At 31.0% G+C, this 142608-nt stretch overlaps 1 protein-coding gene across 2 annotated transcripts; it reads right to left on the minus strand.

Moving 5' to 3' along the window:
* Positions 1–21635: 21635 nt before the first annotated feature.
* On the minus strand, positions 21636–109827 carry LOC124534713 (lachesin-like). 2 transcript variants are annotated; one of them, XM_047110699.1, is made up of 12 exons: positions 109637–109827; positions 83163–83198; positions 82718–82885; positions 50916–51088; positions 41238–41445; positions 33204–33374; positions 31941–32069; positions 27802–27940; positions 24923–25074; positions 24559–24666; positions 23614–23676; positions 21636–23489 (listed from the first exon to the last, which is right to left on the minus strand). In XM_047110699.1, exons 3-12 carry the CDS (start codon positions 82824–82826, stop codon positions 23269–23271), a joined length of 1473 nt encoding a protein of 490 aa, XP_046966655.1. In that variant the 5' UTR covers positions 82827–82885; positions 83163–83198; positions 109637–109827; the 3' UTR covers positions 21636–23268. The 2 variants fall into 2 exon arrangements, with proteins under 2 accessions (XP_046966655.1, XP_046966654.1); XM_047110698.1 differs by having other exon boundaries at positions 82718–83198; positions 109637–109818.
* Positions 109828–142608: the final 32781 nt, after the last annotated feature.

Here is a 142608-nt window from a genome sequence, read left to right on the forward strand (position 1 = left end):
ATCAAGTATTCTTTTTTTCAATGAACCTACTAAAATGAAAAAGATGAACAAAGTATATCTGGTGATTGAAAATATATTATTGTCAAATGTATTTATTAATTAAAGTTGTGATGGCCCAGTGGTTAGAACGCGTGCATCTTAACCGATGATTGCGGGTTCAAACCAGGCAAGCTCGTGCTCAGCGGTGTAGAAAAACATCGTGAAGAAACCTGCATGTGTCGGATTTCATAGACATTCTGCCACATGTGTATTCCACCAACCCTTATTGGAACAGCGTCGTGGAGTATGTTCCAAACCTTCTTCTCAAAGGGAGATGAGGTCTTTAGCCCAGCAGTGGGAATTTACAGGTTGCTGTTGTATTTATAATTCCGTATGACTATAATTAATAGTAGAGAATATGTTCTGCAAGTTACTTTATTTTATTAATTTTATATAAACTAATATCATTTTTTCTGTAATTAATCAATAATAAAGTTAAAATACTCCTTTTTTAAATATTTTTTCAAGCATGAATACATTAAAATTTAATGTTTTTAAAACACCTCATCCACAATAGCCATCTTTAATTTGACAATGTCATCAATATCATAAGTAATTAGAAATAGTTATACATCAGTATCGTCCCACCTACGTGTTCACCTGCTCGTTCCTTGGTAATAGACTATAGGAAATCCAATTTTAAGTTACCGTTATTGTAGGACGAGGAAAGTCCTTAACTCTTACGTCATCAAGTACCACCAGTACAGTTACACGAAGCGATTTGATTCCTCGTATCACTCGGGATACGAGGAATTGTGAAATTTCAATTGATGGTTCGGTGCAAGCTCGTTTGGGTAGGTACTATCCACTCATAATACATAGTAATACTTAGTAAAATTTTATTCCAGTTTGAAGGGTGTTTGAGCCAGTGCAATAACACGTACGAGGGACACATAGGGAAAAAAATCTTAAACTTGAAAAACGTTAATACCTATTTCAAATTTCAATTCCAAACTAACGGTGTTGTGTTAGCACTAATTTTAAGCACAATTTAATGAACGTATACAAAACATACCTTAAGATTTTGAATTATAAAAATCTCGTGAATTGACAATATTTTCAAAATTACAGATTAACAGACAAAAAAACATATGAGTTCTTTGATTAGTGTCACGCGTATCATTCCAATCAATTTAAAATATATTTTCATGATAGATTTTATTGATATTTCTAGGATAAATAGGAACAATCAAACGCACAATATTATAAACATTTTATCCCAAATATTGTGTGGGATACAAGACCTGTCAAGCTGTAAATAGAATAAGTGAAGTTTGAATCTGTAACCTGAGTTTGAGCCTGTTGTTTATCGTATTTTAAATCGTGATTATAATTGATCATTTACTTGGCCATAAATGAAAACGATGTGAAGAAAGCAGTATATGTCTGATACAATGTATATGTGTAATCCAATAGCAATGTATTGGAGCAGTCTTGTGAAATTGGTTCTAAAATCTCGCCTCATAAAATAGCCTTAGCGTCAAAGTAATACATAAATTACAAATTTTTAAATTGTTATATTTTAAAATTCGATACTTTGTGTTATAAAAATCAAAACTTACACCAACCTTAATAAAACGAAAGACAATCAAAGCGCTATTTATCACGCGCAGTCGTTTATCAAGTGCATCTGTGCCGCGGGAAAAACTCACACAGTCTTTGACTATATGATTTAGCAATATTTCTTCATGCGATATTTTGCATTTAGGGATAACATTTAAGTGCTAATAACAGGATTATATAATCTTTAAATAGTATAAAACAAAGTCGCTTTTTCTGTCCCTATATCCCTTTGTACACTTAAATCTTTAAAACTACGCAACGGAATTTGATGCTGTTTTTTTAGCAGATAGAGTGATTCGAGAGGTTTTTATATATGACGACCTCCATGGTCGAGTGGTGTGTACACCGGTTTTCATGGGTACGCCACTCTGAGGTCCCGGGTTCGATTCCCGGCCGGGTCGATGTAGATTACCATTAGTTTTCTTGGGTCTGGGTGTTTGTGGTACCGTCGTTACTTCTGATTTCCATAACACAAGTGCTTCAGCTACTTACATTGGGATCAGAGTAATGTATGTGATGTTGTCTCAAAAAAAACAAAAAAAAAAAAAAAAAAAAAAAAAAAAAAAAAAAAAATATATATAATACATAGATAATATAGTTAAGTAACACGGATAATTTTTAAAGTTTCTAATGTGATGTCGTAATTTTTTTGCGCTTACATTCTAAACACTAGCCGAATCCTACTAAATAGATCAAAATAATGTACTACAGAATTGTACACCACATAAATGGCTACAAAAAAGACGCGATGGTATATGACACATCTTGTTATTTATTTAAAGTCAATAAATATACAAACATGTTACACTATAAAAAACAAAAACACGTTCAAGTCACGTATTTAAATACGCATAAGTACAATATCTACCTCCTTTCATTCCAATTATCTATTGTAGAACAAGAAGACAAAGAAATTAATTGTTTTTTTATTGTAACATTGGATTTTATTAATGGTATTGTAAGTTGGATTTTATTAATACCTCGCAGATCTCAAAGATCAATTGTTAAAAAATTTTTTTAGATAACAAAATGTATCCTTGAAATTCGTATCATCGAGATATATCGATATTAAATCAAGACATGACAGTTCAACAGGCGGCCATGTTTGAGGTTTATGGGTGCGTTCAGAAATTGTGTTCTAAATAATTTTCTAAATTAAAAATTGAATACAGGATATGGTAGACTTCATATAAAATTTCCAAAAAAATATCGATCGATATAAAGTAATAATTCCTAGTATATAATTTACAACAAAATTTGAAAAAAACATTTTGAACAAAATTCGGATTGTTTGATATTTCGTGAAATAAAATCTCGTTATGAAATATCACCTGGCAACCATTTTAAATTTATTGTTTACGCTACGTTAAGAACCTGAAAAACAACGCATAAGAGCTGGTTGCTATTTTACTATAAATTTGTTTAATAGGAACATTTTAGTTTTTTTTAATTGTATAATTTAGTTAATTAACTATTGTTATTAGTTCCTAATTGAACATACCTAATCTGTCTGAATAAATTAGTTCAATTATATACTAAATTATTCAAAATGTTGGTTTAATCATGAGCTTGTAACTATCATTCGAGTTTTGAAAAATAGTGTATGAAGATGATTTCTTATTGCTTTGTCTATGTTTTATAAAAGTAATCGTTAAACCGCGATAATGGTTTAGTTTAATTAATTTTACCTTAATGCTAAACTAGTATTAAAATAATTAAATCATTGCAATTAAATTACTCATTAAGAACAATCGTTACTTAATAAAAGTAGTATTAATTTGTCATATTATTTAACAAGATATGGATGTTGCTGCGGAGGTTGACTATAAAACCGGACACCGGCTCCAAATATAACAATAACTATAACTACATTATATAATCGTAAATCGACTATTAAGTAGTCTAAAAAGTAAGTAAGCTGTTAGCCTGTAAATTTCCCACTGCTGAGATAAGGCCTCCTCTTCCATCAAGGAGAGGGTTTGGAACGTATTCCACCACGCTGTTCCAATGCGGGTTGGTGGAATGCACATGTGGCAGAATTTCGATGAAATTAGACACATGCAGGTTTCCTCACGATGTTTTCCTTCACCGCCGAGCATGAGATGAATTATAAACACAATTAAGCACATATATATATAGTGGTGCTTGCCTGGGTTTGAACTCGAAATCATCGGTTAAGATGCACGCGTTCTAACCACTGGGCCATCTCAGCTTAAGTAGTCTAATATTTTTCATTTCATTTTACTTAGGAGGACTCTAAAAAATATGTTAAATATGCAATTATTTTTATTACTTTTTAGTGTATTTTTATTTGTTTTAAATTGTGTTTTGTTTGAAGTCGGTTTTTCTTTTTGTTAAAATTTTATTTATTCGTCATTACTAGCATGACTATATTTTACATTACAATTATATATGTATGTAATTACAAGTGTAGTAGGAAAACTTGTTCATTTTAAACTAATACGCAGTAACTGTATTTTAAGCATACTTCTTAGTTGTAATGAGAGAATAAAATAATAACCTCGTTAAATATGTTAAACCCAGCGTTTAAATGTTAATGCCTTTGAAAACAGTAGTCTTTTATCGTAGTTTATCGCTTTCAAATTATATAATTATTGTATGTAAACTTATATTGTTGTACCTTTTGTTATTAATATTCTGAATCAGTTATTGAAGTTACTTCAGCGTTAATTGGTAAATACACTTTCTCTCATTACAATATGAAGTTTTCTTTATATTAATTTTAATAAAGTAATTAATAATACAATTGTATCGTCACTGAGGATATGATATGATGAGTGATTATCATAACAGTTAGCATATCTCTGCTGATAATTTAAAGTTCAGAAATTGTTTGTTTTATTAAACTTTCTAATTTCAGGAACATTTGCTTGTTGAGACTACAGGCTTTAAATTATTACAATACAACAAATAAGACGAAAGTATTGATGAAAAATGGTTTCAAAACGAGAGATGTATTCTACGTAAACGATTAAAGTTTCATATATAGTGAAATCGTGGCGAGCAGTAAGTATGAATATATACCCATGAAGGCGTGTTCTTCCATGTAAAACAATTTTATAACAATATCAACTTAGCAAAAATAAAATTAGTACTCATGGACATTGAGACATCTAGTCACTCACACACATTAATGCAGTTCGATAGTATTTTTTCGTGAGTAAATAGATCTATAAGAGTACAGCAATATTCTTTCAAGGAGAAATCTTTTATACAGTCTACTTTGTTGTAACTAGCCACTAGATAGTTGTTGCTAGTAAAACGTAAAACTCGCATAATATAACTTTTGGCATTTGGCCACGACATAATACATCGGCGCCTAGATTATAGGTTTTAGAAACATAAAAGTTAAGACTTTTATGTTAGAAACAAAAATCGTCGTTTAAAATATTTATAATTTTTATCTATACTTAAAATAAAAATATCTTTTTGTAATATTAAAACAACATTTCTTACAATTTTGGTCTGTCTGTTTGTTTTTTCCGGCTAATCTTTAGAAGGGCTGGACCTATTTTGACGGGATTTTCCCTGGTAGATAACTAAGAGTCACTTAGGCTAGAACAATAACTTTTTTGTTGAATTCAAACACGCACGAAGTTGCGGACACAGCTAGTTGGTATGTAAAAAATATTTCTTGCAATGATTGACGTTATAATTAATTCAATTTCAACACAACAGGTTATCTAGATTATATAATGCGGTGTGCTATTGCTATTATATTATGTATACGTATGGTTAAATTTGAAACAGATTGGTTTCATTGTCGTCTGCATAATGACCCTCATTACTGAGTCCAGCAATTAGCATTATCTCATTAAGCGGTAATCGTAATGTCACGCTGTTTACCATTGTATCGATACGTAGGTAACACTTTTTTTTGTATTCCAATTGAAGGTGCGATGCTTATTTAACTTTCTGTGTATATTTAATGGAATACGAAATTGAATTTATTTTATTTGATAATACGTTGCATTGTCTTGAAAAATTGTTAAGATATAAAACAATGCGACTTATTTGCATCCATTTCCATGAACTTATATATTTTTATGAGTACAATGTTGATTGGAATCCGTAAATAAGTTGAAAAAATAAGACATGAAAATATCCCCACGATGTTTTCCTGCAGTACGTAACGCGATATAAATTATTATAAACAAAAATAAAGCATATGAGGATAGATTTTGGGTTATCTCGGCTAAAATACTTGCTTAACTAACATTTATGAAATATTTTAGTAACTAATGGAAGAAGATATTAATATAATTAATTTATTGTTAACACATTAAACCTATCAATATTGTTGTTTTGATTATCATAGGTATTCCAAAACCAATCTAATAGAAAACGAGACTCTTAATAAAATAAATAAAAACAAAAAGCAGACTTCTTTAGCAAAATCTTTTTGCATTTAAGAAAAACTTAACCAGAAATTTACTATACTTAGGTGAACTGTAGGTTACTTAACCATACTTAGGTGAAACACAGATAGTATATTACCTTATATTCTATGACCTATCGTACACCGTTGGTTACATGGAAGAGATCTCTATACAGCGATAAGGTCGCCAAAATTGTACGCCTGTTCTATCAAGGCCAAATCTATGTTATATTTATTTTTACTTCTCAGTGTGGTGTACAATAAAAAAATAAATAAAAGAATAAATAAAAATATACTTATTTGATTTGTTTAACTAAATAAATTTTTAATCAAAATAATTTTTTTTTTTTTATTCGGTTGATTAATTTTGTCAAAGCATGTGTAATTAGATACACCCGGATTCCTTTTAACCGCCAATCAAATCGTTCGGATACGATAAATGAAAAGATTCGGCGATATCACAGACTCACAAACCTCAGTCAAACCTTTGCTCGTTAGACAAAGTGTCGCTCCATTTCACACAATTGGTTTGGTATTCGTACTTATCAAACCTTTCATCTTATAATTAATTTGTGAATCAGATAACTTCTCTAAAGCAAAATTGAATAAATATTTATTTATAGACATAATAATAAAGTCTTCATTATCAATTGTTATTTTGGTATTCAGGATTCAACTTAATTTGACATTAGATAAATACAAAAATTAAAAAAAATAACATATTAATTAATAAAGTGTTATCTACTTACTCTCAGTTACTTACAACAAACTAACACTGGATTATGTGTATACCATACAAAAACCGATTTAAATATCTCTTGTGCAAAGCCGTTTCATTATATAACATATACAAAGTTTTCAATAAAGTATACCTTGATTTTGTTTTTAATTAAGAGATAAATTAAACTCAACAGATATAATTATAAGTAATAGAAAGATTACTTTTTAACCGAACCGATCAATTTCCATCGTGTCTTCTCCATCGCACTTGACATTGGCGAAATATCTGTGCCTCTTTGGCACAAATAAAAGCCACAAAAAAAGATTACTTTTTATATGTTTTAGAACTTTAAATTGTAATGTATTATATAATTGAAACGTACCTTTTATAAATACTATAATGACACTCAGCAAAAATTGTATAATGTTCTAAATTGTTTTCATCCAATCACGGCAACTGGAATGGGCATTTGATTTCCTAATCATACAATGTAATTATGCGTGTTCTTGTAGTTATAATTGATATAGAATAATCGTGGAATAAACGTTTTCATTAATGATCGGCCATAAAATTTCAAATATCAGGAATAATAATGCGCAAATGTTCAACAGCTGCTGTAAGCTCTGCATTAGGAAAAGGAATGCCTTTTATAATAAAGGTTAAATCTCTAGAAGCTGTGAATAGCGAATGGGTTCGCTAATGCACTGTAAATGCAGAGTTCACTAAACATCTTGAAAGTTCTGAAGCAACTTCCAATTGATTATTTGTATTTATTTTAAAAATCCTTTGTTTCTGGAGATTATTGCTTTAATAGACTGTTTTTATTCGTTTTTATTGACTGTTCGATAAAATGAAACCTTTCAAGTGGTTAGTTGGAAATTAAATGAACTGTATTTATGTAGATCGACGCTTTCTACTAAGATCTTTTTTATCATTTAGCTAAATTTTATTCTTATATAAAAGTGAAAAAATGTATGTACCTTACGAAAAATATTAATATCACTAACCTCGACATTTTGAAAGTGAAAAGATTTCTTTTATTACAAATCTACATTGCTAAATTGGGCTCTCAGAAGAAAAATACGTCATTTTTCATATCTCTCTATCCTAAGAACTGAGAGAGAACTTGAAATGGCACCGTAGACGAACATGTGCAAACAAGATAAACAAGATAATTTCGCAAAATGTCTTAAATATCATTATGATAATGATTAAGTGTATGAAAAATAATATCATTATTTTTTTGTTTTAAATGTATATAAAATGGCTTCTACGTTTTTTTTTTTATATTTAAGGCCTAAAGGTCGTCCCTTGTTCCGTGCATTCTTTTAACGTCTAAAGTTTGAGAAGCTTCGGGAAGAGGTCAGAGCTATACACTATTGTAAGTTAATACAAATCCATCGAATTACAGCATACAGGTAATTTGTCATATTTTAAAAGAAAAGTTTAATACAAGCTATAGAAATACTTGAAAGTCCTTCAGTTCAGGCTGTATTTCTCATAAGAATATTATAATATATTTATAGACTAAAATTTGGTTTTATTCAAATCGAATCAATTTTATCCGAGTAAACTTCGCAATGAAGCGTTTTTGAAGCGTCGATAATTGATTTAATACTATCATTTTATGTTGCCCTCGCAATAATTAGTGTTAAACCCTACTTTATTAAGACATGGAAGTAGAACTGAGGCATGAGTATGCCATGTCTATTGTAATTCCTGTTCTGTAACATTCGTTACCCTCATTACCGTGTTTCATTTCACGTCTTTCATAGTCCCGCTACTTTTTCATCTTATTAAAATACTTGAATGTAGCGAATGTGATATGAATTATATATAGTGAGTTATAATATATAATTTATAAAGGCATTCGAGCAACTCTTCGCTATCTTACCTGATCATATCTGACTTGTATGTGTGTGTAATTTTAAACTGACTCAAGTGTTTTGATTGCTGTATGCTTAATTAAGAGCCACTGAGTTTCAATGCGATTTTCATCTTCAACTCGACGGAAAATTCGTGTGAAACAACACGTAGAGCCTGTAAATTCCTCAATCTTGGGCTCTTGGTTAATACTGATTGTGCTGGTAATGGTTTTTTGTTTTACATATGGCAGAATTCCTCAGAAATTGGACACATGCAGGTTTCCTCACAAAATTTGCCTTTACCGCCGAGCAGGAGATTAATTATAAATACAAATGCAACACGTGAAATTTAAGTGGTGCTTACCTGAGTTTGATCCTGGAGTCGTCGGTTAAGATGTGCTTGTGTGAACCACTGGGCTACCTCGGCTCTTCTCATGAAGAAACCTGCATCTAATGTTAAGTGATGTCATATGTATATAAAACCCTTCGCATTAACAAAAGTGGAGGCCTTTGTCCAGCTGTGGGGTATTCACGGGCCTTGAAAATTCCATTACCAAATTTTCCCTTGTTTGTTTGGGCGTATCATTACCAATTCGAGGGTCAACGCCTGTAACACTGATACGACGAAGTAAATAAATTACGATTCTCCCAACCCTCTTCAGCCGCCCCGACAAGTAGAACAATTATGCAACCCTTTGTGGTGGACACGTATTTATTATTGAAGTAAAAAGGTTAGGTTATAGAACAGTGAAATATAGAAGAGAATATCCAAGCGTATCAAAAACATATCTCGGCTAATAGATCGGTGGCACCAAGATAATATTATCTTTAACGTAGTAATATAAATTATGTCTTATGTTATATATAATTTCAAATAGAAGATGTGTTTCTTGTTTTTTAAATTTGAATTGCGAATGCTTAAAAAATGACATCTTGATAGCATTTCTGAAATTATTTTCAATCTAGGGATGGAGGTCACAATTAACAGCGATATATTTTAAACCTAACTGTCAGTCAAGTTCGTAATTTCATTCCGCATTCCGGTCAATCGCAGATACCCCAATGAATACTTTATAAACTCTTTCTGAGAGCTAAATTTAAAATGGACTCGTGTTGCTGTATTTATTCAGAGTAATATCACGCTGTGAATATTTTCAACTGGTCGTTTCAGTTCATTTTACTTTATAATTTAAATTTATACATTCAAGAGTCTTAAATAACATTGATTTTTAGTCAAAGCACTCACAGCTATTTTTATATAATTATTTTCTGTAAATATGCGTAATTGTAGGAAGATGGTAATTTGTTAAGCGAAAATATAATTCGTTTCTATTATATATTTTATCAAATGAAAGATCTGTTATATAGTATAATATTAAAATTTTTGAAGCAGGTTATTTTTTGTCCGTATTTCATTTTGAATTTCGAACGTCATTAAAAAGCGAAAATATCTTCAAAACATTATTTGAAATGGAGATCCTTTGATCTTTCTGCTGAGGAGAAAATCAAACGGAAACAAGTAGGTGTGTAAAATAACTGTGTAATTTATTATTAAATAAGTTGTATATTAAAAATATATCCAGGCTTATTATTAAATTTGACATTAAATTCTTGCAAATTCTACGGTGGCTTGAAATGTTATGTAATATGCTAGCAATACGATTTTTAGTGAAAACATTTAAGATCTATAAACTATAATTTCTGAAAATAAGCTGAACCCATGATATTCCCTCAAAGCCGCTTTATTATAAAAACTGCTTTCATAATTTTAAAATAAAAAATAAATCGGTTTGGTTCTTGTCGGCTTTAAGTATTTCACCGTAAATTCGAATTGATGATATTAAAATTATTTACATCTTCTTTTATATGTCCTGTATAACTTGTTATGACGAAATATTAACCAGTGCATTTATTTCATTATATACAATGGAGCAGCATGTTCGAGTCCGTTTTTAAAAAACATGACGTCTGCCTAGCTGACGTCACGAGTGTCAGGGTTTTGATCTTTAACCATTCTCGGTGGTATGAAATTAAACTCAGGAAATAATCTTCTCTGATTTATTCCAATACGAGGCGGTCCGATCGCTCCGACGGCTCGACCAAGCCTCCCGATATCGGCGGGCGCTTGATCTTTTATAACAAAAATAGGCGGGTAGACTTATTCACTCAACATAACAGCTGTTTACCAACACTAGAATATTTCAGACTAATTTAACATTTCAAAATTCGCTAAAAATTATTAATTAAACAATCAAACAGTTTTAAATTATTAAAATAATCATTTCTGGACACGGTGTTTTTCTTAAATTCGTGGTTTCGCGCCGACATATGTATATATTAAGAATTATTTCGCTTTTGGTTCTTGGATGTTGATTCCAAAAAGACTTATATTTAGCTAGTACTAAATGAAAACCTTTATATTTTTTATAATGTAAAATACTAATTCAAACGACGACGAGAGTTTTTTTTTATATTTTCGGGATCGTATTTTATATACGTACATATAAGATTTAGATAAAATCACATATTTGTTCATGTCTTAAATTATATTTCTTATTCGGAGTGTAGATAAATTTGCTCAAGACGTGATTTGAATAATCATACAATATATGTATCATTTACTTGTAATATTTAAGTTGAATCGTGACAAACTTTGAGAAAAGCAAATATAATTATGTGGAAATATTACATTGAAGCGCTACATTGTCTAAATATTGACTAAGCAGAATTATGAAATTAAAAATTAGTATGACATACACCGAGAGAGAGCCGAGATGGCCCAGTGGTTAGAACACGTGCATCTTAACCGATGATTTCGGGTTCAAACCTAGGCAAGCATCACTATATATATGTGCTTAATTTGCATTAATAATTCATCTCGTGCTCGGCGGTGAAGGAAAACATCGTGAGGAAACCTGCATGTGTCTAATATCATTGAAATTCTGCCACATGTGCATTCCACCAACCTGCATTTGAACAGCGTGGTGGAATATGTTCCAAGCCCTCTCCATAATGGGAGAGGAGACCATTAGCCCAGCAGTGGGAAATTTACAGGTTGTACTTTACTATGACATACACGTTAGAATATTTAAATCTTAACAGAAAATTCCGGATTCAAATCAGGGGTAGCACTATGACTTTTTATGTGATTAATATGTTCTAATAATTAAATTTGTCTCTCCTTCAATGGTGAAGAAGCCCATCAATGAATACTAATAAGTCGCAGGTAGCTTGGTGAAATGTAATGAAACAGAGGTTATTGTGTAGAGCGTTCGGATCTTTACAGCTACTGCAGTAGTCCGACATTTGCAGGTGCAGCCTTCAGCGAGCTGAAATTTGATTTCAGCGATTTGTTGCTGGCAACTTCCGGTTAATAGCAAAATCGAGACAATCTAATTTTTTCATAAGTCCACATTTTCGATTTCTATAAAAAAAAAACGTATACCTAACATTTAAAAAATATATAAATGTATGACATGCATATGATAGAAATACGCTTCTGGGTAGGTATAGGTTATAGTCTTAAATTATTATTCAGCAATACTTCGCTTGCTGTTTTGGTATACAAAAACGCAGGAGACGATTAGACGAACTAATTCCGCATCTCCTAAATGTATTTAAAACATTACATTATTTATCCATACGAATATTAATCATCTAAATTCTTAACGGATGATTGCGGTTTCAAATCCGGGACAATAGTGAATTTTCATATGCATAATATAAAATGATTTGTATTTTTAACTCATACCATGTTCAGGGGAATGAAAACTTCGTGAGAAAACTGGCGCGATGATAACCTTCCCAAAGTGAGTAGCAGTGAGAAATTGACAGCTCAATTTTTATAGATTACTATTTTCGAATTAATAGGATGATGAATCGATAGTTATAATTTTTCGCATTGTTATATTATGTCATAAAATGCATGCATGCACAATTATTTATAGCGACTAATCTGATAGTTCAAAAAATGGAAATGCTTTGTGCAAGCCCGTCTGGGAAGGTACCACCAACTCATCAGTTATCCTACCACCAAATAACAGTACTCAGTATTGTTGTGTACCGGTTTGAAGGGTGAATGAGACAGTGTAACTACAGGCACAAGGGACATAATATCTTAGTTCCCAAAATTAGTGGCGCATTGACGATTTAAGGAATACAAATCTCATAGAAATTCTGCCACATGTGTATTCCACCAACCCGCATTGGAACAGCGTGGTGGAATTTGTTCCAAACCTTCTCCTCAAAAGGGAGAGGAGGCCTTTAGCCCAACAGTGGGAATTTACAGGCTGTTGTTGTTGTTGTTATATATAAATATATATTATATTTAGACTGATCTATCCGTGACTGACTGGTCTATCCGTGACCACGAACGCTGTAAAGTGCTCGAAACGTCGGGATGATAAAAATACTTAATATACGCGATTTAAATCCACTAAAACTAGTTTTAGGGGAAGGTTGCTATGATTGGACCACTTAACTTTATGACATCATATCTCATGAAATATCATCGACAAACGGAATCCAAATGTTGTAATATTATGCTATTTATGTTAATTAATCATACATAAATTATTGGCAATGTAAGTTGCAAGATTTTAAAAATATACTAAAATAACTTTTCAATAAGGAGTTGCTTTCTTTGGACCACCGTCACCTTGAATGGACCACTAAGTTGCCATCATTGGACTTAGAAACATTTGTATTATCGGTCCAATGAATGTGACTCAAATGAAACACACAATAAGATTTACTTTTATATTCATAAGTTTTTATATTAGTATTATTTTTTTTTTCTTGTAAACTAATATTATAACTAATTGTTTAGGAACTTTTCACGAGATCAACAATCAATTACAATAATTTCGAGTTGGGACTTTCTTAGAGAAAAAAATAATCATATTTATTTAATTACACACAAATTTTCATACGGAAAATTTACACGGACAAAAACATTTCTTAGAATTCTACTAAGTGAAAATAATTAATTCGCTAAGTTTCTTTGATTGGACCGGTCCAATAATGGCATCACCATAGTGGTCCATTGATGGCAACTAGGTATATCAACTGAACGAAAGCGTATATTTAAAAAATTGTTAAATAAGGTAAAAAACTTCATCATCTCTGTAAAAGCAGATAAATTTGCTATCCTGATTGTATTACAATCATCAAACATTAATAAATACAGTGCTATTTACATCAGTTTGTTGATGGCTCGGTTTTTATATCACGGTCGCCACTGACATGGGTGTTCGCATTACTACGTGCCACGCGTCTCAAGCGCACTGAGGTTTGGCGGGTGGGCAACGGGTGCGGTACTGATGCCTAGCATCCTATTGAACTGGTCATAACACGCATAGTTTTTGAAAGAATTAGGTGGTCCAATGAAAGAACCGGTCCAATGATCGCAACCTTCCCCTATTTCAATGTGTAATAATCGCGAAAATCTAAGACAACATTAAGTTTAATTTCAATGGACAACTATAAACAAAATTGGATGTAAGTAGTGAATCTCGAGATAAAAACATTCAAGTCGTTTTGGTCCAGCCGTTAGTATACAAATGTGTAAGATATGTTATTCTCGCATGTATATTTTATACATTTTAACTTACTGTTTTTTATAAAGTTCAGATTGATTTGTTTGCTGTTGTACGTTAATAAAAAAAACATTAATTAAGTCATCGGCTTTAAAATTAACTTTAATATCGTTGAAAGGCTCGGTAATATTTATAGCTTGTGGTCGCGAGTAAATTAGCTTAGCCGTACTAAGCTATTTGTAAACAGGGTCGGTGCTTAAAACATAATTACGCGAGTCTGCATTTACTGAGCGTCGCTCTTCCCTTGTTTTATTTTAATTGCATTCTACGTAGTGTTTACCATTTTATTAACCCCTGACGCAAAAGGGGTGTGGTGGGTTTGACACAAATGTGCAAATTTTGTACCAGATTGTCTCGTTTTGTTGCAATTTTATTTGACGGTATAATTCAGTAGTCCGGCTCAACCTTGCAACAATACGAGTTAAATTAAGTCAAACATATTTTATTATGAATTATGCATGTGATTGATGATTACTAGGTTTTATTATAACAAGGTGACTTTGAATTATTTTTTAGTAAAAATCGCTGAGAAAAGGGTAATTTTGTGATTTTTTCTTTAAAGATTACTAGAAATGCCCCAAAGTTATTAATATACCTATTTACTATTTTTAAGTTTATCACATGTGCCAGGAGTCAAGAAGTCAGGTTCGATCCTACGAGTTTTACATCGCTAGGTGACTCGTAACCCATTGCGCCATTTACTCTTTCTTGCTTTTCTCGGCCAGAGGCTGCCCTCCGAAACCGTGGCAGATTGTAAATATTAGCGTTTAAAAAAGGCTTTATTGCAAAATTTACTTTAGTGAAATATATTTGATCTGATTTCATTAAACTGACGTATGGTCCCTTTGTGATAAAAAGGTTTAAATCTACATTTCTTAAAAGGTCAATTAAAAATAAAAATACAACAATCCACCGGCCTCAATAGAATAAAGTTTTAATAATCAAATTTATATGGTGGTCTATGGTAAATAATTTTAAGAAAATGAATAACTATAATCTTCTCCTATTGTTGAGTTATTTCATTAAAAAAATTGATACAATTTTCACAATTACATATTACATATATAAAATTATTACAGATACAATTAGTAGGTGGAGAATTTTAAATTTATTGCATTATATTAATGAAACCGAATGCACAACAATGAATATAAGATTTTTGTATGATGATATTTTGATTAAATATCAATGTCAATAAAGTTCAAACTTATGTCAACAATAATGGAGGATGGGGACGAAAGAAGAAAGTCAATAAAACAATAAATATTTATTTGAATATAATAAAATCCCTATAATAGCACATACCTCATTCAAATATCTTTCTGCGACCGTAGTTTGTTAAGCTTATGATGAAATACGATAATATATTTTAAAATCTTTAATTCAGTAATTTATCTGTAATTTATACGGCTCTGAACAATTAGTTTAACTGAGCCCTAATTAAGCATTATACATTGTAACGCCACTAAAACTTTTGGTATCTATTAAAAGTTTTAAGTGCCATAATTTTAGATAAGAGATTCGTAATACATAAAAAGTGTCATTATCGTTTAATTTTATAATTCTCATACCCAGTGCTCGGCGTAAATAATTGTTTTGTAAATAAAATATGATAGAAAAGTATGAACGTATAAAAGCATCATTTTAACACAATTGGATATTGTAAATAGGTCTTAATTTTTTTCTTTCTATATTGTACAGAATTTAACATTTCTTAATAAATATTTCATTATTATATTCCTCAGTATTATGGATAATTTCTTAGTTAATTATCGTAGTGTATCAACAACGGTCTGTAAATTTCCCACTGCTGGGCTAAAGCCTCATCTTTTTTTCAGAAATTGAAATTGAAAGAAATTGAAATTCTTCAGCGTTAGATAGTCTGCTAAGCAATAAACATTTATAGACTACCTACATTAGAACTGAATGACTGCAATATAAACTAGTGAGCAAAGATGGTTTGGCATATCCTAATTTGATTTGATTTTCTATCTCTTGTTTATGAGATAAGTTTAAGAATTTGATAGATTGACTTTCATCAACAAAGTATAAAGCTTGCCCACGACCTTTTGATGCTATATCTTACCTTTCTAGATACGTAACAGAAAACCCTACTTTTTGATATTTTCAAAATAGATACCTAGAATTAAACTCACGTCTTATCGACACTTTAGTTTCTTCGATGACCTCTGGAAGGTCTACGAAAGAATTATATTGCTTATGTCAACGATTCTCGTTCCAGAGTAACACGGCTTCAGATCACAACTTTTATGTTCGACATGTTTGTGCATCGCGTTCACGGAACACGTACTTAAGAGCTCTTTTCATAAACGAACACGAAAGATCAAGAGGTCGATTCATTATTTAACTATAATTGGTTCATTCCATAAGAACTCTCCTATGTCTGACCCTATTCCGACAAAGGGTCAGACAGCATCCGACATTTTATTTATAAGCTATTCGCCTTGCTCATCATGGGTAAAATACATAACCTTTTTTTTAATAATGATACATAATATAGTATACAATATATATAAATGCGTTCAAACCCAGGCATGCACCACCGAATTTCTATGTTGTTATAATATTCGTCTCGGGCTCGTCGGTAAAGGAAAACATCGTGAGGAAACTTGTATGTGTATAATGAAATGTTGCCACATGTGTATACACTAAGCCGTGGTGGAATTAGTTTCAAATCTTCTACTCAAAGGGGTGTAGTCTTCGTCCAGCATCTGGATATAGGCTTTTTCTTTAATTTACATAATATATATAAACATTGTTATACGATCAATATTGTAAATTGTCTATTCAATTATAAATCTTATTCTTTATTCGAAAAAGTTCTTATTAAAAAAACCTTTAATTTTATTTAAAAGCGTGTTAATAAATAACTATGTCATTTACTTTAGTGAGGATTAGTACTGAGTGACCAATTTGTTTTGATGTCTGGAAATGTTGCTTTAATGTTAAATGGTTTGAATTATATATTAAAAATCAATATAGAGCCTTTAAGATGATAATTGTAGGACATACTTGGCTCGTTTTATAATATGTTTCTCAATATATACTTACTTAGAGTAGAGTAGACAAACAACATACAAGTTTTTGGTTACTTGCGGCCGAGATACGAGAAAATATATATGTATTATGAATAAATTTTTTCCTTGACGATCAATTATAATAATCATAATAAATGTTTTTTTCATCAATAACCAAGACAGTATAATAACATCTCAAAGGTTGACTTCTTCTTTTGAGTGCCATGAGCTCCCGTGCCAAAAGAAGTCGCTCTTCCTTAACAAACTCATACTTTAATTCAAAGTTATAAGATGAAACAAGCAAGCTAAGAATTACAAAAATATATATAATACTTAATGATAGAACGCGCGCGTGTCTCTCTCTCTCTCTGTGTGTGTGTGTGTGTGTGTGTGTGTACGTATGTAAATTACGAGTGAAATTTTCATGTGTAAATGGCTAACTGTATATCCATTCCAATCTACAAAACATTATAAAGTAATAATTCAGTATCATCATAATTCAAACTTTTAAGCCACGCAGTTATTTTTGGTTTACATTCATGCAGATTATTATTAGTATGCGTTAAAAATGTAACCCTATTTGTATTTTTCAAATGAATAATATTGAAATGCCAATTAATCATCATGTAAGGTAAAAACGTTGGAAAAGCAACGTTTCCCTCTCTTTTTCTGTCTCTTTTTATTTTTTTCGTTTTTATTTCAAACAAATGATTTTAGTTTACTAAGTATTTTATCGCAATATTATTTGATTGTATCTATGATTTAATACTTATAGTGAAAGAAACTGCGTTCGAACTCCAAATCTCACTTTTTTGCTGTCTTTATTTCTTCATTAGTCATCTCACGCACCCTAAGACATATTGTACGTACAAGCGTCACTCATGCTAATGTATATATGTCGATCATTTAGTGTAATGGGGCACGCTTTCGTAAGTGAATAGATCTTTAGATAACAACAAGAACTTCGAAAAATAATAAAAACACAATAAGATAAAAAATAAGATTGTATTTATCACGAAGTCTTGCTCACTTTGTAGGGTTTGATTTTATCAGTGGTTAGTCATAAAAAGTAGGCTATGTCTTACAGTTCAAGCTTGTTTCATTAAACAAAAAAAACATTAAATTCGGTTTAGTAATTCGACTGTGAAATAGCAACCGACACTGTTACTTTCTCATTTATAATATTAGTTCAGATTATTTTAACTACAAATATAGCCGTTTCCGCCGAATATACATATGACAAGGTAGTGGCGGCGTAAGGCGTGGGCGGTGTTTGCGGCCTCGCGGTGCAAAGGGCCTCGCGCCCGAAATTTGAAAAACTACAACAGAACATTGGGGTCAGAGTACTGTAAAAAAAACAAGGGCCTCGCAAACTGTATCTTGCGCATATTAAGATTCGATCTTGTGAACAAATCTGTAATAATACAAATATTCAATAAGGTCGTGCCTAATTAGGCCATACACTTTTCCGTTATTACTATATTTAATTATTTAAATTAAGTATTACATAAGGTACTAGTATACTACCTGATGTTCGATAAGTCGCTTGCGAGAAAGTCGTTTCCCAAATCACCATGAAATATTCAGTCAGTTTTCTTTGTTACAGTCCGCGTTTCATTACAGAGGAACACAGACCGTTTAATTAAGAATAACCTCATGCAATACATAAATTCGATACTATTTTTTATAAAAGACACTAACGATTGATTCTGTTGCAGCTAATGTTCATTTCAAAAACTTTTATTACATATGTATCTATATTTATGACGACTAATGATAGTATTTTTTTAAGCGTCATGCGATTTCAATTAAACAGCAGAAACGTTGTTCCAGTCTGACTTTTATTTGTAGTAAAGTAAAAAGTAAAATTTCGTCACGGTAGCATGCGTAAGCGATCCCGTGGCGCCCGCCGAAAGACGTAGAGGGTACCGCTGGTTTTTTAGTGGGTAAACCCGGTGGACCTGGGCGCACTCGGCGTCTCGGAAACAGGGGAGTCCCAAACACTTTCCGTCACGTGGGGGAAGCGCGTAACGCGCTTTTCCAACGAGAAAAACAAAAATGGCAGACAAAATCTTAAAAAACCACACTTTTTGCAAAATATGAATTTAGCTACTATTTATTTGTTACACATATACATACAATAAATAATACTTAAACAAAACTAGTGAGTAGGTGCTAAATGCACTTTTTACAGTAATTCTGATGCACACTCGCAGTACATTGAATTTACATTTTTGAATTTGTAGTCGTTTTGTGTTGCTACACTATACCTAATGGTTTGTGCGCTACATCAAGTTTTAATAATATGACTAAAGCGACAAAGAATCGAAGTAATTTGAAATCAACTATTGTCTATTCCTAACCCCAATTGTTACATAATATTACGGAAACGCCATATTTTAGCGGAACGACACTCTCGCATCTGGCACTTCACGTAAATGATGTTAAGTTTGACAAGTTCACGTTGGCACCGAGTGGTGAACTTTTAAAACAAACTGCAGCACGTTTATATGTCCGCATGTCGACTCAACACTAGTAATTCACTAAAAACATCAAACAATGCAAGTCTCACCACGAAGTCTTTTCGCCGAAAAATATTGTGAGATATCTTGAAAATACGTCAGTTATTTTATTTAATAGTTTTAGAAGCTTTGACCGGAGATGCCCCAGTGGTGAGCCGAGATGACCCAGTGCTTAAAAAGCATGCATCTTAACCGATGAGTGCGGGTTCAAACCCAGGCAAGCACCATTAAATATTCATGTGCTTAATGTGTGTTTATAAATTCATCTCGTGCTCAGCGGTGAAGGAAAACATCGTGAGGAAATTTGCATGTGTTTTATTTCATAGAAATTCTTCCATATATGTATTCCACCAACCTGTATTGGAACAGCGTGGTGGAATATGTTCCAAACCTTCTCCTCGAAGGGAGAGGAGGCCTTAACGCAGCAGTGGGAAATTTAAAGACTGTTGTTATTGTTGTTGTATAGTAGCTATTTCAAAAATTTGCTATAAATAGTTTTCTGATTAGTAAACTAATAATATTTACATTGACCGTTCCGATATTAGACATATTTATTTCTTATAATAATATATGGCTTCGAGAAAAGGATGTTTACGGCTGTGCGAGACTTGTCGGGGGAACTGACATGCCCCAGATAATATCGCTGGAATATATTAGTCCCATCATAAACCACAACTTTTTGTAATTTGTGTTTTGTATGTAAATGTATAAATGTTTTTTTATCGGCTATCCTTCGCCTCGTTTTTTTTTCCTTTATTTCAGCAACGATGTAAAGATTTAAAAATATAAGGCAACTCAATTCGAAGATGATAATTTTGTCTTACAAGTGTTTTTGTGTGCACTCCGTATTCTCAAATAATAAAAATCAATATTGGACTAAATTACATACGTTAATCTGATCCCAATGTAAGTAGCTAAAGCACTTGTGTTATGGAAAATCCAAAGTAACCACCATACCACAAACACCCAGGCCCAAGACAACATGGAAAACTAATTTCTACATCGACTCGAACGGGAATCGAGCCCGGGACCTCAGAGTAGCGTACCCATGGAAACCGCTGTACACACTAATAGACCATGGAGGTCGTCAATAATATAAAATTTTAGCATTCGAACCTGATATCAAGATGTGCGATCTTACAATCTAGCTATCATACTACGATGCGTTGATTTTCATTTTATACATAGCGATCTCCGAAATAAATTATCATTTAAATCGTTTTCGTCCGCAAATTTACATAACAAAGTGTGGGTGCTACGAATCGAATAAACAATAATTAAGGAAGCGAAAGTCTGTCTTTTATTATTTGATGATTGTAGGCTTATCGTAAAGCGTTGAAGAGTATACCTATATCAATTAAATTGGAATGTTTGGATATATACACATACTTAAAGGCTAATGCTATGATTTCTGGAAACACAATAACATTACATTAATTAAACTAATTGTGAAACATATTAATTAATTTATTTTTATTATATTTAAAGTAAGAATTCTTACATCAAATGAAGTTGTAGATGTTTCATATTATTTGTTTTTTAAAAATTAAATTAATTACGTCCTACCTTGTTCAGGTGACAACTTGAGTCTGACGAAAACATTAAATAAATAAGTAATAAATAACTGAATCTATTGCCATGTAAGTTGCTAGTCCTTTCCAATTATGCTTTATATCTTAGAATAAAACATATAAATTCAAGCAAAAATAAGTAAGGCTATAAAAGTTTCCCTCCACCTCAGACCTCAGACCTAAAAATATTTTAAAAAATTAAATTGAAATGTGATTGTTTTCATTTATAAACAAAATTTAACGCAACGTTAGCATTTCTGTTCAAAGTTAAATTTAAATAGACAAATTTATTAAGGTCGAATGGAAATAATAAACATTGAATTAATAAACAATTTTAATGTTATATTTACATTACATTTCTATAGGCAGGTAACTTATTATAAAGTCTACATAGAACAGAGTATCATTGCTTATTCATAGATTTCTAATATTTACATAACATTCCCTAAAACTAAATAACGCTTACAATAAATAAACGCGACGAGTAACCGTTTAGTACCAAGCCGGTAAATCTAAACAAAATGATCGTTTTTTGCATTTATATTTATTATTTTATTTATTGATTGGAATAATAAATTAGAATGTTTGGCTGTTCACGGTGGCGCAAAAGAAATCGATGTCCCGTCGAATCTCTTATAATAAACACGCTTTCAAACATGAAACCAATTCGTCCGGAGTGAGCGTTGCTGATGTTCATACAAAAAAATCAGTTTCTTATGTGGATGGATGTTGAAACATAGTTCTTTTGCAGCACCGTTTAAAAAGCCTATTGGGTAATCTTATCTTATAATAATCGTTAATTTATTTAGAATATCTATATTTACATACAATAATTTACAATTTATTGATATGCTTTTTAAGATTAAATATTTGTACACATTTTGTTTTAAAACGTCACAAATATTACTTGTATTTACATAACGTATAGCTTTTGTATTCGAGATCATCTGCGTTAGTAAAAAAAAACAATAATTAAACATGAATCTTAGATGAATATTATTAAGCTTAACATCCTCGAGTGTTTTTAAAAATACTCAAGATCCGTTTTTATTGAGATATTTGTAAATAACGATAACTATGAACGGGTGTTTATAGTTTCGTAGATGTAATCAACCAGGATTTGAAACCGTGGGCTGGCAATTCTCTCAAATTTAAATTTTTAGAATTTTAATAAATTGGAGTGACAAAATAATCTGTTAACTAGCATTTTTTAAAGAAAGTTTTAATTAAATGACACTTTTGCTGTAGTTTTTATTTAGTAAAGCAAGATTCGTTATGAATAAAATTGTTAAAAATCTTGATGCAAAACACTGCAAAAGAAAATATGTAGTAATTATTATTTAAGTTATAAATTATAAATTATAAATAAATTTCATTGCATTTATTAAAAAAAAAATAATCTTAAAACTCATTTTGTATTGAAAAATATTTGTTTTTATTTACTGATACACTTACGTAGACGTAGGTTTGTATTTTTATTATTTGCTGGGTTTTCTATATATATCATAAACGCCAATTAAACAGATGCATTACCAAGATTATAACAGTGTCTCGCATATAGATTTGCATTACATTGTCAACATGCTGTTCACAGTTAGATATACAATGTTGTGTTTGATGATCTCGGAGTGATATTTAAATTAGTCAAAGAATAATAATGATTTTATATGCTTTTAGCAGTTATAACGTTGATGATACGTTACTCGATATCTACTTCAGTTTATCCTGGATGTGTAGACACTCATTGTATCATGTTGATTATTGGATTTAATAAATAACTAATAAATTCAACGCACTTATGAAAAAGGTTGACTAGCAGTAACTAATCACAATTTTCACCATCAACATCCGCATATCATTATGAGCAATTTATATTAGATATCAATAATTTACAAAATAACATTACATTTGTATAACATTAAATTGACACATATGGCTTAATCACTAAACTTATCATCTTGCACCGCGTATTATTTGTTGATATCTAAGTTTAGTTGCGATTGTAAAATTTATTTTTAAATTAAATATAATATAAAACAGGAGCTGTGGCAGCCCTGAGATCGCAGCGAGAGCGTGGAGCGGCAAAGCTTGATGGGAACTGAACGCTGTTGATTCCGCAGTCGGTTGCCAGTTATTGTCGAGGACGGACTGCTCAATCACGTTCTGCATTGTATCTAATAAGTAAATTAATTGGTCAATACACCACAGCAGTCTTATTAGAAATAGGGCTGCTAATTCAAAAAATAATTAATTATTTTTTTTATTTGACTAATATTGAAAAATAAATTTAATTTTTACCGTATGTCGTAACATCTGGCGTATAAAATTTCTGCTCAGCCGGTTGTAACGCCACCACGAAATCTGTTTGAAATAAAGGATTATTATTCAGACTAAGATAACTTAGCCTATACACAAATATAATGCATAGTTTATTCCAATCGAAAAAATATATAATAAGACAAACCATTCGTGATAAATATATCTTAATTAATAAGAATATACTATTTCACTTGACTACTTATATTCCAAGTCTTGATATAGCTTCGCTGAGATTCCAGATGTATTTTTCTCGTAAATCAACAATGACTGTCATAGATATTACCCATTATGCTATATAATGGGTAATATCTATAATAGTAATATCTATCTATTAATCTATCTCGACTTTTTTACTCCTATTGTGTTTGTAATAAGTAGGTTTAATATTATAAGTACTATACGTATACATAACAACTAAAGTGAGAAGATAATCCAGCTTTATCTCAAAAAAATATGCAATAACTTAAATTATTTTAAAGCCGCTGCAATGTGTTTGCACATAAATATTCCTTGTTAAGTTAAACGAGACAAGTGTTTACACACGTGAAGAAATACAATACAGTCATAAATCGTAAGCAGCTGAACAAATAAGTATTAATATTAGCAACGCCCTGGGCGATACGATGAAGTCTGCTATATCAAAAAGTACTAATTTGCATATTTGCTTAATAAAATTATAAGGGGTGAATATAGATTATTTCATTTGTTTGATTCTTGCTTCTATATAAATGTCTAGGGTTGTTAAAGGAGGTAATACTAAGCTATTTACTTAATCAGTCGTAAGCACACTTTTCAAAAGAGCTCAGTTGTTTCTCAAGGTTGTTTATTATTAGACATTACAGTAATAGTTTAGGCTAATTACTTTTATAGGTCGAAAAGATGTATATTTTTTTTAGAAATTGCATATTTTTCTATATAACTTACGAGGCGGTGTCGTCATCTCGGTCGTTGTTGGTGCCGGCGTGGTTGTTGTTGTGGTTGTCGTTGTCGACGTTGTGGTTGTTGTAGTTGTTGTTGTTGTTATCTTAATTTCTGTGATTATTTTTAAATTGTAAATTTTCATATTTTTGTTTACTATATAATTTTCTTTCATGACGTTTGTGGTCGACTAATAATTTCATTGCAGTTTTTGGAAGCATTTACTAGTATTATCTATATTATCAATTATTCAACAGCAGAACTGTAATAATATATAGCGCTGTATTCCTGTTTGAAGGATTTACAAGATTATCTAGTCTCTTTACTTAAATAGTAATAATAGACATTTAACGGTACAACTGTCTCTTACCATATAATCTTAATGTTCCTTCAGCTTTTCCTATAGTGTTTGTTGAAACACAGGTGTACGTTCCTGTGTCTTCAGTTCTAAACTCTGCGATGGTTAAGATCGTCCTCGTCTGATACGAGGAGACGCGAATTTCGTTAATTTCATGCTTACCCCTGAAACAATTGATTTGTAATAAAATGCAATTAGTAACACAATTGTCTCTCACATATTTAAAACATCGAAACTTTGTATTAACATTTTAAATTTTTTTAACAAATATAGTCATCTAGAACATATCCAACATACCATTAGCCCAGTCATATTAGGGGTTTCAGCTCGGAATGAAAGATAATAAGCTATAAATTGGTATGAACCTTTGTTTTTAAATCATATCAATTTACAGTTTATTATCTTTCATTCCGAGGTTGACCGCTTTTTCAACCGACTTCCAAAAGGAGGAGGTTATCAATTCGTCTGTATTTTTTTTTTTTTTTTTTTTTTTTTTTTTTTATGTTTGTTACCTCATAACTTTTCACTGGGTAGCCCGATTTTGATAATTTTTTTTTGTTTGAAAGGTAGTGCTTCCCGTGGGGTCCCATTTTTTTTATTTTTTTTTCCGATGATGGTATCCATGTGAAAACGACATAAGTATTAAATTTGCATTATGTATATGCGCGACAAATAGGTGAATAACTGAAAATCACGTTAACCAATTTTGATAAGTCTTTTTTTATTATAAAATATATACTTCAAGGGTAATTTGGTGAAAGTTTGGTAAGGTTCTGAGCACAGGATCCATGACAAAGTAACGGAACGGAAGGGAATGGAACAATTCTGAGGAGCACGTTAGCGATACTCGGTCGAATCTTTTATTTATAGGTTATTTGGATATTTGAGTCACCTTCCGTAATGTGGTTATGTTTATGTAAATATCATAGTCGAATATTATAATCAACTAGCCACACGAAACTGCACGAAAAAGTAATAAAAATAATTGCGTATTCAACATATTTTTTAGAGTCTTCCTAAGTTAAATGAAATGAAAAATATTAGACTACTTAAAAGTCGATTAACGATTATATCATGTAGTTATAATTATTGTTATATTTGGAGTCGGTGTCAGCCAATAAAACCCTACAGTATATCTATCAAAAAACAAGTTTCCTTTGAAATTGTCCTCGAAGTAGTTTCTGACTCATATAAACGAAACGTTTAATCTATCCATATTAAAAAAAAATAGTTAGACAACATCAGTTTCACTTAAAATCAAAAAATAAATAAAATTTTAACAAAAAGAAAAACCGACTTCAAACAAAACACTATTTTAAAATAAATAAAAATGCACTAAAAATAATATAAATAATTGCATATTTTACATATTTTTTAGAGTCCTCCTAGGTAAAATGAAATGAAAAATATTAGACTACTTAAAAGTCGATTTACGATTATATAATGTAGTTATAATTATTGTTATATTTGGAGTCGGTGTCAGCCAATAAAACCCTACAGTATATCTATCAAAAACAATACGAGAATACTTTAACAAATTTGTTTTTAACAACCTTTTACACAATAATATCATATATAATCAAGGGGCTCGTATCGCTTCTTTCTTTTGATTGTTGGGGCAAGGGCACCGTGGCTGACACCGGCTCCAAATATACCAATAACTATAACTACATGATATAATCGTTAATCGACTTTTAAGTAGTCTAATATTTTTCATTTCATTTAACTTAGGAAGACTCTAAAAAATATGTTGAATACGCAATTATTTTTATTACTTTTTCGTGCATATTCATTTGTTTTAATATAGTGTTTTGTTTGAAGTCGGTTTTTCTTTTTGTTAAAATTTTATTTATTTACCTAATATGACTGGGCTATATGTATTGGTTATACATATTGTATGGTTTTCATATAAAATGTTGTTTAGCTTTTATTAACATTTGACTAATTATATTATTGGTAGGTGCTATATGACGTGTACATTTTGAGGTTGGATAATAAAAAATGTAGTAGCGTTTCGAACTGTTGGCCAAATTTAAATAAATAAGATTACTTTTATAATCATCATCGTTTTAATTGTTACGTACAAAAATACGATATCAAAATCCAAAACTTTTGGAAACCAACTGGACCATAAAGATCGAAGCGCTTTGTTTTATATTGTATGTAATGATTAAAAAAAAAACTTCAAACAAGGTAGCTTTGTCAGTTTTTAATAAAAGCGCAGCAGATGAACAGCGTGTGCCATTTTTCACCGTCGTTTCGTATTTGGGATATTTCTCATGCCGTGTCAATATATCTCTATATTTTATTTCACGTGGATGTTGCTTAATTTAAAATGTACTAAAAACATGTTAATGACTTTCATGAAATATAATACACGAAATTATTTTTGAACTATATTCTTAACTAAGAAATAAACTATTAACGCATGTAATCATTGAATCCCTTACGTAATTTTTAAAGGAAAACGTGTCTATATTTGTTAGATTAATAATATTATTTTATAATACGATATTATACGATCAATTTTCTAGGTGACACAAATACACATATGTAATGTGTATTTGTGTAACCTAGAAAATCAAGTAACCTAATCAAGGCTATTTATCAAAATATTTTTTCGAACAAAATTATATGTGCACATATTTTTTATATATTGATAGAGTTCTTAATACACAATAAATATATAGAAAAGTTGCTATTTATTACGACAATTTTATTATCTGTCATGCTTTAGAATGATTCATTTTTTTCGGATATGAAAGCGTGATCAATTTATTTATTTTAATTATATTTCTTTATCTCGATATTGCGAATTATACAAACATTTAATTAAATATTGTATTTTTTTGTAATTATTTTGAAAGAGGACCTTTATTCCACTTACATACCCAGAGAGTATCATTTCTTCTCCACTTTTTAACCAATAGTTGATAGCCGGGGGGTAAGCTTCCACAAGACACTGGAGCTCGGCTTGCGAACCCGTCGGAACTCCTATCATTTTTGAAGATATCATTATAGAAGGTCCAACTGAAACAAAATATTCAATTAACAACCAATATTATTATTGTATTGTATTACCCTTTAAATATATTGGAAGATCAAATTTCAGTTTAATTTGGGATAACGTTTTGATTACAAGTCAAAAGTCAAACTGAAAAGTTTTTATTAATTAGTTTTTGAAAACAATATTAGTTTCTGATGATGAAATTGGATACAACCGATATTTTATTAAAATACACAGAATGTTTGTTAGTTTAGATTGATGTAATACATTAAAAATCGAGAGAGTGTATACCTATATTGGTTTTATTTTTCACTGGGTTGCTTCGTGGAAATAATACAACGCAGTAAAATAAAAAATTGCCTATTCCATAACAATAGAACACCAAAGACATGGAGAACACGTCTGCAGAGATTGAATTTCATTATTTAAGAAAAAAAAAAGGTTTTTGTTAGTATTCGAAATCTAAATTGTGAATTCTGCTGCAAAGTAAAAGTCACGAGCTTTTATTTTAAAATATCAAAGCTCTGTGACAAAAAATACAGTTTTATTGAGTCGCATCAATCCAGTTTATCCAAAAGGAATAAGTTTGAAATACTTTTATTGCGTTTTTGATACGATCCAGACATATAAAATTCTCATATTGGAATGAGATTTCCTTCGCTAACTTAGAAACTTATTTAAGAATATATTTTTGAGTGTAACTTGAATTAGTTGGGTTCGATTTTATTTTATGCTACGTGATATTAAGTTATTTTAAATTGAACATTATCGTTCTTAAAAAGAAATGTATCTATACTTATAATAAATCTGTAGGGAAGTCAATTCTGTAAAAATGGCAAAAATGCAATCAGTAAAATTTTTGTCTGTCTGTCTGTCTGTCCATATAACCGTTATAGAAACAAAAACTACTCGACAGATTTTAACGAAACTTGGTACAATTATTTTTCATACTCCTGAGCTGGTTATAGTATACTTTTCATCACGCTAAAGTCCATAGGAGCAGAGCACTGAAGGGAAATGTCTGAAAAACGGGAAAGTTACCCCATATTTTGAGCTTCCGTCGCGTGTTTAGCCTTAATGGTTAAAGCTACACAGAAATCATGTATTAACGAAATGTTCTCCTTAAAATTATTCAAAAAATATCCCATGACAGCCTATTTCTATCTTTTATGGTCGAGTCACAATAACACGTATAACTCCCAATAGCTTAGTAGTTCGAAGCTTTCTGATTATATTTGTCTATTTCTACGTTTATAACACTCTCAATCATCCCAAATTACAAAAGTTAACAGTATTAACTATTCCATAAAAAAATCATAGAAATCGGTATAGAAACACCAAAGTTATACATAAAATACGCTAATAATAAAGCTATCCCACGCGAGTACTAAATCTATGCTATTAAATAAATCTCTAGAGTCTGTCTGTACACTTATTTTTGTTGTAATTCGTCATGTGTTCTTAGACTGACTTAATTTTTACCATTTTTGAAAATTTTGTGTGTCTGTATCATTATAAAAATTGGCATACAGGAAAAACATGTATTTGCGCAAATCATAGACTATTTATACATACAAAAGTGTATATAGATAGCCAAAAGAATGTGTTTGTATGTGTGTCATCGATAAACTCAGAAACTATTAATTATGAAAATTGGTATGTTTATCTATTGTTTTATGGAGAAAGTAATTATTTCATCAGTATCATTTAAAATAACCAACAGATGGCCCTTACGTTTATCACGATACACTTATATTCCGATCAACCGATAATTATAAAATATGAAATAATAACCTATTCAAAAAGCATAACAACTAACTTTATTTCCGTCATATGCCAATAAACATAAAATAATCACAACAATAATAAGTGTCATTTTAAAATGAGATAATTATTATAAATTACATATATGGGAAGAAGTGATTAGCTGTTTTGATTATAAGAAAGAAAACAATAATCATAATTGGTAAGTATACTCATAACTCCAATGACAATGAATCTTTAGTATAAAATGTTTAGTATAAAATGACACATAACCAAAAAAAAACAACAAATATAAATAGAAACCACCATGCCATCGAAGAAACAAAAGATCGGAATATCAACAATATATGCGAAACAACACACCAACAAAAAATACGTTTAGAAACAAATAGAATCCGAATTTCTACTTTAAGAGCTGCCAAAGCAGTTAGTCAACGAAATGATCAAGTTCCAGATCTAAGAACAAGCATCTTTATCAAGAGATACTGATAAACCTGACAAGCCCAATTACTGGATGATGAATGATTAAAAAAGACTAAGTCAAGAACTAGAACCAATCTCAATAAATCAGCCTTCAGTTACTATATAGGTTATGATAACAAGATGAATCCCGATGTGATCATTGGTTCAATGAATATAGTATGCCCATATTGTCACACTAAATAAACCGCTGGTATATGCTACTCCACTGGTAAAATGTATTTACCACAACTGGTTGAACCACCAGAACCTCTTCTTACCTACGTTTCGGGAACTATTAAGGATCTAAATATATCCTTCAGTATATTAGAAATTACAATTCATGCTTTTAAATGACATCTTTTGGAGTAAGAAATATCTACGTCTACGTTTAATGTGTATCATGTGATTGGTTCACTTCTTCCAGTATCTAAATAAAATCCCCAATTTCTGGACATTTATTTCACGGACAACGTAGAAAAAGATTGATCTTCGATGCATGTTCAGTACCACAACTAATCGAGAAATCATCGCTAAATTTAGGATTATGCCTAAAATTGCTGTAGATAGTGAAACAACAAATGATTCAAAATAATTATCAATGCAGATAGAACGCAGAGCATAAAAGGCGTATTGAAGCTTTCATAGCTCCTGAAGTCACAGCTGTAATTGTCGGTACAGAAATTACAAAACGAGGTATTGTTATCACTAAGCGACACAAAAACAATCAAGGTATCGCTGAAAAATATCAATCGTATGACAATTATTACGATTATCCAATTATGATTATGCGAGCAGAAGACGGATATCATCTCGGACTGTATCAAAATAATCTCACGACTGGCTCTGTGACATCGAAGAGTTTGATTTTTATGCGTATCGTATAATTAGAGATAATCAATCTAACTATATTCTGAAGTATCGTCAACTGTTTTAACATTTCATTGTTGACATGTACGCTATGGTCGAGAACGTAGGATTAAACTACATTCGATGCAACCGATCAAAACTTCGAGCCAAAGGGTACATTTATTTACGAGATACTTACAGATGACAAGGTTGTAAATGTTATAACATCGATATTTGATAGAACCGGATAATAGAGGACGTTTTTGGTGTGATACAATCTTTTTCTGTTTCCGGATTCAAAAAGGAAGATATGATCTTGATAAATAAGTTTATGGGTGTTATGGCCAATCTGCAGCCTATCGAGAACATCATTGACGAATATTAAATGAAATAATTTTAAGTATTTGATTAGATCTCGCATATTTCTTGATTATTTGTACATTGTATCAGTAATTAATTACAAAATGAAAAATTTTAAAAAGATTTTTCTACGACTAATGCCCAGCGAAGCGGGCGGGTATAGCTAGTTTTAAATATATGTGAAAAATAAAATAACATTTAAACTAAAAACTATTCTCTGACAGACAGGCTGTCTATCCTTCTGTCACTGCCTATTTTTTGTAACGGTGTTAGACGAAAAAAGTTTAAGTTGTGTTGCTGAAAAAACTAAATGAAAATCTAGGGTCTATATTTCCACAAAAAACTACATAGTACCTAATTTTCAAACAAGCTCTTTACTTTATTGTTTATTTTAGGTACAATAATATAGAATTTCAAGAGATGTAGTATATATTTTACAAATAAAAATCAATAATTGAGATTACATATTCCATCCAGCCCTTTCTACCCTTACCAGTAAGGCAGTCGTATTATTGTAGACTCATCCATTCTACGTATTCGCACGTGGAAAATATTTTCAAAAATATAAAGCTGTGTCGCAAAAGTACTCACAGTTTACACTCAGCATTATCCGCTTGCTGACGGACGGTGGCACATCATTGGAAGCTATACACAGGTAAGCACCCATTTGTCGTCGCTCCACCTTCGTGAGATTTAGTGAAGACCCCGTGTATATATCCACTGCATAAAGAAGGTATTATGTTAATTTCTAAGCGCATTAAAACCTTGGTAGTAACTGATGCATATTCTAATGAACATAATTAATTTTACAATTTTAGTCAACCCTAATGACTAAAAATGAAAATTGACTTATATTAAATTTATATGTATATTTACTGAAACAGGTATTATGTGATGTACAATGAGTATAGTTTACAAGTTAAATGTGTAAAAAAAAACACAAAGGAAAATTCTTAACCTGAGCTAATAATAAATAATAAACGATTAATTGCTTTTGTTTAATCTTCCAGGGATAAATAAGCGAAAACAGGGAATCATTTTCTCTTAACAATAGACGATACTTGGAAAAGAGGAAATAAAAGGCGCGCTTGACAGAGAAATTAAAGTATAAAACGTTTTTACAAAGGAAAATTTTATATGAAACTTATCCGTGAAACGGACCTGTCACAGTCATTTATAAAAATCTCCCCTAAATTTATTTCTCCGTATGCTGTATAGAAAGAATCGTATCTCATATCGAATTTTATTTCCTCAAAATGTAGGCGTTGTTTTTTGCAGTATTTTTAGCATTCTATGTAAACTTTTATGAATCATAATTTAAGAAAGTGAAATAAACCTTAAATAAAATAGTAATGTGTAGTATGTGAAGCTGGTCTAAAGCCTCTTCCTTAGGCGAAGACTTGCAACTCATCACGTTGCTCGAACGCAGTTTGTTAGACATATATGTGAATATTATCATACGCATAAAAGCTAGTAAAAGTTGTTGGGATTTGAACCCATCATCATAGGTGTGTTATATCCGCTGCGCCATCTTGAAACATAAATATCATTCTAAAACCAAATAGTCTATCTTTATTTATGTTGGTTGGAATGTTGTCAATGCTAAAAATAGTAAGGCTTTATTTATCGGTTCAGATTAATTGCATATATATTATGTAGTATCGGTATGTTTTTTAATAATATAAAAGGCAATGCCGACAGCTGACGGTAATGGGACCTAATAAGGTAGACCCGTAATAAATTATCTGGTTTGTATAGTATATATTATGTAGAACGTAATTATCTGGTAGAAATTTATAGTATCACCGAGTACTAAGTGACAAGGATAAAATAATGAACGTAAATTTAGGATACCTTTATAAAGCTCTCCCGCTTTATTCCTCAGCTGAATGTTAGCGCCGTCTTCTCGTCTCCACAGTATTCGTGGTAAGGGCCTCCCGGCTGCTTTACACGAGATACTGACATCTGTGCCCTCTCGACCAACTACATCCCCGCTGGTACCTTCATCTACTATGTTTGGCGGAACTATGTGACAAAATGAAATACGTAAGAATATTACTCAATTCGAAAGTATCTATTAATATTATATTTTTACAAAAATATTCACTTGTTCTGAATACAGAATGAAAATACACTTTTAATATTTTGTCGTAAAGCTTTTAAAAAGGGAATTGCTTGCCACTTGATATAAATTATAACCTTAATTGAATTAAATAAAATTAAATATTTTGTAATAATAGAGTCACACTGATGAGCCGAGATGGCCCAGTGGTTAGAATGCGTGCATCTTAACCTATGATTGCGTTTTCAAACCCAGGCCAGCATTGAATATTGTCCTTAAATTGTGTTTTTAATTCATCTCGTGCTCGGCGATGAAGGAAACCATCGTAAGGAAACCTGCATGTATCTAATTTCATAGAAATTCTGCCACATGGTTATTCGACCAACCCGCATTTAAAAGCGTGTTGGAATATGATCCAAACCTTTTCCTCAAAGGGAAAGGAGGAGCAGGGGAAATTTAGAGGCTGTTGTTGGTATTGGCAATAAAAGTTACACTATTACGAAAGCAAAACTTATTCTTATCGATCTGTGCTCAATACTTAATAAAATAAATAATACATTTTTAAAATACACTCATAAATATTATTGCTTACTCTGTACATATATAATTTACGTGATTTATGAGCAAAGGTTACAAAATTATACATTTTAAAACCTGCCTTGTTAAAAGCCATCCTCAATTAAAAGACCCCAACAAATTCATCTTAAAATCGGTATTCATATTTTAATAGATAATATCCTCGTGTTTGCTTGATGTAAATTGTAACTTAGTAATAAAAGTGTCGGGTACGGTTCACTCGAATTAAATCCTAAAACGGAGAATAAGATAAACCTATTCTCTTTTTAATCTAATTCCAACTCACGGGAAGTTGAAAGGAGTTTGTATAGACGATAATAGTGGAGGTGTTTATAATAGATAAACAAATCAAGTTGTTTATTTTTTTATATATTTTTTTTCATGTTCGGTATTCGAAATTTAATTTTTTTTTTCTTTATTTCAGATAGCTACAAATACCTAAAGAACTTAAGTTAAATTAACACATGTTTACATTTATTGGAAAAACACATAAATCTGATGATCATATTTAAAATTATAGTATTTAGGTTCCTCACTCATGTTTATAAGTATAATATTTTTAGAATTTGTAAGTTCAAAGCTTTGCAAATTTCAAGCTGGCAGAACTTAAATGCTTTGATCATTGGTACATTAATTAAGCTTTCAATTTATGACATGTTTTAAGTAAACATCTTGATAACATAATATATATCCATACAGAGCTTAAGCTTTTTAGGATGATTATGTAACAAATGGTTGACTTTGAAATAAAATATTTGTGAGGTATATTTCCCGTATAAAACTACTTGATAATATGTTTGATAAATGCTAGTTTCTTGTACATGAGTACTTAGAGATTGTACAAGTTACTGAGGATTATTAATATCGTAATATAGCAATTAAAATAATTCACATATTTAATACTGCCTTTAGTTACTTTTTATGTAAAATTAAAGTGAATATATCTTGCATTAATTTGGAGAAAAGATGAAGTTAAATGTAATTTAACTTATTTGATTATTTTACAACGAACACACTGATTACAATTAATCACAACGAAAACATATATAATATTATAAAGAAATTATATCTTAATAGTAGATGTTTTTAGAATATCGATATTTTTAAATTTCTAATAAATAAGTCTCTACTAAATGTTATAAATATAATATTTTTTTAGGGAAACTTGTAGAAAAAAAGATGTAGGTATAATATGTGTGTACAAAAAAGTGTGATTTACATATTTTTTAATTTTATGTTTAAATTATACACTACTGTGTATCATTTACAATTACAATAAGTGAAATCTTTGAACTAGGCTGTACCTACCGACGAAGTCATCACTTTCTTACATATAAGGATATTTTAAGATATTTCTTAGATGTTAAGCAGTCAATAGATGATTTACTTTCATATTCCAAAATAAAATAACAAAAACATATTCACAGTTACACATATACATGTATATATAGAGCGTACATATCAAAACCATCAACGGATTTTAATAAAAGTTGGTTGCTTTTAGTTTATATTCCGCATCTAAGGACAGTCGGGGTCATTTTTCAAACCATCCTCATATCAAACTTTTATATGAGCTCTGTAACAATTTATATAAAACATATTTAGCATGGTTCGTCATTAATTTATATTAATAATAATTTTACTGAAAATTATATTAGAAGTTTTAACATACTGTTTATTTTAAATACAATTATGTAATTTTACTTAAATTACATATAAAATTGTTATGACGAGGTCATGTAATAAACATGGATTTATTTATCATAAACTTCAAATAAAAAACTCGAACAATATTTTTGATATAAAATATTATACCGAGCGACGTCAAATAAAAAGTAAAATCGTGACGAAAACGGCCTTTTCATTTCCACTGTCATTATTTAATTTTAAGAAGAACATAAATATTTATACAGAGATCCTTATCCTTAGATTTATGCGTTCATTTCGGTCCAAAAAAGGGAATAAAAAGTAAATTATCCGGCCAGAATTTATTTCCGTTGGCGAGAAAAACGATTCTATGACGGCTGAATTACCGTTTACCGTTCAATGGCTATTGTTTTTAACTTCAATGCAATAAACAAACGAATACCACAAATTGTCCTTACATATGTTTACAAAGGTATACTTATATAATATTAGTGACGTTATTAGCGATATATATGTATCTGTAGGATTTCATTTTTTCTATTTCAGTCTGTTTATATAATACAATCGGCTATTTTATTAATAATAATATTAATAAATTATTGTTTGCACAAAAAAACGAACAGTTTAAAGCATAGTATTAAAACTTAAATCAAAGTTAAAAATGTGAAAAATATCGTTACTCTGTAATTATATACGTATCGTTATTAAGATCTAAAGATAATATAATTTCATATCTATTTTTACGACGTAATTTAATACAAATATATTCTTACAAGAACTAATGTGATGCTTATGAGTTTATTCATTGTAAAATAATTACAAAATTATTAATCACTTTTTGACAATCACAATGTTTACTTCAAATGAAGCTACACCTCAGCCCTTGCTCAATTTCAGATTCCAAACAATATCCAATAATTTATTATAAATTGAAATCAGTTCACTTAAGCTCTTAAAGAAATTTATTTTTAAAAATCAAGGAAAAAATTTATATTTAACTATTGTAAAAGACTTCCAACGATAAGCAACAATTCTTAATTACTATACTTCGCTACGCTATTCTTTGAAATAGATTTCTCCAATTCATGTGCCTTCAGACATATTTTCCAAATCATTTTAAATAAATTGTAATTTGTACCCATTGAGGTTGACAGCTGGGAAAAGAAGGTCCATCATAAAATTGTTTAGAAAAAACTTCCATACAATAATAATGACTTATGTTTATTAAACCAACCTTACATGAAATACACTTAAAAACTAATTATAAGATTGTGATAGTACTACAATATATTCTCAGGAACAAACGAATGCTATTTAAGTGGAACCCTCGTTTTCAGCATCGCGCTACTGCCTGATTAATAATTGCTTAATTGAATTTAAACAAAAAGTGATCAGTTTTTAATTAGTGCAATCGCGTCGCGTAGTATTTCAATTAAGATTATTCCTAAGATTTAAAGAATTTTTTAAACAATTCTAATATGGATAATTCCGAAACAAGTAAATCATAGTTATTATATAAAATTACAAATGTGACAGTAACTCTGATTGTTTGTCTCTCGCTCTTTCACGACCGAATTTGATAAAATTTGGTATGAAGTAAATTTGAACTCCAAGAAAGGACTTAGGCTACTTTTTTGCCTGACACTTGACAACCAACACCCTAAAACGCGTACGAAGTCGCGGGAGACTACTAGTAGTTTTTATAAACTACAATCAAATTTGATGTTAATTGACTGAAAATTGTGTGATTTCATTATTAATAAATATGAATATATTATAAAATTATAGGAAATGAAAGAAACGTTAACCAAACTATCTGCGGTCTTGCAGTTTATTTTACAACTCTCGGTTTCGGATGGGAGCGCGAACAACCGCATTTACAGTCGGAAACATACTTTATTTTAAATAAAAGTATTACATTCAATGTCAGTGTAGAGACAACTGATATTTTCAATAGGTGTACTTTTTAAAAATAGAATAATTATAGAAATCAGATTTGAGATACAAAAATGATTAACAAAAACTAACAGTTACATAAGCCAATCCAAACATAAGCTCACAATTAGTTCAGTCAATGAGGTGCCTTGTACTGTGTTTGCTCGTTTGACATTAATTTTCATATTTCACATCGATAACGTATTTAACAAAGCATGTTTTAAAAAATTCAAAAGAAAAACCTTTTTTTGTAGTTTACAAATTGACAATATATGCTAGACAATGTGATCTAGAGCTTTACATAATAAAGCAAAATAAATCTTAATTGTATGTGAAATGGAATAACATATCGATATACATGCAACATCAAAAATACTCGGAGTACCCCACTATGCAATTCCACTCAGTAAACTGCACAGCACTTTATCGTTTTAATCAAAACGGCAAATTCTACGTGAAAACAGACACTATTCCTATTTATCAACGATAAAGCAAGTCCATCGATACACTATTGTACGATTTTGTGATTTAATCATTGCATAGTGACAAGCTCCTCTACGACGATTAATGGATACATTTCATTGTTCATCAGTACAATGAATAATATTCAATGGAATATTCGATTCCGGTATTGTACTTAATATTGAACAATATCGAGTTAATTATGGATACGCCATTACAGAATCAAGTATCTTGTTTCGTGAATTTGGATAACATGGTAACAATGTATGAGTAAATAATATTTTCACTTCATCGGAGAATTGAAAACTGCACAAGAAACCTCTTCAGGATCAATATATTTTTTTTCATTTTTAAAATTTAAAATTAGAAGAGACTGTAGTCTATGGTGAGTGATCATAGTTCAATAACATTGGGTTAGTACGAAACATTAGCACAAATTCTAAACTATACTTTATTTAAGTATACTCATATAAGCACCATAGAATCGTTGTTATACAGGATATCGAACCTAAAACCTGTTCCGGTCCGAAAAGTTCTAGCGAGAACAAACAAAAAATCCGTAGTTACTTTTTTATGACATGTAAAAAAATATTGAAGATATACCTACTCACTTATCTGAGTATATAATTTGGTATATTGTAATAAGTTTTTATTTATTACTTCATTTCTATAAGATTAAAATTTATTAAAAAGCCAAAATTAAAATATATATGAATGTGCAACAAGCCTTATTGTTCCTGTTATATCCCTCGTGCCTGTAATTACACATGCAAACCAACCTTCAAATCGGATTACAAAATATCTTGTATTATACAAGGTATTTTGTATATATTAGTTTCATGGTAGAACTCACTATTATAAGTTTTACACAACTCTACGTAGGAAATGAAATGAATGCAGTTGAAGTCTCTTTTTTAATTGCAATTTTGTCTCAAGTTGAGATTTGGCTTGAAATCTTATCAGAGATTCAAATTTGGAATCCTCCTTTTAAGCTTTAAATATGTATATAGCATACAATAACTGAGGATTTGTGTCAGTTTCGTGTGAATGATATGCACAATATCTGGCTCTGAAATTGTCGAAAACATGGAAAACGAGCTAGAAGACTCGTGACTGGAAATATTTAGGGATATTTGAAATTATATCGTGCGTGTTGTAAGAGCTGCAGTGCTACTCTTGTATACGACCTACGATGAGAATAGCGTATGATAGTGATACAAAACAACCTGTAAATTTCCCACTGCTGGGCTGTGGCCTCCTCTCCCTTTTGAGGCGAAGGATTGGAACATGTTTATCCACGGTGTTATACACATGCAGATTTTCATACGATGTTTTCCTTCGCCGCCGAGCACGAGATGAATTATAAACACAAATTAAGCACACGAATATTCAGTACTACTTGCTTGGGTTTGAACACGCAATCATCGGTTAAGATGCGCGCCATCTCGGCTCGTCTTAGATACACCATATTGATTTTTTATTTAATTTAGAATAGATAGATAGATTAACATGTGGTTTATCTGGTGGCAAATGGTCTTTAGCACTGTATTTAATATCAACCATCTCTAACAGTCATTGTGCTATCGATGTAGGAACTTACCCTTCACATGTGAATACAACAATACAAAACAGAATGCATGTATCCTTTACAAAGATACAATTCAACACACTGAGGTAAGTGTCAAGTTTGTGTTAGTTAATCGTCCTATTGTTTTAGTTACTATATATACACATATATATTCATGGACGTAGATTTCAAGGACCTGGTTGAAGTAATTGTGTTTTTCTATAGATTAATTTTCAAAAATAATGTTTCTTTCACTTTTTTCTTCTTGTTTTTGGATTAGACAATAAATCTAAAGTGGTAATTCCAACTACAGATACAACTATATATAATATAATGTACTGTGTAGTTGGTTAGTCTCCCATGAGATTCGCTGTCGCTAAGACGACATCATCAGCCATTTTGGTAATAATATAATATATAAACACGTAGTTATCAGGTAATCAATAACTTTCAAAAGCGCTTTATTTTGTTGCTTCTACAAAATTCTACATTTGACGGATTTTCGAATACATAGATAAACAAGAATGATTACACCAATATTTAATCTTTAATGAGGTTCAATTTTAAATTTATCAATTCAGTTTTTAATTTTTGTTCTATCATCGTTCGGAAACTATGATATGAGCAGATCAACCGTCAACTGAGTGTATTCCAATAATACTGGCAATCAATGCGATGACACTTGCCTTTTATGAGGCTATTGTGCCAATGACTACGATTAGAGTGGCAGCTCTATGCCAGATAAGTGCTTGGAAAGCGTATACGAGCTGTTGTATGAAGGACTTTATTTATGGCTTTGGGCATGACAATACAGTTATTTCTACTTATTAAGCTATTACCTATTTATAGCTGTTTTAAGGACTGTTTCACAAAATTGTTTTATTTCAAGTTATAATGATGGATCTCTATAGTCTCTTGAGTGGAATATTGAGATTATATATTTTTGAATTCAATTGCATAATTTGCTCTATGTGCCTGAACACAACACTATACCAAAGCACAATTAGATGATAACTGAAGCATGAGATAACTGATTGTTAGTTACATAACACTATTGAATAGCGCAGTACCATCGCTGTGTGTACTGCTAAAGTAATTGTAGCCTGGTCTGCTTGCTTAATAATTGCTAATTACAGTAGTAACATTATATACTAGTCTATCTATCCTCTTCTCGTGAAGTTTAGAACTCATTGCATCAATGTGTGTGTTGTTGGTGGTAGATTTTCATTTTACACATGTAATTTTATATACTTTTTTTTTCATCGCTGAGCATAAGGTAAGGTATGTTTTAACACATAAAAACTCATATATGAAATTAGTTTAAGTCCGAAATGTTTTGTTAATATTGACGTTCTTTAATCACTAAGCTGGGATTGCTTAGTTGCTAGAACATGCAAATCCGGACACATTCAAGTTTACCAGCACTGATCACGTTTAATATTGAGTTCAAATAAATATAAAAAAAATTGTCGAATCATTTTTAATTATAAAAAAAATTTAACGATTCCAGAGCAATCGAATTGAACCTTCTTTTTGAAGCTCGCTTACTAAAACTTTAAGTATAAACAATTATGTACGTGGCTGTTTATATTCTAGTATTAGTAGGATCAATTAGTGAGACTTAAAAAAAACATCTTACCTAGAACATCAACACATCCTATCTGCTTCTTCATGGTGCTTGTGTTGATCTGGCACATGTAACAACCTCGATCTTCAACCTTCAGTGGTCGGATGTGCAGTTGCCAGGAGTCTGGGGAATCATTGGTGACAGCGTAGCGAGAACTGTGCGTCACCAGCCGCGTATGTAACGTTAGTATTGTCTGGTCGTCAGCTCTTATCCAAGCCACCTAAAATACATTATAATTTTAGTCACATATTTACTACATATCTTTCCTGAAAAACATTGAATAGCCTAAAATGAGGATCAACTAGGTAAATACAATATTAAAATTTAACTCATTTAAAATGACAAATATAGTATGAACATCAACGTACTGCACTCGATGAGTTCATAGTGCAATTTAACATCCGGATATCTTGGTGGTAGGGCTTTGTGTGAGCCCGTATAGATAGATACCACCCATTCATCAGATATTCTACCAAAAAACAATAGTACTCAGTATTGTTGTGTTCCGGTTTGAAGGGTGAGTGAGCCAGTGTAACTACAGGCGCAAGATACATTACATCTTAGTTCCCAAGATTGGTAGCGGATTGGTGATGTAAGGAATGGTTAATATTTCTAACAGCGCCATTGACTATGAGCGGTGGTCAACACTTAACATCAGGTAGCCTATATGCCAAAAAGGATACATAACGTCATTTCCAAAATGTTTATATTCCATGATACTATTATATATTACAAATGATTGCGCTTCATTAACTAACAGAAGCGATAAACAAACTCGTATATCATGTTTGTGCCAGGAGAACCGATACTAATTCCACACATGCAGCGTAAACCCTCCGTTTATGCATTTCCGTTTAGAAGAATGTAATTACTCGCTCATCGTCTGTTTTGCCATAGAGTATAAATAGATTGCAAGAATATTTTTTTAGCATAGCAACAATTAAGTTACTATGACAAGATTGTTTCTCGAACTATTTAATATTAATTTTTAGTCGTTCTAGTTCCTTATCTAAGGAATTTCAGTAAAATAAATTTCACCATTTCACGTCCGGCTGAAAGATAAGTACTACAAGATTCTCTTCGATTCATCTCTGTATAATCAATATTACAAATCATGATACTATAAATAAAATATATTTGTAAGTAAGCTTTTTCAATAAGCTACTTCCGTTCATATTTTAACTTATATATAAATACTCCCGAGAAAATAAATCGTTTATAATGAAGTCGTACTTATGTAAATTGTAATAAAGTTCGTACTCGTTTACAAGAAAGATTACAAACAATCTTTTGGAATGACGGTCAAAAATTTACAAGATGTAATATCATGATTACAAGATCTAAACTTGCAAAAATTCGAATATAAACCGATTGCTATTACGCCCGGGGTCAGAAATCAAGTGAAATCGCGTTACTATAATGATGAAAAGGAATCCCTTGTAAAGGAAAATTACTTATTCTATCACGGCCCCTTTGTATTTCTTCAAATTCAATTCGATGTTATATTATTTAAGCTGAATGTATTCGAGGTTGACGAAATATGTAAATTTCATAAGATTTTATCAATTGTATAACATTTTATTCGACGATTCGTAAATTTTTTTACCTTACATCAAAAAGAGGAGGTTCGTTGTAATTTTATTTTTGTTCGGTATTTTTTTTTGTTTATCGATTGTGATGAATCTTATTGTTTTGGGCTTGAAATAGCTTTAATGTTAAGTATATTGTTTCGTTTTGCATTAGTAAGATATTCTTTCTCAATATTTTTTATCACATTTTAAAACTATTTTATTCGGTTTTAGCATATCTTTTTAATTAAGGCTGTAATATTATAATAGATATTACTGCAATTAGGTTTTTTAAGCATTTTAAGATATTTGCTTGAAACATTACTGCATCCGAACAAATATTACTGATCTGCTTTTCGGGTTAGGCTAAAGTTCATATAAAAATAGCGTGAAATTAATACTCAAAAAATAAACATGACTACAAAATATTGTAGCTTTTTGCAATGAGATAATTATAACGAAATGACACCATAGCTTATAGGTAACGACGACTCATTTAAGCCAAACGCCACGTGCGTTGGACACATTGAGCCGATTCATGACAGGAAAACGGCGATAAAAGTGGAAGCAACGACGAAATTTTTCAAAACGATCTGACGCGAATTATTACGTCATTGATTTCAAATAATATCTTTGTGTTCAAAAAAATATCAATCGTTTCAATTTATCGTTATCAATTCGTTTAAATAAGCGTTATCTTCGCTAGTTATGGTTTTAGCAAAGTCTTGTTCCATTAATTCAATCTTGCATCAGTCGAATAAAATTTTAACAAAAACTTTATTATGACATAAAAAGAATATGAAACTAGATTTAAATTGTCGCTATCCTATAGCACTTTGCATAATGGTCCCTTTTAATATGCAACGGTAAAACCATGTCAAGTGCGCTGACAGCATACAAGAAGAAAATTGCATTGCAAGGAGCTTTAGAAATAAAACCACAAAACGAAGTGAGTGCATGATCCAACTAGCTTTATGAATTGTATTAACTGAAACCGTATATTCCAATCTTCGAAATGATATTTGTAATCTCTTTTTAACATTGAAATGTAAGATTTAATATACAAAATGGCTTTTCCATTGAATAATTCCGTTCTGATTTCATGCTCGAATTTGACGTTGTATTTCACTTTAGTTATTCAAGGTTGATATATTTATATACTTTATTTTGTTTACTTCAATGAATTATTACGTCCGTGTAATTATTAAAGTATATTATACGCTAAGGTTGAAGAGTTATATAAAGTTTCGTGGTGACAATTGATCTTATAACAATAGGATGTTTATAAATTGTGATACCGCTTTGTTCTATGCCAGATATTCTATCGCTATCAGAATACTTAATATTGTTATATTTTGATTTTAGGGGTGACTTAGCCGCTGTAACGGGCACAAGGGACATAACAAATGAGATTCCAATGGCGCATTGGCGAGAAAGGAATGGCTAGAATTGTCTATTGGTTTCAATGTCATATGAACTCCAATGTTAGTGTTGACCATTTGTGTTGACTGTTTAAAAAATATATCGTATATATGGTAATATTGTACATAAAGTTACATTGTGTGTTACATAGAAGTAAATATACATTCACTCTAATTATGTAATATATAGAAATTAAAATCCAACATCTTACTTTTACATTGCTTGGTGGATCCAATATACGTTTGTGCAATTGAAAAATGATATAATGATAAGGTAACTGGATTTATTAATATTCGGGCCCACGTTTAGTTGGTTCGTATCCAAAAATATTCACAAGATTTTATTCAAGTAGGCATTCTGTAATAAACTTTTTCAATACTATTTACTATATTCATGACAATATATATAAATACCTTAAAATATGCAGTAAATGAATATATAATTATGTGACTCGATTTATGTGGACTTAGATATAAAGATAGACCACGTAAAACAGCAGTTATGTGATCTTCCTTAAATTGTTCAATTTGATGCCCAAATATTGTTAGCTGAATCTAACAATGACCCGGACTTTCCTGAGCACAGACAACGTCTATTGTGATTGGAATTTAATTGAACATTAGATAGAGTTATCGGACTATACGTCAGTGTTAAATTTGAGAGGACTAGCAAGCTCATCTTGTCGTCTTTTCACACATGAATACGTCGTATACCAGTATACCCACTCAAGCCTTTCTCATTGAGAGTCGCATACTTTGACAAAGCTATTTGCAATTTGAATTCATCATTTTCAATCTCTGAGGAACTCTGTAAGCTGTATATTTTTGTTATAAGAAAATGCCTTATTTTGTTCATCATTATTATATTATAAAGCAATAAATAAAAAATGGGTAGCTATTTCGGGTGGATACTCTTAAATTTTACCATCTTGAACTTTTTTTAGATAATAATCTATTCTTCTCGGAATGATACACTAATTAGTAATGGCAGCAATATAAACGTACGTATTATGGTTGGCGTACCTTATTATATGTTTAGGGGTACAATATAGACTTTACCTTTTAAAGAAGCTGTGTTGCCCTGTTCAAATAAATTTAAATTTTATAGGTGTTGTAAGTTTGTAACTGAATCAATCTATTTTTTATGGCAAGATCAAACTATATTTTAAACGCTCGTATTTTTTTTTCAAGTGTATATAATAAAATTCCAATACTCTTTATTCTGGTACATAATATTAATTTGACTTGTTTTTTCAATTACTAATTTTATTTTTGTGGCTCAATTTTTACCTATCTTAAATGCGACTCAAAACATTTTACGTACTATACGCGTTGAATGAGTCTACAAACCTGAAAATGATTTTGCTGTACTTTATGTTCATTATCATAGGCTTAACGTTAAGTCTGTGTTAACGAACGTCGTTTTTTTGGAACTAAAGAACGTCAATATTTACTTCACCTGATACAATATGATAGTTACCTTGCCGATATTAATTTTTGATACTGATAACATTTGTTTCCACTGGCACCTAAAATACAGTAATACAAAAGTCCGGTGTTAGAAAAACTGGTAGGAATGTGATGCTTAAATGAATATGTGTTGTTTTGGGATATAGATCATAATGTTAATTTTATTTATAACAATATATATACTATTGTAGTTAACGATACTCGGGAGATTAAAAACAGTTTATATAAACATCATTATTGCTTATTGTGCTGAGGTTCTAAGATAAAATAATGATTAGAATACATATTATTCATATTTTTAGTACTGTTAATACAAAAGAATAAAAATTTGGGGCCTTCAAATAAGAACATGAATTTTTTTCACATTCATTCACTCGCTACAATGTACAAGAGCTAATAAAAAATTACGAATTGTTTGAAATATGAAGAAAGAAAAATTTCCAGAATTTCATTATCATTATAATATTTGTAGACGAACTTAATGATAGCGAAGGAAAGAAAGCAAAACATAATAAGGTAACGCCTCGAAATGCAAATGAATTTGCCGCTCGGATGGTCACAGCCGGGTCCGGATTGAAAGTAAATTGAAGCTGACGGCTAAGTTTGAACGTTCGGGAAAATATAACGCTTTTGATTTGTAAAATACGTTTTCATGTGCGTTTTACCTTTTGTTAAATAAAATTGAAGGACCGTGTTGATTTAAAACTACAATCAAATTAAATTTAAGCTTTTGGATTATGGACAAACCTTATAAAATTTAACATTTGGTAGTTAGTTTTTGATTAACAAATTCTTCATTAAGTTTTGCTTTCAAGTGTATCACTTTTGTTTAAAAATAATTTCAATATTTGAGTAACGAATACTTCTTTAGTGTTTCAAATAAAAATTATAATGTAACAAATTCAAATTGGATTAATAATCACAAGTTACATATTCCTTGTGATTATTAAACACAAATTAGATTAAATAAAAGTATAATTGGTGCTTGTTGTCCTTGGGCGTCGAATATTGATAATCGTAGAATTGAACTATTTTTAATGTATTAGTTCGTTAATGGTACTTAGAATTGTTTTAAACTTGTACTTAAAATCAAATACATGCTCGATTATGAACGGGAAGTGCAATACTGGTAATGCTTTTTTTCTCAAATTGTCACTTCTGCAGCAACATTGGAGTAGTTAATTGAAATAGTTTTATATAATTTTGTATTGAACTTTATTATGTTGATGATCATCAAATATATATCTTGTTGGTTAAACATCACTTCTTTCACTACCAATGCCTTGAAAATATGGGGTGAGAGATTTTGTATCTTGTGACTGTAAATACCCAGTGTATTCACAGTCACAAGATGTCTCGATCGCTTTGTATGGAACAGAGCAATAGAGAGGTTCATTTAACGGTAGAATAATTTATGAGTAGGTAATATCCACACAGACGGACCAGCACAACCTCTGTACTCAACTTAATATTAAAAAGAGGTCGGCATAAAAAATGTTCTCATGTAGCCCTTGCGGACATAAAACGCGTAGTTAGTTCATATTCCATTTTAAATATTCCGACTATTTTGCTTTTTAATTTGAAAAAGAGTAAAGTAGACTTTAACTTAAAACACGCCAAGCCGTTTTCTATGCTTGAATACTACAGAATGCATTTAATTCTTCGTAAACATTTGCGCTAAAAGACTGCAGGCGTGCTAATTTTCCGTAGTAAAAACGAACGTTGCGAATGGCTTTTATTTCATCGTTAGTGAGAACTATGTCTACATTACAGAACGTTATTATTTTCATTTGATACTGTTTTAGTATACGTTTGATAAATAAAGAAACAACAGCGCGAAAAAGGAACTAAAATATGCGAATTGAAAAACTTATCCAGTTCTACCACTGGATTATATTTGCGGGGAAATAAAAAAAAAGATAATGGCATACGAAAACTTTCAATATAAAACCTCCTTCGTTATATTGTGTACCAATTGTAACATCCTTGACAGTTTTTTTTTTTATTCTTGTAATACAAAAGGAAACAATATTCTTAAAAAAGAAATCAGTCGTTTGTTTTTCCTTAGCGTATTTGAAAGGATAATATTTATCAGATTTCTTTTTTGTAACCGACATAAGAAGTAAAATAGACGATATTATACCGAATAACAAAGTGAAGATACTTGATACGTTACGTTATTGTCATGTTTTTTTTTTCAGCTATATCACAATTATTTGAGAGTAAGTTTATTTATATAATAACAAGTTGTCCTGGCTTCGCACGCGTTTTAGGGTTATTATGTGTTAGTCAAAAAAGTAGCCTTGTGTCCTTCCTTGGACATGAACTTTACTTTACACCAATTGGCATCAAATTTGGATCATTGGTTTGGTCGTAGAAGAGCAACAAACAGACCGACAGAGTTACTTTCACTTTTACAATATTAATATAGATTGTGTTAAAAATAATATTTGTTATCAAAATATTACTAACTTTCGTAGTACCCGTATTAATTAAATTTCGTGTTCTTCCGGTTTTGTAAAATTGCTAACAGTGAGCGGAATTTTCGCTTACTGTAAGCAAGAATAAAGATTGATCGCTAATAAAGGATGATATTTTATTCTAACCCTCGAAAGTTCGATTATGCGATGTAACACGCAAGTCATCGAGATCATCTCTAAAACACTGTTTAAATGTCATTAACGTGATCGATCGCCCTCAGGACAGCAGCTCGTTTGTCATTGAGGCCACTAAATGGGTCCTCTATAAACGAGGTTATTTACGGAACACTTTATAAAAAAAAGGCACACGAAAGAGTAAATCCAACAGATAAAATGTTTGGAGTTTCACATTGGAAGATCATTAATTTTGTTTTCTTCGGTCGCCATTTTGCGGGAATTTGCCCTATTGCAGCTGTTTTGTAAAGCGAATAATAAATAGCTCTTAACTTTATCTTTATCGGCCATACTCGCCGGTTTTGTAAGCAGCTCGCAAGCCTTTTCGGAAATTACGTGCGTTCTTTATTTATATATAAGAGCGATTCCATTTATGTTAAAATGATCTATTGAAAATTTTTTTAAATGTTTTGTGGATATTATAATTTATAACGTTTGATAAAAAATATATAAAAAGTATTTTAAAGCTTAATCCTTAAAATGAAAAGATAGCTCTTTAATTCTAATAAAATCTACAATTTATAAAACTACTATTTATAATAAAACTAAATAAACATTGGACTACATCACATACATTCTCGCATACTCTGATCTCAATGACAGTAGTTAAAGCACTGGTGTTATTTAAAATCAGAAGCAACGATGTTACCATAAACACCCAGACCCAATACAAAATAGAAAACTAATGAACATTATCAACATCGACTCGGCCAAGAATCGAAGCCGTAGTGATGTGACGTACCCATAAAAACCGGTGTACACACTACTCGACCACAGAGGTCATCATTATTATTTACAACTACACTTTCGAAAATACCAACTAAAATTAATGGATATATATAAATTCATTTAATGTAAGCGAATATCTAGTAAATTTCACTTTGCTGTTAAAAGAATACTTTTCTTGCTAACAAGGAGTACATTAGAAGTTTATTCACACTTCTATTACGGGTCGATGTAGGTATAAAATAAATGTAGGTTTTATACATGTTATATACATCGGTTTTCTGTGATGTTTTCATTCATCGCTGAACACGTGATGAAATATAAACACAAACATTCATAAATTCGGCTTTTTAAAGATTTTCTGTTTCGCTGACGTTTATTTCAAGTACTGTAACTATTATTTATATAGTTACAATGATTTAAAATGATTGGTATGTAAAAATCAGACTTCTTAGTTGAAGCCACCTCCTCGAATACTATAATACTGTGTCGCTATTATTCGAGATATTATCATAACTCCGCAAATTACGAAAGTAATCAAAACATAACTAGGCATACAATTTACTTGGCGGTAGGGCTTTGTGTAAGCTAGTCTGAGTAGGTACTCATCAGTTATTTTTCCGTCATTGAGCAAAAATTAGTGTTGAACTGTTTGAAGGATGAGTGAGTAAAATAACTAAAGGCAAAAGGGACATCATAGTTTCCATGGTTAACGGCGTATTGGCGATGTTAAGAATGATTAATGTTTCGTGGTGACTTACTACTAGCTGGTCGATTTTCCCGCCTGTCAACATTTATCGTAATAAAAATATTGAATGAAGTGTCTAGATTTCGAAAAAAAATAACAATATAATATTAGAACATAGGAGCTGAGATGGCCCAGTGGTTGGAACGCGTGCATCTAAACCGATGATTGCGGGATTAAATCCAGGCAAGCACCACTATATATATATATGTGTGTGTGTTTAAATTGTGTGTTATAAGAACATAAATGAATAAAAATAAAGATAACGAAGTGATTAAACTTCCGAGTGCTTCTACTTATTACAATTACATGAAAATAAATATGCTAAGAATTAAATGATCGTGAACTACTCGTACTTACGGAATCATTGAGAAAGACGACTGGCAAAGAATACTCTTACTGGGGAGTATTTATTCGATGAAATTTCAAATTGTATGTTAAAAGAAACGATTTTCAAACAAAACACTATTTTATTGCAAAAGAAATAAGATACAGAATACCTTAGCACAAAGGTAAGACTCGTGTTCGAGGGCTTAATAGTTTAACGAGTTCGCCTCGGAGTAACGGAACACATAAATTCAGGATAGATTTTTTCTAATCCAATTTTGTTTCAAGTTATGATTTGAAATGGCGCTGTTGGATTCAATTTTGAGGAAATGATATAATGTAAGTGGATATAAATTATGTATATAAGGAATATCTGATGGATTAAGGTTACGTAAGGTTATAAGTTACAGAATAGAATTACGGTTCTCAAACAGGAAGTCAGTGCGAAACCATTTTAAGCATCAAGAAAATATATCTCTAGTAGAATTAGTTTCTGCGTTCATACTGTAAAGAATAATCTTTATATAACAACTAATTTTATACTAAAGATATTGGTTAATATGTATAATTTAATTTGCAATTGAAATTCACTCTCAATACTATTTTCAGGCAAACAGATACATATAATTAATTTAAGCAATATAACGCACTACGATGCTAAGACTTCTCTTGAAGTCTATAATATCTAAACAATTTACATACATTTAATTAAGTTAAGCAATATAACGCACTACGATTGTAAGACTTCTTGCGAAGTATATAATACATAAACAATTTACCTTATAGTCACCAATGTCGGATACAGAACAAGTGAGCACCGCTTCTCTGCCCAATGCAACCGTTACGTTTTCAATGGGACCAACGAAATTAGGCTCACTATCACGGAGCGAGGCAGTTGGTCCCACTCTGCTGAGCGGCGACGTCGTCTGATACCGCATACTGCTTTTCACTACTGTAACAAATAATCAATTTTAGATACAGAATTATTCAAGTAATGTATAAATATATGGATCTTAACTGACTATTTACGGGTTCAAATTTAGTTCTCAAATACAATTGGGCGAATAATAAATAAAATTTTAACAAAAAGAAAAACCGACTTCAAACAAAACACTATTTTAAAACAAATGAATATGCACGAAAAAGTAATAAAAATAATTGCGTATTCAACATATTTTTTAGAGTCTTCCTAAGTTAAATGAAATGAAAAATATTAGACTACTTAAAAGTCGATTAACGATTATATCATGTACTTATAGTTATTGGTATATTTGGAGCCGGTCTCAGCCACGGTGCCCTTGCCCCAACAATCAAAAGAAAGAAGCGATACGAGCCCCTTGATTGATCCAGTACATTATTGTGTAAAAGGTAATTTGTAAAAAACATATTTGTTAAAGTATTCTCGTATTGTTTTTTGATAGATATACTGTAGGGTTTTATTGGCTGACACCGACTCCAAATATAACAATAATTATAACTACATGATATAATCGTTAATCGACTTTTAAGTAGTCTAATATTTTTCATTTCATTTAACTTAGGAAGACTCTAAAAAATATGTTGAATACGCAATTATTTTTATTACTTTTTCGTGCATATTCATTTGTTTTAAAATAGTGTTTTGTTTGAAGTCGGTTTTTCTTTTTGTTAAAATTTTATTTATTTTTTGATTTTAAGTGAAGCTGATGTTGACTAACTAATTTTTTTTAATATGGATAGATTAAGCGTTCCGTTTATATGAGTCAGAAACTACTTCGAGGACAATTTCAAAGGAAACTTGCAAATAAAGCAAAAATAGACTTTCGAAAATGCGGATTTAATACGTCACGCGGTGTGAACTACAGGATCCCTCGAAAGAGCTGTAATCGAACTCAGCAAAAAAACTTTGAAAAAGACCAACTATATTTCATACATCATATGACATCACATCACATACACAAAATTTGATTAAAGATAGTAAGAAATTCTGCCCCATATCGCACCCTAACTGCGAGCCGTATAGGAGTTCCATCACTACATAGTATAAAACAAAGTCGCTTTCTCTGTCCCTATATCTTTAAATCTACGCAACGGATTTTGATGCGGTTTTTTTTAAAAGATAGTGTGATTCAAGGGGAAGGTTTGTGTATATAATACATGAACAATATAGTAAAGAAACACTGATAATTTTAGAAGTTTGCGATGTGATGTCGTATATAAACAAATTCTGTAGTATATTTAGTATCAGTATTGCACCCGTGCGAAGCCGGGGTGGGTAGATAGTTGATTATAATATTCGACTATGATAATTACATAAACATAACCACATTACGGAAGGTGACTCAAATATCCAAATAACCTATAAATAAAAGATTCGACCGAGTATCGCTAACGTGCTCCTCAGAATTGTTCCGTTCCCTTCCGTTCCGTCACTTTGTCATGGATCCTGTGCTCAGAACCTTACCAAACTTTCACCAAATTACCCTTGAAGTATATATTTTATAATAAAAAAAGAATTATCAAAATTGGTTAACGTGATTTTCAGTTATTCACCTATTTGTCGCGCATATACATAACGCAAATTTAAGACATATGTCGTTTTCACATGGATACCATCATCTGAAAAAAAAAATTAAAAAAATGGGACCCCACGGGAAGCACTACCTTTCAAACAAAAAAAAAATTATCAAAATCGGTCCACCCAGTGAAAAGTTATGAGGTAACAAACATAAAAAAAAAAAAAAAAAAAAAAAAAAAATACAGACGAATTGATAACCTCCTCCTTTTGGAAGTCGGTTGAAAAAACAGCCTATGTCTGCCTGTATCTTCTTTAGGAGTCAAACTACCTCCATACTAAATTTCATCTAAAACGGTTCAACTTGAAGAGGTAACAGACAGAGTTTCGAATTTATAATATTAGTACCTATAGATTATGCTAAGATCATAAGTTATTGGTCGATTAGAAATTCTTACAACGCAAGCTAAAATTTTTGTAAAAAAGTAGATGTCTTTTGTGTATTGAATTTAAAAAAACAAAATATCACTCTTTTAATTTTTAATAATAAATAATCTGTATGATTTTTTATTCCACGATTGGAGGATGATGGGAAAAAGCTCACAGTGTAGTGTGTGTAGGTAATCTATGTAAACAATTTATTATGTAAGATAAATATGCTATTCTATTGATATCATAATAAACTTTGAATTACTTTTCATTGAAACATATGACGTAAATTTACTGTTTTTGTTAATTTATTTCATTACCACAAACATGCTCATTTGTTTTGAGCTCGTTCAAATTTCATTTTATTTGATGTTCAATATTTCATCATTCTAATATTTTCATATACCTACTTAAAGATATCTATATCATTTTAACTACCACGTATAATATTTATAGTAACATAGTCCTTTTTACATAGGAAAACTTTATTCATTATTATCTCGAAATCTCGACGCACAAATTTTAAGGTCGCTCGTAAAGCCATTCAAAGTGGCGTCATTTTATCTGCATTTTTTCCAAGGCCTAAATCCTTCAGTGACGATGTCATAACAAATTTAATGGAAGGGAAAAAGAATTTAAGGCGGTTCTTCTTTTCTTTTATAAATTGTTGACCCTTTTTATCGGCGTCGGTTGGAAAGGTTTGGATGTTGGGCGTGCGAAGACGATGTTCGGTTCAGCTTCTAATCTCACCTCTGATTGCGAAACGCTTCTCACGATTTTACGAGGCCATTACGGCTTTCTACGAACCAGTGTGTTAAATTGTGGACGAATAAAACCCAAGCTCTTTCATTATTCGGCTAAAATTTGGGGTGTATCTTAGGTAATTTCATTGTTATTAGGAAGTAAATCTTTCTACATCACGAGTTCAAACTTTAACGCGTTCTAGCATGGCGTTATAATTTTGTCGAACATTTATTTAATTACGATTCATTGATCGCAATTCAGGGTGACGTCGAATTTAATAATGCTGAGTCAGGAACGCATTTCTATTCGCTATAATCTTTGATTATAGTAATGTATTTAAAGGAAAAAAAATAAAGAAATTTTAGGACTGTAGCCCAAAAACTAGCAAAGTTGAGGCGATACGTTAATGTTACATAATTTAATATTTATGTTTTTTACTGTGGATAACGTTTCTACGAATACATTTAGTGTGGGTGTATATAAGAACAGCCTGTAAATTCCCACTGCTGGGCTAAAGGCCTCCTCTCCCATTGAGGAGAAGGTTTGGAACATATTCCACCACGCTGTTCCAATGCTGGTTGGTGGAATACACATGTGGCAGAATTTCTATGAAATTTGTCACATGCAGGCTTCCTCACGATGTTTTCCTTCACCGCTGAGCACGAGATGAATTATAAAGATAAATTAAGCACATGAATCAGTGGTGCTTGCCTGGGTTTGAACCCGCAATTAGTATTTGTAGGCAACTTGGCCAAGAGTCTAAAAAGTTTCTTAGGTACTCTTCCTAATATAAAATTTCTCTCTGTTTTTATTTAAATATTTTTTCTATAAACTCTATTAATTTATTTACAAAACTATAATTTAGTAATGGTTATGATGATGTGATAATACGATATGCTTTATCATGGACAAATATGCTCTATTTAATATTTACGTATAATTCATTTTAATATCAATCTTTCCCGTATAAATCATAGTACATGTATATAATCTCTTTCGAATATAAAAATTAAATTAAAAGAGCGTTCGCGTGGTAATATTAATTAAATTTTCTCTTTACTAGGTGGCAGGGCTTCGTGAGAGTCTGCTCGCCCGTATTCCGGTTTGAAGGATGATTACGCCAGTGTATCTAGAGGCACAGGGTATATCAAATCTTTCTCTTTATGGTTATTAGCGTATAGGCGATATAGGAAATGGTTAATATTTCTTACAGCGCCATTGTTTATGAGCGATAGTGACCACTTGCCATCAGGTGTCTTATTTGCTCGCACGTTTACATATAGGTATCACAATATATACAAATATAATTAATTATTGTTATAGCTATATAAGTGTCAAGTTAATTTACAACATGTTTAATTATTAACGTATACCTTTGAAAGATAGACGTATCAAATTAATTATATTTTTTGTACTAACTTAATTAAATTTAATGAGTTAGAATCATTAATTAAATTTAATTATTGTAACTCATTCCAATCAAGCTGTATTACGGCAACATGAAGCTCCACAGGCTGATAATACGTACGGATATATCGGTATTCTCTGTACCGATGTTATTAAGCTCGATCTTATTATATAGTATAGATATTTGAAAACAACGACTTGGCAAAGTGCCATATATAGGTATCTAGGAACTTTGCCAACGTAAATAGCACTGTTTAGTGTTTACCTTAGTAATTAAGTATTATATTACACTTGGGTTGTTCAGCATTGTTGTGTTTTAAGTTATAGTACGATATCTTGTCATGCTACGAAGCCCTACATTGTATTAGTGGGAGAGCTGGTGATCAATTTTTTTATACTATAAAAATCCTGAAGTCTGTATATATTTTACTACGGGGTATCACTTATAGTTAAAAGAAAATATTGTTAATTTTAAATGCTCTATCGAAACTACAGGTTTCATTGTCATTGTTTTTTTTTGTTCCCAAATCCTTTTTTGGGATTGGTTAGCATAATGTTGGTCTTTATTAAACATTAAATTAATAAAACATAAAAATATTCATAAGATAACCCTTTTGCTCTATCAATGTATCACTGACCTTTGACTAGTAATATCATAGTGACTATATAAAAAAAAAGTATAGTTTTGAAGTAATACGGCGTTAAAACACTGACATCGATCGACGTAACTAATGAGTTTGTAATGAGTTGTTGTTAAAAATAAAGGATTTAGATGTCGTTCTTAATCGAATAAATATTTAGCTTTGATCCATTACAGTTTTAGTATGGACTATCAACTTTTTAATTAACCAGATTAACTTACTGTTTATATTAAATAACCTCAGTTACTCTTTTAAAATAGTGCTTCATTTGTCTTTTGAATTATAACTTAGTTCTTTTCTATCTCAAGTTATTGTTAGAATAAACTGTAATTCTTCTTGGTATAACCGTAGCAAACTCCTTTAATTAGAAATGCAATGAATTTAAATATTATATTTTTTACATTTCATATTATAACCATTGTTACTTCTGTGGAATATTATGAATAAATAAATAATGTAAGGTTAGTAAGTAAGTATATAAAATGCCCCAGTAAAATTGTGAATATTGAAAGTGATTTTAAATCGAAAAAAAAAAACATGAACATTAGAAGATCATTATATCATCAAAAAATATTAGGTGTAAAGTGTAACACAATTATAGTATTATAGATAATTTCAAATACATATCAGAATAAACGCAGTGTAAGACGTCCTCAGCCACGGTGGAGTAACGATTTACGCAACGATTTACGCAAGACGGCTGGCAGGAGCTGGATGAGAGTAACCGAAGAAAGACCACAGTGGCGTGAATTTGGAGAGGCCTATGTCCCGCAGTGGACAAATATGAGCTGATGATGATGATATCAGAATATTGAAACATGTTTGAATAGACTGAAAAAAACTGAAGGGCAAACCGATACAGACAATGAAAATACCCAATAAATTAAGAAGAATAACGTACGCAAGATCTAGTACTAATGAACGAGCGAATAATTTCCAAAGTTGTTTGAATGGCCCATTATTCTTTATGAGCAGGCAATCTATCACGTGAGCTTTCAGCGGCCTGTAATTAACGTGTGGCGAACCCCTAACGTTACAGAGGTCGATGTTTATAACAGAAATATATGCTTTATACAAAAATGGGAGGCAAAAACCTTTTTTCACTAACATCCATTTGCATGGAATAAAAAATCTTTTTTATTTTGTACTTGCGAACCGACCTGACTTCGGCCGGATCAAATTAATTAATAAAGAATGTGACATAAATATAATTTATATTCTATAATAATATATATTCCTAGATAAGGCGTTTTTAAAGTCTATTGGAATAAAAAGGTTTTTGTTATTATTAACAATCACATATCGACACAGCTGTTATCCATATGCTATGATACTCTCCGTTAGTCAAAAAAGTTATCCAATTGTATGTAAATATTTGAATAAAAAAAAATCTTACAATACCATAAAGTGATAAGTACTCGAGTGAGCTAACTTGTTAGGGCGGTGTAGTGATTGTTGATATTCTCTCGGAAATTATCTCGGATTTCCTTCCATCTTTATCCCAAGATAACATTATTTATTCGAGTTATTGCGGTTCGTTACATCAAATTAACGATAAAATCAAGCCCTGATATACTTCTGCCTTATATCAAAACCTTTTTTGAATATCGATTTCAATCTATAAATCATTAAAACATATATCATTTATTGTTTCATACAATTAGATAAAGTACCTATATAGCAGGCGTTATAATTACTGGGCCCGAGATGTCCCAGTGGTTAGAACGCGTGCATCTTAACCGATGATTTCGAGTTCAAACCCAGGCAAGCACCACTATATATGTATATGTGCTTAATTTGTGATTATTAATCATCTTGTGCTCGACGGTGAAGGAAAAAATCGTGAGGAAACCTGCATGTGACTAATTTCATTGAAATTCGGCCTCATGTACATTCCACCAACCCGCATTGGAACAGCGTGGTGGAATATGTTCCAAGCCCTCTCCTTATTGGGAGAGGCCATTAGCTCAGCAGAGGGAAATTTACTGGCTGTTACTACTACTACTACTACTACCTATCTTCGGCGTTATGTGTATATATAATAGTACAAGCTAATATACAGTTATCATTAAGAACTATAATGATCGATAAATTGACAACAATCAAATCAAGCTGATATTAGTTTATTATTGAAATATGTTCGATCGACAGTCCGGCGTTCAAAACCACATTAATCCCTTGTATCAATTAGACGGCTCGTATGATGCCCCAAATTAGGATTATTACTGCACTATGCATAGCTTGGTGTTAATACAGCGGAAATAATTTAAGCAGTATAGTTATCGCAAATTGATTACGACCTCTTGTAGGTCATATGTTTGTTGGCTTGTTCTTATTCATATTTATTGAAGGTATTAAGAAAATAATATGAAGTTATTCCCGTATTCATTTACCAAATTTAAAGTGTAATTTATTGTTGTATTTTATATATGTACTAGCAACCTACCCTGACTTCACGGGTGCAATATTGATACTAAATATATACAGATACAGAATTTGTTTATTTACGACATCACATTCGAAACTTTTAAAATTATCAGTGTTTCTTTATTATACTGTTCTTGTATTGTATACAAAAACCTCAATCTTTACTATTTCAATTCTTTACTAAATTGTCTATGTATTATATTATATATTTATAAAATCTTTCTTCTCGAATCACTCTACCTATTAAAAAAACCGCACCAAAATCCGTTGCGAAGTTTTAAAGATTTGAGCATACATAGGGATATAGGGACAGAAACGCGACTTTGTTTTAAACTATGTAGTGATATCACATTATATATGTATGTACGAGAATATGTTAGACAGCATGTGTCAGAAAAATGTAGCTGAAATACAGACGAAATGGATTATATAAAGACAAATAGAAAAATGTCTCTTTTAAGAATATAAACATAATTGTAGATTAATTAAATCTTTTCGAGAGTCTCCACCTAATTTGATTATACTCGTACGTATTTAAAGTGTAATAAAATTAATTAGTGACATTAGGGCATTGCTACTAGCGTAGAGGATGTATACCAAATTACATTAAACGATCGATATAATAGATGAAATTATTTGATCATTGAGCTAAATAGCTTACAAAGGATAATACATATCTCATTTTACATTAAATCAATTGGTAATGGTCAGTAATCTAGAAGCATATAGCTACTTAGTAACGATCAACTCATATAATCGTCAGGTTATCTGTAGTAGATTTTGTTTTTGAAACTTATAACATTTGTATATTATCCGGTAGTCGAGTTTGAGAAATAATAAGTCAGGTCATCTGCAGCAGATATTTTGTATGTAATCAGGTAACCTTATAGTTTAATAAATAATAATACGTTAAATATAACCATGTAAAAACTCACACCTTGGCTTGTATTTATAAAATTTTAAAAATGACTGGCTGGCGTACAGCACTGTCAAAACCGATAGTCATAGCTGCGTGAAGTAAAGCATAGAAGGATTAGTCTATAATATTATGCAGAATTATTTCTGAGAAATTCATTCACAATCGTTATCAAATCGTATAGTACATCATGTTAGAAGTTGTTACAAATGGAGATACGAAACTAATTCCAAATGTGTAATTAGGGGAGATTACAATATTTGCTATATTGTAATGATTTTTAATTGCACTTTTGCAAAAATAATAGTTTAAAAAAGGATGGATTTTGTCGAATTTGTTCAAAGTATTGACCAAGTTGTAAGTGATTTTTAAAGCCTGCGTTTAATAAAACGAAAAATAAAATAATTCAAAAATTATTGCATTAAAATATTCACTCACATAATAACGAAGCTCAAATATTTAGCAAAGTTAATATGGTACAATTATAAGTACAGGTACAACTTTTAATTGGTCGCTGACACAAAGACAAATAAGAAGTGCTTTCATATTTACATATAGCTGTAGCCGCGACGTCGTGTGCTTTTGAATATAAGAAAAAACTTTTGGTTAAGTTAACAGATTTTACTATAATTTATAGTTAGTAGGTGGAGATACGAGAGTTATTTTTAAAAGAGACTTAGTCAAAGTATTTAACATGAATATTATTACTTTTATTATGTAATTATATATTTTTAATGCGAGACATGAAATATATGTTATCACAAATTAAAACGCTAATCTTATACGATAGATTAATTTATAAACGGAGAACAATTTTGAGAAATACTTCGAATCCGATTCAGTAAATACCAAGCCCCGTGAGATTCAATCAAACTTTGAAGCTTAACTTGAATATCTCTTTGATATGAAAACCCTTAAACTGTTTTATTTACCTGCAAGGTATTTTTGTTTTCTTTTTTTTATATATTATTTAAAACGTAAATGTTTATTTATGTTTTGAAAACAATGTAACTTAACTAAAGATAAAAAAAATGTAAAGAATTATCATCACTGATTACAATCCTGGATCTATTAGTTTTGCAACGTATTGTATGAAAGCCTTCGTCAGTTTTCAAATTCATTCCTTTATCAAGTCTTTTTCAATTTAAACATCAAATCATTGTGACGCAATATGTGTATTCTCCATCCGTAAAGCAGAATATCGCTCATACTAAGCACACGAAAATAGATCTTAAGGTGACGAACGTTTTCTTACCCCGACTGTGCACACCGCATATTTATTTTTGAATTATACAATAAGTATCAATTTATGTTTTCATACAACTATCATTCGTTATTTAAACTTTGAAAGTGTTTTAACTGTCCTTGACCATTTGAAAGTCCTTTCATCGGCTGCAACGTTTTGTAGCATCCCATTTTGTTGCGATATATATAAATATTTGGAATCCGTGTCGACAACCATTTCGAAAAATACAAAGTTTTCTGTTAAAATTTCGTTAGAGTGTAAACGATACTACTGAAACTAAAATAGAGAACATGCTAAAAATACACAACGGGACAAAACTGTTCTAAATCTGTAAATATATTTAGTAAAAGTGTCCGAAATTTTTCCGTTATTTCCCAAACAATGACAAATATTTTTTGAACGTTTCATTTGCAGTTTTCATGTTTCAGAACAAAAGCCATTACTTGTTTACTGGAATGAATACTCACAACCTAGGTACTGTTATTCGAAGTTCGATTGTTCAGTTTTAAATGGGTTACCAAACATTCACATTTCAACGGCATTTTTCCTCACCAGTTGGAAAGTTGCGTACCAACTAGTTAGTGGAACGCTAACGATGCAAGGTAACTTTTTCTAATTTATGACGTGATTATTTCTCTCCTCTTACCTTTTGATGTAATAAAAAATTTGGCGAGAACTTTTACTATGGTTGCATTTGCATATTAAATTTTATAAAACTGTAACGAAGTTTACTTAATTATTACGGGTTTATAATTATTCTTATGTCATCTATCTTTTATATAAAACTATTTTATGTATATCAGGTAAACATATTGTAGTACGTAGATTTTAACAAATGATCAACACAATATGTTCGGATATATTTCCATGAACCTGCAGTACTTTTGCATAGAACATTTAGTTTCCAAACTGTCCTGCGAGCAGGAGGAAGTAGGACTGTCTAAATATGGGAATTTTTTGTAACTTTACTTTTCTAAGGTAAAAAGTCGCGTATAAAATAATAAACCACGCACATGTGTACATTTTTCTTTTAAATGAACCACGGAATAATTTAGTAGGCTTTTAAGACACATGCTATTGTTTTCCCCGACGTCGAGCAGTAAGATAGGGGACCGGATGTACGAGGTCAGTACGGCGGGCTGTTAGCCAGAATGAACTGGTGTTAGTGGGCGACAATGAGAGCTATATTTCAGGCTGCGAACGCTGAGCTGTACAAAACGAAACGGGCCACGGATAATAGCCTCATCAACATAATAGTAACGGGATTCAATGAAATATAATCGGCGTATCTTTTATGCGTTTTATGTCGTGTTTCAATCGATAAAACAGATCGCTCTCGACAGATGGGCTGGTGGGTTTTATTGCTACGTATTATGGCGCTTGATAATTTTGTTAACTAAACGACCAGATATTGCGATGTGATAGTGTTTTATTCATATTTGATATTATTTGGATATTGTAAGCATAAAACGATGATATTATGTTAATAACTGTGCTTATATTGTTAAATAAATCTGGATTTTTAACATCAATTAATTTTGTTAATCAAAACATATTTACATATTATTAAGATTTTTTAGCTTTGATAATATACAATGAGATGCGGTTTTTGTTTAATGATATTTCTAAAGATATTATGGAAGACGGGTTCATTTTTTCAACCGACTTCCAAAAGGAGGAGGTTATCAATTCGTCTGTATTTTTTCTTTTTTTTTTTTTTTTGTGTTTGTTACCTCATAACTTTTCACTGGGTGGACCGATTTTGATAATTTTTTTTTTGTTTGAAAGGTAGTGCTTCCCGTGGGGTTCCATTTTTTTAATTTTTTTTCCGATGAAGGTATCCATGTGAAAACGACATAAGTCTTAAATTTGCATTATGTATATGCGCGACAAATAGGTGAATAACTGAAAATCACGTTAACGAATTTTGATAATTCTTTTTTTATTATAAAATATATACTTCAAGGGTAATTTGGTGAAAGTTTGGTGGGGTTCTGAGCACAGGATCCATGACAAAGTAACGGAACGGAAGGGAACGGAACAATTCTGAGGAACACGTTAGCGATACTCAGTCGAATCTTTTATTTATAGGTTATTTGGATATTTGAGTCACCTTCCGTAATGTAGTTATGTTTATGTAATTATCATAGTCGAATATTATAATCAACTAGCTACCCACCCCGGCTTCGCACGGGTGCAATACTGATACTAAATATACTAAAGAATTTGTTTATATACGACATCACATCGCAAACTTCTAAAATGATCAGTGTTTCTTTACTATATTGTTCATGTATTATATACACAAACCTTCCCCTTGAATCACACTACCTTTAAAAAAAATCGCATCAAAATCCGTTGCGTAGATTTAAAGGTATAGGGACAGAGAAAGCGACTTTGTTTTATACTATGTAGTGATGGAAGTCCTATACGGCTCGCAGTTAGGGTGCGATATGGGGCAGAATTTCTTACTATCTTTAATCAAATTTTGTGTATGTGATGTGATGTCATATGATGTACGAAATATAGTTGGTCTTTTTCAAAGTTTTTTTGCTGAGTTCGATTACAGCTCTTTCGAGGGATCCTTGTAGTTTACGCCGCGTGACGTATTAAATCCGCATTTTCGAAAGTCTATTTTTGCTTTATTCGCAAGTTTCCTTTGAAATTGTCCTCGAAGTAGTTTCTGACTCATATAAACGGAACGCTTAATCTATCCATATAAAAAAAATTAGTTAGTCAACATCAGCTTCACTTAAAATAAAAAAATAAATAAAATTTTAACAAAAAGAAAAACCGACTTCAAACAAAACACTTTTTTAAAACAAATGAATATGCACGAAAAAGTAATAAAAATAATTGCGTATTCAACATATTTTTTAGAGTCTTCCTAAGTTAAATGAAATGAAAAATATTAGACTACTTAAAAGTCGATTAACGATTATATCATGTAGTTATAATTATTGTTATATTTGGAGTCGGTGTCAGCTAATAAAACCCTACAGTATATCTATCAAAAAACAATACGAGAATACTTTAACAAATATGTTTTTTACAAATTACCTTTTACACAATAATATACTGGATCAATCAAGGGGCTCGTATCGCTTCTTTCTTTTGATTGTTGGGGCAAGGGCACCGTGGCTGACACCGGCTCCAAATATACCAATAACTATAACTACATGATATAATCGTTAATCGACTTTTAAGTAGTCTAATATTTTTCATTTCATTTAACTTAGGAAGACTCTAAAAAATATGTTGAATACGCAATTATTTTTATTACTTTTTCGTGCATATTCATTTGTTTTAAAAAAGTGTTTTGTTTGAAGTTGGTTTTTCTTTTTGTTAAAATTTTATTTATCGAATAGTCTATTTTGTATTATATAAAAGAGTATGGGCAAATATATTAGTTCTTGTTACAGTATATAAATACTGGTCAATATTATTTGAAAATTTTCAAACTTGTTACTTCGTAATGTATAAAAGATTGCAAAGTACAGATTACACAAATATTAGAATATGAATTTCCAAAAAATAACTTTCCTTTCAGAAACTTCTTCGTGAGGAAAATAGTAAGGATAGAATCCTGCATTATTTATTGTAGAACATGCTGTATGTGCTGTGCTCTGTTATAGAGAGATTATCGGATTCGCTTATTAACACTTTATTTAGGCTATATTACAAAATGTCTTTTTTATAACTTAGCTATTTAACTGTTTCTGTTTCTAAATTTTATTTTAGATTTGTATTAAGTATGTCAGTTAAGTAAGTAAGTAAGGTTTTGTTCATTTGTTTTTATTTTTAGTTAATTTTGTGACAATTTTAAAGACCAACCTTTAGTACGAATTCCTTTGTTCGAATACGAATGTCCACCAACGTCCTTTCTGGTGATTTTATTTCGATTGATTTGAAATATTTTCCTTCTTTTTATACCTTTTTGGAAAGCTAAGAAAACGGTCAGGCCAAGTTTCATAAAGATTTTGTTAGTTTTTGAGGCATTTTTGAGGAAAAAAAATCAAAAAAATATTGAAATAAATTCGTTTTCCGTCTCGAATTTTTAAATTTCTACCGATAATTATTATTTAAGCATTGACAAATATCCAGTGTGTAATCGTTTTTATAAAACAAAAGAAAAATATAGATTTTAATTAAGACTTTTTTTAAATACATTTTTGAAGTTGCATTTTTGACAAATTTTGAAAAAAACTAATAAACGTGATAAATCAAAAATGGTTCACTTTTGGATGATGCATATTAAAATTATTGCAAATAGTCACCTCTGTCACCTCCTAACGGATATACGCCGAGTTACCAATAACCCTGTATATCTAGCTGCTATGATTCAAATAGGTCAGATAACTCTTTAGATCGTATTTAAGTACCTACGTCCGTTGCGTGGCGTATCAAGACTACATCCGTTAACAATAATGAATGAATGAATGAATGAATTATCTTCTTAAGGTATAAAAAGATGAAAATTTACAAGCTATATTTTACATGTCAAGGTCATCGATCGCCTTCAACCTTAACCTAGAACGATATGGCGTCTATTCATTCGTCGTGATTGATGAGCTCGATATAAATATTTCAGTAAGCTCTTACGGTAAAGACGACTCATGAAGACGAAATATTCAGAAAGTTAATTTACCGCGAAAATCTCAGGAACTATTAATTTATTAGCAAATCATGTTGGTAATTTTGTGACGTATTTAACGAAAAAATATTTGGATTCAATTCAAAAATATTTGGTTTCCACATGTGAGGAAAAGTTTAATGATGATCGGTTTATTAGTTAAGGTTTGAAAGTGTAACAAACAAATGAAGAAACCAATCACTTAAGCCTTTACAATATTAAATATGCCGGTCGTTCTTGAGATTTTTATCGCAGAGTATTTATTTCATGACCTATGTATTTTACACAAGACTAGCGATCCTCCCAAATACAACCGTTTATATTTAACCTGACCGAAATAAGACTATATAATATATCTATGTAGATTTTTTCTTTTGAGATATTTCAGAAAAAAGATATGTTATTTATTCATTTTATAAAATGTTAGCTAAACTTTGTTCTCGTAGACTCTTTTTCAATTACAGCGATTATTTTTTATTAATAAAAAACGAATAAATATAAAAGTACAGTTTCTTTTCTGGATTATTCATTGATTATTTATTTTAATAAGTACATTCTGAATTATGCAGTGCATAACTTATTTAAGTATTTAGAATACAAGGAATATCAAGATTTCTCTATATACTTATATATTTATGATAAAAAAATATTCATTTAATATGTTATCCGAAACTTATACCCGGGAAATTATTCAAAAAAACAAATACGGAGATTTTTATATACAATACAGAAAATAAAACAGACAAGTGTCTTTTGATTTTGTTAGTTTCAAATAAATCCAATCAAAAAAGTTTTGTTTTCTCGTCCGACCGTAAACGCCCCTTTCAATACCCACTGGAGTTGAATTACGATAAATCCTTCTGAACAGATGGCAACGACACTTGTACAGCCCGCGTCTACGATGTCAAGGTATAACGCGGCGTTATAAGATATACAATGACAATTATAAATATAAATATCACTTAAAATTGCAAATTATTTTTTATTGCAAAATTATAGAGATGACCCAGTGGTTAGAACGCATGCATCTTAACCGGCGATTGTGGGTTAAAACCCAGGCAAGCACCGCTATATATATGTGCTTAATTTGTGTTTATTATTCATCTCGTGCTCGGCGGTGAAGGAAAACATCGTGAGGAAACCTGCATGTGTCTAATTTCATCGAAATTCTGCCACATGTGCATTCCACCAACCCACATTGGAACAGCGTGGTGGAATATGTTCCAGACCCTCTCCTAAATGGAAGAGGAGGCCTTATCTCAGCAGTGGGAAATTTACAGGCTGTTACTTTACTTTATAGTGTTTTTTGCACGTGAGACGCTTAAGTTTTTTTTTTTTTAATTCATATACGAATATATATTCCAACGGAATATAATAAATGGGTTAATTGGTTAGGTCTCCTCTAAACAGTAATAATTAGTTTTGGTGTACTCCAGGTTGAGTACTAATGTAAAAATTACAGAGAAAGGGTTCATAGCTTTTTAGTTTCCAAAATTGGTGGAACATTCTAGATTAATGGGTGGTTATGGACCACTTACCAACAGGTGATCAATTGATTCATTTATCTACCTATTAGAAAATTAAATATTAAAATTTGGTTACATATATCATTTTAAATTAAATATTTGAGTATTTTGTACAAAAACATTTACTATAGACAACCGATACATCATTGATAATGACATTTTCATCGTTGTAAATATTATTATATCCTGAACAAACGATTCGAAATGACTGACTTAATATAAATTGATGTTTGCCCATTTCAATTTACATAATTTATTTTTCTTTGTATTTCACACAAGCGCTTTAATCGCATTCGTATTTATTACCATTTTAAATTTGTTCGCAGTTTAGATAAAGATATATAAATTAAAAATAATGTTATGACATTCACAATGAAAGCTCGAACGACGTCTAACAATAGCGATTCCCTGGGGTGACTAGAGTAATGACATAATCAAATTGTCCTGCGCATCTGTCCTATCCTGGGGTTCTGTCTATGGCTGTTACCTCAGAACAGAAAAAAACACAAGTATCATCAATCATTTTTTTGATCGTAGCACAATATATCACATTACAACAATGAGGACGGTCGCTTCGCTTGCAACAAATGTATTATAAAGGTACTCAATATTATAACATTAATGTTAGAATACTGATGGAAACAACAATAACTGACTGTACGCTATATATCAGCATCAAAAATCAAAATCAACTTTATTCAAGAAGGCTTTTACAAGCACTTTGAAACGTCATTTTACAATTAAGTGAAGCTACCACCGGTTCGGAAAGTAGAATCTACCGAGAAGAACCGGCAAGAAACTCAGTAGTTACACTTTTACTCTTACATCAGCTTATAAATATTGTTCAGAGCTATAACATATACCCAGTACCTATACTATACCTTCTAATATTATAGATTAATAAAATGTATCAATAAGCGCCATCTATTGGTATAAATAAACAATTTTACAAATTTTTTTTTAAATATAAGCATTCGATTATATTTTTAATGGAAACAATTATTATTAATTATATTTAATGCTTTATTGAGATTTCAAATGATCTTCATAATAAGAATATATTTTATATTTATAGATCGATGTTACTTCCTCACGTCCCTTGTTCTAAGGTCAATACGCACGAATACCCTCGATAATAGCTTCGATACATGCAGGCACAAGGTGATTTATTACACCTTAAACGGATTGTTGCTGCAGATTCGCTGTATCGATGTTCGATAGTTTTACGCCGCTTTGGAGGGGATGCGTCGTATCGCATGCTTTGATGATGTTCAGTTTATTCGGATATTTTATAACGATTTTCTTTTTTATTGTGTTGTCTTCGGTACGTTCTCACTACTTATTAAAACTAAGATACATCATTTAATAAATTACATTCGCTAAAAATTTATATATATTATTTGTAGCAGCTTAATAAAACATATTTGTCTTGAGTAATTTACTATTTCAACTTATTATAATATACGTACTTGTTATTTATTTCTGAATGGAAAATGAAATAAAATTTTGGAAAATTCAATAACTTTTGTTTGGTACGAAATGATGATTCTGAAAATTATATGTTGTATTTCAAGAATTTTAAATGAACATGTTTTTAAGTTTTTATCGTATGCAAATTATTTTCGATCATACCGTTTTAACAAATAAACCCGTTTAATAATAGGTACTCAGAGTGAAAATAACCAGTATTTAGTTCAATTAACATGTTTTTATAATAATAATAATAATAACCCCCCCAGGGAATGAACCTTGTCGTGGTGGGGGGGCTTAATGATAGCAGGAACAAAAAACAGGTCTAAACATCTTGACCAAATACCCCTTTAATGGGAGAATCTATGAAGCCCAAATAACCCAGGCTACTCTATCTAAACTAATCATTCCCAACCCCCGTGGAGCATGATGGATAAAACTAATAGATATAATTTACGGTCGCTTCCCGGGGGTCGCCGGGGCGCATCTGGAGCCGGTGCTGGATGCTACAGCATGCGGTCCACCGGCGACGAGGCGTTGAGCAGGCGGGCCCTCGTCGCAAAACAAGCTACAGCCGATCATCGGGAGTTGAACAGGCGGGCTTCCGATGTCGAAGTTACAGCTGAACCACAGGGATATTCTCAGAACCCATCATCAAACCCTGCATCCTCTCCAAAATCTTCATTTTCATCAATATCCTCTTGTACACCCTCTTACATAAATACCTTTAACCATCCTAATTCTTCCACAAATACCTCTTTTCGCAGTCATTCTCCGTTATTAGTTGAAAACGTTGTGCAGTCGACAAATGTTGATGACTCTGCACCCGTTAAGACTATCAAGCGTGCGCGCAAAAAATGGACTAAAGAAATGAACATGTTCATCCTGCGCACATATTATATTTTAACCTCATTAGAAGAAGATACCACATCCTACTTAACCGACTTGCATACAAAATTCTTAAAGCAATTCCCGGACATGGAAGTTAGTAAACAACGCGTAGGCGATCAACGCAGAGCAATAGAACGTAATAAATTATTAACGCTTGAAGATAAAAACAAAGCACGCAATGAAGCCAAAGCATATTTACATAGCTTAGCAATCGATATATCAAGTGCCAATAAAGTTGATACACTTCTACACGCAAATCATTTAACAGAATTATCATCACATTCACCCACTCAAACGCATTTCACTCAGGGTCGGACTAATCAAAGAATGCGGTGGAGTAACGAAATTAACGAAGAAATAATAAGGTTGTATTATAAGATTACACACATGAATACTAATAGGACATCATATAGGAAAATACTACACCAAAAGTTTATTGAAAAATATCCACATCTCGTACATATAAGCGAACAAAGAGTAGCCGACCAAAGAAGAGTAATAATAAACAATAAACTTATACCCAGTACTCGATTAGAAGAACTAAAACAGGAGGTCACTAATGAGATTGGCATTACAGACATAGCAACTGATAAAAGATGCGAGCAAGATACAACATGTAATGAAGATAATGAGGATAATCAATGGAAGATAATAAATGACTTAAACAGAATACAAATAGATGATCATATACAAGATAAAAATAATAAAGAAGAAACTCCTCAGTATATAGATTCAGAAATAGACGATACTTTTCAGCAAGCGTTAGAATATTTCAAAACTACTGATCCAAACTGTCGCCCCTATATACCGAAACAAAATACTTCAAAAAAATTAGCAAAAATAATAACATATCTTAATACATCAATCTTACCCAAATACATAGACGAAAATACGACATTTGAAAGTGAACAAACAATCATATACTCCGCAGCATGGACTTCAGCTAAAATTAATGGAACAAAATTAAGTCTCCCTTTCCATAATAAAACCCTACCTCAGACCAAGAATCAGAAGCCAAATTGGCAAAAACGCTTAGAGCGTAGGATACTGAAGTTAAGAAAATATATAGGTAAACTGACACAAGTTATAAATGGTAACAACAATTGCGCTCTTAAACTAGAGGTAGATTCAATATTAGAACATTATAAAGTACACACACAACATGAAGAACATAACGTACAACTCAAACAGTTCTTAGACACTCTCAAACAAAAATTGTCAGTCTTTAGTTGCCGTCTTAGAAGATACTTAGCATGCACAGCTCGAAAAACCGAAAACGCTCAATTCAAAACTAATGAAAGAAAATTTTACCAAAATATTCGAAGTCAAAGCACTAATCTAACTAATTGTACTAAAAACTCAACCATGCACGATACAAGTCTGCCACCCAGAGACGAACTAAGAAAATTCTGGAATAACTTATGGGAAGCCCCAATCAACCACAACCATGAAGCTAACTGGATCAAAGAAGAAATACACAGACATGAAACTACTGAACCGATGGAATTCAGACAAATCCCGATAGAAACATTTAATATTGTATTAAAACGATTACATAATTGGAAAGCACCCGGTCCTGACCGAATTCATAACTACTGGTACAAGAAGTTCACTTATATACACCCCTATTTGTATACTCATATTAATAACTTTATTGCAAACCCAAGCTCAATGCCACAATACATAGCAAAAGGTATTACTTACATGCTTCCCAAGGACCCTAATGATACCGCAAATCCCTCTAAATATAGACCAATTACCTGTCTTCAAACAATTTACAAAATCATCACCGCATGTCTTACACACTCTATTTACAATCATTTAGAAAAAAACGCAATTTTAGAAGAACAACAAAAAGGATGTAGAAAAAATTGCCAGGGATGTAAAGAACAACTAACCATCGATGTAGTTATTTTAAAACAAGTGCAAAAAATGAAAAAAGATCTGTATACTGTCTATATTGACTACAAAAAGGCATTCGACTCCGTGCCACATAGCTGGTTAATAAATATTTTACACATCTACAAAATACACCCACAAATCATAAATTTTTTACAGCGCGCTATATCTCTTTGGACTACTAAACTTACAATTAGTTTACAAAATAAAACTATTGAAACCGATGAAATCAAAATACAACGGGGTATTTTCCAAGGCGATACTTTAAGTCCTTTATGGTTCTGCCTTGCTTTGAACCCCCTTTCTACTATTTTAAACTCTACATGCAATGGATACACATTACAATACACAAACAGTCTAACAAATAACATTGAGCTTATAAATATTAATCATTTACTTTATATGGATGATATAAAAATATTCTCATCTACAGAAAAGGGTCTTGAAAACTTAATTAAATTAGCTGAAAATTTCTCTCAGGATATTAAAATGGAGTTCGGCACTGACAAATGTAAAATCAATTCAATTAAATCAGGTCATAATCATCTAATGCATTATCAACTACAAACCGGAGAAACAATAGATCCCTTAGAAGAAAACGATACGTATAAATATTTAGGTTACAATCAGGCAAAACAGATATTAGAAAAAGAAACCAAAATAAAAATTAAACAACAATTTAATTATAGACTGAATAGGATATTGAAAACACAACTTAATTCCAAAAACATAATTAAAGCCATCAACACCTTTGCTATCCCCATTTTAATATATTCTTTCGGTATACTTAAATGGTCAAAAAACGACTTAAAACAATTGCAGCGAAATATTAATACCACCATGAGTAAAAACAGAAAACACCATCCAAGAGCTTGCGTACAAAGACAGACTCTGCCAAGAAGTGAAGGGGGGAGAGGTATTATAGACATAATAAACTTGCACAATAACCAAATTACAAACCTACGAAAATACTTTTACACTAAATCTAACACATCAAAACTACACACTGCAATAGTTGAAACCGATAAAAAACTCACACCACTAAACTTACAGGATAAAAACACGCAAAAAAATGAAGAACAAATAGATCGAAAAGTTAAAATAAGCGAATGGGCCCGTAAGTCACTACACGGAAGACATCGTCAAGACCTATGCCGTAGTAACGTCGACATAAATGCGTCGAACGCGTGGCTGAGTCGAGGCGAGCTTTTTCCTGAGACTGAGGGGTTTATGATTGCAATACAGGACCAAGTTATTGAGACTCGTAATTACCAGAAATACATTATGAGAATACCTAACTTAAGCACTGATTTATGTCGACGCTGCAATAGTGTTTCGGAGTCCATACAGCATATAACTGGCGCATGCAGAACAATAGCACAAACAGATTATAAGTACAGACACGATCAGGTAGCAAATATAGTCCACCAAGAACTGGCTCTAAAGTACAAATTAATATCTAACAAAACAGCATACTATAAATATACACCCGAAACGGTACTAGAAAACACCACTCACAAATTATACTACGACAGAGCAATACTTACAGATCGAACAGTTCACTACAACAGACCTGACATAACAATAGTCGACAAAGTACAAAAATCTGCCTTTTTAATTGACATTGCCATCCCTAACACACACAATCTGCAAAGCACCATAAATGAAAAACTTACAAAATACACGGAACTAAAAGAAGAAATAGCACGTATGTGGCACTTGCAGAAAGTTACAATAGTCCCAATAGTTTTGTCCACTACTGGCGTCATACCCAAACAAATGCACATATCTGTAAAAGCTTTAAATCTTCCAAATTTTCTATATGTAAATATGCAGAAGGCCGTGATACTAAACACTTGCAGAATTGTACGCAAATTTTTTGCAACTGATGGGGAACGGGAATTGCTTTAGAGCTTTCAATTTTGAAGACGTGTCTGACCACTTGGCTTCGGCCCGTGAGAATGACGTAAATACCGGCTCTAAGCCGAGTTGTTAAAAATAACAAGTAAAAATAATAATAATAATAATAATTTATTTATTCTCTCCCACATTACATATATTACAGTTTAAACGTATCTTAATAATAAGTACAATAATGTGTGGGAGACAGGAGCCCAAACTAGGTTGCCCTGTGCTAAGGGTCTCCTGGCTCCACCTCTAGGATATCAACAATTTGTTATATAAAATTACATGTAATATGAAAAAGACCAAATATGATATAGACATTGTAAATTATGAAATAAAGACAAATAAAATGAAAAGTAATTTATGTTCGTGACTTTGTTGTATGTGTGCGCGCATCTGCGAATTTCCGTGTATGTGAGTGTGTGTGTGTGTGTGTGTGCGTGCGTGTGTGTGTGTGTGCGTGCGTGTGTGTGCGTGTGTGTGTGTGCGAGAGTGTGCGTGTGTGTGTGTGTGTGTGTGTGTGTGTGTGTGTGTGTGTGTGAGTGTGTGTGTGTGTGTGTGAGTTAGTCGGATCGTGGTTATGTATAGCCATTACATTATTATTTTTTCTGTCTCGTCATAGTCAAGTGTTAATAGCCAATCAGTTAGTTTTTTTCTTACATGAGAATTTAATTAAATTTGAGATTGTAAGTATTCTATTTATCTTATTATACAGCCTTCCTACTTTAAAATTATAAAATTTTTGGGCAAAAAAAGTTTGAACTCTTTGAGTTTCACAGACCTCATAAGATCTTCTTGAGTCAACTGTATCTATTTGTGATGTATTTATCATTGAGTGTTTTTTTAAAATCATATTTTGTATGTAAAGTTTTCTGACAGATAGAACATTTGCCTCCTTATATACATTTACTGTTGGGAATAAGCGAGGCTTAGAGAGAGCTACTTTAAGCAACATTCTTTGAGCTCTTTCCACCTCAATTATGAGCGTTTTATTCGAGCCGCCCCAAACTGATATGCAATATGCTATTAAAGATTGGCATAATGATATATAAACAGTCTTGACGAGTCTCCAGTCAGCGATATTTCTTAAATTTTTAAAGATATAAGTGAGTTTTCTAATTTTTTGACTTATTTGCATTAAATGCCCTTTAAAGGTGAGGTTCTGATCGATTGTAACACCTAAGTATTTAGTTTGATCGGTTCTGTTAATCATGGGACAGTTACATGTAATGTGATTTTTTTGATTGCAGGAATGAGCTATTAATTCATGTAGAATTTTATTACGGTAGGTGTTGCGTATAAAAAAGGTTATGTATTGAGTTTTTTGTGGATTAAGCGTGAGAGTGTTTAAAGCCATCCAGTGATTAACCGTATTAAAACCCTCTTGTGCTAATAAAAATACCTCATTCCATGTTTTACCATGAAATGTAAGAGTGGTGTCATCGGCGTATGATATTATTTTACACTTGCTTAGATTAAGGTTACAAAGCTCATTTATATAGCACAGAAATAGAGTTGGGCCTAAAATGCTGCCTTGGGGAATCCCATAGGTGATAGGACTCTCATTGCTAATCACATCACCTATTTTAACCTGCTGGGAGCGATCTTGCAAGTAATTTTCAAAAAGTTGTAGCTGTTTACCTCTTATACCTAAAGCTTCTAACTTCTGAACCATTTTATTAAAAGACACCGTATCGAAGGCCTTTTGAAGATCTATAAAAATTGTAAGGCCTTTTTCTTTATTGTCTAATTTATCTACAATGTAATTTGTGAGGGAATGAACTGCATCTGATGTTGATTTTCCTTTCCTAAAGCCATATTGTGAATCAGATAGTAATTTTTTATCTTCCAAATATTTCAGAAGCCTATTATTTATAATTTTTTCAAGTAGTTTAGAGAGGGAAGGTAATATCGAAATAGGGCGATAGTTTGATACTATGTTTCTGTCTCCGGATTTGAAAATTGGTTTAACGATGGATTTTTTAAGAGAAATGGGGAATACACCTTCGGATAAACATCTATTAAATATGTAGGTCAGTGGGGTCACAATAAATTCATTTAAACATTTGAGTACTTTAGAGGAGATGCCATCCCAGCCAGGACTACAGTCTGTTTTTAGGTTGATGATATATCTCCGTATTTCATCTTCAGTAGTATCTAAGAGAACAAATGAACTCTTTTTGGTTGATGTACTATGGACGTTGGTTAATGCGGGTGGAAGGTTTAGGGTTATTTTTGTTGCCAGATCTGCACCTATATTCGCAAAGAAAGAATTTATTGAGTTTACTGATTCAAGGGGTGTTTTATTTATATTTAGTAGTTCAAATGGTGGGTTTGTCGTTTTGTTTAAGTGATTAATATTTTTTATTACATTCCAAATTTTTTTATTATTATTTCCAGCTGCTTTAATTTCGTTTCTTCCGTAGTCCCGTTTACATTTTTTTAAAATTTGATTACAGAAATTTCTATAACGTTTGTATGTTATTCTTAGAGTCTCATTATTTACTTCTTTCTTTAATTTGTAGTGCATTCTATCCCTCGTTCTTATACATTTCAGCAAACCTATGGTTATCCAGGGTTTTTTTATGATTTTACTTCGTGGAAGTTTTTTTGTGAGAGTATTTTTCAAAATAATAGTTTGTAAGAGATCTATAAATATCTTCATGCACTGATCTGGATTTTTATTAATATCATATATACCACTTAAATCTAAGTTTTTGCAATCATTTTTTAATGTTTCAATATTTAATTTATAAGAGTGTTTTATTTTATTATTAATATTATTCGTATTTTTCTTCAAACAAAATAAAATTGGTTCATGATCAGTAATAGCTGTTTTTAAAATAAATGTAAAAGAGGGTAGTTTTGATTTAACAATTGTGTGATCTAAGCAACTGTTCATTCGAGTAGGTTTGTAATATGCCGGGATTAAACCAAAAAATGACAAGATTTCAAGATAATTTGAAGTGTCCTGGGTTAATTCAGCAATATTAATATTAATGTCTCCCATTAATAATATATTTTTATAAGACGAAAGCTGCTTGAGCAAGTTGTGTAGGGATTGGATGAAGTTATCTAGCTGGTGGAAACTAGGGGGTCTGTATATAGCAATTATCACCGTATCTTCATTTATTCTTATCGTTAGGCAATTTGCCTCTAACATGATGGGCTCCTCAACTTTGAAAACAATATTATTGTTTAAAATTACAATGACACCATCATTTTGATTGTAATTAACTGAAGTACTAAAGCTCGTGTAACCCGGGATATTTGGAAGATTTGTGACGTTAGAAAGCCAGCATTCAGATAATATAATAATGTCACAGTTGAGATTTAATCTCGATAGTAACACATTTAGGCTATTAAAATTTTTATATACGCTTCTGATGTTTTGTTGCAATATTTTAAGATAAGCAATAGGTTTCGAAATTAAGGTATTACAATATTCTGGTTCACAACATATTAAGTCTGTTAATTCAAAACTATCAATATTATTTATATTATGTAAATCTGCCATTGTGCTTTAAAAAATAATATTTTAAGATAATTTAGGGAATTTATGGTGTATCTCAAATTATACTCACAGTAAGCCCGTTTGCGTTGAGTACGAATATAACTGAACAAATTAATTATGAGCATAGACATAAAAGCTGTATATCTACTTACTATAGTATACATTTTTAATATCGATTGACCGTATTGTGTGAATGTGTTAAATAGGTAGAATGAGCATTGTGTTTGTGATATGTTTGTGTGAGTGTGAAATGTGTACATATTCATAAGATTAGTAATAATTAAAATAAAAAGATACAACATTAATGACCGCGAGTCGCTTAAGTAGTTTGCAAGCGTTTGAGATCTAGTTCGTTTTTTAAACGAATTGAGGGTTCATTTTCTTTTTTGCGTAAAAATATACTACCTGGAGTGGCCCAGCAGAACTTGTAATTATTTTTCGCAGCGAAATCTCTAGCCATGAAATGCAGTCTTTTCATGCTCGGTGTAAGGAAGTCTGATACATAAATTGTTGTTTGAGGTCCATCGAGGCCCAGGTGCATGGTGTTCAGTCTGACACCGTTATTGTCCTTCGTGAGTTGTTTTATCGATCGCAATATTTTATCCTTCGTGCTTACCGTTGAAAATTCCACAATTACGGGTTTAGATGTTTCATTCTTTGAATATCCCCTGTGAATGTTTCGAATTTCCTGAGGGTCGATGTCGACCTTGAGTACATTTCCAAGTGATTTCACAATATCATGCAATTCCTGCGCTTTTTCTGTTTTTGAATTTGGAATATTTCGGATTTCTACACAGGTGGCGCGACTTCTTCTTTCCAGTAATTCAACCTTTTCCTCCAAATTTCTTATTTGTGCTTTGACTTCTAATTTTTCTTGCAGTAGTGAGTCATATTTAATTTTTAATTCATCATATTTTTGGCTCATGAATTCAATTGATGTGGAAATTTGTGAGTTTTGATCTTTGATCATGTTAATAGTACTCAGCAGTGATTCATACTTAGCGTCTTGTGTGGCTGTCCAAGTGGAGAACATATTTTCAAATTTTTTTATAAAATATTCCAAGTCATCTCCCTGCTTACGCTTTAATCTCTGTGATCTTGTTGTTACATTCTGGTCTACAGTTATATCCGGAGAGGATTGAGAATGCTGCAGCACAGTAGTAGGTGTTTTTGGTGGAGAATGTTCAATTGGCATTTTTCAAGTTAATGAATAAATATAAATAATACCTCGTATTTTTCGTTCAAGAGGAGGTCCAAGTACCAGGGCAACAGGATTTCGGAAGCGGTACAAGCAAACGATAGAATCTCGTTGCGCTTGCAGATACTTCGTAGCGTGGTAGGCGTGGCCTTATAAGTTGTAATTCCGAAGCGTAGTGCACAAAAGTACTAGGCGCAGTAATGAGTGTGTACCTCTTGTTTGGTCATGCGCTCCTATTTATTGATCGGATTTATAATGTTTAGTATATGAATATATAAAATTTAACACAATTCACACTCACAGACACGTGCACTCAGTAAGCTATCCAAAGAGGAAGAGGATAAACAATGAGGTTGAATATTTAAAAAAAAATACATATCATATAAAATCGATCCAAAGTGAGAAGTGAATAGAAACCTGACAAATGTATCGCGAATATATCGAATAACAAAAACTTAATCATTTCCAGTCAGCGAACAGAAATATTTTAACAGTCTCGCTCCTTTTAAGTTGCCAGTTTTTCGTAACGAGTTTCCGTAAATTTGGTTGCTACGATTTTTTTTCCACCGGAAAGTTGAGAACGAGGAAGGAAAACTGGGACGCGCAAACATTGCGACAGGGGTGACTTGAAGAAGGGAATAAATCAGAGAAAAATAACGAAATTTTAAACGAACGGCACCGGGGGAAACGGATAGTCATTTATAATTTAAGGAATGAAGCAAGGGTGAGCCTCTTAAAAAGCAATTTCCTTGCTGCCAACTTAATCTCTAGAGGGAGAACCGCAAGGGTATAAAAAATGAAACGACCTCTCTGGACAACAATGCGATTTACAAACACAATAGTCGGTGACGATGGGATGACAAGAGCGTGCATATACTGCACTAGTGATGGACGTTTTATCGTAATATATCGAAAACACAGCAATACTTCACCATAAACTACGGCTATCGTTAGTGTTCTGACCCGTAACTATAATGTGAACACAGCCAATATTTATTTTATCCACTGAAGGTTCTATTTTGAATCACTGAATAAGTAAAGATAAAATGTATTTACATATTGCTTAACGTTATGTAAAGAAATTACTTTGATAGTTGTTTTTATCTAGGCTAATAAATGCCTCATTTTGCCTTATATATCCAACAAAAAAAAACTTATACCAGATGACGTATGGAGAAGGCTTTATTTTATTCTAATATTATATGACTAGCTGCACTTCACAGTTTAAATTTGGACTATTCCCTTGTCGTGCGTTCACGATCTTGTTTTATTATAAGCTGCAATATATTTGCACAATATCACACATATATTGTTATCGGCATATTTATGTACAGCACTTAAATTGATATGACCCTTGCTGTCAAATCCAAGGGGAAATGCTGGGGTAGTATGGGAGACGTGAAATGTGCAAACAATTAGAATGAGCTCTTTTTGCGGGGTGTACCTACAATGGCACTCTATGGTAACGACAGCTACCATTTTATACTATATAGATTATAAATATGAAAACCCCATTAGTCGTGTGCACTCGACATCTGTTCGTTTAGCACTTCCAATGAAGAATACTTCAAAAACTTGGAGTAGTAACAGGATAGACTGCATATGCTAATCATCATGATATGTGTTTTTAATAGCTCGATATTGTTTACAGAGTAATATACAGACTATATAAATAATTTACATTGTTTTCTGAATAATTTATAAGTATGCAAATCCTGTAGTTATAAATTATCGGTGTAATTTCGAAAATGAAACGTTGAAACTGCTAATTCTTTATTGTTTTCATAACGGTGTAATGGTTGGTCCTATGGCTGAGGATCCATCGAATTACTAGAGTGACGAATTGGGGTGCAGTGATTGTGTGCGTGCTTGCACACATACTTCATCAATAAATGGTGTCCTGCGCAATTGATTTTTTTTTTGGTTAAGAATGACTATTATTACCGATACCAATACACTAAACTTACCGAGTATCTTTATAAAAGAATAAATAAAAAAGAGACATTATTAGACTAAATCAACTTAAAATGTATCTACAGAATCTACTAAATTATCTAAGCTAGAAAAAACAGACTTTATTTGTACAAGACAAACACACACACACACACACAGAGAGATATTTCTCATTTTTTATACTCTCCTAATATATTTAAGCATAAAATTCAAAGTTAATAATAAGTCTAATAAATGTAAACACTGATTTGAATACACTGGACTCAAAAAATATACGGGGTTTCCTGATTTAGGGGTACAGGGCCTCTTTGATGTGTCAACAATAAATATATTTGTTATTTGATTTAATTTGATACAGTCATCATATCAAATACTTAAAATACAACATAGAATTATTAGTTGCAACGCATTTTAACAAGCGGCTATAAACTAACAGGATTGTTTTATTTATAAAGGAGTCAGATGGGCATGTTACCTATCTGTCAGTATGCTGTTACTTAGATGGCTCTTGTTGAGCATAAAGTTTGGAGCTTATCTCATCACGTTACTCTCATGCTTTGATACAATTTTATTTGATATATTAGTGCGTCTGATCGAATTTCGATGGTACTTCAAAATAAGGATTTCAAAATGTGGAAATCATTTCACCGCGAAGCGGGAGATTAATTTGAGATCAAATATATTAGAATCTATTGCGCTTGCCTGAGTTGCAACTTCCATGCTTCGGTTTAAATTTATGTGTTCTAGGCACTGGTTCATTACGTTACTCTAGCAGCTATATTTATTATTTATTTTTTAAAAAAAGCATTCTTGATTCGCTGTTAATCGACAATATCAGCTATATCACAATAGATGGTTATTTAAATAGTTTACACATGTAGAAAGAAATAAAAAAAAAAACATAAGATTTTCGAAAAAATATAATAAAACAAATTTAAACGTCACCTATGTATACGCACCACACATACAAGGTAGTGGTCAATTGGAAGAAAAGGTGTACATTCGTAAGAGAAATCATCACAACATACATACAAGTCGCTCCAATAGTTATTCCATGGCAATAATTTAACAATTACAAGGGAGTGCTTATAAATTTAGCTTAGTCGTTAGTTTACTAAGCTCTATGATAATAATTTTCAATTTCTAGAAATAGGCACTGCAAGATTTATGTGACGTCGTCTATTTGTATCTATTGTAAATATTGAATTACGATCTCGAGATCCATTTTTCTCTTAAATATATAAGCAGTGGCAATCGGAACACAACGTGGATCCTCTCTGTGAGAACCCATTCGATCTCATGCATTTAAATTCAGAATTAGTGAAAAGCTTTGCCCACGTTACTTTTTTACCGAGGTAAGCAAACGTTTCTTTAAATTCATTCCGATAGCAGTTTTATTGAAAACGTGATTGGTTTAATGGACTTTGTTAGCATCTTTTATAGCTATTTGATATCAGAGTCTTAGAAATGATACGCTACGGCTGGATTTATCAATGTAAGTGAAATTACTTTTTGATTACTTTTGTACGATCTATTCAAATCCATTAAAAACAGGTATCGACTGTTCGAATTGTTAGTTTAAAGTTCGGTTGTATAAACTGCGATCGGGTAATAATTTAGCATGTTTTATGGCTCATGTCCTAGCCTCTATTATGTGCAATGTTAAATTGGAATTCGTTGGTCCGTTACGTATTCATTGAATTTAGTATTCAACATGACCTCTTTTATTTAAACTTAATCTAGCAACTCTTGTATTCGTAGGGAACCAATAAAAATTTTAACGTATTTACTGAATTGTACTGACCAGGATTTGTTTCAACAATAAATTTTAGATTATCTATTGGTTGATTATATTAAAAAATAGTTTCAATTAAACATATCACAAGCATAAAATAAAGTATCAGCCCGTAAACCCGCGACTACGTAAATACCCTTTATTCTTAAGTAGGAAGTTTAGAGTACATTTCACTAAGCTATACCTCTGCGAGTTGGTGTATACATATTTACTAGAATCATATTCAATATCGAAAATATTTCCCCAGGATAGCGAAATCTAAACTTGGTTTAGATTGATAGATTGATGATAAACACACGTAAAAACTTTGCGGTATTTCTTAATATTTAGACACAATTTTCTGTCAACATTCACGTCTCTTATCAACTATAAGGTATATCTTATCTCATGTAATATAATGTAACGATATCGAGAATCAATAATAAAGAATCAACGATGGAAGTTGTTAACATAATGATTTCTTTTCTCTTTCCTCATAGACCGCTTTCTCTCATTTACCCACGATATATTACCCTACAAAAGACCTCTTATTTTTGACATTGACAAAATTTTATCTTCTTAGATAAGGGACATAAGCAATATCCCATTCTGTATCACCCATATTTCCTTCATTGTAATTGCAATTTTTCCGCTTGACAGGGGTCGCCACTAGCAATCAGCATACCTTTCCGCGAACAGAGAACGTAAATAATCTATTCGGGAACGAGTCGCCTTTTCCTGGCGTTGGAAAAATGTATCTGCGACATAAAAGAAGGGGGGAGTGGTTCGTTACGTTTTGTCGCCCTCCAGGGAACAACTCGGTGGCGTCTCTACAACATGAATGTTTTACACCGCCGTCAGAGTTCTGATTTGTAACCACTATTCGACAGAGTTTATGGCTGTTATGGTTCTGCGTTCCACAATAGAGGTGCATTTATTGTGTCAATGTTAATAAAGATTTAGTTGTGCATTTATAATCGTTACAAAAATAATTTGGTGTTTTATAGCGATCGAGTACGTAAAAGTCACATCTTAATATTGCATGCGAAAGATGTGAGTACAAATTTATTTTCCTTTTAAATATACTAAGATTTATTTATCTATTTAACACGAGTAATATAAAAATACAAATAAAAAAAACAATGGGGATATGGATACTTAAGGCTTACGAAAAAAAATTAAAATATAAACAAATTATGTCAATACAAAATTATACGGATAGGAAATTTTAAGCTGGTCGCTATATGTTAAGCAATATTACACAGGGATTTAGCTGCTACGGGATATTAGGATAGTAAGCGGACGAGTTAGCTTGCGGGCTTTAGCCGTCACGAGCACGTTATTGCATTTTAATATCCAATTAGTATAAGATATTAGTTTGTATTAATTTGTAAAGAGTTTATTCTAAGAGTATTTAATTTTAGTATGCCACATATCCATTGCTGACTCTTTAACTACAACTTGATCTGATGGTGCGTGCTTATTTAGACAATACTTGTTGTTGAATTTATTACCTTTTGTGCTTTCAACGACGCCGTCAATTCTCCAGAGAAGTAGTGCTCCGTAGACTGTCAGGAGCATTTTGTAATCGTGGTACAAATAGATTTCACGGATCCACCTCATCTCTTCCCAATCTCTTGGCAGCGATGCCCTTGACACTCGGAGGCACCATTAGATTGTCCCTATTTATAGCAAAGTCCTTGATTCAACTTTGTTTATATCTTGTTTCTAAAAAGAGTTAGGTTACAGAAACATTTCTCGAACTTAATACATTTTTAATTTATTCTTTATTTTTTGAGTTAAGTTTCACGAATAAGTCATCAGAAGTACATACCATATTCAAGTTATGAAAACTAACTAACTATTCAAAAATAATTTTGATTAAAAAGTTTTGCTATGTTTGTATTAAGAATAGATGAAAAAAAAATTTGAAGAGATTGAATAACCGTTTTCAATTACATCGGTATAGATCACGCCTCGATTCACCACCGAAATCTGAAACAAAGATTTGTTTAAAATTAGTTTGAAGTTTTATAAGCAATAAATTCTACAATGACAATGTTTAAAGGAATTTTTTAAACTGCGTAAAAAGTAAACGCATAAAAATTCCGTCACAATGCCGTCAATGTCTCAGTTACGGGATAAAAGGATTTTGTGTAAAGATTTTAAAGGGCCATTGTAGCTGTGAAAACATTTCTTTTTACTCTCGGAGACGTTACGGGTTGCTTGTTGACGTCATTTCAGAGGGATTCCATTACGGCAATGATGCTACTTATGTGAGTGGCTATTTTATTTTAAAGGCCACCTTGATTTAGGCTGAACCGTGCACCTTTCGTTGAAAGCCGTCGTGGTAATGTATCGTAATATTCTCTCTGTCAAGTTGATTCATTTTACTACAGCCATCAAAAATGTTCAACGGTATTAAGTTTCCCTTTGTTCTTATAGTCGCTTAAGACTATTTTAGAACTGTTTTATTTATTCTTCTCTTTTTGAGACAACTTAACATTATTTTTTAAATTATCAATTTGTAAATAAAAGTACTAAAATATTTGTTTAGTACGAAAAAAAAACATATTTTGAAATGCATATAAAATATAAAATAATTTTTATATTGTTAAAGAAATAAATATATTTAATGACAAATAATAATTAGAATATTACATGATTGTTCCAATATTTAGAAAGTTTAATGACGGTTTTTTAACATGTAATAAAACCATACGATAAATGATCCATCGACCGATCGATATTTTACCAATCATGGTTGATTAGTAAAATCATTAAGCAAATTCATTGATATCATTAATAAAGTCGTAGTTACAGCATCGAAGAGACAGTTAGATAATTTAAATGATAAATTCCCTCGGTAAGGTTAAAATAACTAACATTATATCTAATTACTTTAAAAAGTTCGCTTTAAATTTAAGCAGTTTGAATTCCAAGAACAAAAAGGCATAATTACAACTGATTTCTCTTGTTATATTCATCATTTGAAACATTTATTAAATTTAGTTTTCCAAAAGAGATTATTTCATTTATTACATTATTATTTCAAATAAATGACATAGTTTTTCTTTAAAATATATGAACATATTATTAATTAAAGTAGGCTCATAAAAGTGCTTTTAAATTTTAATGTGTCGAATTAAAAGTAAAGGTACCGGTACGGTATAAGGAAGAACCGGCAAGAAACTCACTCAATAAACTGTTCAGCATGGATGTGGATGGTTATAGATGTAGAGGACGACCAAAGAAACGATGAAGGGATTGTGAAAGACGATGGTTGAATGGTTGATGGATGGTTGATGGATGGTTAGAAAGAATGTTACTTGTGAGATGACGTCTAACAGAGAAGTATGGAAGGAGAAGACATGCTGCGCCGACCCCAAATAAAATTGGGATAAAGGCAGGAGGATGAATATGTCAGTGAAGTGTAATGAAATTTATATTTTTTTTAATCCACAAATACTAAATCTACAGTTTTTGGTGCTATAAAAAAATAATTTGCTTACATCACTAATACGTCATCGACTTTGCGAACTAGAATGTTATTTACCTTGCTTGCCTGTTGCTGCCACATAGAATTGTTGTTTTACGGTAAAATATTTAATAAGTTGGTGGTACCTACCCAGATGGGCTTGCGTCACACCCTACTTAAATAGTTAGAGTGATCTTTTTTATGATATAAGTTGGCAGACGAGCATATGGGCCACCTGATGGTAAGTGGTCACCATCACCCATAGACAATGACGCTGTAAGAAATATTAACTATTCCTTAGATCGTCAATGTGCCACCAACCTTGGGAACTAACATGTTATATATATATATATCTTAGGGATGACCTACAATAACCTTAGCTTTCTTGCTTAGTTTTCTCTTGTATAGCATTAACGTAAAGTATTGTAGTTATGTTTTCATGTCACTAATTAAGTAATAATATGGTATCATAATTGTATCATTAATAGAAAAAGTTAGATCGCTTGTATATCTTCAAAATAGAAAATAATTTTAAACTAATTCTCGTTATAACTGATTTTAGAATGTTCTGGTTTTATAAACACAGAAGCCTTTGTTCTAGAAACGGAAAACCACATCAATAGAGATTATGTATTACTTAAATAAACATGTCTTTAAGTTTTTGCGACACAGTTAATTGTTATCAATATAAAAGTAAGAATATCACGTGATTGAGATATCAAATAATAGCAATGTCGATCAATTAAGAGTTTTATTTTTATTTATTAATCGTCCTATATATTTAATGAACTATAATATGATCAAATTGGTGTCTTTTATATTTAAATCTTGTTTTAATTTATAATTGTATTCCTGCAGTATAATCTTAATGAACGTAATTAACTTAAACTCTATAAAGAGATATAAAAGTAACATGGTATCGTTTTAATTACTCCCTTAAGCAAAACCTCCTTTATAAAACGAAGGTATTACAATATAATATAAAACTCATCTAAGACAAATGTACCGTTATTATCCTATAATCCTATTCAATAGACGATTTTTTTTCAACTAAACTTTATGTAATCTTATACATTCCACTTTATCACATAAAAATGCCTAAACATTTGCAAAATATCGCCAGTTAGTTGCAAAATAACGCCTAACAGGTTTTATTTAGTACCGTAATCTCGCCCGTAAAATGTATTACGGTACCTGTGCTGTAATCTATAGCTCCTTTGTGTAAGAAAATACGAATGTTCTGTTTAAGAATGAATAAAAGATTTTATTTTGTCTCTTAAATATTTTAAAGTAAATATCAACTAAGTAAATGTTCGTTTTACTGTGACAAAGGCCTATCGGGGTCTACGCTCCATTGCATATCGGCAAACCTTACACTATCCCTAACTCTATTTAAATAAGATAACAACTATAATATTTAATTGTCATTTCTGAAATTTAATATATTACAGTTTTTATTTTTAAGAATGCGTCACAACATTTTTGATAAGCTGATTTATATTAATTTTTTTGGGAAAAATCATTGATTTATTCAAAACATTGGCTTACGACTCAATTAAAATTAATACAATTATTATTATTTTTATTAATAGTTTTTAGAAGCAGTTATAGGAATCATATATAAAGTTGATTCAGCTATAAGAGCGGTGTCATATTTAGAAATAATATCAAGATAGTCTTCAACATAACGTGGAAAGTTTTACAAAAACTGATTTGCTTGTGCTTTAAGATAGCAACACTGTCAACTATAAAACTCTTTCTGCTACTGATTATTTAATTTTAAAATTAACATAACATTTTAACAAAAAAGAACATCAAAGATTTAAATGTAATCAAAATATCAAAATTGGCGGTTTTCTAGGGTAAGATACATACAAACATAAAAAAACAACTTAATTAATAACCGTTCAATCAGCAGCTTCATAAAAAATTCTAGTTAGATCTATCGTAACAAATCATTAAGGCATGCAGATATATTCAAAAATTTAAAGATAATATTTAAAATAGGATCTTTAAAATTTTTATATTTAACTCGTGAGAACAATAAATTATAAATATCATGAAATTTGTATGGGCATTTTTTTTTATAGAAAATTAATTGTACGCTATCGCAACTTTAAGCATTTCGAACGAAATTTCAAAGCAAATTATCGTTATCAAAGTACAAATATTCCACGCTTTTTGTAGTCTGCGGGTATAAAAAGAAATGAAAAACCAAATGTTTCCCAAGGGAGTCGTTCCCTTGTTTTATTCTTAGATAATTAACTCTTTGATGTCTGAGGACATCTGTTTACACTGTAGCTAAATTTATACACAGTTTCCTAATTAGATTGATACCTATAGAATGATTTATGTGGAGTTAAATTTTAGGATCAGGTTACAGAAATGATTGAGTATGTTCTTTGAAAGATTGCTAATGGTAGCTTGTTAAATAAGCTGACATATAGATAATAATAAACAGCGTTACTACAGACTGAGAAAAATATTGTTTAAATTTTTCAAAATGACGATGTAAGAAATAGTTTATATTTCTTACAGTGCAAATGTCAAACTGTGGTGGTGACCACTTACCATCAGGTGGCCCATTTCCCCACCCAATTTAATTTATAAAAATAAAAAAGGCTGAACAGACTTACTCATAACTAACAACCGTTTCAGACACTTTTAATACAAAAAATTAAATATACGTGCAATTTTGAATGCAATAATCATTTTAGAAACTTTTCCCGAAACCTCTTATTAACACGCTATCCTTTAAAGCTTATGTAAATGAAGTTAGTTTATAAAACTAGCTCGTGTACGTAAAACAGAAAATGTTTGCGACAAATGAATGCATTCGTAAACCTAAAAGACGACCTAACATGTTTAGCGTCCAGGGACTGTGTCTAATTTACAATTCCCTTTGTCTTTTGTACTCATATTAGTTTGTATGTATTACATTTGTACGTATAAACTCATTTTGTCCCGTCTAATATTTCCCCGCTTGTGAATAAATAATCATAGAGGGGTTACACTTTCGCGCGTGACGCTCGGACAAAGCCTCTATTGTGCTAACCTCGAAAGAGACAACAGCACTATATTTCAATAGTGCGATAGAGACGGCGCGAGACGTGGTGTGAATAATATTACCAGTATTTCCTGGTTACCAGTATTACGTACTTTTGAATTGAGTTAATAAATTTGACTTAACTAGTAACGTTTTGGAATACATTTCGTGTTTTTAATACCTTTTTGTCATTTCGGAATATGTTATAAAATTGGAATAGAATTGTGCATTATCTGCTTTTTATTTCGTTTTCCATTTATCATTTATTGTTGTAACATGTTTTCTCTTACATAGATAAGAGATAACTTATTTGCATAAACATTTCGCCCCTAAAATATTATTTAAAGCAATCGTAAAAATGTCGCGCTCGTGAAGAGAAATGATAAGAATAACACACACAATGTATGTGTGTGTAATGTGAATATATATATATATATATATATATATACTCAGAATATTTTTATCACAATGTTTTCAGCTATTAAATCCAAAACTTTATAAGACTGAGAAATTCAATTTATGTACTTAACAGCGAATTCTCGGACAAAAGTTACGTGTAGAACTAACAAGAAGTTTAATAAGATTAATAGTTACATTGTACACAGTGAGGTGTTGAAGTTGATAATTAAATAAATAAGTGACTTTTAAGTAATCAAAATTTTGCTTAACTGCACATTTCAAATACCGAGATGACCCAGCGGATAGAAATACGTGAATGTTAAGGGAATATTGCTGATTCAAACCTGGGAAAGCACCACTGAATTACTTTTTGTTAATGATACTAAATTTAGTGCTTCACAGTGATGAATAAATAGGAAGAAAATTGGAAATTGGTTTATATAGATAAAATTCCTCCTGGATAGCTTGTTGTAATAAGATCCAAACTCTCAAGAGAAGAATAAGTATAAAGAAGACTTTCGCCTGATTATTCTGTTCTAACTCAATCTCCTCACTTGAAATGCTTAAAGCAATAAAAATACCATTATACTTTCATCAATTTTTAAATAGTATAATTATAAAGAAAAACAAAATACTTTTTAATATAAAACCACTCGCCTTTGTTTACAATCGTCTCTTAAAAATATTTGTCAGGGTTTCTATACTTTCATAGTAAGACAAGAATATCTTTCATCAATTAAAATCATTCATGTTTGTATAAACATATGCATTTTTTCTATCATAAAGGATTTGGAAGTTTAATTAATAATACAAAGAAAAAAATCGACAATAAATCTGGAAGGCAGGTAAGAAAATGGGTATCTTGGTCACTTTTGTGCTTTTATGCAAATAGTAATTAACAATTACTCATTGTTATCTAAGATGTTATGTCTCAAGCGCCTTAATTACCGTAGCCACTGTAAGAGAGCCCACTTTCACTTCAAATTGTAACATAGTAGTACAGAGTACATATATTTGGCAACAGATTAATTGATTAGTGGGTGGTAGCCACCCACGCACGCCTGCACAAGCCCTTACCACCGGTGAATTGCTTTAAAAGCAAATATTTCACTAAAATGAAATTGATTGAAAATTACTTTGTTTCAAGTGAAGATGTCATCTCATGTCTTTATTGGAAATACTATTTAGAAAGATTTCATTTCTTCATTTCTCATTTTTCATTTTACACTTCAGTTTTCATCAAATCTAGAGTATGACTATGTATGAGTGTGAGTATGACAACTAGAAGTATAACTTCTTTAATCTGACGTCTGTGAGCTTGTTACACAGGCAGTGTAACAAGCTCACAGACGTCTATTGTATATTTCTTTGATATTTGGCGTCTTATCGGTATACATTCATTATTATTAATCAAACCAAAGTCAAATTACATATTTGCCAGATTAAATCCGGAGAGTTTTTCTATTAAATATTTGAAAAAGTATTAATATTTCTCACACACACAAACATGCATTTCTGTATAAACTAAAATAAATTGAGCAACGGCCTCTTTAGCAGATTGAATACGAATATTTCCATCTACTAACACTTAAATGCAGCGACTGGAATCTTTATGGCTTGCTTTGGCCGCACAAAAACCAAACATAAACCATTGCATTTGCTTTGATGTTACGACTAATGATGCGAAAATAGACACGGAAGTCGATTGTGTGGAGAATAATCGTGAATAAAAAAATAAATATTTGATAAAACTGAAAGCGGTGGGTAACGCTTACACTAATCCGATTTTTAAAATATATTATACGAAAGTATTAAATCATAAATCAAAATAAACTTTTTTCAAGTAGGCTTTTAAAAGCACTTTTGAATCGTCATTTTACAATTAAGTGAAGCTTCCACCGGTTCGGAAAGTAGATTCTACCGAGAAGAACCGGCAAGAAACTCAGTAGTACTCTTTTTCAACATTTAAAAAATACAAAGTCATGTTAGTTAATACAATTATTTAAATTAATATACCCTGCTTGGAAGTGAACAGGTATTAACTCCACGTTTTTTTATCATCTATAAAATCTTGTATCGAATAATATGCCCTTTTGTGTTTTTCAAGGATATCCTAAATAAAAATAGAAAAGCATAAATGATTTTGCTTATTTATTTGATAGTTTGTTACTCTTGAGTAATCAACAGTATATGACGTAAATATGTTTTCAGGATTGAAACGGGACATATTAAGGTACTAACACCACTCTTACACATGGGTGAAAACTAGAAAAAATATATTATACTTACGTATATAAGTTTAGAGTAGGTATTACGTAATAAAAACCCAGACAAAGCTGTAATATAGTTTCGACTTAAGCCCAAACATTTATAAGCATTACCTTACCTACTACAATTTGTTCACGTAATTAAGTAACTTTTCACATACACGTTGTAGTACGTACAAAGTAGTAACGTATGAGCTTGTACACGATTTGAAATTTAAGACATTTATTTAAAAAGAAAACAATTGACTTAATATGAGAAATACAGGTTAATCATTTAACTGAAAAGATGAATTACGGAGTCGGTACATAGTTAATAATTAAAATAATTGTATAGCACGACGACACTACTGTTACCGTATGGCACACGGCTCCAATTCCGCGGCTGTCTTGAAGACACTTTACACTTTTCTAAGGACAAGAATGCAACACGAGGTCTTGGAAGTTGCTGACGTGATATATATAGATTTATTGATATAAGGCAGACCAAAACTTTTTTTTTGTTACATTATATCATCATGTCTCACACTCGCGATGTCACCAGATGGTGACTGATGTCACCAGTTCGATAACTGTGACTCTAATTTCGCCGGACTCGAACAAATTAAGTAACGCTCTTATTCATATTGCCATAAATTGGAATTCTCTACCAGCTTATATGTTTCACCCCACTCATAACTGATTCCTCCAAACAAGGCCTGAATAGGCATCTCGTGGGCCGTCATAGCTAGGGCGACTAGTGCAGTAAAGTTTCTCTGAATGTACTGGCCGTCTATACGTCTGGACTCCACTACCACTAAAAAAATATTTAGGATTATAAATACTTAGAACTAATAATCTTTAGTTGATTACCAATATAATAAGTAACATAATGTAACATAATAAGTTGAATTTAGTGTTTAAATAAACAGTTATAATGCAAAATTACACTCCTCCAGTAAAATCATTGTTACCAATGTTTACTAAATATTAAACACAAGTAATGTACAATGAGAAATCGTTCTTACATTTCGGGTATATGAAATAAAGATGAATATATACATTTAAACATAGCCCCAAAACAATTTCCGTATCAATCTCAAGAGAGGCATGTCAATAATGAATAGCGGATTCGTAAAATTTTGTACGAATTACCAAATTTCCCTGAGGATGTATATCAGTGAAAAGCCGTAATAATATCCCATAACATTAATTAGCTGAATGTAAATCTTGTAGCGTTTTATCTTTTAAATACTTTTATTTGATAAGTACCTATCAACATTACTAGAGTTCCGGATTGATGGGTATGTCAAATCACGTAACTACAAAAGGGTCTTGTAATTCCCTAAGGTTGGTGTCACATTGGCAATATAATTGTTAATATATGAACTTTAAGGCAACGGTCTTAACTTAACATCATTTGGCTCATTGATCAAATTAAACTTATTACACTTAACAAATATATGATGATTTTAAATATTTTGACTGCAAACTGCACTCCAGTCTACTAATTTCTCATGTTTTACATTATAGATAAAAAAAAAATGATACAAAAATTGTGATATTGTTACCGAGTAATAAGATAATCGTATTTATTATAATGAAACATTGTGCAATATATGCACTGCTTTGTCAGGCCATCAGTTAGCACAAATCAATAGTTTCTGGAAAAAAATGAGTTGTTACTTATTTAAAATAGGATACCAAACTACTTTCTAATTGTATGTTACTTAATTTATTGTAACCATATGGCATATACATACAACAACAACAACAACAACAGCCTGTAAATTCCCACTGCTGGGCTAAAGGCCTCCTCTCCCTTTGAGGAGAAGGTTTGGAACATGGCATATACATATTTCTTTTAATTGACGTCACCCAATGCAGCATATTATTCTTAACAACTGTGTATAATAAATAATATATCATGGGATAGGGATCAAACGGAAAGTATTCAACCCTTCCTGTAACCGATAAACGATTAGATAGCAGAGTAAAAAAGTTAAGGTAAATTTAATTATTTATTTTTTAATTCGAGACCAATTTTCCTTATTATATATGTGGTATATTAGCAATAATAAGCGACTATTGATGAGATACACAAGTTACGTTAATAATTCCGTATAAAGTCGTAGCTAACGTAGAGTTAAGTGTGAGTATTTTTAAATACAGGCTCCTTTTTAACGGCATCCTTAGAACAATAACAATATTTGGAATTTGAATATATAGTTAGCAATTGTTTCCTAGATAGATGGCTATCAAGTATACAATTTTTAGAAGTAGCTAATTTTTATTTTTTATTTTCAACAGTACACTGTACTACTGTTAATTAAAAACATACTGTCATTGCCACCGCTTTGGGATATAAATGATGAATGATCGAAGTTTTGCTATTATTAACAACTGATTATAAGCAATCATCAGATACTTATGATCTGTTAGTATCTGATGATTGGTTAGAATTAGTTGATTGGCTATATAGAGCGAATTCTAGTAATTAATTAAATAATTAATTTAATAAATTAAAGTAACGATAAATTAAAGAATTATTTTTTAACCTGTAACTCAAATATAACATAGAATTGTTGATTAAAAGACCCAATCAACAGAGCCATGTCGTTGTTAATGAAATGTTCAGTCTGTTTGTAAATTTATAATTACAGGAAAGCAAATTTTGAAGTCAATTCCGGGGAAAATGAGATCACTAATTAGTACGGCTGGCCATTTTGCTGTTGTGACAATACTCCAATTGATAATCAAAATAAAGGCCGGCCGAACCAAATTTACTCTTCAGTTTTAATAGTTGACGCTGTTTAAAGCATCTCTCGTAATTCGATTCATTACCGCCTATTCTCTCTAGCACTGATTAATATCAAAGTGAATTTGTAGTTGAATAATAAATAAGCTAGATTGACCGTGATGATAGAACTTTTGGATTGTTATCAAGGATAAAGAAAACGTTACAACGGGCTTCGACAGAATATAACTTTTGATTTGTAAACGGAGGTTAAAGGTTAAACTCTGGTTTGTAAAGACAAATAAATATTGATTGGTCATGTCATTATATTCCAGTTAAAAGACATTTTGTTGACGTACATTTTTATAGAGCAGTTTCTTAAGCTGTAATCGCCTTTAACTAGTTAACATTTACTCATTCAATGGTTCGTAAAGACATTTGCTTATTAGGCAAAAATTTACGGTATTATGTCACGGATTTTAATTTTTCTAAAGGCTTCCCAAGGGCTGTGAACACGGGCCTTTGAAAATCCCAAAATATGATTGATTCTCTAGACTTTAAAGGAGAGTTTGCTTCAGCACGATACGCTTCCCACGTTGGCGGGAACATTAAAAGGAAAATTAACGGAACATCTTTATAGAAAAAAACGTTAATATTTATATATTTTTACATTGATCTTAAGAGAAAAATATGGGTGTCTTTTGTTACAGATCAAAAGAAAAATATGTATATTTTATAACGTTGTAATTAATTATGTTTAAGGCAATGTAACATTAGTTATTAAAGTAAGTTGAAATTGATAAAAAAAAACAAAATCGTATAAAGACATTGTTTGCTCATACAAAACTTGTTACAGAAAGTTTCTGAAGTTATTTTCGACTTTTACCTCGCTCGAATCTGATAAAAAATTGTTCTCAAAGAAACTTAATCTCAGAAAAGAATACCCTTTAATTCTCTTCGGGTTCTTTAATATAATAAAAGTAAAGGATGGACGATTCATATAAACTAGATATTTTTCTAAATGAAATTGTATTAGAAAACTAAAGACTACAAAGGAATATTATAGAATACAACCTACGTAAACGGTAGCTTGCAATAAGCATATATTAGACATACGGCATCCAAATAATAATGACACGCAATAAAAAAATGGATAAACATGTGGCAGAATTTTGTTGAAATAAGACACATGCAGGTTTCTGCTTGGATTGTTTCACCTGCATGATTGCACTAGACGAATTATAAACACAAATTATTAAGTGCATAAAAAATCAGTGGCGCTTGCTTGGGTTTGACCCTGCAATCATCGGTTAAGATGTACGAGTTGTAACCACTGAGTCATCTCGGCTTAAAAAATTACATGTACGATTTCAAAAATATGTTTTTTGAAAATTGTCTTCCTGTAATTAAAATTGATCGTTGATATTAATGTACTTACGAGGAAGTCGACCTTTTCAAGTTTTTACCGTCCCCATATTTCGCTGCATAATAGACGCCATTTTTGCAAATAGTCACCAAAAATATTGATTCTCATTATTATTTATATACCATTCTTCTTCTTCAAAGAAATACGAACAGCGTTCCGCGAACAAGCATAATTATGTATATGAAATGACTGAATTGAACAGAAATTGCACAAGTTTTACCGGATTCGCGTATTTTACGATTTGTCATTTAACGTTTTCTCGAGATTCAATTATAATGAGTCTTTATTTTTAATGATATATTTGAAAACTATGACGATAATTTTACTGTGTTTATAAAATATAAATGTATATATGTATGTAGTCAAAATAACTGTTAAAACCGAATACACATGCGTCATATATCAAAGCCAACCTAAACTAGGCAACTATACTTGTCAGATTAACTTCCAAGTCGACAGTAAGTTTAATACAAATTTCCCGTGATAAATAAATTTACTGACAAATTGTGTGTGTGCGTAGCAATAAAGTTACAATTTTATTAATAATTTTCATAAAAGAAAAACCTTTTTTGTATTCTTAAATATAGCAACAAAATGAAACTGATGATACTTATGATATAATTTTTCGACCTTCCTAACGAAAATTATGTTCACAAAGAAACCATTTCTGGAACAAAAACCTCTCCACTTATTATAATCATTTTAATTTCCCTACACTGCCTAGTGCCACTGCTGTTTAGCTTGTCACTTTTCATTTGTTTTTCACTTTTAACATTCTATCGTTATTAAGAATTAATTCGAATCTTGACTTACGATCACTATTATTGTTCATAATACTGAATACATAATAAAGAAACTGGCTATTGAAATTTACTCTTAATATATCATATTAAAAAAAAACACAAGTCAAGATTTCACTTAGGTTTTATATCAAATGTCAAAATTATTTCGTACAGTGTCTCCCATAACGATGAGTACAGGTACTTTAGTTAACTAAAACTTCTGCATTATTGCTCAGATTCGAACACGGTATATAATACCCAATGTACATACCCTCTACGCTATCACGTTTATAAATAAATGTACATTATCACGGTGGTCTAATTGAAAAACTTCTGACAAGGGTAAACTCGCCACTCGTGTAGTATTCCGACGTAAATTATTGTATGTTATTACATTCAGTGGCAGAACTGACGTATTTATTACCGGTTACATACCTTGATCTAACAATCTCGTCCAATATTATATAAGAAGGATTTTGCTTGAACGCAACTAAGGTAATTTCAAGGAGCTCTTATAATAAGCTGTTTTTAATTGAATAGTACATTGTTCTCATGGAACACTTACTCTTTAAGTTTAAATTATTTCTATTTTACGTTATTAATTTCTTTCTTAGGATTGAAGATGGTTTCATAGCAATTCTCATCAAATTCGGTTAAGTATTAACTGTGATAGCCTAACAGACAGAAAGCCTTCCTTAAAGACAACGCACCCGCCAGCGATTTTATACCATGGGCGGTGGTGGTAGTTCGTCACTTTTTATAACATGAGTTTGCTCGTTTACTAATTCGCATTTATTAAATTAGGTAATATAGATTAGAATGAAATGGTTTCAACTAAAACCTTTGAATTTGGGAACACCTATAAATGAACTATTCAAGAGTCACGTAGACGGTATTATTGCGAAAGATCTCTAGGATTTCTTCGTACTAAACTTGAGTTAATATAAATTTATTCGCTTGATTCTGTAAGTATTTCATTAACGCGTATATGAAGCCTTTATAATATTAAAAATTAATCGCAATAAGGGATTTAATCGTCAAGAACGTAGCCGATACCTACTTCAGAAATTTCATAAAATTGAATTGTCTAGGATAACATGGTGTACCTAAATATATGAAAGCTATAATCGCACAAAATAACACGAAGATAAATACAATATAAATCATGAAGTAACCCAAAGCTCAACAACAACAACAACAACAACAGCCTGTAAATTCCCACTGCTGGGCTAAAGACCTCCTCTCCCTTTGAGGCGAAGAAACATATTCCACCACGCTGTCCAATGCGGGTTGGTGGAATACACATGTGGCAGAATTTCTATGAAATTTGTCACATGCAGGTTTCCTCACGATGTTTTCCTTCACCACTGATCCCGAGATGAATTATAAAGACGAATTAAGCAGATAAATCAGCGGTGCTTGCCTGAGTTTGAACCCGCAATCATCGGTAAAGATGCACGCTTTCTAACCACTGGGTCACCTTGACCCAAAGCTCATAGCAATCATACGTTTTTAAAGATTTCTTTTTATCGACACACTGATTAGTATTGTTATTATTATACATCACCATCAGAATTTTAGTAAAGATAAAGACAAATGTCATGATAACCGCTCTCAGTTAAATCGAATAATAAAGAATTTTATTTGTTCTCATTTTCTTTTTTTATTTCTAATTTGATGGTTTATCTTATTGCTTTTATTAATTATTATTTATTGTATAATAGTTACAACAAATGTATTATACTTCTTATTTCTAATGATTGCTTATGTTTAATTTATATTGATTTTATGTTACTGCATGGTGAGACAACCTGAAAGTAGAACTTTGGCCAAGATAATTTTAAATTGTAATTTTTTATATGATATTGTATTTACAGTTGGTTGTCCTAATAAAAATAAAATCAAATATTGCACGTAGAAAATAAAACATAAAAAACAATAAATTCTTCCAACAAATCCACCATTCATCCATCTGATATCTGACAGTATTTTTACTATAACTTTCTTCCCAATTGTCTCGCAGACGTCTTGACATACATCTTAATCTGTCTCGAGAGAGTTATTAGATTTAAATTGAGCTCACTACTTCTTTGTCATTGATTTTGTAAAAAGAACAAAATATATCTACCAATAACCCCTTTTTTAAGGCCGAATATCCAATAAATGAAGCCGATCAAATTGTATCCATTGCAATCTGAAATACTAGCTAACTCTGCAGGATATGCTGTATTTTACCTGCACTCGCACACTATTTCCTCACAACAACAATTTTAGGGAATTTCCGAGGCGTGGAAATAAAGTAATGCCAATTTCCTAACACCGCGATACTATTGAGCATTTGTCAATATTGAAGTTCAATATCCCTTGTTTAGCTCTGTCTAAGTTTTGCAGCCTTAATGTTGTCTTAAATTTTCGCGATTACACATTGAAATAAAACTAGTTATAACGGATTTGAATCGCGTTTATTAATTATTTTTGGCATCCCGACGTTTCGAGCACTTTACAGCGTTCGTGGTCACGGGTATACTTTTGCAGCCTTATAAGACAAAAAAGCAACCAATTATAATTTAGTAGCGACTTATCCCGGCTTCTTACGGGTGCAATGTTGATACTTAATATACTACAGAATGTCTTTCAACAATTACAGCTTTTAAGTCATTACACAATGCAATGCTATGATCCTGCGTTTTTAAACTGTAGTATCTTCGAAGATATTAATTTAAATTTCATACTGTGAAGGATATATTAAATAATTTTAAATGGACAATGTATTTAAGGTACTTAATTGGATAAGGATTAATGGTGTATTGCTTAAAATTACTTCGAAAATAAGCCCTTATTTCTCGTAAAAGGTAATGGAAAAAATAGTTATTGTAGGTTATCCCTAATAGATAGACCATTGTAGTCTTTTTTGAAGATCTTTTTTAAGGTGTACAATACTTTAGTGCATTATTTTGATCTATATCGTAGGTTTCAGACAGATTTAGCAATGCGAGCCCAAAAATTGTTTATTTACGACATCACATTAGAAACTAATAAAATGATAATAATTAATAATAAATAAACTAATAAATAATAAACTAATAAACGCTTGGCCCTTGGAGTAGTGGTGCAAAAAGCTTCATCAAAAGTATAACACCTCGCCTCATTGCCTCCACTGGTGACAGGAGGGCTGGTTCGTTTTTTGCCCAGAGGATCGGAATTGCGATTCAAAGGGGAAATGCTGCTAGCATTCTTGCCACCATTCCACGCGGTCAGGATTTATACAGTAACTAGTTTTAGTTCATATTTGTATATATATATTTAAGCATTTAATGTTGTTAATTCTTATGTTAATAAAGTTATTTTATGCTTAAAAAAAAACCAAATGATCAGTGTTCTTTTACTATATTAATCACGTATTACATACAAAAACCTTCCTCTGGAATCACTCGATCTATTAAAATTCGCAGCAAAATGATGATGATAATGATTGTATGTCCCCTAGTAATTAATGCAATATCCCACTGTCCATTACTTAGCTATTCTTAGATAACGATGGGGAGACTGTAGCTAAACTTAACATAAGGTTCTTTTTATAAATGTAACGTATTTTACTTAGTAATAAAAAAGTAAAAAGATTGTATCAATTTGTAAATTGTACCGGACATTCCTATTATTTGGGGAAATGAAACAACCACGTTAAGACATCAAAGGACCTTTTGTTTCAACCATCAAGTCAAAAGCAAGTTTGAAAGCTTTATAATGGATTTATTTTACTAAACAATTGAAGATACCATATAAATTTCTATAAATAACAAAATTTGACGAATGATAAATTAACCAAAATACTATTTAATAATTTATTTTAATGTTCTTTGATAATTTTTTATGTTTGGTTGGTTTAATTTAAATGAAGCTCAAATTAGCAATATCTTTGCCATATTTTAATAGTATTAAAAACTCGTTAGTTTATTAGCTCAGATGGGCTAGATCAGAATTATTAAGCACAATTAAATGGGAGTGGGCTTCTTTCGGCTTTAAAATCCGGAATAAGAAAAAAAAAACATTTAGAACTACGTTACCCATTACACAAACTTAGAAATAATTTAGTGGACTGTATAATTTGCTGATTAAACTCAATCTCATATCAAATTCATGTAAGTGGATCAATCTGAATAGAACTAACTCATGACGAGTTTAACAACTGCATATGTACTATCATTGCACTTAAATAAAACCTATTTAAAAAAATATTTTGTAGAAACATGCAAAAACTTGCGGCAAGCTGCATGTTTCTACAAAATATATTTCTTTAAGTTAAGCTTTATAATCAATTATTTTCCTATGTAACATTAAACGAATAGAATTACTTAAACTAATTTATACTGTGAATGTTTGTTATATTTGAAGATCAGCGTCAGCTGTTGAGCCCAGCTCTGGACTAGATAATTAATCTATGTGTGGCTTGTCCGGGAAATTGAAGATTAAGGAACGGCTTCATCGGGTACACAACATATTATGCTGCAAACGTCTAGACAAAGTAATTTACTTTACATATATATTTATTTTGTGATTTCCTCAACGCTATACCCAAATACGTATAGAAATTTATAAGAAGATGTATAATAAATTAATTAAAGATTTCAAGTAGCTTATTTAAATATAATTATAGTACAGAATGTAGCTGAGATGGCCCAGTGGTTAAAACGCGTGCATCTTAACCGATGATTGCGGGTTCAAACCCAGGCAAACACCACTATATATATATATATATATATATATATATATATATATATATATATATATATATATATATATATATATATATATGTGCTTAATTTTTGTTTATATTTCATCTCGTGCCCGGCTTTGAATGAAAACATCGTGAGGAAAACCTGCATGTGTCTAATTTCATCAAAATTCTGCCACCAACCGGTATTGGAACAGCATGGTGGAATATGTTCCTAACCCTCTCCGCAATGGAAAAGGAGGCCTTGTCCTTATAGTGGAAAATTTACAGGCTGTTGTTATAGTACAAAATTATAATTTTATAGTTATTAATTTCAAGCTATTTAGCTTTTTATTATTAGATTCTCAAATACTCAATCCCTTTTAGAAAAACTGAACCTAAAAAGAAAATTGTTTAACTCCATTTACGCACATAATCCAAGGGAACACCTGAATCTTAGATTGACATTCGTATTACTAAAAGAGACAAATTGTCTCTTAGGCTTGCGGGAACTTCATTAATAGCCCTGACATTTCAATTTGCGACATACTCCTATCGTCATTGGATTTTTATCAGATTTACGTAATAATATAAATTGTTTGTTATTTTAATGAAATATTTCCTAGAGCAATCCAACCTATAGTAAATCAGTTATTATATGGTTGACACTAGGCTTTTTTATTTTGAAGAATGTAATGGAATAACAACCTACCACTTGAATCAATTAAAATCTATGGAATATATCTATTTAGTGGTAGAGTTTCTACCTTTGTGCAAGCACTGCTGAATATGGGTAGGTATCAACTAATCACATATTTTACCTCTAAACGATACTTACCATTGTTGTGTTCGGGTTTGGAGATCGAATAAGCCAGTGTCATTAAATCTACTAAACAACTGTGTAGTATCCACGGCGGTACATTGACGATATAAGAAATGATTTCTTCCAGTAACAATCTCAGCGGTGATGACCACATACTATTCAGTGGAATATAAGTAAGTGTACTTATTCTTAATATATAAAATCAATTTGACGTACTAAACCAACCCAAATTTAGATAGATATTGTATGTAGGAGTAAAATTCAACAGACTGTTCACACGGCTATTATTAAAGGTATAAATCATAAATTACACTAAGAGAATATTCTGTTTCCGTACTAAATTATGATTCAAATTCCATACAAATTACATTTAGACGTAACCACGGGCTATAATACTTAAACAACGTAAACATATTAGTATATATTAAACCACATAATAACAATCTACATAGGCATTGTGCTATTGAATATAGTTAGTACTATTTACGATATACTCGCGGAGCTTGTATTAAACGTAGTAAATTGTATACGTTCGCGAAACATGGCTTGGATTAGTTATTTTCAACAATTAAAATTAAACTCCTTTCAAAATATTTTTGGTACTGCTTACGATTGTGCAGAGAATATTATACACAAGTGAATATAGCCTTATTTGTTCTGCCTGATCTTATTCACTTTTTTTAGTTATCCATTCAATAGATCATCTGTTCGAAGCATGTATTTTATTAATAACGAGAATATCACTCAGAAATTTAAATGCAATAGTTGTAATGTATGTATGACACACAATGCTCGGCAAAGTTTTCGTCGTGCCACGACCGAGTGTTCCACTTGGGACCCCAGCGCTTTTCCCTGGTGGACATTTTTTGGAGCCAAGCATTATAAATGCAATGCTTGGGAAGAGAGGTGGTCGAAGAAGATAGTCTACTTCTGAGAAAACGTCACCTCGCAAATTGCCGCGGAGCGTGTTCGTGACCTGTAGGGCTCCGCTTAATCGCATTGCCGAAGTTATAGACTAATTCAGTTTGGAACTTAGTAGAAAGTACAAAATAGCCTAAGGGATCACAATCGAATCAACACCGTCCATAACGCCTGGCAGTTGATAAGCCGTTGAGTGTATATTAGCCTTAAAATAAACATAACAGAAAACAACAACGTAAAACGGACGTCGGATTTCGTATTAATGTTAATAAAAATAACCAATTCCAAATAAACATTTCCTTAGTACTGTTATTCCAATCAATAGCTATTACGTTAATTTACGTTGAATGTAAAACAAAACCTATGTTTCGAACAATATAGTATATATTTCTAATATTTCATGTTCATTCCCCTAAATTCTGAGTATTGCAGAAGTGGAAATTCACTACATATATTTCTAATAATGATAAAATGATTGAGCCGGATGTATGTTACAAGCCGATCACTATACTTGTCGATATATCTCAATTGTTTTTCAATTAAAGTAAACTGGAGATGTTTTTCAACTACTTTAATCATACCATATGACCGCAGCATAAGATTCCGGTTTTAAAATAAACTATTATTTATTTCATAGTCTGTTAAATAATCAAACTCATCTTACTAATAATGTTTGTGCAAAAGTTTGTGCTTCTATGAACAAAATAATATTGAAAAGTTCTCAAATTAAATCGAATCAAAATGTACTACATATATCTTATTTATATTAAGATTGTTGTTCTACCTTATAAGCTAACTATTTATAGATGTATTTAACATTATTGAATTCTATTATGGCAATGTTATTACGCGTTTGTATTTGTTAGACTGTTAGGATTTTAAGTCAAAGACGGCTATGCTAAGCCAGATCGAATTAAAAGTTAGGAGCCTCGAATTTCAGCTACTCAAACACACCAGTGTATTTTATTTACGACAATTTACAATTATTTATATTTATTTAACGTACAGCATTGAAATATATTAAAAATATTATTTCAAAGCTTTGTAATATTTATCATGGAACAATTTAAAGCATTTATAATTATAAAATGTTGTAGTTCCAATAGTGGAGCTACGAATCTGTTACCAATATCCGAAAACCGAATCTTACCTAGAAGCAGCATCTTAGCATGTTTATTGCCAAAAAAATGCCAAACAGCTTAGTAACATTATTCAAAATAATTTCTTATCTCATCTGAAAACTCCTCGAGAAAATCGTTACATATCAAATATCTTGCGAAGTTCGCAATCCTGACACTGGAAACCAACGCGGCTTTAATAAATCACGCAACATGAAGCGTGAGTTCTTTTTCGTTCTTTGTATGAAAACATGTAGGTTAATGTAGACTAATTTTTCTAAGGCTTTTGATAAGATTGATCATGACGAAAATCTCGGTGTGTATCGTAGCAAAGATGGATCGAGTCATTTATGAAAACGCCATCAAGCTGTTTGCGTAAAGGTGTGCGTTCTATCTTTCTGCCCATTCCTTCCAGAGTCTCTGCGTTTTTTGTGTATTAACGATACAGAAAATACTGTAATTAACAGCCCTCTGGGCGTTAAGGAAACAAAATACGAATTTCTCGATAACTTGACCGAATATTGTTCTATAATAAGTATCTTTGAAAATAAATAAACGTAAAAACTACATCCTACGCATTAAAATTCTATTAAATTACCAATCACAGTTTCAATTCAGTTTAAAGTTTGTAAACCATTTCATTTCCCAATCTCTTTTTATTATAAAAAAAAGTACTAAGCATCGAGGCAAACAATTTGACACTATATTTTTATCTAAAATAATTAGTGTTAAAATTAAATGTTCGTCCTTTTGCATTTCATCAGTAAAACCGCAGTTCTTTTTACCCCAACAGTTCGAAAAATATTTTAGTTTCTTTATGGATATATGAAACAAATTTCCAACTGTTAAATTTAACTTTCTATGCAACATTATGAGAAAGATATTTATCTCCTGAAACGTTTCTGAAAAGTCTTAAAATTAAATGACATCAAATAAAAATATACTTTATTCAAGTAGGCTCTTACGAGCACTTTGGAATCGACATTACAAGATTAAATTAAATTGAAGCGTTTTCAGCTCCAGCGTTTCGGAATGTAGATTCTTACGAGAAGGATTAGCAAGAAACTCTTTTTTGACAATCAGTAACAGAATATTAAATACAATTAAATTATCACTTATCATGCTTTTTTATATTATATATAGTTTAATTAGGTGCAAAATATAACAACAACAACAACAAGAACAACAGCCTATAAATTCCCACTGTTGGGCTAAAGGCCTCCTCTCCCTTTGAAGAAAAGGTTTGGAACATATTCCACCACGCTGTTCCAATTCGGGTTGGTGGAATACACATGTGGCAGAATTTCTATGAAATTTGTCACATGCAGGTTTCCTCACGATGTTTTCCTTCACCGCTGAGCACGAGATGAATTATAAAGACAAATTAAGCACATAAATCAGCGGTGCTTGCCTGGGTTTGAACCCGCAATCATCGGTTAAGATGCACGCGTTCTAACCACTGGGCCATCTCGACAATATAACGATGAAGTAAAATCAGTGATGCGTACATCACAGAGTGAATTAATGAAAGTAACGTGATTATGCTCACTAAACCGCCAATTAAATGTCACGTCGTTTGAAGTAGACCAGTTCTCACCTTTCCTTATTTAACAATGTATATATAATTACAGGTTTTTAATGTGTATATTTATAAGTGATGTTTATAGTTGTAAAAAGAATTAAATTACATTTATCTTAATAATAATTGTTATTTAATTATTTATAATTGGATTATTATTAATTTATTGTAATGAATTATTTTAATGTATTTAAAAACATTGAAGTAGTAAAGTCCCAAGCACCTTTTTATCAACTATATCTCATTTATCGAATGATATGCCTTGTTAATTAATAAAGCTAAATTAATATTTTAAACAAATAGGTTTCTGTTTGATTATCTTTTGCGGTTGTTGTTTCTTGAAATAAAATCATTATGAAATTATTTATGCTGGTCAATTGTATTGTTTTTTTTTTTTTTTTTAATATAAATGGATTTTCTCAGTGGCCGGTATTAGCCAAATAAAGCATATTTCATTTATTGTTTTTAGCTACCTATATACCTTCTTATATATAATAAATTACTATATACTACGGCTTGTAATATCGCTATATTATCTAAAATCGAGGGGAAATAAATGGGCCATACTTGAGGCAAGAACACCCTCTTTTACGAATTCTGAGGTGGCACTTGTATTTCCAAACCTCGAGAAGTTCCTTTGAAGTGATAAGTTACAAATAACGTAATATAATTTACATATTATATTAATCGTTGCTTTGCAAACGCATTGAAATCGGTTTGTTGGAAATTTAAAGTCCGGAGTAGCTACTTATAGCTGTGTAGCATTACATACATATTCTATAGACAGCGTTTGTAATATTATATAATACATCTCCATCTCCCTACACGATTCTTGAAAACATTATTTTGAAATTGGAACATATGTTTAAAGTAATCGCAAATACTTGGTAATACCAAGAATAAAACGATATACAAGCCCGTTTAGGTAGGTACCACCCACTCACAGACATTCTACCGCTATACAGCAATACTGAGTATTATTGTTTCAAGGCAGAGTAAGCCAGTTTAATTATAGAGACATAATATTTTTGTTTCCAAGGTTGGTCGCGCATTGGTGATGTAAGGAATAGTAGATTTTTCATAGAACACTATTGTGTATGGGCGCTGATGACCGCTTACTATGAGGTGGCTTATTTGCTCGTCGAACTTATATGCTAAAAATACATGTGAATATTTCATACAAATTATTAAATTTACCTCCGATTATAACGGTCTATAATCCCTTGTACTGTAAATGGTATAACTTAAACAATTGTTATTTTATAAATCTGGAATAAAAACGCTATCGACTATACTCAGTAAACACTAGAACAGTCATGTAAAATGATTTATAAATTAGTCATAATATATTAATTGCTATTGTTTCAATTAATTGTAAAACGTAGTGTAAATAAAAAAGAAGAAAATGTATTCACAGATGTAAATACATTTTCAAGCATTGAAGTTACAAAAAATAAATAAACGATGACGATATCCGTAGTCGAGAAGTGCTTACACCGGTTTTCATCGGTACGTCACTCCGCGGTCCCGGGTTTGATTCTCGTCCGAGTCGATGTAGAGATAGTTCATTAACTTTCTATGTTGTCTCCAATATTTGTGAAAATACATTGATACAAATACAAATCAAATCTACTAATGTGAAAATATCTTAATACATCTTGAGGCATCTTAGTATATTTTTTTATATGGAATAGTAATATCACATAGTAATCAGTGGCACTTATTACACATACTTATAAATTTTAAACCCCAAACACATGTCAAGGCTATTAAATATCACCCGAAAAAGTACAAAAAAAAACGATGAAGTAGTTGATACATTGTGTACGAAAGGATGTTGGAGGCTGACAGATTGCACCGTTCACTGTATAGATTGGTTCATTTGTCGAGCTGCTCAACTTTAACCTTTTTTGCACCTACGTAGTTTTTAACGGACAACCGGTGATGAATTGATGTTTATAAAATAAGTTGTTTTTGATTGATTCACTTAAATGCTTTATATGTTTTTTTTAGACAGTACTGGCTTAAAATAATAGGTTCATTACTCATGCATGGTAAAGCTAAAAGGTTTTTTCACGTTGGCTTTTAACGTCGGTCTTGGTTACGAAAATAATATATGTTTTTTTTTTCTTTATTTTTTTTGCGATAAAGCGAACGTTTTAGTTGTCGCGATTAAAAATAAAAAATAAAACAGCAGAGAAAACATAAGTGGACATTCATTTATTTGCATAGTTCGTTTTAGTACACAAATAATATTTAAAAAAAAAAATCATATTTCTATTTTCAACAGCAGACTAATAAAGCCGTATTGTTTTTGTAACAGTAGCTTGGCTTAGTGGCTAGCTTGTATGGCTGCGTATCATACAAAGTTTCGTCGATTACAAGTTTAAGTTATTTATTTAGTAGAAAAGACTTAGTGCGTGAAATTACAAGAGTACCAATACGTGACTTACATATGAAATTATTGGTATTAACTAATTACTGTCCATCAGTATATGAGATTAATTGAATGTGTAATATACACTTATTCGGACATATGCACAGTTAGTATAACATATTTGTGCGTCGAAGTACATATTTAAACTTTTGTGTAAAATATACGTGAGTAGTATTTAATAGTTTCAACGTGATCGAAATTTAGCCGAGATATAGAATTAATTGTTACATCTATAACTACACATCCAGTTATGTAAGCTGAAATGAGGGGACTTACCCTTGCGGCTACGAATATAAGGAAATATGTATTCAAAGCCATAGAAGTTAGGTAAGTATGTATGTACTTGTACACGGAGTAAATAAAAACATTTATATTGACAAGTAATACAATTTATACTGAATGTTATTACAAATGTTAAGTTAACTATCTCTCTGTCTTTCTCTCTCTCTCTCTCTCTCTCTCTCTCTCTCTCTCTTCACGGTCAAACCACAAATTCTAATTTGTTATGAAATCCAAGGAAACATAGGGTACTATTTAATACCTAAGCTCTGACAGCAAACTCCTAGAAAGCAAGCGAAGTATGGGAAGAACTCTTGTTGTTTATAAATATACCAAACATTATAATTAACGCAAAAGATTAAAGTAACATTGGCTTAAGAATAAATGCGTGTGGCAGATAAATGGATGGGCTGACAAGGGACAGTAATGGGGAAGCAATTTGTTTTGCGAGGTAGGCAATGGAAAAAAGTCGATCACCACATCGAGTGTTTGTGTTGAGAATATAGCGTGATATATCAGATACTCATTATGGTCTGATAGAGACAGTTTATCTTTTCACTTGTCCTTTTTCAGAATTTGATTTACAAAAATAATTATGATTTTGAATTGTAAAAGGAATGTAACTATATTGTTGGCACTTATGCAGAAATACTCACGACATTTAAATATATCTGAGCTCAGAGGAAAATAAATAATAAATTTAAAAAATCACTCAACTTTTCAATCGTCATTTTATAGCGTTGAAAAATTAATGTAAAGCTCACACCGGTTCGGAGTGTAGATTCAAATGTCACTAGTTACTATCTTCCACCATTTTAATTACAAAGTATATCCGTATCTCGTATTGGATGTAAAACCGCTAAACTGAAGGGATCTAACAAGGTTATCTCAGTTTTTTTTTATTTTAAAGGTAACTAGAAAAAAATTAACTACAAATAATATAAACATTCTTCGTCAGTACAAACACGTATTTTTGAAATGACTAATACATTTCATAATAAATATATCTATCGTTAAAATTATAGAATGTATTTATTAATTTTGCAAATGTTCTATATAAGAAAACTGAAGGAAATCTACAGCTTTACTTTGTAATAATATGCCAGTGATATTCAAAGTTCCACGAAATCGTAGTAATCTACGCTAACACTAAAACTTCTCATAACACCATCAGCGCGCGACCAATCTTGAGATCTAAGATAATATAAATCAGTCAGTCAGTCTGGGATGAAACTGCCTCACTCAACCTCTGATTCGAAATAAAGCAATATAAATTAGTAAATAAAAATACTTTTAAGGGTTAGTAATAATTGGTGAGAAGGTGGAACGGGAACAAAATTTCGTCATGCACCTTTCCCAGCTTTAATTAAAATATCATTCAACTAAGAATTTAATTCACTTTGTAACGAAATATGTTCTCGTATATTTTGCGAATAAACAAATCTGCTCTTTAGAAATTGAGTATTTATTTTCGAATAAATAAATCAGTTCTGTAAAAATTAAATAAAAAAATGTAATAATATAATACCTAATAATATTCTAAAATATACTATTTAAGTTTCTTGCAGGCGATTAAACATATATAACTCTAGCATTAATATAATTCATTATTATCCACTGTTTTTTTACGATGTAATGGGTTGAGACTAGAATTAAAATCAATGATAAATTTTAACTAAATTGACATATATTCACAGTCAATATATCGGTATTCATAAAGTTGTAATATTTAATAATTTTAGCCACACATATGAGTCCAGAACTATCTTCGTGTGCTTATTTAAATCAAGTCAGACTGAAAGTATTTTATTTTAATAAAATTTTGGAATAAATTAATAAAATAAAATTAAAAAATAAATTAAAGTTTCCATAATCGAATCATATAAAAATATTATATTTCATATTGAAATTTTATTCGTAATAATTTATTTATAATCAATAAATTAACTTCGTCTGGTGTAATTTATTTTAAAAATGTGCTATAATGTGCATTCAAGTTTTTTATTAAAAAAAAAATACATTATTTTTTTTCTGAAATAATATTGTTCATAACCAGGTTTAAAATATGAGCTTGTAAAAAATTTAAAAGTTAATTAATTTATCAGTTGTAAGTGAAGAAAAACACGAATGTAAATTCGTGTTTTTTATAAGACTCTGTTGAAGTAATAATAATAAGTACTTCAACAGAGTCTTTTAAAAAACACGAATTTTTATTTCAATAAATAAAAGTAAAACAAAATTTGTTTTACTTTTATTTATTGAAATAAAAGTAAAACAAATTGATAATTCCTGCAAACATTTCGAACAAACTATTAGCATATAGAATTAAATTAAGAAATATTTAGGTCCGAAAATGCCTTAAACGACGCTTTCAAACAGTTTCATTGACAATATCATACTTTTTACGTCGTAAAAAACTATAAATATTGCGCTAAAAAAACTTTAATAACTTACTTCGAACAGCCGTTTAAATCCCACAGCATTTTCCAAATTTTCACAAACGATCACAAATCAACAAAACACTCGCGACTATTACGATATATCCGTCAACACTTAAAATCCGAACGTCAGTTTTATATATCGTCACGTAACAATTTACGAAGAGGCGAGAACGGACAAACACGTCCCAGCCTCCACACGAACTGGAGACATCTAAAAAATCTGAGTCCTGGAAGCTTATTGCTATGCCGCTTCATGTCAGAGCTTCATTGCTACCGAACCGAGCGATTTACAACCCTATTACAAGGATATAGAGTCGATAGCCGAAAAGTGAGTTTAGATGTTTTGATTCTGTGCGTTACAGATAGGGGAAGAAGCACAGATGCTGCGCGCATGCGATTTAGACTACTCACACAAGCACAGTTAAGTATGTTCGTATGTGTGTGACAGAATGGAAGACAGCGCTATATTGTTTGGCCCGTACTGGACGCTATTGTTGGGAATAAGTGTTCGTTCCATATCCTAGAGGCAAATAGTTACGTTCCTTGTAGAAAACTGTTAGAATTGGATTCCGACCCTCCAAAGAACAAGTATTGTCGCTTAAGATATTATTTTCTTGCAATATTAACTTTGTTTGAAATGAATCGTAAGAATAACCGGCTCTTCTTGAATTAATATCATACAAATGTATTTGAGTATTACAATATTATTTAATTTAACCACCAAACAAGGTAGTCTTTGTAAATGATGAGCATTGAACATTAATAAAACATATTGTACTTAAGATAGTGCTCCAAATGTACAACGTGAATATAATCAATGTAATTTTAAAAGGGAAGCTTGTCAAGTAAATTAAAGTTCCCATTCGCTATAAAAAAATCATGATTACTAAAAATTATGTTTGAGGCAGCGTCGATTTTGCGAAAGGACTACTATGCTCAATTGTAAGTCCAACAGATCTCGTGATAAGTTATGTTTCGTTAATGTAAATATAGATTGTTCTTATTATCATCATACATACCAAGCTACAATATTATTGGGTCGAGAAGACTCAGCTTGCTGAGCTGTCTACTCATTAGCGTCAGCGGTCAATAAATAAGACGATAAACTGAATACGGCTCGCCTGGTGTATTTAATTACACAGGGTTAGTGGACTTTGAATGCACTATTAGAACAGGAAATAAAAAAAAATATTCAATAATTGTTACGCACAAAACTCCACAAAATTTTAATATAAAACAAATTAGGTATATAAAATTTATTATTGACAAAAAAGGCCTGTTAACTGTCAACTGGTGGGCTAAGTCCTCCTATTCCTTTGAGGAGAAGGTTTGGAACATATTCCACCATGCTCTTCCAAGGCGGCTGGTGGAATACACATGTGGTAGAATTTCTATGAAATTTGTTGATACATGCTGGTTTCTTCACGATGTTTTAAAATATTAATAAATAAAATATAAGTAATCTCTAATGGACAAAAAAAGACCCGCCCGTTCTTCTCAGGATATTTTCTTTTCCGAACCGTTGGTAGTGTTTGCTTTGACAATCAAAAAGTAAGTGTAATGTTTCTATATTGAATAAAGGAATTTCATTTGATTTGATTTGAAATGTTGGAAATGTAATCTTGCTGTGACACAGTCGCCGTTCCTGTTCAGATCTGAGATTATATTTTCGAACCGTTGGTAGTTTTGATGATTATAATTAATTAGTCGTATACAATAACTTTTGCTTGTAATTTAATGGTTAAAATTGAAAATTTTTATCCCTAATTTATTAAAATTTACGTCGTTTAGTGAATTCATTAGTAACAAGATATTTTTTTCTATTAGAATAAATTTGACGCACGGAAGAAGCTATACAAAACTTTAACGACCGCTGTATATACATAACCGTAAATTGATTACTGAGTTGTCTTAATGTAGTCAGTTCTATTAACATCAATTATATAGAAAAAATCAAAATCAAAATAAACTTTATTCAAGTGGACTTTTACAAGCACTTTTGAATCGTCATTTAACAAATAAGTGAAGCTACCACTAGTTCGGAAAGTAGAATCTACCGAGAAGAACCGGCAAGAAAGTCACTGGTTACTCTTTTTCAATATTTAAAAAAATACAGTCATGTTAGTTAATACAATTATTTAAATTAATATATCCTGCCTGGAAGTCACCAGGTATTCATTCCACGCTTTTTTATCATCTACAAAATCTTGTATCGAATAATACGCCTTTTTTACCAATGTATTTTTTATAAACGATTTGAATTTACGAGACGGCAAAGTTAAAAATGTCTGCGGAATTTTATTATAGAAATGGATACCATGCCCCAAGAAAGATTTATTGACTGAAACTTGGCGTTATAAGCTTATCCTTACTTCTAGTGCATATATAATGATTATCACTGATTTTATCAAAGTGATCAATGTTACTGTGAATATACATGATATTGTTGTAAATTTATTACGACGGACAGTGAGTTATCCTACTCTGTTAAAAACGTCCCGAAGAGAGTCTTTAGCTCCAAGATTATAAATAAACCGGATTGCTCTCTTTTGTAAAATAAAGACAGATTCAATATCTGCAGCAGTACCCCAAAGTAATATGCCATATGGCATAATACTGTGAAAATAACCAAATAAACTAAACGAGCGGTATCAATGTCAGTAGTTGTCTAACTTTTCTAACCGCGTATGCTGCGGAGCTGAGTCCACTGAAGTCTGGAATCCAATTCTTTTCCCAAGAACACCATAGTATCGGCTACATCAAGCCGGCCGCCGCTTAAAGATATATTATAATTTTGCTTTCAAACATTGGGTAGGGTAAAAACTACACATTTTGTTTTTTGTGCATTCAAAACCAAATTATTTAGTTTAAACCAATCGTGTATCTGTGATAAAACACCGTTAACATCGTCATAGTCAGTTTTTTTCTTGTCAACCTTAAAAATCAGTGAAGTATCGTCAGCAAACAATACTATATCATAAATATCTTTAACAAAGAAAGGAAGGTTATTTATATATACTAGAAATAGAAAGGGACCCAAAATTGAATTTTGCGGAACACCCATTTTTAACGTAGATCCAGAAGATTTTATTCCATTAATGAAAACTTGCTGGATTCTTTGACTTAAGTATGAAGCAATGAGATGAAGAACCCTACCTTTAACTCCGTAATATTTGAGCTTATAAAGAAGCGTCTCGTGTTCTACACAATCAAATGCTTTAGATAAATCACAGAATACTCCAATAGCATTCTGTGATTTCTCCCAAGCAAGATATAATTACAACAAATAAAACTGATTTGTTCTTATCTTTTTTTGTCCAAAATTCAATACATTAAGAACTTCGTTACAGAACACAAAATAGATCCAAAAAAACACACAATGTCAAAATATATAATAACTTCATATTAATCAAATTATAGTTAATAGTATCAAGACATGACAAAATATTTATTCGATACATGTTTCGATACTATTCGTGTAAAATAAAAATAAAAACAAACGACGGAGTTTTTACTATCATTAACGTCATTTATGTTTTATTATTCATGAGTTTACAATTAGACACACATTACTAAACACATGTCATCTAAAATTACCGAATAGGAATAAAACGTCACAAGAGTCACATTTCATGCGATATCTCGCCGCCACGTCATCTGTCATTTTCAGAAGCTGAATCTGTTGGGTTAACGAACGTTAAGGTTAATCGTTCATCGAAAACAAAATCTACAGCCACTTGTAGAAGGGAACTTATATTTAACTAGCCGGCCGGGATTCTTGCGTAGTCGAATTAGAGTTTTATAGTTGACATTCCATGAATTTTTAAATAAAATTATGTAAACGGTCATACAATCTTAACGAAAGGCCCTAGTTCATTCTAATGCCTCTGTACAAATATCTGAAAGTAATGATTCCAATTTTAAAAGTTCGAATGACAACTTTATTCCAACTAGGTTTTAATAACAAGATATATTTTTTTTATTATTTTAGAATGTTTAATATTGTGTATCAAATAAATTGCATTAATGATATCATAATAATTTTTAAAAAGAAATTTTGAAATTTATTCGTTAGAGATATCGCAGTTAATAAAATTAATATAATAATAAAATAGATTTTAAAAATTAATAGTAATTTATTTTAAACACAAAAGAGTTTCGAAATCCAAATGCTTGAAATATTTGGAACTGCAATATATCTCAACAAACGTAAACAGCGCCGCTATTTATATCCAGTAGAGGATTAGCCTTAAACTGGCAAGGTGTCAGCCGTTTTACGATCTGCCATGTCTTATGATAAACAAATTATTATATTTAGACATTACAACTTAAACATTAACGTCCAAAGAGATTTTGAATATTATATATTTTACATATTATTGTTGTTTGTTGATACTTGTATGGCCGATCAAATGACGAAATAAACATCAAAATATACTTTATTCAAGCTATAAGAATTTTTTAATAGCCATTTAACAACTATACTAAGTGGACTACCACCAGTTCGGATCGTAGATTCTACCAAGAAGAACCGACATGAAATTATTTAGTTACACTTTTTCAACAATTAAAAAAAAGGCAAAGTAATGTTAGTTAAATATAATTATATTTGTATGTAATATAACCTGCCTGAAAGTCAGCAAGTGTTAATTCTACACTTTTTATAGTCTGAATAATCTTGTGTTGAATAATATGCCTTCTTTACCGATTAATTTTTTACAAACGATTTGAATTTATGAAACGGCAAAGTTAAAATATCTGAAGGCATTTTTGGCTTAGAGAGATGGCTAGGAGTAATTTGCTAAGAACCGAATATCAGCAAATTGACGCTTTAAAAAATATATATTTATATACAATCTCTTACAACGTCTATGCGCCAAGAATCTTGGAATTTAAGTCACATGTCTCTTGTGGCTGCATTTATACTCAGGCTGAATTTAATAATTAAAATATTTTTTTTCCAGAATAATAATTTAATTTTAAGTAACAAGTTTAAATAAGATTTACGATCCACTTAAAAATTAAAAAAATTTAACGTTCGAAATTGCTGTTATATCATTTAGAATTTCACGTGGAGCTCTCATAATGTTTCTTGGAATGATTAATCCCATAAACGACAAGCTAATATATATTAAAAACGATTTCATTTTCAACCACATACATTTAAATAATATCAAAGGCAATCTCTTTGACGATTTTAAATATTAAAAGCGTACATTACATACTTGGTGATCATTTAATTCGTATTCCTCTATTACGATTTGACTTTGAGTGGGCCAGTGTAATTACAGTCTCAAAGCGTACATGCCGCATGACATCCTTGTTCCTGTGGTTGGCTGATCATTGGCAGTGAATCGAACGATTTATATTACGTTTCCAATATCTATGAAACGTGATAAGTAGTTAATATCAGGTAACCCATATTTCAGTCTGCCTACGCTGCTTTATATAATTATTATCATTATTTCAAAGTTAAATAACTTGGCATTGTAATTTGACGTTGCAAAAATAAAAAAAATAAGAAAGAGAAGAAAATGCACTCAAATTGTCTAAAAGATTTATCTTTAAATAATATTTCAAATAAGAGAAAAATCTTGAATGCCGTTCCATAGCCACAATTATCGAGTCGTAACGAGAAAACAAAGGCGTATGGCATAAGTCCAAGAGAAGCTTAGTACAGATACCAGCAAGACCTCCTGTTAAGACTCAAACATTGAGATAAACATTCGACAAACGTCGGAGAGCTTGGCAAGACAGGTAGAATACTTGTCTACACGCTAAGCCTCGTCTAAAATATGGATGATATAAATGAGTTATTTCCATGTAAATTAAAACATTCGATTTAAAGTTGTGAAGTTTAATATTTGTACTTCTTGGGATGTCATTTAAATTATGTTGGTCGCAAATAATCACAATTGCCTTTAAAAATCAAAATTTACTTTATTCAAGCAGACTTTTGTAAGTATTTTCAAACCATTAGTCATTTTACATTATTCAATTTTAGGCTACCACCGGTTCGAATCGTAGATTCTACTGCGAAGAAATGGCAAGAAGTTCAGTAGTTACTCTTTTTTGTCAATCAATAAATTGATTATTAAATACAATAATTGAATCCCGAATGCTTCATTAATCAATTTTTTTTAAATATGTGATTCAAATTTAATTAATAAATTAAAAAGTTAAAATTATTTGATGAAGAACCTCGCCAATGGAAGGATGAATTGCCAATGCAAAGATAGAAACCACACCTGGTTTCCGTCTTCTACATGTCTATAGACATTGGCATGTGTATAAAAATCTCGTATAAAAATCATCCCTTACAACATCATGCCATCATCCCTAGGATCTATACTGATGTTATGTACGGTGTTTCTAAATAATATGAATAATAATTTGTCGTCATTTCAATCACTTGAAGTTTAATGTGTTATATTTTGACAAATATCTTTATTCTCCTCCGTTATCACCAAAGTTATCTTCAACATTATAAATAAATTTGTACACTATATAAAACCATTCGATGTAAAAATTTAATTCTCACAAATGAATCTAAACTTAATTACTTACAGTGTAAAAATGCCAGCTTCATACGTTTACATTTAAATATCAAATTAGTTAATCTGAACTTTTTTCTTAAAGCATATTTTTCGGGCTCAATCCCCCATCTACTCCGGAAACTACACATAATATAATAACATGTGATAGAAAGCGGGCGGTACTCGACATCAAAAAGACCGCACGACTCTTTCGATCCTTATACAGGACGGCGCTTGCACAGATTTTGATTTGATTCTTTGATTTAGGTTACCCCAGGGACCAGTATTGGAAATAAAACCTAATAATATTATTGCTTACAGTCATTTCAAATATATGGTTTTTAGTACAATGAAGCCAAATGAGCCGAGATAGCCCAGTGGTTAGAACGCGTGCATCTTAACCGATGATTTCGAGCTCAAACCCAGGCAAGCACCACTATATATATACATATATGTATGTGCTTAATTTGTATTTATAATTCATCTCGTGCTCGATGGTGAAGGAAAACGTCGTTAGGAAACCTGCATGTGACTAATTTCAATGAAATTCTGTCACATGTGCATTCCACCAATCCGCATTAGAATACCGTGGTTCCAAGCCTTCTCCTTAATAGGAGAGGAGGCCATTAGCCCAGCAGTGGGAAATTTACAGGCTGTTACTTTACTTTTATTTATTTTTTAGTACAATATAGAACCTTAATTATAAAATATAAATAATTTTAAATTATCAATTAATTATTATCCATATACTACCTGAGCTTATCTATGGTTTTTCATATAGAATTACATTGGAAAATTTAAAACAAACCTGCATAGCGGTATTAAAACCTTATTAAAATGAACTTCTCTACGTCATAGCCTATATACGTATCTAAATCAATTTAACAATTTTAATTAAGAGGGCTTTTCTTTTTGACTGTATTTTAATTTTATTAAAAACTGCAGTTACGACTGCTATTTCCTCACGTTCAATAATTAACATTAACAACAGTCAACGTAATGCGGTGTTTAAATGCATAAATTCCGCATTTCCGAATACGGTATCAATGTTTCAAATGACATTAACGTACACACACATGTATCACATACGTATATTCATTACGTATCTGATATCGATCGTTTGTTTGTTGTATTGAGGTATCGTGATTGCAGAATGGTTGAACAAACAGCCACACGCATACAATTTGCAAATATGAATATCAATTCGTACATCCCGGTCTTCGTATTTCGAATAAATGGCTCAATATAGTACAGGGCTTATCCAACTAAGGATATACAATGTTGACTAAACGCTTGTGTTATTTCGAGGTCCATAATATCGCAATGTTGAATAATTCTACTTGGGGCTAAAAAAATTTTTCAACAGTTCTAATTAAAATTATATAGTATACAAATTTTATAAAACAGTTTTTTTTTTGTTGTATAATGATATGGATATTTTTTTAATAATTTGTTTTCTCTATTTTTGTTGTTTGTGTCTTATTTATACCTACTTATAAATTGAGCTCCCAATTTTATTGCATAGATTAAAAAAAATGTTAAATATTATTAAAAGCTGTTTGCTTTTAAATAAATGGAAGAATTTAAGTGTGCGGTTTAAACAATAACGATTCCTTTTATCAAGATAAATTTTTAATTAAATTATAATTCCTCGCAAAAGCTTTAGCGTAAAGATTTGCCAGTATGTTAAGTGTTAAATTACTAGCAGTTTTCATCGGCTTTATTCAGGCAGGTCGACTAATCCGCTTAAGCTAAAATCTACCACACATAGTCGGCGGCAAGTGTTTCGTAATATCCAATATTACACTACACTAAGATTTCCTTCAAAATGGATTCGTTAATATTTCGAAACATCCATTTTAAAATGTTAAAACAAAATTTGTCGTTCGTATTTTATAATTTTATGAAAAGTTTAAGGCGTGTAAAATTTTTCGATCCCCGTACAAAGCCGTGCGATTACTTATGCGAATCAGGCATTCTCGACTTTGAAAGTCGATATTTTTATGAACTTCACCCGTGCTCAGAACCAGAAGTTCATAAAAATTCTATCGGGTGCTAAAGAGTTTAAGCAACTCGCTGAACTGGTTACCGACGTCACCATCACGCGAACCTTCGTCCCTTACTCCGTTGCTTGCCATTGTCGAGGTGTCAAACGTTTGGTAGATTTACTCAGTTAGACTGAATGGCTTCGATTATCCGTTTACAAAAGTCTCGAGCTCAATTCCTTTCGAACTTGTTTAATTAAACTTCTTGCACTCTTTTTTGCCTTAGGGCGGAGGAATAATCTCTTGTTTGGAACAGGGACAAACATCGACATGCTTCAAGAGATATTTATTTTATTTTGTTATTTGTATTTTTACTTCAAAACAGTCTGAAGTATATTAAATAAAAATTGTTAAATGAAACAAAGTAAATATTTAACGTCATAAAGGCACAAAGGACATAGCTTAGTTTTCAAGGTTGGTGGTGCATTGGTGACGTAGTAGATGATTGACAGTTTTTCTAGCACCATGGTATTGCGGTTATGACCACTTACCTTCAGGTGGCCTATATACCCTTCCGTCTACAAATATAATAAAAAAATGAAGGGGGAATTATATTATTAACAAATTAACACAGATATTTTGAATGGTAAGCTAATTTATTACAAATGTACTGAAAAATACATTAACAATAAATATGTTATGGTCTTTTATTTTTGAAGTCGGGTAGAATATTTATGATTTATTTTTAAATGGGTTATAAATATCGTGTATCATTCTGGTTATTTTCAAGATTTCTTTGTAACTAGATTAAGTTCGATAAAAGCTAGCAACCGCATTACAAAATTGTACAACAAAAACGGTGACTCCACAACATTCTCTGTCTTAACAACGTTCCGAGTTTTTGTACTCAGTATTTGCTTTTGGGATTCGAGTTAGACTTTTTATATACATATATGATATATGATGGAAGTATTCTTGCATTCCCATTCACGATATAACTGGTAATAATTACCTTCTATAGCTTCTAAGCCCGTGTAATTGAAAACCCTTGCTTTATTTAATAAAGGTAAAATTTTACAGTTTATTTGGATACTCGTTTTTCATGTTTTCATAAGAGAATTTAACAAAAATAAAATGATGGAATTATAACAAATAATATCCAATTTACAAATTTTGTAATTAGCTTAATTGTTGCAGATTTCAAGTGAATTTAAAATCAGTCGATTTAATTTAAAAGTATTAAACTAAAGATAGACATAGATGGCGATTAAACTATTTTAATTATTTTCAACTTAGCAGTTAGTAAGCAGGTGAAAATGTGTTATAAATCCCGATATAAAACATTATATTAAATTATGACGATGGTAAGGGGTAAAAGAATTATCCTAGTCTGTCGGAACCGAAACGAGTCATGCGAATTTTCCCGTTCAGAATCTGCGAAACTTTAATAATGTTAGTTGTACTTCTGAACTAGTTATCATGGAAATAAAGCCTGTCAATCACATGAACAAACTTGAACTACGTATTATCATATTTACCGAAATCTAATGTTAATATTATAAATGGGAAAGTTTGTTTGACTGCGATTATGAATCGTCCTTAAGTGTAGTGTTGGAGATTGAAGTTAACCTTCCTGAGGTAGACTTCCTAAACTGGAGAACGACAGAATAAGAGTGTAATAAAGAGTAGATCGAATTATTCCATGCGTACGAATATTTTTGTAAGTGTCATGACTTAGATAAGAAATTCTAAATCAAATGTATTTGATTTGAGTTATTTTTAAGATAGTACTTAATCCAGGCCTATCTGAGTAGATACCGTGTCATCAAATATTCTTCCCACAAACATCATTGCTTTGTATTGTTGTGTTTCGTTTTAAATGTACCAGTGGTTACATGTACATGGTCCATAACATCTTAGATGACGATGTTAGTGACACAGCTGTGATAATATGAGGAATTATTCATATTTCTTAGAGTATTTTATGAACACTGTCACTTACTACCAAAGTTAGTGGTCACTACCAACTTACTAAGAGGTGGCCAATTTGTCGGCCCAGATAGAATTTTTAATAATTCAAACATAAAATCAATATAAATTTTATGATTATTAATATATAATAATGATTAAGAGTCTAAAGTATTTCTAGTGATACCACTCGCGAAATACTTTAGACTTTTTCAATCTCAAATATTATTTTGATAATACAGTTGATAAATAACAAATTATCGTAATTAACAATACATGATTAGGTACTGTTTTTTCCCATTTATCTAAATTCAAAAAGATATCATCAATTTTCAACTAGAATTACAGTCGTATTAAAATGATAAAATCATTTTCAAAATAGTTTCCTTGTCGAGAGCCATCTGGTGACTCATTATATATAAATGTATCTTATCTTATATATTTATGTATATGTATATATATATGTATTTATATATAATATGTAATTGTTTTGTTGGTTTGCTTAAAGTCAAAAACATGTAGATCGATTTTCTTCGCTTGAATACAGCGGTGGAAACAAAAAATAACAATGAGCTATAAGTTTCAAAGCGATTGTTCTTCCAAAAGAAGTCTTAAAATATCGGCTAAGGTCCAATCGGCTTCTGAGCAGAAGGCTTAGAGATTATTATATACATTCAAATCCAAAAAATAAATAAATAAAATACTTGATTGCTGACACCATCTTGGGTAATGAAAGATATCTGTTGTTATGTCAGTATTCAATTGCGGATAATGAACCTGTAGCAAGGAAAGTTATGTAAAGTAACAACCTGTAAATTTCCAACTGCTGGGCTAATGGCCTACTCTCCCATTGAGGAGAGGGCTTGTAACATATTCCACCACGCTGTTCCAATGTGGGTTGGAGGAATGCACATGTGGCAAAACATCAATGAAATTAGACACACCTCCGAGCACGAGATGAATTATAAATGCAAATTAAGCACATATATATACATATATATATATATATATATATATATATAGTGGTCCTTGCCTGGGTTCGAACCCGAAATCATCGGTTAAGATGCATGTATTTCAACCACTGGGCCATCTCGGCTCAGGATAGTTAAAGGATAAGATATTCATATTGGATGGTACTGTGCTCGACAATACCGTCCAAAGTTTTGAGGTTCACATTCATGTCGAATTCTGCTCAGTGAAGTCCATCAAGTACTCATGTAAACATTGGAGGCGATATGACCCTTTTTGGTGAAAGAATGCAAATGACGAAATATCTCAGATGGGTCGCAATGTGACGAGGCGATTGAGATTCACGAATGACGTACTAAATAGCTGGAAAATTTTGCCTAATAGGATAGAACAGTAAGGCCACCTGCGACCAAATTAAAACCTTCTTCTAGGTTTGTCAATCAGATGCTTGATGTTGCAGTGAACGAAACCGTTAATGAAATGTTTTTTTTTTATGGAATAAGGTGGCGGACGAACATATGGTAAGTGGTTAATATCACCCATAGACAATGACGCTGTAGTAAATATTAACTATTCCTTACATCGTCAACGCGCCTCCAACCTTGGGAACTAAGATGCTATGTCCCTCGTGCCTGTAGTTACACTGGCTCACTCGCCCTTCAAACCGGAACACAAAAATACTGCGTACTGTTGTTTAACGGTAGAATATCTGATGAGTTGGTGGTACTTACTCAGGCGGGCTTGCACAAAGCCCTACCACCAAGTATCAAATGAGCCAAATCATCTAAATCATTAAGAGTCAGTAACAAAGAACACGGATGTAAAGTGGATGGACATCGTCATCTTCGTCTAATATATTTTTCATTTTATTTCAATCGCCTTCATTGCACTTTTGTAAGCCGACATGCCAATACACCTGAAGCGGTTTGTAGAAATCCTATCAAGGTCGGAAACAAGAATGACTAGATTAAAGACATCCTAATATATTTGCTTTATATGCTCTGTGTCATATATGTGACACAGAGCATTTAAAGCAAAGCACTAGATGTAATGAAATAAATTGTAGGTGCTACATAGTTCACCGAGTCGTCTAATTACGTACCATAATGTACTTATTGAATGGAGTTGCGTATGACCGATTTTTCTCTTATGTATAGCTCTTCTCTTTCACTCAAAATAATTCGAAATTCAATTTTTATTTAGATGATGATTTTTAAATACTCACTTTGTCCGATTAAACTGAACTGCAGATTGTTCCCCTTATATCAGTGTGACATACAGTATGCAACTAAGCTAATAAAAATGAAACCCTCAAACTTAGGTTAACCACTGTCATCTGTCAGATAGAAGAAAGGCGAACAATTAAAAAAAAACATTAATCCCTTACTTTATACTCATCTGCTGTTCAACCGTCATACAAAAATAATTTGAACTATTACTGATCCGAATTGAAGATTTTGTGAGCCAGGTTAACAAAATAACAAAAAACATAACATCTTAGATTCGTTCATACTTATTACAACGTCAGTGTCAGTACGGATATACTATTTACCAAGTATTCTATTTACTTGTCAGAAGCTTCTAAAAAATAAAAAAGTACTACGAACGTATAACTGTCGACAACTATCAAGCTTACTGACCACATATCAACTTTCCCCACGGATAAATAAAGGAATGTTATATTTCCTTGAAATATAAGCTATTCCCTAACAGATATGTTTCAGATGTATTTACACGTTTATTCATGTAATGCATGTGGATATGTAAATACTTTATGTGTTATGTAAATGCTGCATTCCTTTGTGGTAACATTAGATAAATAAAATAGAAAACGAGGATTCTGGCGAGCTAGAGCCATTCGGAACAATTGAATACCGCTTTATAGAACTTGCACCTAAGAGCTGAAATTGATATTTTGTGCTATAATACATTGAAAAAGCTTTTGTGATAAAATTTATGATTTTTATGTATACGAAGATCTTAATATGTTTTTGGTTAACGAAAATTTTTTATATTTTTTTAGACGGTCATGTTGTATGTGTCAATTTATAAATAAATAGATTATTCTGTATGGAAAATAGATTTACGAAAACAGTCATATTACCTCAATCGTGGTGATTTGAATTTTGAATATAACAAAAAAAAGGACAGTTTTCGATTTAAGCATTCGAAATTCAAATTTTTAACATAAATACAATAATCCTCTTTTTAAATTTGAAGCTAAAATAGTTATCAGTAGAACGATAGCAGAACTAGTTTAATGCGCTCACCACAAGCAATGAAGATAAAACTCAAAGTACATTGAAATTGTTTGCTGACTTTCCAAGTAATAACTGATTAAACTCGTTAAACAAGTCTTTATTACTCAGCAAGATTCTCAATGCAGACAGATATTTTAAATTATTAAATAGGAAAAAAATATTATTACTGTTTTATTAATCTTCGAGGTTTTATATTTTATAATCTGGATTTTCATTTACAATTTCATCGGTCTGCTGAGAATTGAACGTCGTCATCAACCTTATAACTATTCATTAAGGGTTAATAAATAGCCAGTTAGAGCTACGTAGCAGGTTCTGTTAAAAATAATTACTAACATTTTCCTTGGAATTAAAATGTTCGTTTAGTTTAATATTATTAATAATACTCTACAAGTTGGTATATTTTTAAACTCAATTAATTATAATGGAAAGTTATAATACAACATATTTGTATTAAAATAATATGTGATTGTATGATGTATTTTAATAATTATATTATTCCGACTTTTTGTCATCTTTCTCGCAATAACATAGTAAACAAAATCAAAGGATTCAAAACGACATAAGTATTTTTTTGCAATTCAACAATATCGTAAGACTAACGTTTATATATAAATATTGTTTGTATGTATATAAGGAACTCCAGAAATAATGACCCAATTCTATAAAACACTGTTAGAGTTCTGCTGTATTCCTGCTACCTAAAACGTTAAAGTAAAAAAAAAAAACCTTTAGTTTTTAAACCCGATAATAAAAAAACTTTCTAATATTCAATGTATTTACCTGGTCAATTACCTACAATACTAAGTTGTAAGTCCGTTTTCAGTTACATGATATTCGTTTGGAAAACCAATACGTTTTATTTACTATGCCTGCCCTACATAGCGTAACTCTAACCCAAATTGAATAGTAGGATAAATTCCCATTGGCAAACATAAAGCCATACTGTATTGATAATTTATTTTCCAATGGTATCTTAGATTTGACTTAAAGTTCATAAATTGTTATTAAATGAATGCGTTCCAACAGATCCACTATCTTAATCAATTCCATACATACTGTGTAACAATAACTTCATATATACAAAGCTCACGTAAACTACAAATCAGTTATATAATTTATATTGTATCCGTAACCAAGGTAACATGTCTGGTTTTGCATTACATTGAGTAAAATATAATATTTTAAAAAATAAAAAACCCATCTTCCAATAATTTATTTAAAAAATAAGGCGACGAAAAAGATCACTTTACAGAAAGTATAAGACAATATTTGAATTTTACAATATAATCGTATTTATGGTCTTAAATAGTTTTGTTGCAAAATTATCGATTTACTGTTTAATTTATGAAAACTTGAATTAGAAAATGAAAATCAAATTGCAAAATATAAGGAAATAATAAATTGTAAAAAAAATATTTATATTTCCAAATGAAAATAAGGACAAAAGATACTCCTTCCATTATACATAAGAGCAATCGTATCTACAGATTGAAATGAAGCCTCGGTTAAATGGTATTGACACCGATATCAATGAATAGCTATTGTCATAGAATGATAGAGGAGGGTACGTAGAAATGCCCTGCATTCAATTATAACCTTTACATGTAACGCTTTACGAATCAAATTGTAATTACAGATTCGCACATTTAAATTCTTTTCAAAATACAAATGCAAATATCAAACGCTGATTTTATATTTCACTCGTTAGTAAATTAAAACCACCCGGAACAAAAAATATGTGCGTCTATGATTGTTTTTTTTTTACTTTATTTTAAATACATTTCTGTTCAAATTCACTACAATGAAGCCTCAAAAATTCACAAATCATACAGATGTCCTACATCATAATAGCACGTTTTATTTCTGATACTTTAAAATTGTCGTGAATATATTAAAATTAGCGTTAACGAAATACAGACTATGCTATTTTCTCCCATTTAAAATTAATGTTCGTATTTTAAGAAATGTTACTGTACAAGTGGAGACTACCGTATTTGGTGATATAGCTTCATGCAAGCCACAGCGCAAATCCAGAGAGGCTTGGACTTATTACTTGTTGTACCACCAAACAGAAATTTAGCAACTTTATATTCTGGTGAAAGGGCGTTAGTGTACCTAACTACAAGCACAAGGGACAAAACATTTTAATTCCCACGGTCTGTAATATATCGGCGATCTAAGGATTGATTATTATTTCTTAATCGAGTTTGTGACTATCAACCAGTAAGTGGCAAATGTGCACGTTGTACCTATTATAAACGAGCAAGAAAACAATTAAAATAAACCGGTAAAATATTAAATAAATAAATATTAAGATAAGAAATCTTTATCGCAGTACTATAATTCGTCATTAAAAAAATAGTACAGTGTTGCTATGCTAAAAAAATAATATAAATAAAACACAATTAATTTAATATGCTTGTTATAAAGATTGATTTAAGAAAATAATTGATATTACTTCAAAAATAGAATGAATTATAATAAAAACATTTTCATATTAGAAAAATTGAGCGTCGAATTAAATAAATGTTAAACATTTTGTTTCTGAACTACGTCGAATCCTTATATATCATATGAAATACCAATTATAACGAATTCCAAATATTTCTCTAGATTCATAATTCGTCGAATAAAACTACGTAACCTCTCTGACATACCGAAGTCGATAACAAAGTTTAATTAGTTAGGGTAGTTCAACAGTTCCGCCCTAACTATTAAATGGCTGATCATTACCACAGATAATTATTCGTGCCTTATTTGAATTTGTTGAAAGCTAATACTTCAAACCTCGTGATTTATTTTACTTAATTGTTTAATCATAATAGTTTACCAAATACGTTCGAATGTAAATTTATTTTTTAAAACAGTATACATTTCATAAAAAATATTATATTTGCGTTAATGAAATATTATTTTTACTCGCCGGTAAATGTGTGATGAATCAGTTGTAACTACCAATATGGTTTTCCAAAGAGGGTACCGAATAAAATATAAAAAAAAAAAAACACAAAATCAAACTGGAATACAACAACACAGCGGTTGATGCATGCTGGAATATAAGATATGTAAGTGGCATTTAATCTGTACCGATGGTAGGCCTTGCACAAAACACTATTACCAAGTAAGGTATATTTCAAATTATATTATTACTATATAAGCTTCTGCGCTTCCGAATAAGACCGCTTTAAATTTAGAAAATTAGCGTGATAAGCGTGAATTTCATGTTCTTGTAATAGATATTTGATATTAGCTAGTAATACGTATAATAACATTGTACCTCACTTGGTCTTACTAACATAGTCACAGCTTTACACGTGGAATTATAAAGCAACTCGAAAGGATATTCGATAATTTAATCATATGAAAACATATTTTATACATAAATGTATACATTAACTTCTGCTTCTGGTAAATGAAGCGTTTAGGAAATAGTAACTGAAAAAAGAGTTAAATATTGAAAGAAGGCTTAAAAGAACGCAAAAATAATTGTAAAACAACAACACTTAGGGGCAACTAAAGCCGTCAAAGCCTAGTCCTAAAGTATAATAGTATTGCATATTTTAATTTTATACATAGAGCAACTCGAGCGAACCGTCTTATCGGTCCAATTTGCATAATACGTACACGCCTGCAACCGCTTTTGATATTGCTAGGAGATTATCGCCGTATAAGCCGACGTCTTTGCTACCCTCAATGAGATTCTACGTCAGCCTCGCTCTACTATCGACTAACGGAATCACCATGTTTTCCTTGCCTGTTTAAATATACGCTGTGCCAGGAACAATTCATGAAAAGACAAGGCCATTCGTGGCTTAGTTATCTTCAACATTACGGTGGGGATCTATGACGGCTTCTGTTAAATAATCTGTTGATGTGTGATGTACAGGTTTATGTGTGTGTGAAATTCGGACTTCTAATGCAACAAAGGCTTTTATTTGCATCACACAAAACCAATTGTATTGGACAGCATAAATACTGCTTGTTCCAGATATGATTGATTATATTTTATACCTACCTTGATGTATCATGTCATCGTTTTATTTTATAATTCTACCTTTATTGGTTTTACATTATATGAAATAGAAAAAACTTATTGTTTTTGACTTTGCTAGTATTAAAATATAGAATAAGCATTTATTTATTATTTTGATATGTACATGGTGTTTTTGAGACTTATTTGCTTCTTATAAAAATATTGTATTAAATGGAAATTAATTAAGTATTTTGTTTAACTTACTTTTTAACAGTCTTAATTAAAACATAGTTTAAAATACAAATTAACAGCTGGTTAATATCACACTGCTGGAATAAGGCTTTCACTTCTTTTGAGGAAAAACCTTCAAATTTATCAAGCTGCTCTATTGCGTTTCGGTAGATACATATGGCTGAAATATTAATAGGTGTGACACGAGAAAGTATCCTAACGATTTTTTCCTAATACTTGAGCAAGGAATGAAAATCTAAAATAGCAGGAACATTTCTGAAAAATGTTTACCCAGCTAGAGATCTTGCGTTGAAGTTACTGTGTTGTCATAAAAAGTTTTCAAACAGACAAAACCAGTAACGTTACAGATCTAGATCGTAGATATATTAACTTTTTGTAAGAATATACTAATTTAGTCATAAAATTATTAGCGCTGGGAACATATGTATACAATATTAGCGATAGTGTTGTATCTTATAAGCTAGTATACTAAAGACCTTACCAATTAATAGCTTGTATAGAAGACTATATTAAATGCAGTAAAATATATATTCTAATCTGAATTAAATTATATGTAGTTTATATTTGAGTTGCACTTGTTTTCACATAAAAATAATACTTTAAAGAGCAATTGCAACTATTTCTAAAGCGATAGTCCTCAACAAAAATCCAAAAATAATAAAATATTTACGATCAAGCATATTATAATAACAATTTAAATATGTAATAAAAAATCAAGTAAAACTTTAGAAGTCGTAATAATTTTCAAGAGTGCACATTATAACTTAGAAATGATAAAATATCTTTCTTAAATATGAAATGTTGTAATGATCTTCTTAAACTTTCTGTCTGTCCAACTTTCACAATTAATAATGCAGTAAACTTAACAAATAAATGTATGAGATACGGTGTACAAGAGCAGAAGTACGACCGGTTCAATTCTGAAAACTTCGTACGATTGCTCTCCGCATTTCGTCGCATAATTCATGTATGTTACTTAAATATTATGAATATTCATTTTATCAAACGATTCATAGATCAAAATAACCAATAAATTGTTATTTATCATTATGATTGAACATTTATAAGAGTTCATCTCTAAATAAGCGATGTTATTGTTTTTAGAAATAGGCTTAAAGCAATTTATAGATGGTTCGATATACAAACCTAGTCCAGCAGTTTTACAACAAAGTTAATTGAAAGAAAACACAATATTAAGTGACTCTTTTCAATTTATATTTGATGATATTACCGAAAGGAAAAACAAGGTAAGATTCTTAGGTGGGATAATATTTAGATTTTTGCATCTGGATCGCAGAATACATTTCCACGTATCCTCTCAGGGCTGATGCTATCACAGTAATATTATTCAGTTTATAAAAACTTGCGTTTTTACTATTATATCTTTATACTTTAGTGTTAAGAGTGAAATTTATTTCACAATAAAATAAACACTTACTAAACTTACTTACTTACACTTAAAAAACGATCATATAATTTGATGTCATTTGAATCTTGAATCGTATAGATATTGCATATGTTTGTGATCGTAAACTTCTAAACGATAGGCCGATTGGGGTCACGGACTTTATTGAATGCTTCGTTGATCTAGTAACAAGCTTATAAGGCTGTTGATTCTGAGATCCTGACTTCAAAATCAGGTCAGAAAAATAATAAATGGTTATAGTTACCGTCGGAGAAATTGCAGCCGTTTTTACCTCTAAATTATTATTTGGGAATAGCCACCTAGGCGAAAATTTTATATTGAATAATTAATACTTTACTACTTTACTAATTAATAGCAGTGAGAGTGCCAGATAGTTGGCTCAGCAGTCTAGATATCATTAACTACATTCAATTAATATTATTATCAAAGATAATTGTAAGATTTATTTATATTTTATTTATTTATTTATAATTTTACTAGTATTATATATTAAACTAAAACTAAAAATGAACTTATTTATTAATAGTCAAATTAAACACTACGACCGGTTCGGAAAATAAAATACCGGCGAAAGAAACTCAGAGAGTCATACATTAATCTTACAAGAAAACCTACTCTGTCTAACAAATATATACTTATGCAGTACACATTAACTTATTACATTTTATTAAAAAACCTATACCAGACGAATATTATCAAAGCTTTATTTTATATGAAAGGAAAAATATAAGTAATTGCTTGTTAAGTAGCATCATTCACCTCGGGTAAAAGACGTTCATGCAAAGCTCATGAAGAGTTATGCCTCATATTTTATAGGAAGGCGGGGATCTGCATCCATATGTTCGTTCAGACGATTAAATCCGTACCATTTTCCATATTCGCTTAAACCTTGCACATCTGCAGTCTTATATTTCAAATGTAAAAATAAAAGTAATTTGTGGCCGAAACACTTTGAGCATTTTTCGAAATTCGCTATCTATAAAACGAATATTAATCGGAGAGAGTAGGAAGAAATTTATCTTTAAACTAATGTTCTTTTTTTAAAAAATATGAATGTGTCAACTAAAAGACTAGCACTAGGAAAAGTATTCGAAAATTAGTACCTGAACTAAGAATTTTAATTGGTCACTAACGAGACAGGTTCACTTGCGAAAACATCTTGAGACATAAAGGCGAGTCGCCTTTGTGTGGAGAAATGTAATTTCATAAGCCAAGGGGTACTGTATACTCTGCTCTATTTAAAAATGTCCCATAGAGCAAACTTTAAAAAAATACGTTTACGAGTCGTAAGGAGCGCTGACAATTAGATCCATGATTTTTAATGACTCGCATTGCCAGTGCTACAAAACTTCATTAATTATGTAATCTTTACATAAATCAAAATGGTTTAAATCTTCGTAGAATTTTATTTTATTCTAAAAACCTTTTTCTCTCTTCAGTGCAAATTACTTAAGTTAAAAGTGAGATATATAGCTATATATAGCTCGAGAGGGACGGATCAGAATCGAATCCGTGATTTTGGTACATCCGTATTACCGTTGAGCTATTGAGACCCTGAAATCTAGACCTGAATAAAAAATTTCTGAATAATAGACAAAATCATAAGTATATTATTAAAATAAAGTAAAGAATCATTTCAAACAAAAATTTTACTTCAATTTTACACATTTTTATTAGCTTATCTTTTAGCTATGTATTTAATTTAATTTCGGAACGACCCCCTTCAAAACGTCGGATGTAATCGAAAGTTTGCACCCTTATCAATGACCTTAATAATACCATAATATAGTAATCACTGAAGTGATCTGATGATGAAGTTCAAAGGTTTGTGAACCCTGAAATGTTTACTATTATATCAAATAAAGTTTGGATAAATTATTTCCACATAAATAATTATTTGCATTTATTTATAATATTCTAGAGCAGCCTTAACCAGTGAACTTGTGAGACTAGAATACTAATAAAAAAAATTAATGCACCTACTCTACTTACAATCAAAGTGTGTTTTGGCAAGGATAACAAACAATAAACCTGTACTCTTATAATTCCCGGGAAGGCGTATGCAACTTGTATACTAAGTCGGGCATTATCAGTGACGTTACACAGTGATATATATAGAATCCAGTTATTTCTCAACTGGGCAAATGTTATTTACTTTAAAAAGAGTTAAATCTCTTAAAAGCATACAGTTCAAAGAACGGGGTTGCTTCAAGATAACATGAAAGATCTGGATTCAGATATGGATGCGCCGTCACCGATCTACTTAAACTGATAAAGAGAGAAAGAAACACTATTCAGTTAAAAATATAATAATAAAGCTTTGCTAAGGTTGCCTGAAAGAGACCGCTATGTCGCGATAAGGTCGCCTATTTATACGCCTGTTTTGCTAAGGCCAAATCTATGTTGTATTATTTAATTTCTCTGTGCGGTGTTCAGTAAAGTATAAAATAAGTAATACTTAAAAAACTATAAATATACATTTATATACGTACAAATTCCTAGAGCACTCAAAAGGAAAATTAAATATTACTGTCAGTACTCTTTTTTCCGGTAACGGCTTCAAAGTAAGCTATGTCCAATAATTCATTAAATATATATATTATAATTGTGAAAGCCTGGGGCGTCATTTACTTAATTTTATCACAAATTTTAATCATTCGAATCACTAATGTACAATTTGAAATTCAATTTATTACAATGAATAACGACTAATGACATTAATTATAAATATAGCCTAGTCCTTTTTTCTATCTACTATAGGTGAATAAAAAAAATATTTATAGTTTTTAAACTATAAATAAGTTTTTATATTTTTCATAGTTTCGTTACGACAATTTATAACATCTCAGTATGTGTCTTGTCGCAGGTGAGCTAAACTTTAAACCATTATAACTTCGATAATAATTCAACCGTTAAAAACCGAAATAAAACATACTTTTCGTATTTTATTTATAAGAAAATATAAAAGCATAAACGTTTTTAAAAATCTTCACGTTCATCAATTCATCATGTTTAAAGGTTTCATTACGTTATATAGAATAGATATGATGAAGTCGACCCACTTATCTGAGGGTAAATCAAGTTACAATGAAGAAATGTTCTATTTGAAAAATGATATTTCTATCCTTAACCATGAATAAGAAGGCGCCGTCATCTATAGAATAAACGAGCTCAGAAGAAACTAATATAGTCGTGGCTTTCAAAAGCAATTTTATTAGTGTATACTCTTGAATCAGGGTACTTTGTTGCCTGACGAAGATTAAAGATGCTTTACATAGTTTCTGTTGCTTGTGATCATGACATTTTCAAACCGCTTTATGAAAATTTTCCATATGATAGCGGCTTAACAAGATTTTGAAATTGATTGCATATAACGCAATGTTTTTGCTTTTCAGAAAAAATATAATCAAGTGCATAAGTCCAATGTCCAATTTTACACGTAGAGTATAACTTGATTAAATATCTAGTTGCTTTTTTTTAAAACCTACTAAATAACATACCATTATTATTTTGTACTACTTACTATTATTTAAAATCGTGAAACACCTACGACTGACAGCGTGACTGATTACGCAAGTCTAAACGTAAATGACTAAGTAAGAGATATACTTTTACTTTACTTTACTTTACTTGATGGTAGGGCTTTGTGCAAGCCCGTCTAGGTACCACCCACTCATCAGTTGTTCTACCGCCATATAACAGTACTCAGTATTGTTGTGTTACAGTTTGAAGGGTGAGTGAGCCAGTGTAACTATAGGCACAAGGGACATAACATCTTAGTTCCCAAGGTTGGTGGCACATTGACGATATAAGGAATAGTTAATATTTCTTACAGCTTCATTGTCTATGGGTGATGGTGACCACTTACCATCAGGTGACCCACATGCTCGTCCGCCAACCTATACCATAAAAAAAACGATTTTTATTCTTGACGGCTTTCAAATTATAACTAAATTTACATCGGTGCAGTAGTCGTTGTAAGAAATTATTCTATCCCGACAAATTAGAAATTAAATAAAAGATCCAGTACTAAAATTTTAGACCACAGTAAAAAGTTATATTAACGATATTTACACTATCATTGGAGAACATGAAGGATTTGTGAAACATTTAAAAGATTTTAATTCGTACATACCAAAAAAAATTATTAAATAAATATTCTATTTAAATGATCTTCAATATTTTTTGACATTAAGATCACATAAAGTACAGTGGAATCAAATCATGATTAAATTAAAATTTATAGAATTGGTAACAATAACTCTAAACGACGATAAATAAATAAGCGCTAAGCTTCCGACTCCGCAAAGTAAATAAATACATCATGGGGTAATGAAATGGTTTTCCATACTAAAAAGACTGTAGTTATTTTTAAATGTTATGATTACTAAATTTAAATCATTATTAAATATGCGTTTATATGCATTACTTATGAATATGTCTGAAGTTAATATTGAAATAGTTATAACGGATTTGAATCGCGTATATTAATTATTTTTGACATCCCGACGTTTCGAGCACTTTACAAGTCTACCCGTGACCACGAACGCTGTAAATGATTCAAATCAGTAATAACTAGTTTTATTTCAATGTATAATAATCGCATAATTTAAGACAACATTATGTGAAGTTAATATTTTAGGAGAGTTTCGAAGTTGGCTTTACTTACAATCCCATATCTCGAAAATTACGCTAATCCGTTGGTTTTGCGCGTGAACTTCTATTCGTGTCGACATCTATTTGTTTTCTGATCGGATTATGATATGACCAGAAGACATGTGTGTACTAACACTTTTGCGATATAATTCGAAGTTAGCAGTCTTGATCCGTCGTCGTAAACATAGTAATGAAAGTTAGGTAACATTATTACAATGTAGTTGGCTAGTTATTATTTTAATAATTAGTCCACTAAATGTAATATCTAATTTAATTTGTCATTAAATTAGTTGAAATATTTCGAACAATGACTGTGTAAACTTTGGGCCTATTTACAACTAACATTTTGATATGGCCTAATTTTTTTAGGACTTTATATTATATATTTTTAACATAAGAATTAATAACATTGAATGCTTAAGTATATACAAATATGAACTAAAACTAGTTACTGTATAAATCTTGACCGCGTGGAATGGTGACAAGAATCAAAAAATAAAAAATATGTTTTAAATATATTTTTCACGGATCTATTAAAATGTCAATGTAATGTAAATATAATATACTAACAACTTACATATCGCGAAATACATAATGAAATCGTACATTGCGTAGATAAAGTAAAATATTTGAAATGTTTGAGTCGGAATTAATGTGCCTCGTTAAGTAAGAAAACGTGTACATATATACACACCTATGTACGTTGGTTTGCTGAATAGATATTGAATATTCAAAATTATACATATTACAATATGCATATTACATATTTTAATCAGGGAAATTTATTGATAATTATTTGTTAAGGAATTGTTGATTTAAATATATTCAGGTATAAGGAGAACCGAGGTGGTTAGAACGCGTGCATCTTAACCGACGATTGCGGGTTTAAACCCAAGCAAGCACCACTATATATATGTGCTTAATTTGTCATCATCATAATTCATCTTGTGCTCGGCGATGAAGGAAAACGTCATGAGGATACCTGCATGTGTCTAATTTCATCGAAATTCTGCCAACCCGCCTTCCAACAATCCGCATTGGAAAAGCGTGGTGGAATATGTTCAAAACCCTGTCCTTAATGGAAGATGAGGCCTTATCCCAGCAGTTGGAAATTACAGACTGTTACTTTTTTTTACTTAACAGGTATAAATTACTAAGCTAAAATACGAAAAATACCTAGCTAGCAATGACAAAATATTTAGGTTAAAATGGTGTTTGATTATTAACTACAAACACAAAGTTAGAGGATAGAATACGTAAAGCGATACCGTTTTATGAGGTCCTGATAACAATGATTTCACCAGCGTTTAATATGGGACCGTTTAAAATTTCAAGTAAATAATATCAACAAATTGAACGTAAAACCTTATCGTTTTTAATATATTTCTATTAAAGAGAATCTATACAACAATTATATCGAACAAATAATCCTCAAATTATTCGTTACAATTTTTTCCATGAAAGACCACTTATGAGTGATTAGATTTTTTTTTGTATTTCGAAATAGTATTTTCCACCAATTAACAACTATTAATTGTAATTGAGAACAGACGAATATATATTATTTAAACGTTATTTTCTTTCAACATTACAAAACAATTTATTACGACGTATTAAAAATTCCAACGATATTTATATGATGAGTGTGTTTTATTAAACACGTGTATTAAGTATATATGTAAACTAAATATAATCAAATTCTGTAAATATATTTTATAATACCATCTCGAATCTTATCGCTGAACACGATCGTGAACTGATAGCAGTTATAACAGTGAAGCGATACATACATTAAAATAGCATATCAACGTATGAATCGATATTTCACGAGTGAGTTGCGAAGTTAGATCTTAAAAAAAAGATGTATTATAAAAAATATTGTTATTGCCTTTGTGGCACCTGATGGAAAGTGATTACCAATGGACATCTGCAACACCCATTGGCTTGCAGGGGCATTGCCGGTACCATGTTAGCATTTTCACCAGAATTTAATTATATTACCACCAATACGCAAACGGTGTCATGTTTTATTATATATAAATAACATTTCTTAAGAGTCTTTTTTAGAGATGGATTAAAAGACTTAACTACAAATATTTGCTGTCGAGATGTTGATCTCAACTCTTCGTGCTTATGATTAACAAATTTTTAATTTTTCAAATAATAAGTATAATGTTAGTGCAGTAACTAAATGTATAATTATAATAAAAACATATATTTTGTTGTTTATTGACATTACAGTATTATATAATTTTCCAATTTATAAAATATTTGTTTTAAATAAATAAACATTTATCTCATTAATGATATGTCCTTGATTCTATTTGTTTAGTTTACTTGTTTTTATTGTAATTGCAAAATCTTTTAGGAGAAACTCAACGATTTGTTCGAAAATTTTTCACGACTTAGCTAAACTATTTCCCAAAGAATTTTCTACAAATCGGGTGTTAGAGAATTCTTTTGAATTCCTTTATATGCAACTTTCGCGAGCGAAGCTATCTATTCTTTCTGGCAGATAAAGAGATAAAGTTTTCCGAGTACACTTTAAGTTTAAGCTCATTCGCTTAAAATGTCCAAGTAATTGCTTTAATTTTAAATCAAATTGTGACATTCGAGATACAATTTTGCAATAAAACTCGCTTATATTTATGATAATGATAGACTCATAGATTCACTTTTTTTCATTTAAACTCAACGTTTATTGAAACAGCGTTTATTTAGACGTATCGTATATCGGTAGTCACGTCCAAGCACTGACGATAGGAGTATAAAAACAATATGATAAAGGATGCAAAAATAGTAAATTGTTTCTACTTTTTATATGTGTATATTAATATGAAAAATGACAGAATCAGCAATATACTAAAGCGAAATCTTATGTTAGTGGTCATAAGGAAAATTAGTAAATAAAAGCCTGAGAAAAATCCACTCACAATATTACATTGACACATAAAATGATTGCTTAAGTATTACAGTATATAATACTTAAAAAAATGTAGATATAGAATTACTGGTTTCATATTGAATATATAAAATTGTAATAATTTGTGTATTGCTTTTTATAAAACATTATATGTTTATTATCTTATTCGTTCCATGTAAGCGACGTACAAACGCTCTTGCTGATTCTTTCGTAAAAATATAAAGTCGTGCAAATCTTTTATACGGTTTTTAGTATCTCTTATAGTTTTGGCAGCGTTCGCTTTAAAAGCGCCGGGACCATCAATTTTATCTCCGACCATATCAGCTTATTATCTGGATCTCAAAAAATATACAACATATTAACTTGAAACTATACAATCAATCGACAAAGGAGTTCCATGTTAATCAAACGACCATTTTTTTAAATCTTGTTATGTAATAAGTATATGTATATATATTGCACAATATACATAAAAATGGACTTTGTAATATCTTTTTCAGTTATGAAGTTTCAACGTTATTTGGTCAAACATCATTGACATGCATTTACATGTATATACATGCAATACATGTATTATGTTTCCTTTAATGTAAAAGGCTTTGTTTTAGCTCGCCGATAGCATTGCAGCACATCAACTTTTATACCGTTCAATCGATCGCAGTTTGTAGTGTTTATTGCAGTTTACCAGTTTAGAGGCTGTGCGAACCAGGCATAAACTCTTTAAATTCGATTCTAAATTTAACGGCGCAATGTCAGTATTTGTCGATATGTGTCGGTATTATCTGTGAAAGTCGATGATTTGCCATCAAGTAGCTCATTGGTATTTTATACTCTTATATTCAATATTTATATGAATTAATCATAAATACTAATTACGACATGAAAATAATTGCCTATTAAAAACCCGCAATATTCAGTTAAGTCACATAGAAACTGAGACACTTCAGCATCAGTTAAATCTGATAATCAAAGTGCAGTCTTTTATACTTAAACAAACTGTATTAATGGAAATGCATGCAAAAATATAACACTTTATAAAATTGATAAATATCGAATTAATGAATTTATTTTTATTGTACATCACAAACAAAAATAAAGAAAGCTTAGGATTAAACACAAAAACCATTATATACTTTTAATATTGCAGACTATTCCAAAATCTGGCAATTTTTTTTAACATCTTCATTAAACGTACGGGATGGGGCAGATAAAATATACGCTTTTGGATTTTCTAAGATAGTAATAATTATTATTTTTTTTAAATATTACTTACATACTTACTATAAGCATAAACAAAATTAACAGTAAATTAACAGTTCTACTATTAACAGCAAGCAGGAATAATAGGAAGCAGTACGATGAGACGTTTTTCCAAGATATTTCGACTGCAAACGGAAGAAGAGACTATAATACTTACATCGTTTGCTCGATTCAGCATTTCAACTACATCTACTATGCTACTATGGGCTACATCGTGCCCCTGATAAGAGTCAGTATCAATGTTTTATTTCACGTAGCATTTTTAGGACAGACGTACGTACATTCTGTTTTACCGCCATAACAACTTAAATTATTTATAAGAAAACTATTAGTATTTGAGATTAGTATTAGTAGGTAAATTTTATATTCTTTCCGTATGTTTCATTATTTCATCCACGTGCTCCTACCCTTGTGTTATTGGTTTAGACTTGATGAGTCATCAAATAAAGGGACAAAGTTACTTTCGCGTTGGTAATAATTAATAATAATTTTGAAACTAAACTACGCCAGGGAAAACAAGCCATTAAAATATACCTACATAACAATTCATTAGATTCTATCAGACCATTAAGAAACGATTAAAAATACTTTATTACATATATTTATTAATTTCTGATATGAAAAACCTTTTTTTATTATTATTATATTTGTTCAGATTTTAATGATAAGTTGTTTCGGAGAACAACTGATAAGATCGTATTGCTTCGATAAGTTTATTAATTGGTCTTTAACACGGATATATCTAATATAATATGTATTTATTTGAAAGATATGGACTGCGTTTTTCACCTAATTGTGAATAGTATTTTTTAATTCGGCGATTGTATCATTAATTATCATATTGTTTCGGCTTCCAATATCATTCATTCAAATCATATCATTCATTTTAATACAATATAATCTTTACGTCATATTCGTGAGCAATTTAATCACTAAGACTTCCTTGGTAGTAAATAAAATTACATACTTTAAAATATGTATTAACAAATGTGTTAACGAATGGCAATAATTAATCAATATATTTTCATTTACCAATTCAGGTAAATTAATATTTTTATTATTATTATTATTTATAGATATTTCAATAAAATTAAAAAATAATAACTTATGTTATATTCATGTTGTTTGTTTATATTTATATGAATAAACATATGATTTAATTACCTTGTTTTACATTGATGAAACCATAAACAATGTGTGGTAATATATCACAATATTTAAAACTATCTATACGCCACCATATAGACAGATTAAATAGAGACACATATTTTTGCTTGAGTTATTGAATAAAAAAATCATCAACAAAATAATCATTTATTAGTATGTATCAAACTATGAACTATAGCGCCTTTACGTGTTTAGTCTATATAATTATTGCAAGAAAAAATAATTTATTCATAAACATTTACATAATAATGAATGAATGTTATATTTGATGGCTGAAGTTAACCAAAGCTAAAAGGTGTTTTTGAATAACTGTTTCCTTGCATTTTTAATAATAAATCTATAACAAAATAAAAACTATTACGCGAATGATAAAATGTCACTTTAAGTTCAAACTTATTTGCTCAAATGTCATGTCATGCACTATTTTTTATTTTTTAACGATCTCTTATATTTAATTGATGATGTCAACTTGTCACGCGCAATCTCTTTGTAGTAAGAGTACTGATATGGCAAATCCGACACTACCGGATAGAGATTGAGATTTGAACTTATGGCAAATTATGATCTCTCTTTTTTCTAAATTTTACGAAAAATTTGCTTCCTTAACCTTCACAAATATACCATTTTTTATAAAGTAGTCTTACTATAAATTTATTGCGTATAAAATTTTTGAACAAACCAAATAAATGCATTGTATTTATTCAAATGGAATATTTGAAACTTAATAAATAGCTCGGACTCAATATTGCATAAATCATTAAATGTAATTTATCCTCACCTAACAAACAGTTGCAATGTCAAAAAGAATTCACGATGAGTTATATTTCAACACCCCTTAATTTCCATTTCCTCAGATATTGAGTTGACACTTTAAGAAAATACAAAATTGATGTCGAACCGTTTTACGCTAAGTACTTAGGGTTGTACAATCAACATTTTTATTTTGTATTAATAACTCCTTTATTTTAGTAAAGTAAGGCAGCCTGCCTTTCCTCACGCTTAAAATGTTGATATATGGTTGTAGACTCACCAGCGATTATATCATGGCACCGGTGGTGCGACATTATCGCATGAGTGTGTCTGCATGAGTTCGTTTCATTTTAAGTAGCATTTTCTCTGAAATTTTCCTCTTCTTTTAATTCTGTAGTATTACTAATACTATGAAAAAAAAGACGCTGGGTTTCTTTCGCCGGTTCTTCTCAGGACAGGGTTTTTTCTTTTCCGAACAGGTGGTTCTATTTCAATTGACCATCAATAAGAAAGTGTAATACTTCTATATTGACTAAAGCAATTTGAGTTTGAGTATGGAATTGTACATAATAATCATTTAAAAGTGCTCGTGAGAGCTTGATTGAGAAAAATATATTTTGATATATATAGTGAGTGAGGAGGCATGGCGGAAAAGAGGTCAAAATGTCATACCGTTTGCTGTAACGGCAAACAGTATGACATTTTGACCTCTTTTCGGTTTTGATCTAAGGAGCATTTATCCATTTTTTAAAAGATGTTTCAAAAACATACATTTTATTTATCTTGAGTTATATTTCAACTATTAAAAATACCTTGTCTTCTCTTGACTAGATGCAATTTCCAAGACGATTTCAATGTATTTTGGATAAACATATTACAGAATCATCACAATATACAAGTTATCATTTGTTACCTAAATTTTAAACCGCGATCTTTGGAAAGATGAAAATGCAACCTATGACTTATTAATAATGATGACATACCTTAATATGACTGCAACGATACAATTGTCATGCTTAGTACACCAGATTCAAAGTACCAATTTACACGGGTCAAGGTATCTTATCGTCGAAAAGCTGACGATTATCTAGATTAAAATTCTCGCGTCCCATATCAGATAATAAATTACAATACAAAGAATAATATAGGACCGTTTATAAATAGCTTATTTTTTGTCATAGAAAAGAGTCTATAAATATCCAACTGCATCACAAAGGCTTTGGATTATAATTAGCTTATTCCGTGACGCCATATTTTGTGGGAACTTTGTGGCCTAGTATTTATGAGACATGCAGGGCTTATTAGTGGAATCATAAACACAAAGTCTCTATAAGAAATCTCTATTCCCAAGATTCACATACTTTAGTCTTTGAAAAATAATTCAACTGAAATCCACTTTATGGATATTGTTTCAAATATATATTCAGTAAAATTAAATTTTAACTATAATTTTGATAGCCCTAATACACATCGAAATATCTATAAAATAAATTGAAGCAACGGCCATACCGTGATATAGTTGTACTTTTGTCACAGTTAAGAAAGGTGATTTACTATATGAAAAAAATTAATATGGATAAACAAGACTTTGAAGAAATATTTAATCAAATCAAAATCAATTTCTGGCTCATTGGGATACCTTTTAATAAGCCAAAACTAACTGTCAGATATTTTATTTTATTGTACATCATAATAACTGTCGCGTTAGCGGAATTAGCCTTTTTCTATTCGAAACTTTCAGTTGAAAATTTGTTGGAACTAACCCAACTCGCACCCTGTACCTGCATCGGCGTTCTTTCAGTTCTGAAAATCATATTCATCACAATTAAAAGGCAAAATATTATTGAATTAACAGCGTGTTTGAAACGCTTGTACGAAGAAATTATAAACAGCGAGAACAAATGGGAGTTGATAAAGAAAGATATTACATTTCTTAAATATTTGGTGAAATATTTTTTCATTTTGAACGCAATACTGATAGTTGTTTACAACTTTTCAACTCTTATAATAATAGGATATAATTACTATTCCAAGGGTGTTATCATTTATACTTTACCTTACGCTGTGTTGGTACCATTTCTGACAAAAGACTGTTGGTACGTTTGGTTGTATAAATATATACATTTAATTATGAGTGGTAAGCATTACACATATATATGATTAGTAATTAGTTGTGCACATTAATAAGTATTTACTTGTAGCCTGATAATTGCATATGATCTTATATACAGATACACCTTTAGCATTCCATTCCTGGGCCACCGCCTTTTCAACCTAAACCATATTTTAGCGTAAAGAAAGCTTCATAACGACTAACGGAAATACAATTTAGTCTTATATATTATCACGTTATTAATAGACCTATTTATTATATATATTTTTATTTGGCTTGAATGGTACATGTTAATGAAATAAAAATGTAAACTCATTCCGTTAAACTATCATTTAATTAAAACCTGTTAACAGATATTAAAGATACATATCAATTCGTACAGATAAATAAATAGCCACCTGTTTATTTTTTAATATGTTATTAATATTTTTATTGAGGACTGACATTGACCTTGAAATTATCATAATAAGATATCGTGGATTATATTCCAATTTCAAAAATATGTACATAGATATAGTAATTAAAAGTACTGTAAGATATATTTATACATTTTACATGGTGGTAGAGCTTTGTGTAAGCTCATCTGGGTAGGTACCACCCACTCATCAGATATTCTACCGCCAAACAGAAGTACACAGTAATGTTGTGTTTCGGTTGGAAGGGTGCTCTCACCCTACAGAGCCAGTGTGACTACAGGCATAAGGGACATAACATCTTAGTTCCTAAGGTGGCGCATTGACTAT

The sequence above is a fragment of the Vanessa cardui genome, chromosome 13 (genome assembly GCF_905220365.1).
Source record: "Vanessa cardui chromosome 13, ilVanCard2.1, whole genome shotgun sequence".
In the NCBI taxonomy this organism is placed as follows: domain Eukaryota; kingdom Metazoa; phylum Arthropoda; class Insecta; order Lepidoptera; family Nymphalidae; genus Vanessa; species Vanessa cardui.

What these genes read in the sequence shown, in the direction of transcription:
- LOC124534713 (XM_047110699.1), bottom strand. Translation starts at nt 82,826, where the DNA reads ATGAGGTGGATCCGTGAAATCTATTTGTACCACGATTACAAAATGCTC. An exon ending in AGGATGTGTTGATGTTCTAG is followed by an intron (nt 33,375 to 41,237) that starts GTAAGATGTTTT and finishes TTTGTCACATAG; the next exon opens with TTCCGCCAAACATAGTAGAT. An exon ending in CGAGATGACGACACCGCCTC is followed by an intron (nt 23,677 to 24,558) that starts GTAAGTTATATA and finishes TATTTCAAACAG; the next exon opens with ATTTCGTGGTGGCGTTACAA.